Consider the following 144179-nt stretch of genomic DNA (forward strand, 5'->3'; position numbering starts at 1 on the left):
TTAATACCTCGATTTAACTCGTATTTACTATGCAGTCAGGCATTGCATTCCAGATCCTGACCATTCGCTGTGTAGAAAAGTTTTATCCCATGTCACTATTGCTACTTTTGCTCATTATCTTAAACTTGCGCTCTCTGGTCCCCCATCCTTACGCCAGTTTTTCCCTATCTATTCTGTCCAGACCCTAATGATTTTGAATACCTCTATCAAATCCCATCTCAACCTTCTGTTCTCCAAGGAAAACAGCCTCAACTTCCGCAGTCTGAATTTACATATGTTTCTCTATATTTATTTCATTATTAGTGTTTAATAATGTTAGTGTTTACTGTCCCTGGGCTGATTTCTCTTCCATGAAAGCCTGTATTTGCCGCCTTCAGTTAGAAGTCGCTTTCCTTGAAGGGGCTTACTTCACCGAGCTAAAAACAGAGATTGGTGCAAGTTACATTGATTTAGAAGCTCTGAAAGATTGAAAATTACTGCTCGGTTAAATTTTAATCAGTAACAGAGGTGGAAGATTTAATATCCACAACCCCAAGATTCAGTGTCTGCCATCGACAGATCATAAAAAGACAACACTCTTGACCCACAGGTACTCAGGACATGGTTGGCAGGAGGGGTTTAATCAGCACTAATAAAAAAGTGTTTACAGTCCCTATACTCAGTGCCAGAACAAGTCATTATACATTCATGGTGCCGTCCTGTTGTTTTCCTGTCAGTAAGTAGTTCATTTTGGGTCCTGATGGTGTAGTTCAATAGGAAGCAGAGCAATGTCAAAGCATTCCATGTTGTGCGTTTATTACCTAACAGGTTCAACCAACAGCATAAAAAAAATCCCCCTCGCCATCAATTACGTTCATAAGCACAGAGTCAGATCCATGGAGCTGAGAGATCAGTCAGCTCACGTAATGATATAAAATTAGAACCAGCTTGTACCACTCTAGTTAGTGACCCAAACTCAGAACAATTCTACACTGACAGATACCCCCAGTAATACATGGGCACGAGGGTCAGGCGTTCCACTCCGGTTCGTGACCCACACTCAGTACAATTCTATTGTGCCAGATACTCCCAGAGAAACTTCCTTCTAAGAATTGCCAGCGCTGGTGTTTGACTCAGCTGTCAACAATATTCTACTAAAAGGAATAACATGATAATACAACGAGCATGAGAGTTACAAACAGGTTGATTTTTAGTTGAGGTAATGTTACAATCGATTGTGTGTATAGGGGTGAGCACTAGGTCATCATGTAACGTAATCAGAGACCAACTCTCACACAGCTTTATACCAATGGTCACAGTCACTTACCAGGAACACCAATGACAGCAAGAATCGTGTAGTATATTTTCCTGATATTGTAAAAAGTGTCCATACTTTTCTACGTGAAGCTTTGTGCCTTCGTGCTGCAGTCAGTCTCTCTGAATTAAACTCTGAAGCAATGCATTCGCAAATTTTTAATTTATGCCCTGTGTTGTTTTCTCCATGGGGACATTGGGGTTACAACATCGCTCAACTTATTTCCTTCAAAATTAACAAGCAAACCATTTACAGCAGCCAAATTAATTCCCTGTTGTAATGGAATATATTAAATTGGAAAGTCCTAAAGACTGAACAATTTTGATCATATTAAGTAACTAATGAAAATTGGAAGCTGTATTTTCCCTGCAATGGTCTTGATAATTCAAGGACCATCTCTAGATCTCATACTGTTTTGGCGATGCACTTCGTTCCCCTGTGTTCATTCAGTCAATTAATTTCAAACTTGCAGTGCCCACTCAGGCCTCCTAAATTACACTGTGGGATGTGGGTCCCCTCTTTAACTTTGGCCATTCATTCAAATAATTCAATTGGGGAATTTGTGTCAATGGATCCTCAAACTAATACAGCCTTTCAGACTAATACAGATCTTCAATCCAATACAGCCCCTCAAACTGATACACTCTCTGGGATGCATTAAGGGGCCTTCAGACTTCACTGAGAGATTCTTAGCACACCCATGCTAACCCACGCGTCTCTTTTTCATCCGCCAGGAGGCGTACATCAGGAGCATGGAGACTGGTATTATAGCTGTTTGCCTCATGGCTTACAGAGAGTGAAGACGAAAGAGAAGAGAGTGACACAGGCACCTGGCTGGGCAGAGGGAAGAGCAGCACCATTTCAAAAAAGGGGCAACTGGGGCTCTTGCACACACCACTGAAGAGCCACGACGAGCCATCGCTGGTCTGGGTCTGGCTAGATCCAGGGTTTATAGACGGTGCTTATCATCCCTGCAGATAACCAAGAACCCGTGTCGCCGAAGACTGTGCGTGTCAGGGAACTGGTTGTTCACATCTGCCACCTGCTGCAGGGTTTTTCACCAAGCAGATATGGTGGGCATCAACTATCAGTGGCTGTGAAAATGACCACGACACACAGATTTAATGCCTTTGGCTCCTTTCAGGGCTCCACTGGTGACCTCTGTGCGATATCACAACCTCCTCACTGAAATGCATCCATGAGGTCACGGATTCCATCTTCGACAAGCCACACAACTTCGTGCTTTTTGCCCAGGATCTGGAAAGCCAGGAAGCAAGACTAATGGGATTTGCCCAGATCTCAGGTTTCCCACAGGTGCAGGGTGCCATCAATTGCACTCGCGTGCTGCTCCGGTCTCTGTGGCAACAAGCGGTCGACTACATCACCTGCAAGGGCTTCAACTCGCTGAATGTTCAGCTGGTGTGTATCCTGTACATGTGGCGCACTAGTGAAGTATCACAGGGATCATAGGGGCATCCTCAACGATTTACAATCTATATCAAGGACTTGGGTGAAGGGACCGAATGTATGTCAGCCAAATTTGCTGAGGATGCAAAGATAGGTGGGGAAGTAAGTTGTCAAGAGAACATGAAGAATCTACAGAGGGATTTAGGATTAAGTGAGTGGGGGAAAAAACAGGCAAATGGGACATAATGTGGGATATAATCTGGGAAAATGTGAAAGTGTCCACTTTGGCATGAAGAATAGAAAAGCAGCATTTTATTTGAATGGAGAGAGACTGCAGAAAGCTACAGAGTGTAGGGATCTGGGTGTCCTGGCACATGAATCTCAAAACTGTGGCTTTCAGGTGCAGTCAGTGATCAGGAAGATAAATAGAATTTTGGAGTTTATTGCAACAGGAATCGAGTATCAAGGTATGGAAGTGTTGCTGCAGCTGTTCATGGCCTTGGTTAGACCACATCTGGACTACTGTGTCAAATGTTGTTCTCCTTACCTAACAAAGGATATAATTGCTTTGGAAGCAGTTTAGAGAAGGTCGACTCGACTAACCTCTGGGATGGAGGGGTTATCTTCTGTAAAGGTTGAGCAGGTTGGGCCTATACCCATTGGTGTTTACAAGATTAAGAGGTGATCGAATTGAAACATATAAAATCCTGAGGGGCTTAACAGAGTGGATGCTGAGAGGATGTTTCCCCTTAAGGGGAAAGTCCAGAGCTATTTTACACAGTTTAAAATGCAGGGTTCTCCCATTTAAGCCTATGATAAGGAGTTTCTTTTTCTCTCGTAGGGCCATTAGTCTCTGAAATTCTCTTCCCCGGAGAGTTGTGGAGACTGGGTCATTGAATATGGCTGAGTTAGATAGACTTTTTGATCAAGAAGGGAGTCAAAGGTTATGGGGTGTAGATAAGTGGAGTTGAGGCTACAATCAGATCAGCCATGATATAATCAAGTAGCAGCACAGGCTCAAGGGGCCTAATGGCCAATTCTTGCTCCTAATTTATGTATTCTTTTTGTTCGATCATTAAGTCATTGGCAAATTCGGCCACAGTACAGTCGATCCTTTTATCCAAGTTGTTAATATCGATGATAAATAATTGAGGCCCCAGCACTATCCCTGTGATATTCCGTTCATTACAGTTTTTCAACCTCACATTGACCCACTGATGCAAACTCTCTATTTCCTGTTAGTTAGCCAATCCTCTGTCCATGCTAATATGAGCTCTTACCTTTTAAGTGGCACCTCATCGAATGCCTTTTGGAGATGCAAATATACTACACCTACTATGTTCCCTTGATCCACCCTGCTTGTTACATCCGCAAAGAACTCTAATAAATATCTCAAACACAATCTCCCTTTCAATGAACTCTAATAAATTTGTCAAATATAATCTCCCTTTCACAAAGCCATGTTGACCTGCCTGATTGTTTGATGATTTTCCAAATACTCTACTATCTCCTTAATAATGAAGTCTAGCATTTTCCTAACGATAGTTCAGGCTAACCGGCCTCTACTCGCCTGCTTTCTCTCTCCGTCCTTTCCTGAATTGGGGGATTACATTTGCGATATTCCATTCTGCTGAAACGTTTTCTGGAACCTTAGGGATTTCAGGTTATAATCAATGCTTCCATGCTGTCTGCAACCAGTTCTTTTTAGCCGCTGGGATGTAGGCCATCAGGTCCAGGGGACTTGTCAGCCTTAGTTTTTCAAGAATTTTATTCTTCAGTGATCATGTTTACTTTAATTTCCTCCACCCCCACTTGAACCGTTTTACTACTATTCTTGGGAAGACAGTAGTGTCTTCAACTATTAACACAGATTTTGTAAAAAAATTGTTCAAAATATCTCCCATTTCCTTGTTTCCAATTATTGATTCCTAGAATCATCCTCTAAGGGATCAACACTCACCTCAGCGATTCTTTTCCTTGTTATCTACTTGTAGAAACTCTTACTGTCTGTTTCCATATTTCTTGCTGGTTTATTCTCATATTCTAATTTATCCCTTTTTTTTTATTCTTTCCTGGTAAGTGGGCATCGTTGGCAAGACCAGCATTTGTTGTCCGGCCTTAGTTGCTGTTGAGAAGGTGGTGGTGAGCTGCCTTCCTGAGCCGCTGCAGTCCATCTGATGATCTGCTGACTTGTAAAGTTTTCCCAACAATCTGGCCTACCGTTAATCTTCGCAGCACAGCACACCTTTTCCTTCAATTTAATACATTCCCCAACTTGCTTACTTAGCCACGCGTGGTGCATCCTTCTCGCAAGGAGTATATCTTCGTTGAGAATTATCTGCTCAAGTGAACTGTCACTTTTTCTCTACCGTCTTACCTTATAGCCTGTTATCCCAACCCACTTCAGTCAATTTTGTCTTCATACGCTTGTCAATTGGGTGGTCCCAATTTGGGGATAAACTCAGTTTTGGGGGTGAGGGTGGTGGTGGTGAGGTTGCCAATTTGTGGAGAGGTGTCAGTCTGTGTTTGAGGGATTATTTTGGTGTGTGAGGGGTCAGTTGTGCAGCTGAACAGTTAATTTGGCGTGGGAGGTCAGTTTGCGTAAGGGGTCAGTCGGGGTGAGCGGTCAGTTGAGAGGATGATGGGTGGTTTGGAGGAGGCAATATTTTGTGGAGTTTTCCTTTCCTGGTCTTTGGGGGGTGAAGGGTTAATTTGAGGTACGTTGTACATTTTTGGGAGCTGAGGTATCAGTGAGGTTGATGGTGAGGAATCAGTTTAAGGGGTGAGGTCATTTTAGGTGGGGTGGTCAGCACAGTGTTTAAGGGATCAGTTTTGGTGTTGAGTGGTCAGTTTCGGGACAGAAGGGTCAGTTTAGGTGTTGCGGGCTCAGTTTAGGGGGGTGAAGGGTCAGTTTAGGTGTTGAGGGGTCAGTTTGGGGAGTGAAGGGTCAATATTGATCCAGCTGCCTACTTGTCCCAGCCCGGAAGTGACCTCTCAGCCCCCTACCTCCTCCTCCTCCTATCCGGAGGTCAGGTCTCCCAAAGTGCAGCGCGGCCCGGTCCGTCTATCGATTGAGCCTTTTCTCCATCGCACTGCACTGTGGGAAAGAGGGGCAGCCATCAGCCCCTCTGATTGGAGAGGAATTTATTGTAATTCTTTCCCAGATGGACACCACTGAGTTCTGGATAATGCAAAGTTTCAAAGATAATTACAATCTGCATTTAAATCGCACTTTTAAGAGAGCAAAACAACCCAAGCCATTTAAAGGATTGAAAATCACACAAATGTGACAATCTTGACATTGCGTTAGCACGTTCGCCATCTGTAACTTGTGCGGGGATCACCAGAAACAGTCAGAGACACAGTGTTCTGTTTAACCGGAATCAGCGCGGTTAGACGGAATGGGTTCAACAGGAATCGCCAAACGGGCGGACTGGGATTCGGTTGAACCGCGATCACCAGGAACAGGCGTCAAACAGGGACTGGAATAAACCTCTGATCCAAACGATGGCACCTCTGACAATTTGTCCGCCCTCTGTGTGACATTGTACGGTTCACCTGGAGTGTTTTATAATTTCTGAAGTGTATTCTCTAATTAAACAGTAAATCTCTATTCTGGAATAGATCTCCCTTCAACTGTCACTAAAAGATCCACAGGAGCAGATTCTGGAGTTAGAATGAACCAATCTAAATTATTACAAGTGAGGAGAGATGGATGAATATTTCACTGCACCACATCCGACAGAACACACCCAGTTTTCTTCCACCTCTAACCAGTTATTTTAATCCGTTTTCATTCTCTGACACACGCGTGAATCAGAGGATGGGATTCCAGCTGCAATGATCTTCTGTCAGAAAGAATTTGTACTGACAGCACTGAACAGTGCAAGTCTTACACCTCACTCCAATTGGCAGTGTGCCAGCAACTCATTCATCCTTACTGCAGCTGAAATGAAACTCGGGGAGCAGTATTAAACAATGGGAATTGGAAACAGGAGCTGCGAGCAAGGCATCTTCTGATCAGATCCTCCCCATACTCAGGGGTTTCCCAGAAAGTTGAGAAAGTAGCAGCAGCCGCCTCGCACGCCTTGTGGGAGGGGCCCTAAGCTGCATGGGGCACAACCTCAGCAGCCAGAATGAGGAAGGAGAAGGAGCAGAAAATACCCTAGTACATGTGGCACACATACTCTGGTACACGTACCATGGTACACATGCCCTGTTGCATGTGGCACTTGTAACCTGATACATGTGGCACACACAAACCATGGTACACATAGAACCATAGAACCATGGAAAAGTTACAGCACAGGAGGCCATTCGGCCTATCTTGTTAGGGATGAGGAACTATCTTCTTATCATGGTGAATTGGAGAAGTTAGGACTGTTTTCCTTAGAGAAAAGAAGGTTGAGAGGATATTTGATAGAGGTATTCAAATCATGAGGGGTTTGGACAGAGTAGATAGGGAGAAGCTGTTCCCGCTCATGAAAGGATCGAAAGGGAGAGGACACACATTTAAAGTGAGAGAAAGTACTGGAAAACTCAGCAGGTCTGGCAGCGTCCATGGAGAAAGAGAAACAGAGTTTCGTTTAAAGCCCAATCTGACTCTTCTTCTAGTTCTGGTCTCCTAGGCCCAAGAGTCCAGAGCGATCCCACTTCTACATGGAAATCCTGGAAATGTCCCACACATCCACATCTACCATGGGTGATCAAGTCGGATTCGCTGCTCAGTTAGGTGGAGGTGGACAGGTCCCAATCCTTGAGATTTTCTTGTTCATTCCCAAGGTGGACACCCAGTTGACATTGATCAGAGATGATTATATGGAGGAGACCCTAACCCGTTCCATCGAACCATAGAACCATAGAAAAGTTACAGCACAGAAGGAGGTCATTCAGCCCATTTTGGCCATGCCAGCCCAAGGACACCCAGGTGCCCTTTCTAATCCCACCTTCCTGCACCCGGCCCATAGCCCTGCAGCTTACAGCACTTAAGGTGCAGTTTCAGGTACTTTTTAAAAGAGTTCAGTGTTTCTGCCTCTACCACCAACTTGGGCAGCGAATTCCAGACACCCACTGCCCTCTGCATAAAAATGTTCTTCCTCATGTCCCCCCTACACCTTCTGCCACTTATCTTGAATCTATTTCCCCTGGTTCTACAATTCTCCACCAAGGGAAACAAATTTATCATGTCCACTCTATCTATTCCCCTCATAATTTTGTACTCCTCAATCAAGTCACCTTTCAACCTTCTTTGTTCTAAGGAAAATAACCCCAACCTATCCAATCTCTCCGCGTAGCTACACTTTTCTAACCCTGGCAACATTCTTGTAAACCTCCTCTGCACTCTCTCCAGAGCTATTACGTCCTTCCTGTAATGTGGTGACCAGAACTGCACACAATACTCCAGTTGTGGCCTCACCAGTGTTTTATACAATTCAAACATTATATCCTTACTTTTATATTCTATACCTCTGCCAATGAAGGAGAGCATTCCATATGCCTTATTTACAACCTTGTCTACTTGAACTGCTGCCTTCAGGGACCTGTGTACTTGTACGCCAAGATCTCTCACTTCACCTACCCCTCTTAGTATATTCCCATTTATTTTGTAATTCCTGTAACTGTTTGACCTCCCTAAATGTATGACCTCACACCTCTCTATGTTCAAATGCATCTGCCACTTTACCGCCCACTCCACCAACCCATCAATATCGTTTTGGAGATTATGGCTATCCTCTACACTATCCACTACTCGGCCAATCTTTGTGTCATCTGCAAATTTCCCAATCGTGCCCCCCACATTCACATCCAAATCGTTAATGTATAACACAAACAGCAAGGGTCCCAACACCGAGCCCTGTGGAACAACACTTGAGACAACTTTCCATTCGCAAGGGCATCCATCGACTATTACCCTTTATTTCCTGTTACAAAGCCGACCTTTTTCCCAGTTTTCCACATTACCCTGTATCCCATGTGCTTTTACTTTCCTGACCAATCTGCTATATGGGACCTTGTCAAGTGCCTTGCTAAAATCCATGTACACAACACCCACTGCACTACGTTCATCAAGCCTTCTGGTCACTTCCTCAAAGAATTCAATCAAATTTGTGAGGCAAGACCTTCCTTTAACAAAGTTGTGAAGCAAGACCTTCCATTTCAGTTAAACCCAAGTAGAGTCAAACTGAGCCTGGAGTGGGAGCAGGGTTGATTTTTGAGAAGGTCCAGCCTAAATGGGTGGGGAATTTTACAATGAGCACTACAAATAGACATCAGAATAAGGCATGGCCAAGATGGTAAGGTTGAATATCTCAGTGACCTCAGCGTCCAATCTCCAGCCACAGACTATAGGCAGTCTATAGCCTGTGAGGCCCTGCAGTCTGACCAACATGTTCCGGTGCTTCAAATAGTTATCCAACCGTCCCTTAAAAGATGCAATGAGCTTTGTTTCAACTATACCCTGTAATAAATCATTTAGAATGATTGGTGGAGACCATCAATTGACAAAAAAAAATAAAATTTGGAGAGCTGGCACTGAGAAATGGATGGGACACACAGGGATGGTGTAAAGAGAATTTCAGGTGTCCTTCTCTCTCCTTTGTGATAACTTACTGGCAGTGATTGTTTTTTTCTGGTTAGGATTGTTCTCTCTTGTTTTAGATCTACTTGCCTCCGTCCTTTCATTTATCATGACAAGTCTGTGGTTAGATTGATTTTTTAAAAAGAAACAATTCGCTTCACTTATCTTGGCACCAACTGTGTCTAATTTCTTCTTCTGCCACAGGTACAAAGTAAATACTCGATTGCAACAAGTACATCAACAGGTAAGTTATAGCTTCTCGCATATAGTACAACCAGATAAGCTATAAAAGCTGAATACCTATTCTGGCTGCAAAGGTGCTTGACATGTTTCATTTCTTGGAATGTTACTGTTGTCTGCTTACTATTAAAGATTCCACCGCTTCTGGAGTTGGATAACTGACAACTTCTTCGAAGCAGTTTGCAGTTCCTGTTTCTGTAGCCATTGGTTCTAACCACCCATGTGAAGAATTTCTTCAGCTCCCCACCTTTCATTCCTTCAGTCTGAGCTCTCAGACCTAGTGGATAATTTGAGAAACGGATTGATCATTCACTCCCTCTCAGTATTTGCCCTTTTTTAATCATTCATTCTATCCTAACCCACAACTACACACAACAGAAATCAGTGCTCTAAATTGGAAGGTTCGCAGCCATATGTATAAACAAACCTTTTTCAAGCAGCAACCTTCTGGGTGTCAGCTAGGATGTAATATTTCTGTTGTCCCCGCTGTAAGGAACACATCTTTTTATTTCTGTCGGACTGTTGTGAAGAACATGACTTTTTGTTTTCTGCTGGAGTGTGGATTAAGACCGCAATGCCTGCAGTTTGAAAGACAAGTCTACTGGAACAGGGTGAGAGATATATACAATGTTGCAGTCCTGGAACAGAATGTGCCATGAAAGGCAGGATGGTGCCAGAAAGGAGTCCTGGGCCAAGGGAGTTGGCTGACAACAGCATTTTAATTGGCTCCTGACCAGGTGACCAGGGTTTGTGTGGTAGCAGTGCAGCAAAAAGCTCCTGACCTGCAAAGAGAAAACATCTAAAATCTATTTTCCTCATGTCTCTATAATCTGCTTTCTTTTTGAGGAAACCCCTGCATAAAGGAAAAGGGGAAAACCACTGTCAGAGACATTGAAAAGCAAGTTCTAACTAATGAACTAAAGACTGAAAGTGATGGAAGACACCTCGTGTCACCAACAAGAACTGAAAGGAATTTGGAAGACCTCGGTCAAAATCAACCCATCGAATCCTGTACTCCAGATTGGTGCTGTTTTATCCCACCCTTAAAGTCCATGTTTTGTGTGTGTGTGTGTGTGTGCGTGTGCGTGCATGTATAGGGATTTAAGAAGAGGGTAGAGTTTAAGTTATAGCGTTAGAAGTTAGTAGTTCATATTTCTTTCTTTTGCCACTGGTTAAAGACAATTTGTTCAATAACAGTTATTTACTTATTAAGTTTACAAACCTGGTGCTCTTATTCTGTTAACCTAAATTAAACAATTAGGTAGAATTGGAGCAATCTGGTGGTTTAGTCAAACTTTTCAAATTTGTTGTGGCTCAGGGAACAGTGGGGCTTGATATTACAGAGCTCTATCCCCAGTGAGGCATGACACCGCTCCCTTCACAAAGCAAATCTACTGAGACCTTCTGCCCATCCGTATTCACCCCTAAAGTGTTCAGCCAGGGAGTAAGAATCAGGTCAGCTTGATTTCCTTCACTGAAACTGATTGTTCAGCCTCCAGCCTCAAACTGACTCAGTTTACAAACCTATTGTGATGCCTGATCTGTGACTTACAGAGTAGGGGTGGGGGGAGGGGGTGGGGGGGTGGGGTTTGGAGGAGTGTGCGGGGGGGGATGCGGGGGTATGTGGCGGGAGGGGGGTGGTGGGGGGGGTGGGGGGGCGGAGTCTTCCTCTGTGATGTCACGGTTTGACTCATCCAGGTAAAGGGCCTCACCTTGATGAAAGTATTGGACAAACACCATTGGGCTTTTTATAGGTCACAATGATGGAATGAGTTAAGATGTAAAAACTGGTTCCAATGTGGTTACCATTCAGAGAACAGCCCGAGCACAATGGGTAGTTATGGGAATGTTTGCCTTTCCCCTTCCTTTGAGGAAGGATGATCCCGATATTCCGATGTGTTTCTTGGTTTGGGGCACTGTAAAGCTAGTGCTCCAGATCATCGATGGTGCCGGATGCCATTGATCAGGACCCACTGGTGCTGGACCCACTGGTGCTGGGTCAGTATCAATGATGCAGGGGCAGGGGAGGGTTGTAGTAATTATAGTTTTGATAAAGGTAGGACTGTACGAATAATTCTATGTTGTAAGATCATATGATCTTTGTAAACCAATCAGTTTGCAGCTTGGGGAACCTTTGGGAGGGAGTTTTTCTTTAGTTATAGAGCTTGTTGCACGCATGTAACTGCTGCTGCTGTCTTGTAAATAAAGTGCAATGTTTCCACTAAGAAAAATTGCCTGGAAATTCAACTCCATAACAAGGGTCTTGCATGGAGCTGAATCCATTTCTTACTGTGCTATAAATGCTGCTTGGGTAAATACCTCATTGGGTTTTGAAGTGGAGCAAATAAAGACTGGTGACTACTGCCCACCTCCAGACTGACCCCAGCAACACCACGTGATGTCTACAAATGATGTTAAGTAGTTTCAGACATTTAGACAACATGGAGAGTGCACCAAATTCAAGGACAGGTAGCAAGCAGCCAGTTGGTGAGGGACAACAGGCAAGTCCATCAAGTGGGGCTGTGTAGCCATCGAGGGCCAAACTAACTCGGAGCGACAATATTGAAGATATACTACAACAGCAATTTCAGCCAATCAAGCCAACAATTCATCAGTTTTACCGAGTCTGTTATACTGATTATATTGCTTGTTATGAAGTTCACAAATAAAGGTAACCATGTTTGAGAAGGGGTGGTGATGGTGTAGTGGTACTATCACTAGATTAGTAATCCAGCAGCCCAGGCTAATGCACTGGGGGCACAGGTTCAAATCTCACCATAACAGCTTGTAAAACTTAAATTCAATGAATAAAATCTGGAATTTAAAAAAAAACAGTAGTCTCAGTAATGGTGCCCATGATAACTACCATTGATTGTTGTTAAAAACCCATCTGGTTCAGAAATGCCCTTAGGGAAGAAAATCTGCTGTCCTTACCTGGTCTGGCCTACATGTGACTCCTAACCCACAGCAATGTCATTGACTCTTAACTACTCTCCAAAATGGCCAAGCAAGCCACTCATTTCAAGGGAAGTTAGGGGTGGGCAACAAATGTTGGCCTTGCAATTGATGCCCACATCCCATGGAAAGAATAAAGAAAAAAACTTTCAAATGGCCTTTGGAACAGAGCTTGTGTTCCACTTGGTTTAGGGGAAATGCAGAGCAGAGTGATCCAGATCATTGATGGTCCTGCATACCATAGTTGAGATCCACTGATGTTGGCTTTGTGTCAGAGGCAGAGTTGACAACCAGTGTTGTCAGTGGCCTTAAGTGAAGTTGAATCAGATTCTTGCTGGGTTATGTATGTTGTCGGCAGCTGGGAATTTTCAACATGTCCTTGCAAAAAGAAAGGAATGGGGCACGAGCCAGTTCCCTTCAGCTCGGTTCTGTCCAGGCATTTTGCCAAACAATGTCGTAGGAGATGTACCAATGATGTTAAGTAGCTGAGTGTGGATATAAGGCAAGGCATGAGCACCAAATTCACAGACTGGCAGCTAGGTAGTCAGCCAGAGACTCCAAGGAGGGAGCTGGTTAACCATCAGCATTTCTTTTTTTTATTCATTCATGGGATGTGGGCATCGCTGGCTAGGTCAGCATTTATTGCCCAACCCTAATTGCCCTTGTTCAGAGGGTCTGGAGTCATATGTAGGCCAGACCAGGTAAGGACAGCAGATTTCCTTCCCTGAAGGACATTAGTGAACCAGATGTGTCTTTACAACAATCGACAATGGTTTCATGATCATCATTAGACTTTGAATTCAAGATTTTTATTGAATTCAAATTCCACCATCTGCTGTGGTGGGATTGGAACCAGAGTCCCCAGGGCATTACCCTGGGTCTCTGGACAATACCACTATGCCATCGCCTCCCCAAAGTTAGGCTTCAGACACCCGACTACCTCAGATCAATGACATCGAAGATTTACTCATGATTACTGTGCAGCAGGATTACTGAGTCTGTTGTGTTCTTCACAAATGACACCACAAGATGACAAGAAGGCAATGAGACAAATCTTGAAACGTCTGCAGTAGGTGCTCAGGCAGAAGTCCTGAGATTCTTCTTCATTGCCTTGCAGGTTCAGACTGCTGCCATCATTTCTGCAGACCTTAGTCGAAAGGGACATGTGGGATCCCGTGGCAGTTCCGCAGCCTGTGATCCAGCAGATCACTCGGAACTGTGAGGTGCTGCTGCCTCTTTATTATTCATCCAGGGAATGTGGGCGTCGCTGGCTAGTCCAGCATTTGTTGCCCATCCCTAATTGCCCCTGAGAAAGTGGTGGTGAGCCGCCTTCTTGAGCCGCTGCAGTCCATGTGGTGTTGGTACACCCACAACACTGTTAGGGAGGGAGTTCCAGGGCTTTGACCCAGCGACAGTCCCTCATGCGGACTGGCAGCCGCACTGTCAAGCACCGACCTGCAGCTACGATGGCAGCAGTCAGAGGCTGCAGGGCACCAAGCTGGACTTGCAGGTCAACAAGCAGAGGTCACATGATCTCAGACCAAGCTTTCATTGCGTCATTCAGGCGTTTGCTGGCTCCTGCCTGTGCTGTAACAGCAGCTATGACATTGCCCACCGGATGCTGCATCACGGCAGGGTTCAGAAGTGCTCTCATGAAGTTGCCCACCCTGTCCACACTGGAGAGGATTGGCTTCAAGCTCAGTGCAATACCTTGTGCCAAGTTGGAGCCAGACTCCTCCACAGTGATGAAGGCCTTTGTTGGCAGGTCTGCCGATGCTGCTGCAAGCATCTCATGCGCAAACGCCCATCCGCCTTTCTCTGCACCATCGGGCTCCTCCGCAGCAGGACTCCTCTGCAGCCTCACCCTCCGAAGAGCTGGCACACATGCAATCCTTTCCCTCTGCCTGGCTGCAGCTCACTCACGGCGGTGGGATGAGGTTGAAGCGGGGATTCAAGAGGATGCGCAAGACAGGAACGCACCGCCGTCCTGAATTTTCTCAGTGACCCCAGTTGCAACCCTCCCCCCTCGGTACCTGCCGCGCCAACATTTCACAGCACCCTCTCCTCCAAAAGGCTCAGGAGATACAGCTGTGCCTGCACCCGTCAGTGGGTCTCTGTTGCGCCTTCCTGACATGCGCCATGTTGTCCTGCAAAACGGCACTGATGGATGGGCAATAAATCCTGGCCGAGCCAGCGACGCCCACATTCCTGAAAGAATAAATAATAGCAAAAGTCACTGCGGCCTTTGCAATTTGTTTAAGGCATGTGCCCGCCATAGCTGAATAGCCAAAAGTGTGTGAAAGCTGCGAGAAGTGGGTGTGCGTCTGTAAGCAGTGGAAAGGGTAAAAAAATTGGAGCAAATGAGTGTTGGGCATCAGTCCTGATAGGTAGAGTTTCCTCTTGGGTGAATAATGGGTTGCAGAGCATTGAGTAGCAAGTGAGGTTGATGGTGCAGTGGATAGGCGATGCATTAACTGACCTTGACCAACTGGGAATTGGGGGAGGGCGCAGGTGGATTTCAGGGAGGGCTGGTGTTTCAAAATATTTGTCGAAATAAGCTTTAAAAGATGCAACATTTTTCACAGTCAAACGTTCTCTACAGTGAAACTTTTCAAAATATCGGATGGAAGAGTAGTTATTGACTGTAAGTTAAAATAATATATGAAAGGACATAGAGCTGGCACTGAGAAATGAGTGGGACACAGGGGGGATGCTATGGGTGTAATTTCAGTTGCACGGATCCCTCCTTTATGGTATATCTACTGGCATTGATTTGTTTTTGTGCGTTTTTTGGTCTCTCTTGCATCAGATCCACTTGCCTCTGTTGTTTCATTTCTCACAAAGAGCCTGTGGTGAGTTTGTTAAAAACCCATTTCCTCTCGCTCATCCTGAGACCAGCTGTTTTCCTGTGGCAGAAGAAGACATGAGACACAGGAAATACTTGATTTCACCAAGAACAACAGGTATTATACATCTTCTCTCATGTAGTAAAACCATTTAACCTATAAAAACTGAATATAGATTTGGCTCACTTTTTTATTTGGAACGTCACTGGTGTTAGTTTAGTATTATAGGCAGAAGACTACATCGCTTCTGGAGTTGGGCTTCTTTGAACCATTTTGCAGTTTCTGTCTCAAAAGCCACTAGTTCTAACCACCCGTCTGAATAATTTCTTCAACTCCCCACCCTTCATTCTTCCAGTCTGAATTCTGAGCTCTCAGAACTGCTGGATAATTTCAGAAGCTGATTATTCACTTGGTCATTCTCTCCCTCTCAACTCCTCCTCTTATTTAGTCATTCATTCTATCCCAGGACTACACTCAATAAATCACTGCTCCCAATAGGAAGGTTCTCATCAACATGTTGTAATAAACCTTTTATAGCAGTGTTCTGCTATTGGCACTGTGGTAATTGTGGTTTTACGTAATGTGTAAGAAGGATGTTATAAAGGAGGATCTCACGATATTGTGTAGCCAATAGAAGAGCAGTGCAGGCTACCTCTGTAGTCAGGAGCCTGTAGTTAGTAGTCAGTAGTATGGAGGTAGAGTTTGAAGTGAAAGCACACAGGAGTTACTGCTGAGTACCTTTGTAAATAAACATAGTTTCCACTTAAGAAGTGTCTGCTGATCAACTTTATCTATAGTACCAACTTGGCCACCTCTCACAACAAGCATGTGACTAGGATCCACAAGATCCAACAAACATATTCTGCTTTCTTACCTTTATGCCACTATCAGCACCTTCTTTAGCCCTTACCACTGCCATTAACACTCGCTTTGCCTTGTGTCCATGACATCTTTATCAATCTTTCCTTAGCCCCCACCTATCGCTGGCTACCTTACCAGCTCCAACTGTTCCACCTCCCCTTAAACAGCATAAATTTCATCACATTTCTACTTCTCTTTAGCTCTGAAGAAGGGTCATACGAACTCAGAACGTTAACCCTGTTTCTCTCTCCAAAGATGCTGTCAGACCTGTTGAGTTTTTCCATCATTTTCTGTTTTTATTTCTTTTACAGCAGCAACCTCCTGAGTGTCAGCTGGCCAGCAGTATTTCCATTGTTCACGCTGCCTTCGAAAAGCAAAGCTGTTCAGACCTGCTGCACATTCGTATTCACTCCTAAAATGATCAGCCAGAGAGTAAGAGTCAGGTCAGCTCGATTTCCGTCACCGAAACTGGTTGTGCAGCACACTCTCATAATAAGAACATAAGAAATAAGACCAGGAGTAGGCCATTCGGCCCCTCAAACCTGCCCCGCCATTCAGTAAGATCATGGCTGATCTAATTGAACCCTCTAAGTCCAGTATCATTCTGGCAAACCTAGGGTGCAGTCCATCTGGGACTAATCTATCTTTCCTGGGCTTTTGTGCCTAGAATTTAATGTAATACTCTAGATGTGATCTGACAGAGAATTGTACGCTGTCGAATAATTTTCATCCATTTGTCTTCCAGCCCCTTAGAGATGAAGAATTAGGTTTTTTTAATACGTTTTTGGATCATGTCCACCAGTTCCGAGTTTTCCATCATTTAGAAAATATCCCAATCTGGCATTCTCAGATAAAAAGAAACATGGCTTTGTCCTTCATCGAATTGAACTCCATTCGCAGTTTTTCCCACTCAATCTATCAATTGTAACTTCCCGCTTCCACCTACTCTAGTTACTGTGCCACCTATCTTAGTTCTTTCAGCAAACTTGGATATACATCTCCCTATTCCTTTATCGCAGTCATCGAAATACATACTGAAAAGCTGAGACCCCCGGTACTGATTTTTGAGAGCACCAATTGTCACATTTTGCCAATCAGAGAAAATCCTCTTGATGCCCCAACACCCTATCTCCTATCTCCCAACCAATCACCAAACCATGTCTCAGGGTTATTTCCAATTCTATGTACTCGCATTTTTGTTATAATCTACTTTTAAGAATATTATAAAATGCCTTCTGGTTGTCCAAATTGACAGCATCTACAGCCACTCTGTCTCCATCATATTAGTGACCTCTTCAATGTATTTTACTAGACTATTCAGACGTGATGTATTTTGCCTGCATATGAGCAATGTTGTGCAAGAACTACCAACGATTAAATCTTGTATACATTCTTAGAACAGGGAGTGAGAATGAAACTCAAGGACTGACAACAGTTGATCAGTGAGAGGCAGCCTTGAGTAACCTGAAATTGTGATTCAGTAACCAGGCTCCACTCCCCAGACTACCTATGAACACTTCAATAGACCTTCTAGTAATGGCATTAAGTTGAACTATTCCAGCTGTGCGTCAGTATTACTGGGTCTGTTATACTGTTCATATTTCGCGTTATGTCTTTCATAAATAATAACACAAGTTATGTAGTTATCTACATTGAGCCAAGCCTTTCATTATCATCAATCTGTCTAACCTGCTGCTTTTCAGTGTTGGTGTTTATTTCCGAGAGTAGACTTGTTCTATCCGATTACATTCACTCCTACACAAGTCGGCCTGTAAGATAGTACAGCTCCTTTACCTTCGCTTGATCTGTTTGTGCAGCCTCCTGCTTCAAATTTACCCAGTTTACAAACCTACTTTGATGTCTAACCTCACTTTGAAGCACAAGATGAGGTCGAGTCTTACGCTGTGACCCACCTGTGGAGCACAAAGCATTACGGAGCTGTTTGATATGAACTTCGAAAAAATAAACCATTGCATTGCCTTGAGTGTTCCCGGTGAGTTAAAACTAGCATCAAGACTGTTTGTGTCGAAATATTTTAGTCACCGGTGAATCTATCCTGGGCGCTGTTCCATCTCTTTGTTAAACTGTCTTGCCTTACTTTCCCTCTCAGTAATTCTGCCAATGTGTGATTGTTTCCCTTTTCACAAACAATTGGGATCTGATATCCCTGGGCAGCTGCTCCCCACACTTCTCAGTGACAATCTGAGGGTCTTGGAGTGGGACGGTGAGGAGTGGGCGCATATTAGCTCAGACTCAGAGCTTCCACACCTGCGGTTTTCAGACACAGGCTCATTCGCATTGTGGCAAACGCCAGTTACTGAGCAGAGGCAGTAAGGTCCATGCTGCAATTGGAATGGCTTGGCACACAAACACTGATGATACGGAGCAGCTTTTGATCTCACACTTCGAGTGCAGGGCCTGCCAAGTGACAGCAGCCAATTTTCATATTTCAAACATTCTTTTTGCTGTTTCTGCCTGTATCCACCTCAGGAGCAGATCTGCTTCCTTGTCAGCTGTTGAGGGAATTTTCACATCCAATCGTAACCGTGGTAGACAATTAAACGACTAATGGGAGGAGGAGGAGGAGGCTCCACAAAACATCCCGATCCTCAATTATGGGGGAGCCCAGCACATCAGTGCAGAAGTCAAGGCTGAAGCATTTGCTCCCATCTTCAGCCAGAAGTGCCCAGTAGATGATCCATCTCAGCCTCCTCCGGAGGTCCCCAGCATCACAGATGCCAGTCTTCAGCCAATTCGACTAACTCCACGTGATATCAAAAAAAACAGCTGAAGGCACTGGATACTGCAAAGGCTGTGGGCCCTGACAACATCCCGGCTGTGGTATTGAAGACTTGTGCTTCAGAGCTAACCACACCCCTAGCCAAGCAGCACAGCTAAAACACTGGCATCAAACAGACAATGTGGAAAATTGTTCAGCTATGTCCTGTCCAGAAAAAAGCAGGAAAAATCCAATCCGGCCAATTACCGCCCCATCAATCTAACCTCGATCATCAGTAAAGTGATGGAAGGTGACATTGACAGTGCTATCAAACGTCACTTAAACAGGAATAAACTGCTCACTGATGCTGAGTTTGGGATCCACAGGGCCACTCAGCTCTAGATCTCATTTCAACCTTGTTCTAAATATGGACATGTAGTTATTATGGTTTTGTTTAGTGTGCAATGTATCTTTAAGAATAATACCTGTTCGGAAGATCACATGGCCTGTATTAACCAATAGGAGAGTAGCTCGGGCTATCTCAGCAGTCAGTGTAGAGATGGAGTTAGAAAGCATGAGTGTAGTGACTGCTGAGTATATTGTAAATAAACATAAAGTTTCCACCCAAGAAGCATCTGCAGATCAACTCTATCATTAATAGCACAACTTGGCCACCCTACAACAGGACAAAAGAGTTGAATTCAGGGGGTGAGGTGAGAGTGACTGCCCTTGACATCAAGGCCACGTTTTATTAAGTGTGGCATCAAGGAGCCCAAGGAAATTGAAGTCAGTGGGAATTAGGGGGAAAGATTTCCACTGTTTGGAGTAACAGCACAAAGAAAGATGGTTATGATTGTTAGAGGTCAATCATATCAGCCCCGGTTTATCACTGCAGGAGTTCCTCAGGGTAGTGTCCTAGGCCCAACCATCTTCAGCTGCTTCATCAATGACCTAGCCTCCACCTCAGAAAGGAGGGATGTTCACTGATGATTCCAGAGTGCTCAGCACCATTCCTGACTTCTCAGATGCTGAAGCAGTGCCTGGCCACAGGCAGGAAGATTTGAGCAATATTCACGCTTGGCTGATAAGTGACAAGTAACATTTGTACCACACCAGTGTCAATCAATCACCATCCCCAACCAGGCAAGATCTAACCAATCCCCCTTGATATCCAATGGGATTACCACCACTGAATCACCACTTTAAATAACCAGGGGGTTGCTATTGACCAGAAATTTCACTTATAAATCCTGCAACTACAAAAACAAGCCAGAGGCTGGGAATTCCACAGCAAGTAACTCACCTCTTTATCCCCAAGACCTGTGCATCAGCTACAAGGTAGAATTCAGGAGTGTGATGAAATGCTCCCCACTAGCCTGGGAGAGTGAAGCTCCAACAAAATACAAGAAGCCCAACACCATCCAGGACAAAGCAACCCACTGGATGGGCATCAAATCCAGAACTTTAAACATTCACTCCCCGCACCACCAGTGCACTGTGGCAGCAGTGGGTACAAGGTGCACAATGCACTTCAGGAATTTCCGAGTCTCCTTTGACAACACATTCCAAGACCGTGATGTATACCGCTTAGAAGGATAAGGTTAGCAGATGAATGGGAACACCACCACCTACATGTTCCCCTCCAAGCCACACAACTTTCTGACTTCAAATTGCATCACTGTTCCTTCACTGTCACTGGGTAGAAGCCTGGAACTCCCTCGCTAGCAGCGGTGTGAGTGTACCTACACCAAGTCCAGGAGTTTCAGGATGGCGGGGCTTCCCATCCCACCATCCGAAGAGTCAGCAGGGGACGCATCCTCCCCAAGCCCCGCAGCCATTTCACACTTGAATGAGCGACAATTGGCTGCAGGCGGGATTTCCGCCCCTCACTCGGCAGGAAGCCCCCACCTTAGAGAGACACTGCAGTGGACAGAAGAGGAGCTTCCTGGAGATGACAGAGCCTAAGTCCCCGGACTGGATGGAAAGGTTAGTTTTCGGGACCTCAGGGGGTGGGAAGGGCAGGGAAGGCCTTAGGTGGGGGGGGGGGTGGAAATTGGGTGATTGGGGTGTCAGGGGAGGAGGTCAGCATATCTTAAGTGGGGAGGGCCGCCTGAAGTTAGAAGGGGGCTTGTGATGGGCTTTCTGTCCGAGGCCTCACCCACCCCAGCGTAAAATTGCTGGGAGGTTGGGGCAGGCGGGAACCTGGCGGGAAGCCCAATCCTTCTACTTTACGCTCTACCCGCCTAAAAGTCCGTCAGCAGGAGAGTGTGAAATTCAAGCCCAAATGGGCTGCAGTGGTTGAATTTAAACATCATGTTCTCAAGGGCAATTAGGGACAGACAAAAATGCTGGCCTTAAGCGCAATGCCAAAATCCCATGAACAAATTAAAAAGAATAATTTAGTTTGATGCCCTGTATGAGTGTGATGTGTCATATTAGTTTGAGGATCCAAATTCTCAACTTGACTTATGTAACTGAACTTTTAAAGAGGGCAGCCACATCCCACAGCCCTGAGAGGGCAGTTCACATTTGGAATGTAATTACTGAATGGACACAGCAGAGCGAAGTGATCACTGAAACAGTGTGAGATCTAGAGATGTACCTGATGGTGTTTGAATGATCAACACCATTGCTGGGAGAATACAGCTTCCAATTTTCATTGGTTAATTAATGTGATCAAAATTGTTCAGTCTTTAGGGTTTTCCAATTCAATCTCAGCTCTAAATATATTCCATCACAACAGGGAGTTAACTCGGCTGTCGCAATCTGTTTGTTCATTTCTTTTCAACAATGTTAATCAATGTTGTAACCTCACTGTCCCTGTGGAGATCCCACACGGTATAAATTGAAGGCTTTGACAATGCATCACATCAGAGTTCAATCCACAGAGACTGCCTGCAGTACGAAGGGACTAGTCACTTCACACAGGAAAGTATGGAATCATTTCACAGTATCAGCAAAATTTACTACACAATTCTTGCTATCATTGGTGTTCCTGGTAAGTGACTATGACCATTGAAGTTGTGTAAAGCTGTGTGAGAGTTGGTCTCTGGTTTTACTCTGTGAGTGATTATGTTACATGCTGATCTACTGGTGGTCAACATTATATACTCCATCAATGATATCATTACTTTAATGGAAAATAAACCTGGTTGAGACCCACAGGGGTTGCTGATCGTCCAAGTGATTGTCTTTAATGGAATATTGTGTACGGCTGAATCAGAGATCAGTGAAGGCAACTCTCAGAGGTGAGGGATTAACTGGGAGCAGAATTGTACTGAGTGTAGGTCGCTAACTGGAGTGAAACAAGCTTGTTCTGTTTTGAAATTGCTGACTCCATTCCATGAAGCTGCCCCCATTTTACACATGTAATCAGTAGCAGAGTTTGAAAAAGTGATGAAATGAAAAATATTGATTTTCTTTTTAAAGCTATTCTTCCATTGGATGTGGGCATCACTGGCAGGGCAGCATTTGCTGCTCCTAACTGCCCTTGAACTGAGTGGCTTGCCCCACCACTTCAGAGGGCATTTAAGAGTCAACCACACTGCTGTGTGTAGGCCAGACTGGGATGGCAGGTTTTCTTCCTTAAAGGGCATTAGTGAATCAGTTGGGTTTTTTATGACAATTGATGATAGTTTTATGGTCACAATTACTGATGGTGGCTTTACATGTCAGATTTTATCAACTGAATTCAAATTCCATCAACCCATGACCCCAGAGCATTAGTGTGAGCCTCTTGATTACCAGTCCGGTGGATTATCACTACTCCACCGTCTTCCCCTATATTACATAGGGTATATTACACAGAAACTTGGAATTCAGCCAAACCAGTCCAAGGCAGTGTTAATGCTCCACTGGAAACTCCTCCCATCCCTCCTCATCTAAATGCTCCATTGTAACCTTCCCCCTCATATTCTTGTCCAGCTTCCCCTTTAAGTGCAAGTATACTGCTTACTTCAACCAGCCCCTGTGGTAACGAGTTCCACATTCTCACCACTCTTTGTCTAAAGAAGTTTCATCTGAATTCCCTGTTGGATTTCTTTCTCTACCTGAGATTGAAAACCTCCAGTTATGCTCTTCCCCACCACAGAAAGCATTCCACCTGCTCCCACGCTGTCTAAACCATTCAAACCATTTTAAAGACCTCTATCAGGCCACTCCTCGGTATATTTTTTCAAGAGAAAAGAGATCCACCCTTTCCTGATATTTCTGGTATTGCATCCCTGGTATTATTCTTATAACTCTTCTCTGCAACCCCTTCATTGCCTCCGTATCATTTTTTATAACATGGTGACCGGACTTAGCCTCAGGGAGGTGAGTGCGTTCTTTCGTGTGCATGCGCGAAAGAGCGCACTCTCGATTTTAGGGAATCCCCCCCACCCTGACCGCACAGGGAGCGTGTAGCGCTTCTGTGCAGACATCACGCTGGGCGGGCCTTAATTGGCCTGCCCACGTAAAATGGCGGCGCGGCCCGTGCGCGATTGGGTCAGCTCCGCCTGCCCGACAAACGGAAAATTCAATCTATGTGTTTGGGGTGCTAATTTAATTAAACTAGAGAAGATTAGGCTACAAAGTTTAAATTATCAAAGAAGTGAGGTTTAAAATAGACATTTGAAGTGGAGATGAATAAAGCTAGGGTGAGGTCAGCAGATACAGCGTGAATGAAATTTGAGTTTTTAGATAAGTGGGAAGGGTGTTTGATTTTCAAAGAGAGATGGAAGATTTTTACAGCTGGTGAGATAAATAAGGCGGGTTTATTACATTGATTTTTCCCAAAAGTGCTGGCCATAATGATAACGTGAAAGATTTTTATATTCTGGGAAAAGTTACTTCTAAAGGCAAGTTGAAACAATGGGATTTACAAATCAAGGACAGAATTTTATGCTGATCGGGCGGATGCGCGCCTGACCCAATCGGATGTGAATCGCGCGATATTTTGGCCGGTAGGTGCACGCAAAAGTTAGACACGCGCCCACTGACAATTAAGAGGGCAACTAAACCCATTAATGGAGCAATTGACTCCAATTTTTTGTGGTCCGTCCAACCTTACGGTTGGCAGACGGGTGATTTGGCTAGGTGGTCTTTGCATTTTTCATGAAACCTCATCCAAGGGCGGGATGAGGTTTCCATTGTTAAATAAAATTAAAATTAAAATCTATGGACAGCATTTTTATCATCTATATGTTTAGGTGCCTGATTGTGATGTTTGGACATTTTTTACCTGATTTTCAAAACTTCATTTCATGGTTCTTGGGTCTGCAGCTCCCTGGGGCAGCTCTCTGCCTTCAGGGAGCTTTCTCTCAGTGTTCGTCCACGCCCACATAAACATCATCACCCACCCTCCTCCTGCCCCCACCCTGGCAGCGCTGATCATTTCATCGTGCGTTTCACACTGGCTGGCCGCTAATTGGCCAGCCAGCATGAAATCGTGGTTGGGGGCCAACTGCGATCGGCAGTCCGTTTCCAAGTGGCTCCTGGGCCCGCCGATCACGCCCGCCCGCCAAGCTGAAACTTCAGGCCCAAAAGGGGATTAGATATATCGAAAGAAGTGTAGAAGGCTGTGTGAGGTGTGATTGTGTAAAGGTGACTGTGTGAAACAGACTTGGGGGGGGTGGGGTGGTGGGGGGGAAGTCTCTAGCCACCCTGCAGAAGTTTGCTGCTCCAGTAACCCAGTAACCAAAGTCATGTTAAAAGCCTTAGGAAGTTTATTGTCCAGTCGGTGCTTGTGGTAAACTTGCTGGATGACTTTATAGATTTGGAACCTACTTGGACTGTTGGCCTTAAAGGGGGCATATAGTTGGGAGTTTTGTTCTGTAGAAATTTTGGGAACTGTTATAGCTGTGTAACTGTAATCGTGTGTGTGTGTGTGTGTGTGTGTGTGAAGTTTTTTCTTCTTTTGTTAATGGATGCTTTAATTTAATTTTTAAAATCTCTAAAGGTGGTAGTGGACTCATTACTTCTGACTTCAGTGCACTAGTCTTCTCGTAATAAATTTAAAAATTGCAGAATCGTTGTGATAGCGTTTCCAAGTTTCCCTTGTGGATTCGGTCAGCTTGGCAAATGCCACTGCCAGCTCATAACAATACCTTATTAAATATGTGTCACACCTTGCCTCAATTTATTTATTTTTTAAACTTCATACAATTCTCCTGGACAAGGCGTTTTATCCTCTTTGAGTTCGTTTAGTTTAGTCAATACATCCCTTTTTTAAAAGTTTCAATGCACTTATTGCTCATCTCATCATTCAACGTTTTTTATTTCTTTAGTAAATACCAAAGCCAGACAGACAGTTATTGAATATTTCTGCCATCTCTGACATTGCCTGTCTATCCACTAATGGTCCTTTTCCCATCACTGCTTTTTTATTGATGTGCATGTAAAATATTTCATTATTTTGTTTTCTGTTCCTTGATAATTTACTTTTCTAGTTTCCCTTTGCCCTGCTAATTGATTTTGATGTCTCTGAAATCTTTTTGTATTCTCTGACATCAGGTACTCCCCTGATGTGTATGCACTTAATGTTTGTATCTTTCCTAACCCTCAGTGGTTCCTTTATGTCCCCAGGGGTCTGACCCCAGAATGTCTGAGTACCCCCCCACCCCACAACACACGCATACAGAAGCACATACACAGAAACACATACACAGATCACCACAGGGTCTGACACATACACACACACACACAGCCTTATTGTTGATTAAAGGGGGAAATTCCAGCCAACCAGAGTTAAACCTACAATGCAGGTTAAGTCAGAGATGTTCAGCCTCAATAAAATATTTTCCAACCTGCCTCCTGGGAATGGCTGTTTATACGTCCCCTGCCTCGACTCCGCTGGACCAAGAAGTGGGCGGCTGAGTCTGATTTGAGATTTTTAAAAATGTTATCCTCTGACCCACCCCCACATGCTCGCTTTTGGTGCTAAAATTCTGCTCTTACTGCTTGGATCCAGAGACAGAGAATGTGTGATCAGTAATTTCCAGTCTCTTTTCCCTTCTCTCTCTTACAGTTAATTTAGTGGGGATTGCGATCCTGTCCTGGGGAAAGTGTGGCCTCTCCACTTGCACCACCCGCTACCTGGTGGCCATGGCAACGGTGGACCTACTGGTCATTATCACTACAGTCTTACTGCAGAAGATCAATTCTTATTATTTCCCAGGATCATTCCTGGAAATCACCCCTGTTTGTAGTGTTATATTTGCCATGTGTTATTCAGCCACAGACTGTTCTGTCTGGTTTACTGTTGCCTTCTCCTTTGATCGATTTGTAGCCATTTGTTGCCAGAAACTGAAAATAAAATATTGCACCGAGAGAACTGTGACTATGGTCTTAGCAACAATGGGCATTCTGCTCTGTTTAAAAAACACCTCCTGGTACTTTACAATTGAAGCTGGAGAGATAATTAACAATGTTCCCATGTTCTGTAATTTAAAGCCAAGCTATTATACTGATCCTGTATGGGTGGGATTTGACTGGTTTGACAAGGTTTTAACTCCATTGCTCCCATACGTTTTAATTCTCTTGCTCAACGCTCTGACAGTCAGATACATTTTAGTGACCAGTCGAGTGCGTAAGGGACTGAGGGGTCAGAGCAAGGGAGAGAATCGCAGTGACCCAGAGATGGAGAGCAGAAGGAAGTCTGTGATTTTACTCTTCACCATATCCGGCAGCTTCATACTCCTGTGGCTTTTATACGTTTTAGAATTCTTTCATTATTTCATTACAGGAATTAGTCCACAATATTACAATGAATCTTTATGTATCTTTGCACAAGTTGCAGTCATGTTGCTGAGTTTAAATTGCTGTACAAACACATTTATTTATGGGGTGACTCAGTCCAAGTTTAGGGAGCAGTTCAAGAGCGCAGTGAAATATCCGGTTACATCAATCATTCAATTCGTGAATAAATGAAACAGAGAGCGGCCCAGAGGCAAGTCCCTGTGTTTTCAGTCCATTAATATAATATTTATAGCCAGACTTCCATGTACTGAGTGATACCAGCAATCACTGGTGGTTTGAAAATATTTCAAGCAGTAGGGTTGTCGGGGGATTGGAGGGGAGGCATTTGGTGAGGGGGGCAGGAGCTCCCTGGCAGGATAGGAAAGAAAAGAGCAGCCAAAGTCTCTCCTCCACCTCCATGGGTTTAATCTACATTATCTCACATCTGCTCGCAAAGGGGACAAAAAAAAAACTTGACCTTACAAAAGTGAAAATGCTGTAGATGCTGGAACTCTTTGCTTTTGTGAAATGATGATACTTTTGGGGGGCTTTGTATTGCATCTGTCTCACAGATCTTACCCCTGGCTTGTTGCTATCGTCTCTCACTCTCTCTCTCTCTCTCTCTCTTTTTCTCTCTCTCGCTCTCACTCTCCCCTACCCCTATTTGAGGAGGGGTGAGGGAGTCGGTGGTGGTGGGGGCAGGGAGAGCTTAGATTTGCTTGTGGACAAGCGCTGACAACAGGCTCATGCAAAGTGATGGGAGCCAGGTTAAAGGAGCAGTGCCTCAGTCAGCACAGGAGCTGGTAGCCCCGGCACCCCAGCTTGGCCGCTGCTGGATGGAGGGGGCTCATTCCCCTCCTGGACCCCATGGTAGCTGGTGACTGTGATCGGACCAGTGCTATCACTTCGGGTTTGTGGCTCTCTCACCTTCAAATCTGCCATCATCACCGTTCCTCTCATAACCCAGCCATTAACCCCTTGGTCCTTGGAAACTACTGCCCCATTTCGAGCCTCCCTTTTCTCTGCAAAGTCCTTGAGCACGTTGTCAGCTGCCAAATGCATTCCCGCCTTTCCCGGAACTCCACATTTGAATCCCTCCAGTCACATTTCCTTCCACAGAAAACATAGAAAATAAAGTAGGTCATTCGGCCCTTCAAGCCTGCTCCACCATTCAATGTGATCATCGCTGATCCTCTACCTCAACACCGTATCCCATTCTCTCCTGGTACCCCTTGATGCCTTTAGAGTCCAGAAATCTATCTATTTCCTTCTTAAATATATTCAGTGACTTGGCCTCCACAGCCTTCTGTGATAGAGAATTCCATAGGTTCAGCACCCTCTGAGTGAAGAAGTTTCTCCTCATCTCAGCCCTAAATGGCCTACCCCGTATCCTGGGACTGTGACCCCTTGTTGTGACCCCCAGCAGAGGGAATATCATCCCTGTATCCAGTCTGACAATCCCTGTCAGAATTTAATATGTTTCAATGACATCTCCTCTCATTATTCTAAACTCCAGTGAATACAGGCCTAGTCGGCACAATCTCTCCTCAGACGACAACCCTGCCATCCCAGCAATCAGTCTGGTGAACCTTCACTGTATTCCCTCTATGGCAAGTGTATCCTTTCTTAGGTAAGGAGATCAAAACTGCACAGAGTACTCCAGGTGTGGTGTCACCAACACCCTGTACAGCTGCAGTAAGACATCCTTGCTCCTTTACTCAAGTCTTCTCGCAATGAAGGCCAACATACCATTTGCCTTTTTAACTGCTTGCTGCATCTGCATACTTGCTTTCAGCGATTGGTATACAAGGACATCCAGGTCCCTTTGTACATCAACATTTCCCAATCTGTCTGTTATGACGCGGCAGATGATGTGTGCCAGGCAGACCAAATTCATGAAGGAAACTTGGTCGCGCTATCACAACAGTTCTGCAATTTGTGTTTATTATGAGATGTGTGCACTGAATTCGGAAGTAATAAGTCCACCAAGACCTTTAGAGATTTTAAAAATTAAATTAAAATATTTATTTACAAAATAAAAAAGCTTTCAAGCACATACATTGGTCTACAATTACTACTACAATAATACCTAAAATTCCTAATTAACCTGACTCCCAGTTACACTCCCTTTAAGGCAACGGTCTAAAACTAGATTTTAGACTTTATACAGATCCAGCAAGTTAACACAATGCCATGGACAGAATTCCAAATGGCTTTTCTCCAGCTTCAGTTTTGGTAGACAGCAGGCTTATGCACAAATGCTAGAGGCTTCCTTAAGGCTTTACACACACTCCTGATAGATCTTACGCTTGTCTGGATGAGTGCAGCTCCCACAGCACTCAAGAAGCTTGACCCCATCCAGGACAAAAGCAGCCCACTTGATTGGAACCACATCCACAAACATTCACTCCCTCCACCACCGACACACAGTAGCAGCAGTGTGTACCATCCACAAGATGCGCTGCAGAAATTCACCAAGGCTCCTTCGACAGCACCTTCTAAACCCAAGACCACTATCATCTAGAAGGACAAGGACAGCAGATAGATGGGAACACCACCACCTGGAAGTTCCCCTTCAAGTAACTCAGCACCCTGACTTGGAAACATATTGCTGTTCCTTCACTGTCGCTGGGTCAAGATCCTGGAATTCCCTTCCTACTAGCACTGTGGTGTACCTACACCACATGGACTGTAGCTGTTCAAGAAGGCAGCTCACCACCACCTTCTCAAGGACAACTAGGGATGGGAAATAAATGCTGGCCCAGTCAGCAAAGCCCACATCCCATGAATATATATATATTTTAAATCGCCTTCTCCTGACACATAACATTTCATTCTTCTTTATATATGTTTCTCTCTTTTTAATATGTAAATTCTATTGTTCCATGCGTCTTTAAACTGTATCTGCCTCACAATATAAAAACTTTTGTGTTGTCACTATGTATTGTCAATAACATTTGGGAAAAATAAACACATTACTTAGCCTTGCTTATCTGGCTAGTTGTAAACAGACTAAAATCCATTTGAAATGCAAACATCCCTTCATTTATCTAAAAATGCAAATTCCCTTCACACCTTACATGCTAAGCCAGCATCCATGTTTACTCATTAGTATGTCAAGCACCTAGCTTCTTTTGATGATTTAAACTTGCAGTATACTTGACTCCAAATGTAATTAAATCAAACACAGACAAACCGAACTATACTTACCACCATAAATCTATTTCATAATAAGCCAGAAAAGTATTATGAAAATTATTATACTTTCATGACACTATCATCATTTAAATAATACTCTGCCATTCTGTCTTTCCTACCAAAGCAGACAACTTCACACCCATGTTATACTGTATCTGCCATGTATTTTCCCACTTACTCAACCTGCCTAAATTGCCTTGAGGCCTCTTAACACTTTCCTCATCGCTCATATTCACCAAGTTTCATGTCGTCAGCAAACTTGGAAATGTTACATTTGGTTCCCTCATCAAAATCATTGATATATATTGTGAATAGCTGGGGCCCAAGCATTGATCCCTGTGGTACCCCACTAGTCACCACCTACCACTTCGAAAAAGACACATCTATTCCTACTCTCTGTTTCCTGTTTGCTAACCAATTCACAATCCATGCCAATATATTACCCCAATCCCATGTGCTTTAATTTTACACACTAACCTCTTATCTGGGACTTTATCAAAAGCTTTCTGAAAATCCAAATACACCACATCCACTGGTTCTCCCTTATCTATTCCGCTAGTTATGTCCTCAAAAAACTCCAGTAGGTTTGTCAAACATGATTTCCCTTTCATAAATCCATGATGACTTTGTCTAATCCCGTTGATATTTTCTAAGTGTCCTCTTATCAGATCCTTTCTAATAGACTCTAGCATTTTCCCTACTACTGACGTTAGGCTAACCAGTCGGTAATTCACTGTTTTCTGCTTCCCTCCTTTTTTAAATACAGGGGTTACATTTGCCACCCTTCAATCTGCCAGGACTGTTCCAGAATCTACAGAATTTTGGAAGATGACAACCAACGCATCCACTATTTCCATGGCCACCGCCTTTACTACCCTCGGATGTAAATGATCAGGGCCTAGGGATTTATCAGCTTTCAGTCCCATTAATTTCTTCAGCACTATTGTTTTGGTAATGCTAATTTGTTTCAATTCCTCCTTCTCACTAGATCCTTGGTTCTCTAGCATTTCTGGGAAGTCATTTGTGTCTTCCTCCATGAAGACAGAACTAAAGTAGTTGTTTAAAAGCAAAATACTGTGGATGCTGGAAATCTGAAATAAAAACAAAAATAGCTGGAAAAACTCAGCAGGTCTGACAGCATCTGCGGAGAGGAAGACAGAGTTAATGTTTCGAGTCCGTATGACTCTTCATCAGAAATTTTTAATTCTTTTTAACATTTATGTCTTTTTAACATTTTTACACATTTGTTTTGTACTATGGCCCTATTTGCTGCTAGCCCTTGTATCCTCTGTCTTCCACTTCGGTTTTCTACTTTTCTGTCTTTCACTTCTATCATTATTTCCCCCTCTTGCATCTTCCCACATAGGTTTCCATGCACCTGCCACTGTAGTTTAAACCCTTCCTCACAGTATTAGCGAATACCCCTGTGAGGATATTGGTCCCAGTCCTGCTGGGTGCAATCCGCATCTTCCCCAGAATCGGCCCCAATGCCTCAGGAATCTAAATCCTTCCCTCCTACACCATCTCTCCAGCCACGCATTCATCTGGTCTATTCTCCTATCATGATCTCGCTAGCATGTGGCATTGGGAGTAATCCTGAGATTACTACCTTTGAGGTCCTGCTTTTTAATTTATTTCCTAGCTCCCTATATTCTGCCTTCAGGATCTCATCCCTTTTTTTCCCTCTGTCATTGGTACTGATATGGACCACAACCTCTGGCTGTTCACCTTCCCCCTTTAGAACGTCCTGCAGCTGCTCAGTGACATCCTTGACCCTGGCACCAGGGAGTTAACATATTATCCTGGTGTCACTTCTGTGGCTGCAGAAAGGTCTATCTGTTCCCCTTATAATAAAATCCCCTATCACTATTGCTTTCCCACTCTTCACCCCTGCTCATCCTCTGTGCAGCTGAGCCATGCTTGGTGCCACAGATTTGTCTCTTACTGCATTCCCGTGAGAAACCATCTCCCCCAGCAGTATCCAAAATGGAAAATCTGTTGGAGAGGGAGATGGGCCCAGGGGATCTCAGCCCTAAATGGCCTGCCCCTTATTCTGAGACTGTGTCCCCTGGCTCTAGAACCCCCACAGCCAGGGGAAACATTCTTCCTTAGGTCAGGAGACCAAAACTGTACTCCAGGTGTGATCTCACCTAGGCTCTACACAATTGCAGCAAAGCTGCAGTTGCTAACTGCAAGCCAATTGCCAACATACCATTTGCCTTCCTATTTGTTTGCTGCACCTGCCTGCTAGCATTCAGTGACTCGTGAACAAAGGCACACAGATCCCATTGGACACCAGCACTTCCCAACCTCTCATCATTTAAGAAATACTCCGCATTTCTGTTTTTCCTACCAAAGTGGATAACTTCACATTTTTTCCATATGAAATTCCATCTGCCATGTCCTTGCCTACTCACTTAGCCTTTCTAAATCTCCATGAAGCCTCGTTCCATCCTCCTCCCAACTCAAATTCACACCTCGTTATTTTGTCACTCGCAAAATTGGAAACATTAAATTTGGTCCCCACATTCGAACCATTGATATAGATTGTGAATAGCTGGGGTCCTGCCCTGAGCCTTGTAGTACTCCACTGCCAACCCGAAAATGACCCGTTCTTTCCTACTCACTGGGCCAGAGCCTCTAAGGGGGACAAAGCGGCATAGTGGCTACATCACTAGGCTAGTAATCCAGGAGCCTAGGTTAATGTTCTGGGGCCAAGGATTCAAATCCCACCATGGCAGCTGGTGGAATTTGAATTCAATAAATGAATCTTGAATTGAAAGCTAGTCTCAGTAATGGTGACCATGGAACTGCTGGTGCTTGTTCTGAAAACTCAGTCTAGTGACATTAGGGAAAGAAATCAGCCGTCCTTAGCTGGCCTGGTCTACATGTGTCTCTAGACCCACGGCAATGTGGTTTACTCTTAACTGCCCTCTGAAATGGCCTTGCAAACCACTCAGTTCAAGGGCAATTGGGAAGGGCAATAACTATTGGCCTTGCCAGTGATGCCCACATCCCATGAAAGAATTAAAAATTAAGTCAATGCTGGGATTGCTGCTCTGCTCCTTTTCACTTACCCAGGTCTGGGGCTGCACATTCCTTAAATGCTCTTCCAACCTGGGCTTAGTGAGAAACGTGCAGCGTACCTGGTTGCTGAGGCCCTCTAGAGCAGGGCTGCAAGGTCAGGGAAAGTGAACCTATACCCCCTTTGTACAGCACTAGCTGCCATAAAGGTTTAAAGATTCCAGCCACATTGAGAAGTGAGGGAGAAGGTAAATATGTAAGGTAAGTGGGTGAGGGGTAAGGGTGGGTGTGGGGGGATAGTCGGGGTGTGAGATTCGGGTAGTTGGGGGTGTAGCCGCAGGATTGGGAGAATAGTCCAAGGGGGTGAGAGGGCAGTTGGGCGTTCGGGAGGGTAAGTCAGGGGGTCAGGAGGGTAGTCAGGTGGTTGGGGGGGGGCTAAGTCACGGTTGTGGGGGTGGTAGGATGGTAGTCAGGGGGGGATAGTCAGAGAGTGGGGGGCGGTTGGGGAGTCTCGGGTTGGACAGGTAGTCAGGGGGACATTGTGGGGTGTAGTCAGGGGATGTGGGGGGGTAGTCAGGAGGATTGGGGGTTAGTTGGGGGGTTGCAGGGTGGGGGAGTAGTTGGGAAGAAGTGCATGTAGTCCGGGGTGGAGGGTTAGTCACGGGTGTAGTCAGTGGGGGAGTAGAGGATTAATCGCGATTGTAGCGGGGTAGTTGGTGGTGTAGTTGAGAGAGTAGGGGGTTAGTGAGGAATGGGGGTTAATCGGGGTTGTAGCAGGGTAGTCGGGGTGGCCAGTGGGGCATTGGAGGAGGAGGAGGAGGGGGTTGTCAGTATCCTAGTTATCCAAGAGTTAGAAGTGGTTTTTCCTGCTAAGAGAGGCGGGACCATCCACAGTCTCCGATTTGAATCAGATGGTTCCCAGTGTAGGGTAATTGCCCATTGGAAGTTTAAACTTCCCAGGAAATTCTGGTACAGTTCTTGCACGGGGACTCCGAGGGGTGGAGGGCCCCCCCAGCCCATCTCCTGGGTCTCTTTTTTTCTGACCATTAACTAATTCTCAATCTGCGCAGTATATGCACTAACCTCCCGTGCGGAACTTTATCGAAAGCCTTCTGAAAATCCAAATGTAGCACATCCACTTGCTCCCATCATGATCCAAAATCACCAACAAAAGTCAAAGCAGATGATGGTCCAGTCGGGTTAGGAGGATTGCTGGTGCAAAAGTGTGCTGAAAGCCCCCGAATGATTGCCCCTGCCAGCGGATCTCCAACAGATGTGGCGGGGGGATATTCTCAGGCAGAGAAAGAGGCCCGAGGAATGGTGTGGGCATGTGGAAGGGTTCCAAGTGCACTTGGTTTGGCATTGAGGTTGAACTAGTGAAGGATCACAAGCCATTAGGGATCATTTATTCTCCCAGATGTAAACCACGTGCAGACTGGAAAGATGGGTGTTGAGGCTCCAGCAGCACAAGTACAAGGTGGCTCACATCGCTGGAAAGATAAACATCACTGACACGCTATCATGACTACGAAGGGAGGATCAAACACACAGACCCACACTGGAGAAGGAAGCCGAAATGGTGCGTGCGGTTTGTGGCAGTTCACGCTACACCAAAAGCAATGACAACCAGAGAGATTGAAAGAAATTCAGACAAAGATCCAGAATTGGGTAGCATCAGACAGGGAATCCAAGCTGGAAACTGGGACAGTTGCCCATTCAAGACACTCAACGTGGTGACCTGAGTTCCGGAGACAGCAGGCGGACCACAACACGAGATGCGACTGCCAAAAGAGAGGTGAAGATTTTGTGTGGGTTAGCAACAGAACATGAAATTGGAAAGAGTGAAAGTACGTTGGAACATGACGCACCGACCTTACCTGGCATTCATGATTGACGAAGCTGATTTACTCAGTGAGTTATTAAAATAATGATTTGTCAAGATTGTTTGCAAAATTTGTTCCAGTATGTTTATTAAGGGATGGAGTCTAAGCCACATACACCAAGCAGAAAGTGATGAAGGAAAGCTTGACTGCATGTAAATGCCATACCTAAATTTGGAATGCTGTAAATGTTAGTGTTGGATTTAAGAGCTTACATCACTGTTTCAAAAGTTGTCAATAGGATAATGACACAAGTTCGGATGAAGAAGAGAAAAGAAAAGCAAAAGATGCCATCCTTCCAATTTGGTAGAGGAGGGATGTCATGATGATAGCTGATTGCATGCACACTGGAATATTGGATATTATATGGGACTTGGATAAGATACTATAAGGTACACTTGATACCATGTATGGAGTTACCTGACCCAGGGTTGGGTGGTCAGATAGCACATGTTTGGGATTTAGCCAACATGGCAGATTAGCACATCCTTTAGATAATATCACCACCGTCAACACCCCTTTGTCCTTTTGTCTATTATATCTTTGGCAGTCTCTTCTTGGCCTCCACCTATCACTGGCTCCCTATCGAGCTCTTCCTGTCCCACCCAACACCGCACCCCCCCAACAGCTTATATTTCACCTCATTTCTATATATCTTAGTTCTGATGAAGGGTCATATGGACTCGAAACGTTAACTGTATCCCTCTCCTCAGATGCTGTCAGACCTGCTAAGTTTTTCCAGGTATTTTTGTTTATGTGGCAGATTAATTGATAGCACGTCTTCGGTTAAATCTGTGAGCTGCAGTGTTGTTCTTTCAGCGTGAGAGGTGACAGCTAGACCTGCTCTCTCTCTCTCTCCTCCTCGTGCTGTTCTTTAAAGTGTTGCTGGGCCCACTCAGGGATATTTTTTGGATTTGCTGACAATGAGTGGAAAACAAGGTAAGGCGGGGTGGGTAGAGAAAGTGAAGAGAGGAGACACTGATGATGTTGTCCAAAAAGGTGAAGTGCTGATGGAGATTTCTGATGTGGTTCATGTAAAGAGGGAGAAGCTGCAAACCCAGACATTTGAGATCTGTTGAACAAATTGTCAGGACATCAGGATGTTTCATGAAAATGAGGGACAAAGCCGGGACACCTGGTCTAGATGAGGCTGGTTTTGGATGATGAGGCTGAAGTTTGACCACAAAAGAGTGGGCAGGCTGGTTAACTGATAAAACTGAAAAGAGTTTAAACAGAAGGGGCGGAGTCGCCTATCTGGGGGTCCGGTTACTCCATCTCCCAGAGTTCAGTGCGACCCAAGCTGTCCATCAATGGGGCCTTTTCCCCACCACTCTGCATTGTGGGAAGGCAGGGCCGCCATCACCGCCTCCGATTGGAGGGGAATTTATTGCAATTCCTTCCCCGCTCAACACTGTCTCTCTGAACAACACGGAAAGGAGGATCCCATTTCAAAAGAACAAACAAAATAGGGGCAAGAGCAGGCCATTTTGCCAGTCCAGCCTGCTCCACCATTCAATCAGCTCACGGCTGAACTGATTGTGGCCTGAGCTCCAATTTCCTACATGCTCCCCCTCAACCCATGACGCCCTTGTCAATCAAAAACCTGTTTAACTCAGCCTTGAACATGTTGGAAGTACATAGCCTCCACTGCTCAACAGGGAAGAGAATTCCAAACGCTAACAACCCTGGAGAGACAAAATTCCTCTACATCTCTGCATTGAATGGGAGACCCCTTATTTTGAAACTGTGCCCCCTAGTTCTAGATTCCTGCCAGGAGGGGAAACATCCTTTCAGCATTTACCCCTCAGAATCTTATATTTTCAATAAGATCACCTCTCATTCTTCTGAACATCTGATGAGTACAGGCCTAACCTGCTCAACCTTTCCTTGTAAGACAAACCCCTCATCTCCAGAATTAGCCTGGTGACCCTTCTCCGAACTGTTTCCAAAGCAAATTTGTCCCTTCTTAAGTGAGGTGATCAAAACTGTTCTAGGTGAGGCAGTCCGAGTACGACTTAGCTAGAACCCAGAAGTGTGTTGCAGAATGGCTAAATGAACATTTGCTCCCTTGTAATCTGTGCCCTTGTGATCTGCTGCCATGTAATCTGTGACCTTGTGATCTGCTGCCTTGTAATCTGTGCCGTTGTGATCTGCTCCTTTGTAACCTGTGCCCTTGTGATCTGATCCCTTGTGATCTGTTACCTTGTGATCTGCTGCCTTGTAATCTGTGCCCTAGTGATCTGCTCCCTTGTAATCTGTGCCCTTGTGATCTGCTGCTTTGTAATCTGTGACCTTGTGATCTGCTCCCTTGTAATCTGTGCCCTTGTGATCTGCTGCTTTGTAATCTGTTACCTTGTGATCTGCTGCCATGTAATCTGTGCCCTTGTGAACTCCCCGTCCTTATTCCAAGAACAAAGAATTTTCTACACACCAGTTTCTCTTTTGAACCTTGTGGAGAGTGTTTGCTTTTTTTCCCCTTCTTTTCCACATTCTGCATTGCACTGGGATGACAAAAATTCGGAGTTTAGGACTTCCTAAAAGTTAAGTGTGCGCAGGAGCCAGGAAGGGTGGGGCAAAACCTATGGGCATGTCCTCCACAATCAGGACAGATGATATGAAAAAAGGAAGTTCCTGCCTTTCGAGATTTTTCACAGACACATTGTACCAACGCACCCCGAGGATGAGGTTGACATTCTGCTCCATTTGTTCCATCAAAGTTTTGGAGCTGAGGCTTCATCCAATCGCTGGCTGGCTCAGGAGCAGAACTCCAAGTCTGAGCACGGTGCGGCCAATAGGAATGGGATCAGGTCCCTGTGAATCAAATGAATAGCAGCAGATCCCAGAAGAATCAGAAGAATGGGATCCCAGATCCCAGTGAATAAAATATGTTATGATCCTAGGCCAGATCCCAAATTTTTTGGCATGATCTGGTTAGGGGCCAGTAATCTTTTTGCCTAAACAGGGCAAAGTTTGAGATCCTGGGTACTTGCTAAGAGAATAAAGTCACAAGATTCCACGGTGGAAGAACAAACAAAATAAACTTTACAATAGACAGAAAAGTAAAACAATTTACAATATCTCTCTTATACTCTAAAATTAAGAAGTAGCATGAGGTGAAACAAGAGGCAAACCATGGTCGGACACACCACACTGCACAATAAATGGCAGATGCGGCCTAGGCAGATCCCATCGTTTCCTTAGTAACCCACTCAGATGTCAGTGTTCACAGAATTTCACAATCCCGTTAAAACTCTGTCTCCCTCACATGGGATTTCCAGGCCTCTCCTTCGAAGGCCGAGCGCCCTCGAGTTCCCTCCAAAAGTCACACTGACTCGGACTGCCTCAATGACTGCTCAGCTCCCAGGGTTTCAATCTCACCCCCTGAAACTATGTTCCCCTGGATTCCTGAGTCAGCACTCCAGCACCAATTCACAGGCACAACTTCTGCTCTTCAGCTGTGCCGAGCAGAATGCCACTGTTTTCAAAGGGCTACCTTTGCCCCCAACCACCCGCAGCACCTTTATTACCCGCGGTTGCTTTCTTTGCTTCCCTCCCCAGTGGGTTCCTTCGCCAGTGTTTCCTTCTGGCAGTCTCCTCCCGGTGCTCTCCACCTCCGGGTAGCTCCGTCCCCAGGACCCATACTCTCTCCCTCTGTGAGGCCTCTCCCTGTCCCCTCTCCCTAGGTTCCCTCTCACTGAGGTCACTTTACCTAATTGGGACCTTTCCCTGTCTCCTCTCCCTGGGGTCGGACTCCCTGGGTTTCCTTTACCTAACTGGGACCCTTCCCCATCCCCTCTCCCTGGGTTCCCTCTCCCTGGGTTCCCTTTACCTAACCGGGACCTCTCCTTATCTCCTCTCCCTGTCCCCTCTCCCTGGGTTCCCTTTACCTATCTGAAACCTCTTCCTGTTCCGTCGACCCTGCCCCCTGTTCCGGGAGGTAATGGCACCCAACTCCTGGGTCCCATGATCGGATTTCCATGCCGCGTTTTCCCCACACAGGCGAACTTGTCCTGGACCCGAAGATCTCACAGCCATGAACTGCGCGAGAGCAGCCCCGCTCCCGACCCGCGGATGTGCTGAAATTCCCGGTGCGCTGGGACTTGCAGTTCCCGGTTTCAGCTGGGAAATGAGAAAACTTCCTGTTTCTTGACAAATGGTTTGGATCATCTCCCAGGTTAGTCATCGGGAGTGGGATCAGATCCCAGTGAATCAGAGGAATGCGATGGGATCCCAGTGAATAGAAGCATGTTACATGTGGCACTTTTGCTAAGTAGATTTGGGACAGATTTGGTTCAAGCTGCAATGCCATAGAAGTAGGAACACAGGTCAATCTATCGACAGGTTATGCATCATTACTGAAGTTTCAGGAAGAGCCTGTTGGCACTGAGCTGGACAGGAGGTTGCTGGAGGGCAGACTCCGAGGCCCTGCGTTCAGATAGAGACTGCAGAATCGGAGATATAAAGGAATTCTTTTGTAACCCATGGCTTATTGGGGACAGACTGGTATCCTGGGATAGTTCTGATTATCGAAGAGGATCAGGGCAGGGGCTTCCGATTTTATGATCTCCAGAAATTGGTCTGGGAATTTTTAGTAAGTTCTTCTGGCTCTCTCAGGAGATCCCTTACTTTTGGCTGGGGTGAGGGATGTTTGAGTTGACCAGGTTGGATGGACCCCAGGGGGTCTTTTCCTGGCCATTATTGATTTCTTTGCTCGTGTGGGCATCCTTTGCAAGGCCAACATTTTTATTGCCCACCCCTAAACGTCCTCAAGAAGGTGGTGGTGGGCAGCCTTCTTGAGCCGCTGCAGTCCATGTGGTGTGAAGGAACGACGATATATTTCCAAGTCAGGATGGTGTGTAGCTGGGAGGAATATTTGCTGGTCCGGCTCTTCCCATGCGTCTGCTGCCCTTGTCCTTCTGGGTGCTAGAGCTCGTGGGTTTAGAAGGTGCTGCCTAAGGAGCCTCAGTGAGTTGCTGCAGTGAATCCTGCAGGTGGTACACACTGCTGCCACTGTGTGTCGGTGGTGGAGGGAGTGCATGTTTAAGGTGTGGATGGGGTGTTGATCAAGCCAGCTGTGTTGTCACAGAATCATAGAGATTTACAGCATGGAATGAGGCTATTCGGCTCATAGCGTCAGTGCTGCCCAAACAGAAGTATACACCCTAACCCTACTTTCCAGCTCATAGTCCATATCCTTGTAGGCTATGGCACTTCGAGTGCATATCCAAGTACTGTTTTAAATGTGAAGAGGGTTTCCGCCTCTACCACCCTTTCTGGCAGTGGGTTCCAGATCCCCACCACTCCCTGAGTGAAAATATTTCCCCTCAGACCTTCTCTAAACATCCTACCTTTTAGCCTACAATCTATGCCCCCTGCTATGAGCCTTCAAGCAAGGGGAATGAGGTTTCCCTATCCACTCCCTGCAGACCCTTCGTAATTTTGTACACTTCAGTTATGTCTCACCTCAGTCTGCTGTGTTCCAAAAGAAAACAACACTAGCCTATTCAATCTTTCCCAATAACTAAAATTCCCCATGAATCTCTTCTCCACCCTGGCTAGGTCGAGCAATCACATCCTTCCCCCTCCTCAGTGGGCAGAAGTGCACACAGTACTCCTGTAGCTGTGGTCTGACTAGTGTTTTACACAGTTGCAGCATAACTTTCCAATTCTTATATTCTGTGCCTCAGCTAACAAAGGCAAATATCCCGTTTGCATCCTTGACCACCTAAGCCACCTGTCCAGCCACCTTCAGGGATCCAAGGTGCCTATGTTCCTCCACGCCTCTCAGTATCCTACAATTTATTGCCTTTTCAGCTTTCCCGAAATGCATTACCTCACAGTTTTCCACTTGAATTCTGGACTGAATTCCGCTTGCCAATGTTCCACCCACCTGACCAGTCCATTGATATCCTCCTGCAGCCTTAAGCTCCCTTTTTCTCTGTCAACCATGCAGCCAATTTTTAAATCATCTTCACCTTTCTTGATCGTACCCCTCACACTCCAGTTCAAATCATTGGTATATGATTGAAGCAGTCCGTGCCCATATGATTGAAGCAGTCCGTGCCCTTATGCAGAAAGACCTGGAAAACATTCAGGCTTGGGCTGACAAATGGCAAGTAACATTGGCGCCACATAAGTGCCAGGCAATGCCCATGTCCAGCAAGAGAAAATCTAACCACCTCCCCTTGACATTCAATGGCATTACCATTGCTGAATCCCCACTATCAACATGTTTAGGGTTACCATTGACCAGAAACTGAACTGGACTAGCCACATAAATACTTTGGCTACAAGAGTAGGTCAGAAGCTGGGAATTCTATGGAGACTAACTCACCTCCTGACTCCCCAAGGCTTGTCCACCATCTACAAGCCATAAGTCAGGAGTGTAATGGAATACTCTTCACTTCCCTGGATGAGTGCAGCTCCAACAACACTCAAGAACCTCAACACCATCCAGGGCAAAGCAGCCCACTTGATCAGAACCCCATCCACCACCCTCAACATCCACTCCTTCCACCACCGACTCACAGTAACAGCAGTGTATCTACATGGTGCACTGCAGCAGCTCACCAAGTCTCTTTCAATAACACCTTCCAAACCCACGACCTCTACCATCTAGAAGGACTAGAACAGCAGATAGATAGGAACACCACCACCTGGAAGTTTCCCTCCAAGTCACTCACCATCTGGACTTGGAAATATATCTGTTGCTGGGTCAAAATCCTGGAACTTTTGGCTTATAGCCACAATCACTAATTTTTCTTAATTTTAATTTTGCTTCACTTTTGAGTTTTTAAGTCAACCTGCAATGAATCTTACTTTGTAGGCGTTAATTTAAACCTAGCTGTGATTGTGCTTTGATTAATTAATAATAATCAGTAGTGATGTGCTTTCGCAAGACTTTGTTTTCCATATTGGCCATCCATAGCTGTTGCTTGGTCTAGATCTCTGTTTTCCTGCTCGACTAGTAAAAGTTTTTTTTTTATTGATGAGAAGTCATATCTTATTGCACCCTATGACCCTTGAACTACAGGCCAAGATAATGGGTCATCAGGAGATGAATTTTGATTGATGGACTGCAACCAAATTGATGGCAGATAGGAAGACACCATCAAAAGATGCATAAACAACTTGGGTTGTGAAGTCTGAAAAGCCTTGCAGTGCCTGTGAGGAGAATTGATAATGATTCATGTTCTTCCAGAGTCACTGTTTTGACAAAGTTCGAACTAAGCCTCGAAAGGCTGTAATAGAGCCAGAAATTTGGCTTAAGGAGACACTGCTTCTAGGATTCGGTGCTGCAGCCGGAATGGAACAGTCAACCACTGAAGGCTAAGGGATATCGGAGAGACTGGCTGAAGAATCCACCCCCGTATATAATGTCACTCAGAAACTTGGAAATGTATATACCAAAGGGAATCTTTACCAGTTCAGCATCCTGTCGTGGGACAGATGAAGTTGGGGTCATTCATTTTGGGGAGCTAAAGCACCTTTCAATAAAATTATCTTTCTTTCTTTTTACTTCCTTTTTTATATTATGAATTAATTGTCATATTATTATTATCATAGTTATCATTATTCGGTTTTCAATAAAATTGTTGACTTAGCACATAACTTGGCATTGTCACTCATTGCTGTTACATCCAGAGTACTGCTCCAAACGTAAGTGAGACTCCACAGGGACTCTCACGCCCTGACAGAATACCCTCCCTAACGGCACTGGGGGTGTACCTACACCACATGGACTATAGTGATTCAAGAAGGCAGCTCACCACCACCTTCTCAAGGGCAATTAGGGATGGGCAGCAAGTGCTGGCCTAGTCAGTGATGCCCAAGTACTGTGAAAGAGTAAAAATAATGTACCACCAAAAGGAAAGGACATAGTTTTGAGCACTGCGGAGCTCCACTGGAAACAGACTTGTAGTCACAAAAACACCCAACGACAATCATATTCTGCTTCCTGCCTCTCCGACTTGCCACTTTGCCAGTGATTCCGTGAGCTTTTACTTTTGTAACCACTCTGTCATGTGGGGCCTTCACAAAGCCTTGCTAAACTCCAAACTGACCAGATCAAAAGCACTATCCTCATCAAACCTCCTTTTTACCTCAGTTGTACAGCAATTGATGACTTCCAGTACGCTTACACCACACTTGTTGCCAGAGAGAATTGGAAGATGATGGTCAGAGCCTCCGCTAGTTCCACTCTTGCTTCCCCTGAGAGTTGGGAATACATTTCATCCAGGCCTGGGGATTAATACACTTTCAAAAACGTTAAACATTTTAATGCTTTTTCTCTCGCTATGTTAATTTAATATTTCATACGTCTCCTCCCTGATTGCAAAGTCTGTACTTCTCTCCTGTGAAAACAGAGTCAAAAGCCAGGCCTTTTAGGTTGGCGGGGGGTGGGGTGGGGGCGCAATTGGAAGGCCTAGGAGTGGCCGGGGAACGGACCGCTGCCCCTGATTGGTCCCCGACAGCGATTTCACGCTGGCTACCCAATTAACTTGCAGCCAGCGTGAAGCATGCGCTGAAATGCTCAGCGCTGCCAGGGCGGGGGAGGGAGGAGGGCGGGCGCTGACATAAGCGAGGGCACGGGCGAGCGCAGGAATGAAAGCTCCCTGAAGGCAGAGAGCTGCCTCAGGGAGATGGAGACTTTAAAACCAATCAATACAGCGTTTAAAATCTGGGGAAAATGTCCACACACCACAATCCATCTCCTGAACATGTACATGGTGAAAATTCTGTCCATACATTTTTACTTTTTTAATTTGAATACAGGAGCCTCATCCCGCCCTTGGATGAGGTTTCATCAAAAATGCAAAGTCCGCCTGGCAGATTCACACGTCTGCCAACTGTAAGGTTAGACGGACCACGAAAAATCAGGGACAATTGGAACTTTAACAACTTTCATTGTCTTCTTAGTTGTCGGCACTCGCACGAGCCAGTGACCGAATTATCACGTGAACACGGGCTGATGTCAAGATGCTCGCACCATATCATCTCGCGCGATTTCACGCCCTACAAGGTCGGTCGGGCAGGTGTCCGCACACTGATCTAAAAATTCCACCCAATGTATTCTTTAAAACCCATACCAAACTCCTCCATCTCCACAAACAGGTTGCAGTTATAAATCCCTGAGAGACCCTACTTGTTGGTAGTTATCCTCTTGCACTTTATGCTTTCTTAAACAAAAATATTTGGGTTTTCCTTGATTTTACTTGCTAGTTTCTCAATTCATGTCCTCTCTTTGTTTTCCTAACTTCCTTTATAAAACACACCTACATTTCTATGCTCCTCTAGGCAGTGCAGTTTTAATATTGAGGTCACCAACATTAGATCGAGGTGAGGGGGAATTTCTTCTCTCAGAGGGTTGTTAGTCTTTGGATTTTTCATTCTCCTAGGAGCAGTGGAGGCTGGCTCACTGTGTCTCTTGAAAGAAGAACTGAACAAAGGTTTTTGATCTTCAATGAGTCGAGAATTATGGCAGGAAAGTGCGGTTATCGGCAATGATTTTATTGAATGGTGGAGCAGTGTCAAAGGGCTGAATGGCCTGTTCCTACCCCTATTTCTCACAATTGTGTGATCCTATGATCTCTGTTTTTTTCCACGGTATTGGGGCCCTCAGTATCTGTCACAATTTCCTTGTTTATTCACTCCCTTCAGCCCCTTGACATTCAGGGGGCTTTTACCCCCAAGGATAAACCTGCCCTGTACCCTCACGATCTCTTCCCATAATGCCTCCCACTTATCCGGCACTGAATCACCTTCAAGTGGCTGTTTCCAATCGACTTTAGCTAAATCATATCTCAGCTTAGTCAGATTACCTTTCCCTCTACTGAAAATTCCTATTCCTGGCCTGCCTTTGTCCTTTTCTATAACTACGACAAATCTAACTATGAACTGTGATCCCTTCCACTAAAGTGCTCCCTAACTTTAACCCTTCCACCTGCCCAGTTTAAGGTAGTAAAACTAAGTCCAGAACAGCACCCATCTCTTGCTGAGTACTGGCTAAAAATTGATCTCCTCAATGCATTTTAATAATTCTATCTGTTCTGTGAAGTTCAGGCAGGCCAGAATTTTCACGCTGGCGTGTGGGGCTGGGGCCCGCTCGTCGATGTTTAAAATGATGCGTGGTGACATCTGGCATGCGTCCCAATGTCACCGCGCATCATTCAGACCTTTCGTTGGGTGGGTGCACGCCGGAGGCGGCTGCGCACCCACCGAACTGTCAAAGGCCTGCTAAGGCCATTAAAAAACCAATTAAAGTAATTAACAACGTTACCCGTCCAACTTTATGGTTGGCGGGCAGGCGAAGAGCCCAAGTGACCTTTGCGTTTTTCAGGAAACCTCATCCACGGGTGAGGTGAGGTTTCCTGATGGTTTTATGAAACGAATAAATACTTTTTCCACAATTAATAAACATGTGCCAGCCCATGTGACACTGTCACATGAAAGGACATGTGTAAACAATTTTTATCTTTCTTTATTTAAATATATCAATATGAACTTGATCTCCCTGAGGCAGCTCCGTGCCTCAGGGAGATTTCTGCGCTCTTTCACACGCATGCGCAAAAGAGCGCAGGCACCGACTCTCCCTCCTCCCCCCACCCCGCCCACACAGGTAGCGCTCAGCGCAACCGGGTATGCGTCAGGCTGGGTGGGCCTTAATTGGCCCACCCACATAAAATGTTGGGTCTGCACCTGCTCCCAACCGGCCCACTGTCCCTATTCCACTTAACATTCGGGACACTGAAACCACCACGATTAGTTGTTTTTGCACTTCTTACAGATTTGTCTGCACATTGTCTCTGAGATTCCGAGGTACACTCCTAGTAGTGTGATTTCCCCTTTTATGTTCTTCAGTTCTAACCACTTGGCCTCGTTTGATGATCCTTCTAGCATGTCATCTCTCCTCGCAGCTATAATTCCTTCTGTAATCACCATGGCAACGCTCACCTACCTTTTAAAGCCCTAACTCAGCTGAAAACCCTGGGACCAGGAATGTTGAGCTGCCATTTCTTTTTTCTATTCATTTATGGGATGTGGGCTTCGCTGGCTGGGCCACTATTTATTGCCCATCCCTAATTGCCCTTGAGAAGGTGCTGGTGAGCTGCCTTCTTGAACCGCTGCAGTCCACAGGGCTGTTAGGGAGGAAGTTCCAGGATTTTGACCCAGCAACAGTGAAGGAACGGTGATATATTTCCAAGTCAGGATGGTGAGTGACTTGGAGGGGAACTTCCAGGTGGTGGTGTTCCCATCTATCTGCTGCCCTTGTCCATCTAGATGGAAGTGGTTTTTGAAGGTACTGTCTAAGAAGCCTTGGTGAAGTGCATCTTGTAGATGGTACATACTGCTGCTACTGTGCGTCGGTGGTGGAGGGAGTGAATGTTTGTGGATGTGGTGCCAATCAAGCGGGCTGCTTTGTCCTGGATGGTGTCAAGCTTATTGAATGTTGTGCGAGCTGCACTCATCCAGGCAAGTGGGGAGTATTCCATCGCACTCCTGACTTGTGCCTTGTAGATGGTGGACAGGCTTTGGGGAGTCAGGACATGAGTCACCCATCGCACGATTCCTAGCCTCTGACCTGCTCTTACAGCCGCAGTATTTATATGGCTAGTCCAGTTCAGTTTCTAATTAATGGTAACCCCCAGGATGTTGATAATAGAGACTTTACTAACAGTAATGCCATTGAACATCAAGGGGAAATGTTTGGATTCTCTCTTGTTGGCGTTGCTCATTGCCTGACACTTGTGAGGTGGGAATGTTACTTGCTGCTTGTCAGCCCAAGCCTAGATATTGCCCAGGACTTTCTGCTTTTGGACACGGACTGCTTCAGTATCTGAGGAGTCACGGATGGTGCTGAACATTGTGCAATCATCAGCAAACATCCCTACTTCTGACCTTATGACGGACAGAAGGTCATTGATGAAGCAGCTGAAGATCATTGGGCCGTGGACACTACCCTGAGGAACTCCTGCAGCGATGTCCTGGAGCTGAGATGACTGACCTCCAACAACCACAACCATTTTCCTTTGTGCTAGGTATGACTGCAACCAGCAGGGAGTTTTCCCCTGATTCCTACTGACTCCAATTTTGCTAGGGCTCCTTGATGACACACTCTATAAAATGTGGCCTTGATGTCAAGGGCAGTTACTCTCACCTCACTTCGGGAGTTCAGCTCTTTTGTCCATGTTTAAATCAAGGCTGTAATGAGGCCAGGAGCTGAGTGGCCCTGGCAGAACCCAAACTGAGCATCAGTGAGCAGGTTATTGCTAAGCAGGTGCCGCTTGACAGCACTGTTGATGACCCCTTCCATTACTTTACCAATGATCGAGAGTAAACTGATGGGGCAGTAATTGGCTGGATTGGATTTATTCTGCCCTTCTTTTAGTGACTGCATTAGTTTGAGGGGTGGTATCAGTTTGAGGTGCTGAAAAAGATGGGGGTGTCATATTAGTCAGAGGGTTCGCTGAATTATCGCTTTTAGTGAAATGTAGCGTACAGCTAAATCAGACATCAGAACAGTGACCTCCCAGAGTGAAGCTATTGCTTGAATTGTCTGTCATTGTAGAAGGGCTGTATTAGTTTGAGGACACATATCACCCACTGAACAACCACAGTTGAAGAGGACAGCCATATCCCAGAGCGGAGTAGAGCAGCCCTGAGAGGGCAGTTCAAATTTGTAATGTAATTACTGAATGGACACAGCAGAGTGAAGTGATCACTGAAACAATGTGAGATCTAGAGTTGGACCTGATGGTGTTTGAATGATCAACACCATTGCTGGGAGAATACAGCTTCCAATTTTCATTGGTTAATTAATGTGATCAAAATTGTTCAGTCTTTAGGGTTTTCCAATTCAATCTCAGCTCTAAATATATTCCATCACAACAGGGAGTTAACTCGGCTGTCGCAATCTGTTTGCTCATCCTTTCTTGGTTCATGATGGTACAACCTCAAAATCCCCATTGAGATCCCACAGGGTATAAATAAAATACTCGGTGAATGTATCGCCTTAGAGTTTAATTCAGAGATTGCCTGCAGCACAACGGGACAAATCCCTTCCCAAAGGAAAGTATGGAAACATTTCACAGTATCAGGAAAATATACTACACGATTCTTGCTATCATTGGTGTCCCTGGTAAGTCACTGTGACCATTGAAGTTGTGTCAATCTGTGCAGGAGCTGGTCCCTGGTTTTAAGCTGTGACTAATAACGCCACATGCTGATCTAATGGTCACTGATATACAGACACTCAATGTGTGGTACCATTTTGTAAATCAAATATTCTGAATAACATCTCAACGTTTAATCCACTACTTAAACAGAGAATAAACCTATTTGTAACTTAAAGCTCTCTGAATTATCAAGTTGCTTCCTTAACTGTACAGCTGAAACAGACAGGTAGGGAACTCTCAGATGAAAGATTAAATTGTGCATATTTTTTTATATACGTTAACTGACCTTGGGCGTTGCTGGTTATGCCAGCATTTCTTGCCCATCCCTACCTGCCCTTGAGAAGGTGGTGGTGAGCTGCCTTCTTGAACCGCTGCAGTCCATGTAGTGTAGGTACACCCACAGTGCATTAGAGAGGGAGTTCCAGGATTTTGACCCAGCGACAAGGAAGGAAGAGCAATATAGTTCCAAGTCCGTGTGGTGAGTGGTTTGGAGGGGATCTTCCAGGCGGTGGTGTTCCCATGAGTCTGCTGCCCTTGTCCTTCTAGATGGTAATGGTCTCGGGTTTGCAAGGTGCTGTTGAAGGAGCCTCGGTGAATTCCTGCAGCGAATGCCCTCGGCATTCTCCATTCAATGTAAAAGAGTTATATTCCTGGAAATCCGTTTTTCTAACATGGAGAACATAAATGTACAAATTGCAGCAATCGTTCCACATATATTTAGTATAACGTTTCTGATTTTCAATTTTTTTTCCTTTAGAAATGAACCTCAGTTCTTTGTTATGACCCTGTTAAACTATGATGTGGCTTTAAATGATTTATAAATCTGTACATCTGGAACCTATTGCATGTTTCAGTACTTTTCCCAATTATCTCCTGATTTCAATTTTCTTAAGTTGTTGGATGAATTTATTCAAGTGCTATTTGACAGTTTAGTTCTGCTCCTCACGGATTACTCTCTCTCTCTCTCTCTTTCTCTCTCTTTCATGCTTTTTCAGCCTCGGGTTCCTCACCCAGTGCCTCAGACTCCTCCAACTGTCCCACAACACATGTGGGTTTCTTCTTTCTGAGGTCAGGGCTACACACTAGACGCCCATTCATATTCCCGAACATGGCAATCCTCAACTCTGGATCCAAAACCATTTGAATTCAAACCATGAAACAGGTGAAATCTGTCTCAGCCGGCCTCCTTAAACTATTGTAGCAGCTTGGCTGCTCACCCCTGTCCTGCCTCTGTTGAACCCAAAAAGTGGTTTTGGGGTGGGGATGTGAATTTAAAATTTTTATCCTGTGATCCCACACTCCAACTTATCAGAAACAGTAAACGTTTGGTCAGAAATTTCCAGTCTCTTTTTCATTTTCTCTCTTACAGTTAATTTAGTGGCGATTGTGATACTGTCACGGGGAAAGTGCGGCCTCTCCGACTGCACCACCTGTTACCTGGTGGCCATGGCAACGGCGGATCTCATGGTCATTATCTCTGGGGTCGTGATGTGGCGGATCAATTCTTATTATTTCCCTGGAACTTTCCTGGACATCACCCCTGTGTGCAGTGTTATCATTGTCCTGTTTTATGCAGCAACAGAATGTTCTGTCTGGTTCACCGTCACTTTCTCCTTTGATCGCTTTGTGGCCATTAGTTGTCAGAAGCTGAAAACAAAATATTGCACCAAGAAAACTGCAGCTGTGGTTCTGTCAACAAATTTCATTCTGATCTGTTAAAGGACATTCCATTCTACTGTACATTTAAACCTGCAAAGGTAATCAATAACGTCCCCTGGTTCTGTAATGAAATTGCAAGTTATTTTACTGATCCTGCATGGGTGGGATTTGACTGGTTTGATAAGGTTTTAACCCCACTGCTCCCATATGCTTTAATTCTGTTGTTCAACGCTCTGACAGTCAGATACATTTTAGTGACCAGTCGAGTCTGTAAGGGACTGAGGGGTCAGAGCAAGGGAGAGAATCGCAGTGACCCAGAGATGGAGAGCAGAAGGAAGTCTGTGATTTTACTCTTCACCATATCCGGCAGCTTCATACTCCTGTGGCTTTTATATGTTATAGACTTCTTATATTACATCATTACAGGAATTAAACCCGAATATTATAGTGATGCTTCTTATATAGTAGCCCAAGTTGCACTTATGTTGCTGAGTTTAAATTGCTGTACAAATGCATTTATTTATGGGGTGACTCAGTCCAAGTTCAGGGAGCAGGTCAAGAGCGCAGTTATATATCCGGTTACATCAATTATTCAATTAATTAATAAACAAAACAACTGAGAGCAACCCAGAGGCGGGGAGGACTATTCGGCCAGAGGAAGTTAAAGACATAGGGAGGGCTGTCGGGCTGGAGGGAGTTACAGACATAGGGAGCTGTTTATGGGTTGCTTATGGTGAGGGAGGTTACAGAGACAGAGAGGCTTGTAGGGGCTGGAAGAGGTTAGAGAGATAGGGAGGAGCACAGGTATTGGAGGATGTGACAGAGATAGGGAGGGGTATGTGCTGCAGAGGTTACTGAGATAGGGAGAATTATAGGTGCTGGAGGAACTTACAGAAATAGGAAGAGGTGTACGGTTTGGAGGAGGTTACAGAGATAACTTTTGTAAGGTGCAGAGATGCAGGGACAGGTGTCACCCAATTCTAAAGTTTAAGCCAAGCAAGATTAACTGTACTATACAAAGTCAGGAAATTAAATATCTGTCTTATATGCTAACATTCAGAACTAGAATAAGGTAATTATGAATTCACTGGCAAACTTAAGTCGAACACACCACTTTGCACAATAAATGACAGATTCGGCCAAGTAGATCCCACAGATTTATTAATAACCCATGCAGATGTGAGTGACCACTATGGGTCACAAAATCTCATTAAAACTCTGTCTCCCTCACAAGCAATTTCAATGCTTCATTTTCAAGCCTCTGAATGCCCTGCAAGGCCATTCAGGCTCGGACTGCTTAAACGGCTGCTCACCTCCAGATGGTTCAATCTCTTCTCCTGAGACTGCATTCCCTGGGATTAAAAAAAAACAGCACATATCGAACTTTTTCACTGACCACTAGATTCACTAAGCTGGCACTGCCCCGGGTTTCTCCGAACTCCAGTCCCCTGGCTATATTGAGTTTTAAGTGCCTCCCAGAGCTTCTTTGGAGCCCCAACCATCTCCAGCAAGGAACCAGCAAACTTCCATGAACATCTCAGCTCCCCAGGACCTCTCTTCAGTCCTAACTGCCTAGAGCCGGTTCAGGGATCATATGTCTTTTCTGCAAGCTGCAAACTATATGAGGTCCAAACTTAAACCATTCAACCTCCCCCAGAAAGCACATAGATAAATTGAAACCAGAGAGCATTCTTAAGCTCCATCCATCCCCATGAAGTGGTAACTTTCCAGGGTTCACTAAATGCTTTCAAAATAATTTAGCTCTAAATGTAAACACAAAACATCTCTTTGGACTGTGTTTTGTTGCAAGCAGTGTAGACATCAGGTCTCCAGTTCTCCAGCTAAGTAAGACCATCAGCTGTTTTATGACTCCTCTTTTCTCTGACTCTGTTAAATAAACATGGGTAAGCTTCTGAACTGCCTTTTCCTTTTAGGTATGCTGGTAATCTCTACAGCCCTGCATTTTAGTTACATTTCCTTCACAAAAACAACCTTCGCTGAACTGAACGTTACCACTAAAATATTAACATGAACCATGAACTAGATATTGGCAACAAACTGAACCAAAAAAAATCAACTTCCTTACCCCCCTCGCCCATTCCGCTCTCCCCATTGCTACAATTCCCCCTCCCCCTTTCCCCAACACCACAGCCCTCTCTCTTTCTCTATCTCTCTGGGGAAAGCCCACCCCATACTTCTTGCCTCACCTTCTACATTGATCCCATTGGCGGAGGGGGCCACATGTACACAGCAAGCCCTTATTAACCTGGGGTGATGGGCTGGGCAGAGCTGTGTTCCGTAATGGTGATTCCCCTCCATGGTCGGATAGAGCAGGGTGGCCATTTCTCTCAGTGGAAACAACCAATGCAATCCAATAGACAGCTGTCCAAACATTTCTTCTATCTGTATTTAAAAGCTCTGCAATAAATGTTAGAGCCTGTTTACCTTCTCAAAACTCAAAATGTTGAAAAGCAATTGAAAGTCTGATTTTTAATTCTTGCAATTGTTACTTACCACAAACACAAAACAGTAATTAAAATTCTTTAAAAGCTGAGAAAGACTTTTTGAAAAATCTTAAGAACAGATAGCAGAGTAACACTGCAAGCATGTTGTCCTGAAGAGGAGTTTCCTGAGCTGGTTACTCCAGGAGGGGATGTGGCCTCACTGCTCCATCTCCCCGTCGCTCCTCCACATGGATCCCTGTGTCGATTCCTCACTCCTCGATCCAGGACAGGGAGTCACGGCTGCAAGATCTCAAAAGCGTAAGCTGTCCTTTTCATCTTGGTCAGCGGCGACCGGAAGATCCAAACCATGGCTTTATTTCTGGAGATTTCTTACTTTTCTTCATTTTTAAAGGCAGAGAGCGGGGGTCCAAAGGATATTGATCCATGGAAGCCTGCACAACTGAGTGGGATCCTGAAAATCAGTCCCAGAAGGAAGAGCAGTTGCTTCAAGGCAGGAGGCCCAATACCACCTGTCAAGGGGCAATTATGGGTGGGCAATTAACCTGGCCCTTTCCATGAATCAGATAAAAACAAGCCGGAATAAATGTTGGGAAAAGGTGAAAAATATTTATCCAGTGTCTTTCACAAATGCCGGTGAGTTGGGGATTATCCTGCAGTGTCCCTGAGTGGGAACGTGTGGTTTGTGAATGAGTTACTGTGCAGTGTCGATCTCTACATTCCTCCATATCTGTGTAAATGCTGCCCAGCCCCTACACCCTTCCCTATCTCTCGAACCTTGTCCATCCCTATCTCCATAATCGATTCCAGCCACTACATTACTTCTTATCTCTTTATTCATATCCGGCCCAGACACCTCTCCCTATCTCTGTATCCCCCTTTGAGCCTCTACAATCCCCCCTATCTTTGTAACATCCTACAGATGCCACACCACACTCTATCTCTGTAAGCACTTTCAGTCCTACACCCCTCCCTATCTCTGTACCCTTATTAGCACCTAAAATCCTCCCTATCTCTGTAATATCCTACAGCCCCTACATCATTCTCTATCTCTGAAAGTTTTATCGGACCAACAACCTTCCCTATCTTTGTAACCCCCTCCATACGAATATACATATGAATATTCGAATTTGGGGCAAGAGTCGGCCATTTGGTTACTCGCGCCCGCTCTGCTGTTTGATAAGGTCATGGCTGATCTGATTAAGGCCTCAACTCCACTTTCCTGTCTACCCCTGGTACTCTTGACTCCCTTGCCAATCAAGAATCAATCTAACTCAGCCTTAAAAATATGCACTGACCCTCCCTCTACTGTTCTCTGAGGAAGGGAATTCCACAGACCCACACGCCTCGGAGATAAAATATTCTCCTCAACTCTGTCTTAAATGGGAGACACCTTGTTTTTAAACAATGTCCTTTAGTTGTATCCTCTCCTATAAGGGGGAACATCCTCTCAGCATCCACATGTCATGTCCCCGCTGGATCTTATATGTTTCATTAAGATCATCTCTCATATTTATACAGTCCAATTATACAGGCCCAACTTGCCCAACTGTTGTTCATAAATTGACCCTTTTGTCCCTAGCCAAGCGAGTGAACCTGCTCTGAACTGTTTCTAATGTAACTTGATTCCGTCTTAGGTAAGGAGACCAAAACTGTACAGATTACACCAGATGTGGTCTCATCAATGCCCTGTACTACATTAGCAAAACATTCTCACTTTTATATTCCATTTCCCTTGCAATAAACAACACCAACTATTTGCCTCCTTAATCACTTGCTGTATCTGCATTCTAACTTATTGTGACTCGTGTACCAGGACACCCAGATCCCACTGTGTAGCAGAGCTCTGCAGTCTCCCTCCATTTAAATAATATAATATCTTGCTTTTTTATCCTTCTCACCAGAGTGGACAATTTTACATTTTCCGACATTATACTCCATCTAACATGTATTTGCCTGCTCACATAACCTATCCACAGCCTTTGAGGACTCTTTATGTCCTCTTCACAACTCACTTTCCTAACTACCTTTGCGCCATCAGCAAATTTCACAACCATACATTTGGTTCCTGCAGCAAAGTCATTGAAATAGATTGTAAACAGTTGAGAGCCCAGCACTGATCCCTTTGGCACTCCACCAGTAACATCCTGAAAATGACCCATTTATCCCTACTCTCTGCTTCCAATTAGATAACCAATGCTCTATCCATGATAACATGTTATCCCCTGGACCATTTGTTCTTATTTAGTGTAGCAACCTTTGATGTGGCTCCTTATCAAATGACTTTTGGTAGCCCAAATGCAGCACATCTACCTGTTTCCCTTTATCTTGCTTGTTATTTCCTCAAAGAGCACCAATAAGTTAGTCAATCACAATTTCCCCTCAGAAAACCATATAGACTCTACCTAAGCAGCCTGTTATAAATCCCTTAATAATGGATTATATCATTCTCCCTGTGACAGATGTGAAGCTAACTGGCCTGTAGATTCCTTCTTGCTGTCTCCCTCCTTCCCTCAGTAGAGGAGTTACAATCGCTATCTTCCAATCTGATGGGACCTTTCCAGAGTCTTGGGAATTTTGCAAAATTACAACTAATGCATTCACTATCTCAGCAGTTATTTCCTCTAAAATTCGAAGGATGAAGTCCATCAGGTATTGGAAACTTTTCAGCTTTATTTCTAATAATTTTCTCCGCACTCTTTCCCTGGTGATTTTAATTGTTTGAACTTCCTCCTTCCCTTTCACCTCTTGATTTACAAGAATATCCAGGCAGTTAATTGCATCCTCTACAGTGAAGCCTAACTGAAAATATTTGTTCGATGCTTCTGTCATATCCTTATTCCCATCATCAATTCCCCAGACACACTCTCGAGAGGAACATCGCTCACTTCAGTTTCTCCTTTCCATAAAAATACTTGTAGAAAATCTTACCATCTATTTGTATATTTCTGGCTAGCTTTCTCTCATATCTAATTTCCCTGTCCTGAGTATTTATTGAGCCATTTCTTGCTGCCCAATCTCCTGACCTACCAAAAATCTTTGCAGAATTCTAGCTTTTGTCCTTCAATTTGATATTATGGCTGGAGTTTTCCGATCCTGCTGGCATCGGGCGTCATGGTGGGCGTGAGTGGGAAATTTGGCGAAGAGGCCAAAAGTTGGCTTCAGGCCGTCGTGAAACACGTCTGCAAGCATTGGCTATGCTCAGCACAGGTGGGCTACGTTTCCACCATCGGACATTGGGAGCTTCATTGTAATACATCTGCACAACTTGTCGGAATCATCCCCCCAGGTCAAATTTACTGCCCATGTTGCCGGGAACACACGCTGGTGCAGAACCCCTCTTGATAGGCGAGACATGTTGACATCAGGACTTACCATCAGGGCCTTGCGCACATAGCGGGCATCCGAGGAGCAGAAGATACTGGAGCCCAACGGGACCCTGCAGGAACGTCCTCTACATGCTGGGTGGAATCACATGGACAGGACTCTGCTGGGAAGCAGCTCATGGAAGGTGGAAGGTCACCTTTGAGTGTCTGCTTCGAGACATCAGTGTCTTGGCCGTGGTCTGCTACAGATGATCATCGAGGGGATGGAGAGGAAGGTCCAGCTGTGAATGGGGGAGGAAGGTGCATTGTGGGGGTGGGGAGAGTGTCGGAGAGGAAGGTCTAGGTTTCGCTGTGAGAGGAAAGAGTGTAGGTTGGGGGTGAAGCTGGGACAGGGAAAAGGAGGTGTTGGGGGATTGAGATTGCGGGGGAAGGAGCATAGTGGAGGAGGGGTTAACAGGGAGAATACAGGAGCTCCGGAGGTAGGTGTAAGGGGAGGAGTACTGAGGGGGGGGAAGGGGTCCAGGGAGAGGAAGGAGTCCAGGTGGAGGAAGGAATCTGAAGAGGGGAAGGATTCAGGGGTTGGGAGAGGAAGGAATCTGGAGGGGGGGAAGAATTCTGAGCTCGGGGGGAAAGGAGCCCAGCGTGAGGAAGGAGTCCGAAAGGGGGAAGGAGTCCACGGGGAGGAAGGAGCTCAGGAGGAGGAAGAAGTCCAGGGGGGGAAGAGATAATAGTGGAGGAAGAAGCAAGGGTGGAGGAAGGAGTCCGTCAGGGGGAAGAGTTCCAAGCAGGGTAGGAGTTCTGAGCAGGGGAAGGAGTAAGGACAGAGGTGGGACCCATGTACAGATGAACGGGCAAGGAAGGGATCTGAGGGGTTGATGACTGCCTCCTGGGGAGCGAAATGAGGGTGGGTGTGGTAGGAGGGAATGGTGAGAATGTGAGACGGCAGAGTGAGCCGGTAGGGTGAGGGTACAATGGTATGGGTAGTAGGCACAGCAAGGGTGGTTGGTGGGAACTCGCAGGCACACATGGTTCCCTGGGGATGGGAAGGAGGAGGTTGGGGAGGTTAATCTGGATGGGATGAGATTTTCAGGAAGATAGGGAATGTGCACATTCACCTGGACATCCCCGAAAGAAAACGGTTGTGGCTGGTAGGTAACAATGGAGAGGTGGAAGGTGATGCTGGGGGTCGACACTGATGGGGTAAAGAACATGGGGGACTAGGGGAGGGGAAAGGATGGGGTAGTTAAAGAAGAATGTTAAATGCACCTTGCTTCTAAATCCGAAAGTGAAAGGAGACTCGTGGTGGGAGGGAATAAGTGCTGCATGGGAGTGTGATCAGTGGGTGGGTGGAGATGCAGGTCAGCTCAGATGGACAACTGAAAGAACTCTAGCAGACAGCATTGAAAATGATCAGAACATTGAGATGAGTGTGATATGGGAAGGGTCCGTGTGCGTGAGATAAAGCTTGCACGGGGCTCTGAAAGGCACGGCCCCACACACACACATCTCCCTCCAGAGTCATTCATGGTCTGGCTGCGTACAGCTGAACTGGCAGTGGCGGGTCAGGGGGGTGGATGCAGGGGAACACTCGTGAAGCATATAAATGAAGCTGAAGGACATTACACATTTTTCAGTGAATATATTTTGTCAGGAAGATATAATAATTTCCATAATGTTATTGGAACTTATTGTAAAGTAGAGTAATAGTGGAGTCTGTGACTATGGGTCTGTGTTTGTGAGAGTTTATTGAACAAAAGGCAGGTGCTCTGAATGTTTTGATGTATCAGAAGATAAGCTAGGTTTGAAATGTTAAGGAGGTTATCATGAGGAACTTCAATGTACATCACCAAGAGTGACTCGGTAGCAGCTACTACTGACCTAGCTGTTCGAGCCCTGAAGGACATAGCTGCTAGACTGGGTATGTGGCAGGTGGTGAGGGAACCAACAAGAGGGAAAAACATACTTGATCTCATCCTCTCCAACCTGCCTGCCACAGATCCACTCTCCATGACAGTATTGGTGGGGGTGACCACCGTACTGTCCATGAGGAGATGAAGTCTTGTCTTCACATTGAATTTAACCTCCATCGTGTTGTGTGGTACTACCATGGTGCTAAATGGGATAGATTTCAAACAGATGGAGCAACTCAAGTCTTGGCATCCATGAGGCTCTGTGGGCCATCAGCAGCAGCAGAATTGCAATCAACCACAACCTGTAAGCTCATGGCCTGGTGTATCCCCCACTCTACCATTACCACCAAGCCAGGGGATCAATGCTGGTTCAATGAAGAGTGCAGGAGGGCATGCCAGGAGCAGTACCAGGCATACCTAAAAATGAAGTGTCAACCTGGTGAAGCTACAGGACTACTTGCATGCCAAACAGCATGAGCAGTAAGTGATAGACAGAGCTCAGCGATCCCACAACCAATGGGTCAGGTCTAAGCTCTGCAGTTCTACCACATCCAGTCGTGAATGGTGGTGGGCAATTAAAGAACTCACTGGAGGAGGAGGTTCCACAAATATCTCCATCCTCAATGATGGGGGAGCCCAGCAGATCAGTGCAAAAGATAAGGCTGGAACATTTGTAACAACCTCCAGTCAGAAATGCCGATTGGATGATCCATCTGAGCCTCCTACGGAGGACCCCAGCATCACAGAAGCAAACCTTCAGCCAATTCGATTCAGTCCATATGATATTAAGAAACAGCTCAAGGCACTGGCCACTGAAAAGGCGATGGGCCCTGACAATATTCCGGCAATAGCTAAGCTGTTCCAGTACAGCTACAACACTGGCGTTTACCCGGCTATTTGGAAAATTGCACAGGTATGTCCTGTATACAAAAAACCAGGACCAATCCAACCCGACCAACTATTGCCCCATCTACTCTCGGACATCAGTAAAATGACGGAAGGGGTCATCAACAGTGCTATCAAGCGGCACTTGCTTAGCAATAACCTGCTCACTGATGCTCAGTTTGCGTTCTGCCAGGGCCACTCAGCTCCTGACTTCATTAGAGCCTTGGTTTAAACATGGACAAAAGAGCTGAACTCCAAAGGTGAGGTGGGAGTGACTGCCCTTGACATCAAAGCCGTATTTGACCGAGTGTGGCATCAAGGAGCCCTAGCAAAACTGGAGTCATTGGGAATCAGGGGGAAAATTCTCTGCTGTTGGAGTCATATCTAGCACAAAGGAAGATCATTGTGGCTGTTGGAGGTCAGTCATCTCAGCTCTAGGATATCATTGCAGTAGTTCTTCAGGGTAGTGTCCTGGGTCTAACTATCTTCAGCTGCTTCATCAATGAACTTCCTTCCATCACATGGTCAGAAGTGGGGATGTTCGCTGATGATTGCACAATATTCAGCACCATTCGTGACTCCTCAGGTGCTGAAGTAGTCCATGTCCAAACTCAGCAAGACCTAGACAATAGCCAGCCTGGGCTGACAAGTGGCAAGTGACTTTCGCGCCACACAATTGTCCAGCAATGACCATTTCCAACAACAGAGAAACTAATCATCGCCCCTTGATGTTCAACGGCATTACTATCACTGAATCACCTACTATCAACATCCTGTGGGTTACCATTGACCAAAATCTGAACTGGACTAGCTATTTAAATACTGTGGCTACAAGACCTGGTCAGAGGCTAGGAATCCTCCAGTGAGTAACTCACCTCCTACTACCCAAAACCTATCCACAATCTACAAAGCACAAGTCAGGAGTGTGATGGAATACTCCACACTTGCCTGGATGAGTGCAGCTCCCACAACACTCCAAAAGCTTGACACCATCCAGGACAATGCAGCCCACTTGATTGGCACCACATCCACAAACATTCACTCCTTCCACCACCGACACACAGTGGCAGCAGTGTATACCGTCTACAAGATGTACTGCAGGAATTCACCAAGTTTCTTTAGACTGCAACTTCCAAGTGCACGACCACCACAATCTAGAAGGACAAGGGGAGCAGATGCATGGGAACACCACCACCTGGAAGTTCCCCTCTAAGCCACTCACCATCCAGACTTGGAAATATATCGTCGTTCCTTCACTGTTGCTGTGCCAAAATCCTGGAACTCCCTCCCTAATAGCACTGTGGGTGTACCTACACCACATGGACTGCAGCGGCTCAGGATGGCGGCTCATCACCTCCATCTCAAGGGCAATTAGGGATGGGCAATAAATTCTGGCCTAGCCAGCAAAGCACACATCCCTTGAAATAATTTTAACAAATACCTTCTCCAGTTTTTACAATCCTCCTTACCTTGGTAACATCCTACAGCCCCTGTGCCAATCCCTAACTCTGTTAGCATTTTTAATTCTACACCCCTCCCTATCTCAGTAACCGTCTTCAGCCCTACCACCTTCCTCACCTCTGAACCCACTTTACACTAACATTAATACTTTTACATGAATTAGGATCAGGAGTATGCTATTTGGCCACTCGATCCTGTTTCACCATTTGATAAGTTCAAACCCGGTCTTATTGTGGCTTCAACGCTACTTTCCTGTCTACCCCCTATACCTTTGGCTCCTTTGTCAATCAATGATCTACCTAACTCAGCATTAAATATATTCAATGACCCTGCCTCCAGTCTCTCTCAGAGGGTCACGGGTCTGTGGAATTCTTTGCCCACAGAGAATGTAGACCATATGTCCAAATGAGAGGTGGGTCATACTAAACAGCACGTCTCTTCGGCTGTTCACAACAGGCAAAGTACTGACCGTACCCAACTAGCCTGTGATTGTAAAACTCAAAACATCATGTTCAACATTAGATGTGATCCTGCGATTGGACATATCTTGCTAAACAACCTGATTGTCCTAAGGGTTACATTGAAAACCAATTTAAGATTGTCAGTTAGGCTCGCAGTGTATCTCACTTCTGTGTGCTAGAAGCCACGTATATTCACACACAGAGCTCTGCCCTTTGCATACAGAAGGAGCATGCCCATGCATTACACCTTTTCCAACTAAACAAAAGCTGAAGAGTCAGCCATTCCCTGGTTCATTCCTCACAGCAATGCCTTGGCCAATCAGAGTCAATCGGCATAATTTGAATTTGAAACAAAAGCTTGGCAGTGAACAGTGAATAATTTTCTGCTGCATTCTACATGGCAACACCTCTACCAATCAGAGTCCACTTGCCAACAAAGCAGCACTGTCTCCTCATGTAGTATAAATTGTTTCTTTTACTGTTGGTCTTTATGCTGAATATTGTGCAATCATCAGCGAACATTCCCACTTCTGACCTTATGATGGAACGAAGATCATTAATGAAGCAACTGAAGATAGTTGGGCCAAGGACACTACCCCGAGGAACTCCTGAAGTGATGTCCTGGAGCTAGATAACTGACTTCCAGCAACCACAACCAGCTTCCTTTGTGCTGGGTATGACTCCAGCAGAGAGTTTTCCCCCTGATTCCCACTGACTCCAGCTTTGCTAGGGCTCCTTGATGCCACACTCGGTTAAATGCAGCCCCGATGTCAATGGCAGTGAGTCTCAGCTCACCTTTGGATTTCAGCTCTTTGTCCATGTTAAAATCAAGGCTGTAATGAGGTCAGGAGGTGAGTGGTCCTGGTGGAACCCAAACTGGGCGTCAGTGAGCTGGTTATTGCTAAGCAAGTGACACTTGATAGCACTGTTGATGACCCCTTCCATTATTTTACCAATGATCGAGAGTCGACTGATGGGGCGGTAATTGGCTGGATTGGATTTGTCCTGTCCTTCTTTTAGTTACTGTATCAGTTTGAGGTGCTGAAAAACATGGGGGTGTCGTATTAGTCAGAGGGCTCAATGAATTATTGTTCTTAGTGAAATATAGCGTAGAGCTAAATCAGGCAACAGAACAGTGACCTCCCAGAGTGAATGTAATGCTTGAATTACCTGTCATTGTAGAGGGGCTGTATTAGTTTGAGGACACACATCACAGTGGCAGCGGAGATAGTGAATGCTTTGGCTATAAAATTCCAAAATTCCTTGGATTCTGGAAAGGCTACAGTGGATTGGAAAAATGCTAATATAACGCCCTTATTCAAAAAGTGCGGGGTGGGGGGGAGCAGAAAGTAGGAAACTATAGACCAGTTAGTTTAATGTCTGTCTTTGGGAAATTGTTGGAATCCATTATTGAGGAAGTAGTAATGGGGCATTTGGAAAGTCAAAATGCAATCCATCAGAGTCAGCATGGTTTTATGAAGAGTAAATTGTGTTTGACTAATTTGCTAGATTTCTTTGAAGATGTGACAAGCAAAGTGGATAATGGGGATCCTGTAGGTGTAGTATATCTGGACTTCCAGAAGGCCTTTGATAAGGTGCCGCTCAAAAGATTAATACACAAGATAAGATCACACGGAGTTAGGGGTAATATATTAGCTTGGATAGAGGATTGGCTAACCAACAGAAAGCAGAGAGTCAGGATAAATGTGTCTTTTTCTGGATGGCAAGCTGTAACTAGTGGGGTGCCACAGGGCTCGGTCCTTGGGCCCCAAATATTTACAATCTATATTAATGACTTGGATTCAGGGATAGAAGATACTATAGCTAAATTTGCAAATGATGCCAAAATAGGTGGGAAAGTAAGTTGCAATGAAGAAATAAGAAATTTACAAATGGATATGGGCAAGTTAGGTGAATGGGACAAAATTTGGCAGATGGAATTTAACGTGGGTAAGTGTGAGGTTATCCATTTTGGTCGGAAGAATAAAAAGGCGTGATATTTAATTAAATTGAGAGAAACTTCAGAATGATTTAGTGCAGAGGGATCTGGGTGTCCTCGTGCATGAATCGCTGAAAGCTAGTATGGTGGTACAGCAGGTAATAAGCGAGGCAAATGGAATTTTGGCATTTATTGCTAAAGGAATAGAGTATAAAAATAGGGAAGTGTTGTTGCAATTGCACAAGGCATTGGTGAGACCACACCTGGAGTACTGTGCACAGTAATGGGATGAAATGTTATGGGGAGAGGGCAGGAAATTGGAGGTGAGGCCTAAATGAGATCAGCAATGTTCGTAACGAATGGCGGTGTAGACTCGAGGGGTAAATTGCCTACTCCTGCTTCTAGTTCTTAAGACCTTATGTCCTTATCACCCAATGAACGACCACAGTTGAAGAGGACAGCCATATCCCAGAGTGCAGTACAGCAGCCCTGAGAGGGCAGTTCAAATTTGTAATGTAATTACTGAATGGGCACAGCAAAGTAAAGTGATCACTGAAACAATGTGAGTTCTAGAGATGGACCTGATGGTGTTTGAATGATCAACACCATTGCTGGGAGAATACAGCTTCCAATTTTCATTGGTTAATTAATGTGATCAAAATTGTTCAGTCTTTAGGGTTTTCCAATTCAATCTCAGCTCTAAATATATTCCATCACAACAGGGAGTTAACTCGGCTGTCGTAATCTGTTTGCTCAGCCTTTCTTGGTGCATGATGGTACAACCTCAATATCCCCATTGAGACCCCACAGGGTATAAATTAAAGACTCTGTGAATGTATCACCTCAGAGTTTAATTCAGAGATTGCCTGCAGCACAACGGGACAAATCGCTTCCCAAAGGAAAGTATGGAAACCTTTCACAGCATCAGGAAAATATACTACACGATTCTTGCTATCATTGGTGTCCCTGGTAAGTTACTGTGACCATTGAAGTTGTGTCAATCTGTGCAGGAGCTGGTCCCTGGTTTTAAGCTGTGACTAATAACGCCACATGCTGATCTAATGGTCACTGATTTCCAGACACTCAGTGTGTCTATTTTGTAAATAGGTTCCATTTTGTAAATCAAGTGTTCTAAATAACGTCTCAACTTTTAATCCATTTCTTAAACAGACAGTAAACCTATTTGTAATGTGCAGCTTTCTGAATTATCAAGTTGCTTCCTTAACTGTAGAGCTGAATCAGACAGGCAGGGAATTTTCAAAGGGAAGATTCTACTGGGTGTATTTTTTTATATATGTTCACAGAATGTGGGAGTCGGTGGCTGGGCCAGCATTTATTGCCCATCCCTAAATAACCTTTAGAAGGTGGTGGTGAGCTGCCATCTTGAACCGCTGCAGCCTATGTAGTGTAGCCACACTCACAGTGCATTAGAGAGGGAGTACCAGGATTTTGATCCAGCAACAAGGAAGGAAGAGCGATATAGTTCCAAGTGAGGATGATGAGTGTCTTGGAGGGGAACTTCCAGGCTGTGGTGATCCCATGTGTCTGCTGCCCTTTTTCTTCAAGATGGTAGTGGTTGTGTGTTTGGAAGATGCTGTCGAAGGAGCCTTGGTGAGTTGCTGCAGTGAATCTTTTAGATGGTACACACTGCTGCCACTGTGTTTTGGTGGGAAAGTGAATGTTAAGGTGGTGGATGGGCTGTCAATCAAGCGGACTGTTTTATCCTGGATGGTGTTGAGCTTCTTGAGTCTTGTTGGAGCTGCACTCATCTCGACATGTAGAGGTTATTCGGGTAGTCAGGAGGTCAGTTACACACCACACAATTCCCAGCCTATGGCCACAGTATTTATATGGCTAGTCCTCTTCAGTTTCTGGTCAATGGTAACCCCCAGGATTTTGATAGTGGGGGTTTCACTGATGGTAATGTCATTGAATGTCAAATTGAGATGGTTGGATTGTCTCTTGTTGGAGATTGCTTTTGCCTGGGACTTGTATGGCATGAATGTTAGATGCTACTTGTTAGCCAAAGCCATGATATTTTCCAGATCTTGCTGCAGATGGACAAGGATTGCTTCAATATCTGAGAAGTCGGTAATGGTGTTGGAGATTGGCAATCAACAGCAAACATCCCCACTTCTGACCTTCTGATGGAGGGAAGGTCATTGATGAAGCAGCTGAAGATGGTTGGGCCTAAGGCACTACTTTGAGGAACTCCTGCAGTGATGACCTGGGGCTGAGGTGAATGACCTCTGTGCTCGGAATGAGTCCAACCAGTGGAGAGTTTTCCGCCGATTCCCATTGACTCCAGTTTTGTTCGGGCTCCTTGCTGCCATAATCGGCCAATTACTGCTTTGATGTCAAGGGCGGTCACTCTCACCATAGAACCATAGAAATGTTACGGCGCAGAAAGACGCCATTCAGCCCATCATGTCTGCGCTGACAACAAAAAGATTTTTAAAAAAGCAAGCCACTCATTTTAAATACCACTTTCCAGCAACTGGTCCATAGCCTTGCAGGTTACTGCACTTCAGGTACAGATCCAGGTACATTTTAAATGAGTTGAATGTTTCAGCCTCAACCAGCAACTTAGGCAGTGAATTCCAGATGCCCACCACCCTCTGGGTGAAAAAGGGTTTCCTAGTGTCACCTCTAATTCTCCTACCAATCACCTTAAATCTATGCCCCCTGGTAATTGACCCCTCAGGTTGGGGAAACAGGTCTTTCCTGTCTACAGTCTCTCAGCTCCTCATAAGTTTGTACACCTCAATTAGGTCACCCCTCAGCTTCTTCCGTTCTGAGGAAAACAACCCTAGCCTATCCAATCTCTCCTCATAGCTGCAATTTTCAAGCCCTGGCAACATTCTTGTAAATCTCCCCTACACTCTCCACAGAAAGTATGTCATTCCTGTAATGTGGTGAACAGAACTATACACATAATTCCAGCTATGACCTAACCAACATTTTGTATAGTTCCATCACTACATCCTTGATTTTGTACCCAATACTTAGCCCAATAAAGGAGAGCATTCCATCTACTTTCTTTACCATCTTATCCACCTATCCTGCCAACTTCAGGGATCCATGGGCATGCACTCCAAGGTCTCTCACTTCCTCAGTCCTTCTCAAAATCCTGCCATTCATTGGGTATTCCCTTGCTTTGTTTGCCGTCCCCAAATGCATTACTTCACACAAGAGCAGACATCGATGACGAGGTTCAACACCGCCTTCAGTGTGTCAGCGCAGCCTTTGGCCACCTGAGGAAGAGCGTGTTTGAAAACCAGCACTTCAAACCCGGTCCCAAGCTCATGACCTACAGAGTAGTAGTGATACCCACCCTCCTAAATGTAGCCAATTTTTGTGTCATCTACAAATTTCCAAATCATGCCTCCCACATTTAAGTTTAACTCATTAATACATACAACAAAATGCCCCAACATTGAGCCCTGTGGACCGCCACTGGCAACTGCTTTCCACTCACAAAAACATCCATCGACCATTAACCATTGTTTCCTGGCACTGAGCCAATTTTGGATCCCACTCGCCACCTTCCCCTGAATCCCATGGGATCTCACTTTTCTGATCAGTCTGCATATTGTCAAATGCCTCACAAAAATCCGTGTACACAACATCCACTGTCCTACCCTCATCAATGTTCTATGATACTTCCTCAAACAATTCTATTAAGTTAGTAAGACACAATCTTCCCCTGACAAAACCATGCTGACTGCCCCTGACCAACCCATGCCTCTCTAAGTTACAGTTTATCCAGTCTCTCAGAATTGATTCCAATAATTTGCCCACCACTGAAGCCCGACTGACCAGTCAATAATTTCCTGGACTATCCCTCGGACGCTTTTTAAATAATGGTACAATGTTTGCAGACCTCCAATCCTCTGGTACCTCACCTGTATCTAGTGAGGATTGGAAAATGATGCTCAGAGCATCTGTTGTTTCCTCCTTGGCTTCCTTCAATGGCCTGGGATACAATCCATTGGTCTGGTTATTTATCCACATTCAAGAACTCCAGTTCCACCAGTACTTCCCCTCTCACTATGCTTACTGTATCTAATATTTCACACTCCCCCTCTTTAACTAAAATGTCTGCATCAACCCTATCCTTAGTGAAGATGGCGTACTCACTGAGAACCCTGACCACATCTTCAGAATCAAAGCACAAGTTACCATGTACATCTTTGATAGGCCCCAACCTTTCCTTAGTTATCTTCTTGCTCTTAATGTACTGGTAAAACATCTTTGGGTTTTCTTTGATTTTACCTGCCCATATCTTTTCGTATCTTTTCTTTGCTTTCCTAATTTCCTTTTTTTACTTCACCCCCGTACTTACTATGCTCCTCTAGGCTTTCTACAGTAATAAACTTTCTAAGCTTTTTTGTGAATTTCTTCCTACAGTGTTAAGCTTCTTGTGACTCAGCCCCTGCTTTCAGCTCACCTCTGGAGTTCAGCTCTTTTGTCCATGTTTGGATCAAGGCTGCAATGAGGTCAGGAGCTGAGTGGCCCTGGTGGAACCCAAACTGAGCATCAGTGAGCAGGCTTTGCTGAGTAAGTGCTGCATCATAGCACTGTAAATGCCACCTTCCATCACGTTACTGATAATCGAGAGTAGACTGATGGGACGATAATTGGCAGGTTGGGTTTGTCCTGCTGTTTGTGGACAGGACATACTTGGGCAATTCTCCACATTGTCGGGTTGATGCCAGTGTTGTAGCTATATTGGAACAGCTTGGATGAAGCTAGTTCAGGAGCACAAGTCTCCAGTACTATTGCCTGAATATTGTCAGGGCCCATAGCCTTTGTAATATCCATTGCCTTCAGCTGTTTCTTGATATCAGGGGAATTAATTGGATTGGCTGAAGACGAGCATCTGTGATGCTGGGGACCTGGACTAGGTTGGGATGGATTGTCCACTCAACACTTCTGGCTGAATATTCTTGAAATTCTTCATCCTTATTTTTTGCATCAATGTGCTGGGCTGCCCCATCATTGAGGATGGGAATATTTGCACAGCTTCCTCCCATTAGTTGTTTAATTGTCCACCACTATTCATGATTAGATGTGGCAGAACTGCAGTGCTTAGATCTGAAAAGTTGGTTGTGGAATTGCTTAGCTCTGTCTATCATATGCTGCTTTTGCTGTTTGGCACACAAGTAGTCATGTGTTGTAGCTTCAACAAGTTGACACCTCATTTTCAGTTATGCCTAGTGATGCTCCTGGCATGCCCTACTGCACTCTTCATTGAACCAGGTTTGATACCTGGCTTGCTGGTAAAAGTAGTGCATGGGATCTGTCGGGCCATGGGATTATAGGCGTGGTTGAATACAGTCCTGCTACTTCAGGTGAGCAAGCGCACCACATGGATGCTCGGTTTTGAGTTGCTATCTCTCACTGTAAAATTGCATTGAGTGTGGGTCACTAACCAGAGGGAACGCCAGACACCAGTGACCCTGTGCTTTGGGAGGATTGACCACTGTAGAATTGTACTGAGTGTGGGTCACTAACGGGAGTGGAACAAACTGGTTCTACTGTAACTATCCCTGACCTTGCCTTTTTGCTCCATCTGACCCTCCCGCTTGGCTCAACAACATAAATCCCATCACATTTCTGCCTCTTTTCTGTTCCAAAGAAGAGTCATATTGGACTCGAAATATTAACTCTATTTCTCTCTCTCCACAGATGCTGCCAGACCTGCTGAGCTTTTTCAGCACTTAGTGTTTTTATTTCAGATTTCCAGCATCTGCAGTATTTTGCTTTTATTATTGCCGAACAAAGCAGTTTTATTTAAAAATCGTTGTTTCAGGTGACTGATGTCTGCATTCCCTGAAGGTGTCTCCATCCTTTATGAATCTAATAGGCGGACAAGTGGAATACTTTTGCTGTTGGTTGATGTTTGAGAATTACCGTATAAAGTGAAATATATTGATATTGCTCCATTTGCACTTGCACTGCAACTATCGAAAAAGAAGATAACTATTTACTGACAGATAAACAGCAGGATAGCACTGTTAATGTATTCAAATCCTCTTGATAATGTCTTACTCTTACTTTGAGTATAGTTGCTGTAAACATTTTACTGCTAATTATCCCTTCCCTCAACATTATCCTAAGAATTTGTGGGTCATGAGTGTTGTCTTTTTATGATCTCTCTATTGTGGGGACTGAATATTGTTGGTATTGAATTGCCTACTTTTGTAGCTGATTAATATTTGACAGGCCAGTAATTATGTATGATTCAGAGTCTTCACAAATGTAACCTACACCGATCTCTGCTCTTAGCTCAATAAGGCTGTGTCCCTTCAAGGAAAAACACATATAACTGAAAACATACTTGCCTGTTTTCATAAAACAGAGATCAGTCTGACCACAGTAAATACTAACATTATTAAATTGTCCATAATGAAATAAATAGTCACTGCTACAATAAATAAACCGCTCCAATAACTGCAATGTTAAAAAAATTATTAATTAGTTACTAATTAATATTCAAGATACATAGGACGACATTGAATTTACAGTACTGCAACAGTCTATTTGGTGTGTGTCAGTATTTAAGCTCCAATGAGCTCCTCCCATCCCTCTTTTTATAACCTGGTCACCATAAACTTCTTCTGTTTTCTACCTCATGCCCTTACCCAGTTTCCCCTTAAACAAATCTGTGCTGATCAGCTTAACTGCCCGAAGTTGCACCAAGCTCCTCATTCCAACCATTCCCTGATTAAAGACTTTTCTCCATGCATGACTTCTTGGATTTATTAATGATGATCTCACATTGATCATTTCTAATTTAGATCCAAAGGTCACTAGACTTGCACCATGAAACAGGTGAAGTCAGTCTCAGCCGGCCTCCTTAAACTATTGTAGCAGCTTGGCTGCTTACCACTGTCCTGTCTTTGTTGAACCCAAAAAGTGGTTTTGGGTTGGTGATGTGATTTTGAAATTTTTATCCTGTAACCCCATTTCAACCTATCACAAACGGGAAATGTTTGATCAGAAATTTCCAGTCTCTTTTCCATTTTCTCTCTTACAGTTAATTTAGTGGCGATTGTGATACTGTCACGGGGAAAGTGCGGCCTCTCTGACTGCACCACCTGTTACCTGGTGGCCATGGCAACGGCGGATCTCATGGTCATTATCTCTGGGGTCATGCTGTGGCGGATCAGTTCTTATTATTTCCCTGGAACTTTCCTGGACATCACCCCTGTGTGCAGTGTTATCATTGTCCTGTTTTATGCAGCAACAGAGTGTTCTGTCTGGTTCACCGTCACTTTCTCCTTTGATCGATTTGTGTCCATTTGTTGTCAGAAGCTGAAAACAAAATATTGCACCAAGAAAACTGCAGCTGTGGTTCTGTCAACAAACTGCATTCTGATCTGTTTAAAGGACATTCCATTCTACTTTACATTTGAACCTGCAAAGGTAATCAATAATGTTCCCTTGTTCTGTAATGAAATTGCAAGCTATTATACTGACCCTGCATGGGTGGGATTTGACTGGTTTGATAAGGTTTTAACCCCATTGCTCCCATATGCTTTAATTCTGTTGCTCAACGCTCTGACAGTCAGATATATTTTAGTGACCAGCCGAGTCCGTAAGGGACTGAGGGGTCAGAGCAAGGGAGAGAATCGCAGTGACCCAGAGATGGAGAGCAGAAGGAAGTCTGTGATTTTACTCTTCACCATATCCGGCAGCTTCATACTCCTGTGGCTTTTATATGTTATAGACTTCATCTTTTACAACATAATAGGAATTAACCCCGAGTATTACAATGATGCTTTTTATATATTTGCTGAAGTTGCACTTATGTCACTGAGTTTAAATTGCTGTACAAATGCATTTATTTATGGGGTGACTCAGTCCAAGTTCAGGGAGCAGTTCAAGAGCGCAGTTATATATCCAGCCACATCATTTATTCAATGAATGAATAAAAACAAATGAGAACAGCCCAGAGGCTGGGAGGACTGTTGGGCTGGAGGAGGTTACAGACATAGGAAGCTGTGTCGGGGGTGGAGGAGGTTACAGACATAGGGAGTGGTGTGGGTGCTGGAGGAGGTTAGAGAGATAGGATGGAATGCAGGTACTGGAAGATGTGACAGAGATAGGGAGGGGTATATGTGCTCTGGAAGGTTACGGAGATTGAGAGGAGTATAGGTGCTAGAGGAGGTTATATAGATAGGGAGGGGTATAGGTAATGGAGGTGGTTACAGAAATAGGGAGGGGTGTACAGGTAGGAGGAGGTGATAGAGATATAGAGGAACATAGTGCTTGTCAGAGATGATAGTGATAGAGAGGGGTATAGGACTTAGAGGAGGGGATAGAAATATACAAGAGTTTCAGAGCTGGAGGATGTGACAGAGATAGGGAGGGCTATAGATGTTGGAGGATGTGATTGTGAAAGGGAGGGGTGTAGGAGTTGGTGAAGGTGTTAGAGATAGGGAGGAGTATAGGGGCTGGAGGGGTTTACAGAATGAGGGAGGGATGCAGGGACAGGAGGCACATGATTTAACAGTTTCAACCGAGCAAGATTAACTGTACTGCACGAAGTCAGGAAAGTAAATATCTCTCTAACATTCTGAACAAGAATAAGGTAGTTATGAATTCAACCTGAGGTCAAACACACCACATTGCGCAATAAATAGCAGATTCGGCCAAGAAGATCCCACAGATTTCTCAACAACCCACCCAGACATCAGTGACCACTATGAGCTACAAAATATTATTAAACCTCTGTCTCCCTCACGAGTGATTTCAATGCTTCACTTTCAAGCCTCTGAATGCCCTGAGAACATCCTGATGGTTCAATCGCTTCTCCTGAGACTGCATTCCCTGGGCTTCAAAAAGCTGCACTCCAGCCTCTAATTACCGGCAAATATCCAGCTTTTGCACAGACCACTAACTTCACTAACCTGGCACTGCCCCTGGGTTTCTCCAAACTCTAGTCCCCTGGCTACACTGAACTATAAATGCCTCGCAGAGCTTCTTAGGAGCCCTAACCCTCTCCAGCATGGAACCAGCCACCTTCCACAACCTCCTCAATTCCTCAGGATATCTCTTCAGCCTTAACTGCCTGGAGCATGTTCGCGGCTCCCAAAACTTTTCTGCAAGCTGCAAACTATATGAAGTGCAAACTGAAACCACTCACCCTCTCCCAGAAAGCACATAGATAAATTGAAACCAGAGAACATTCTTAAGCTTCATCCATCCCCATGAAGAGGTAACCTTCCAGGGTTCACTAAATGCTTTCAACATAATTTAACCCTAATTCTAAAAACAAAACATCTATCTGGATTGTACTTTGTTGCAATCTCTACAGCCCAGCATTTTAGTTACATTTCCTTTTCAAAACAAACCTTCACTGAACTAAACAATACCACTAAATTATTAACATGAACCATGAAGGAGATATTGACAACAAACTGAACAAGAAACAAAATCGACAAACCCTTAACCACATCTCCCATTCCTCTCTCTTCATTCCCATACATTCCCCCTCCCCCTTCCGCCAACACCACCACCACCCCCCCCACCCCCAACTTCTTTTTCTCTATCTCTCTGGGAACGTCCTGCCCCCTATCTTGTGCCTCACCTTCTATGCTGATCCCATGGGGGGACGGGACCACATGTCCACAGCAGGCCCTTATTATCCTGGGGGTGATGGGCATGGTCAAGCCGGGCTCTGTCACAGTGATTCCCCCCATGGCCAAATAGAGCAGGGTGGTCATAAAAACATTACACTATTTCTCTCAGTGTAAACAAGCAATGCAATCCAATAGACAGCTACCCAAATATGTTTTCCTCTGTATTTGAAAGATCGGCAATAAATGTTAGAATTTACGTACCCCTGTCAAAACTCAAAATATCAAAAAACAATTGAAAGTCTTTTTTTAATTCTTGCAATTGTTACTTACCACAAACACAAAACAGCAATTAAAAGCCTTTAAAAGCTGAGAAATACCTGTTGAAAAATCTTTAAAATATATAGCAGAGTAACACTGCAAGCATGTTGTCCTGAAGAGGAGTTTCCTGAGCTGGATACTCCAGGAGGGGATGTGGCCTCACTGCTCCATCTCCCCGTCGCTCCTCCACATGGATCCCTGTGTTGATTCCTCACTCCTCGATCCAGGACAGGGAGTCACGGCTGCAAGATCTCAAAAGCGTAAGCTGTCCTTTTCATTTTGGTCAGTAGCGACCGGAAGATCCGAATCATGACTTTATTTCTGGAGATTTCTTACTTTTCTTCATTTGTAAAGGCAGAGAGCGGGGGTCCAAAGGATATTGATCCATGGAAGCCTGCACAACTGAGTGGGATCCTGAAAATCAGTCCCAGAAGGAAGAGCAGTTGCTTCAAGGCAGGAGGCCCAATACCACCTGTCAAGGGGCAATTAAGGGTGAACAATTAACTCGGCCCTTTCCATGAATCAGATAAAAACAAGCCGGAATAAATGTTGGGAAAAGGTGAAAAATATTTATTCAGTGTCTTTCACAAATGCCGGTGAGTGAGGGATTATTCTGCAGTGTCCCTGAGTGGGAACGTGTGGTTTGTGAATGAGTTACTGTGCAGTGTCGATCTCTACAGTCCTCCATATCTGTGTAAATGCTGCCCAGCCCCTACACCCCTCCCTATCTCTCGAACCTTGTCCATCCCTATCTCCATAACCGATTCCAGCCAGCACACTACTTATCTCTTTATTCATATCTGGCCCATACACCTCTCCCGATCTCTATATCCCCCTTTGAGCCTCTGGAATCATCCCTATCTCTGTAACATCCTACAGACCCTACACCCCTCTCTATCTCTGTAAGCACTTTGAGTCGTACACCACTGACTAATTCCATAAGCAGTTTCACCCCTCTCTATCTCTGTAAACTCTTTCAATCCTTCACCCCTATCTACCTCTGTAAGCACTTTAAGTCCTACACCCCTCCCTATCTCTGTACCCTCCTTCGGCACCTAAAATCCTCCCTATCTCTGTAATATCTACAGCCCCTACACCACTCCCTATCTCTGTAAGTTTCTCCAGACCAAAACCCTTCCCTATCTTTGTAACCCCCTCTATACGAACATACATATGAACATTCGAATTTGGGTCAGGAGTTGGCCATTTGCCTCCTCGTGCCTGCTCTGCCTTTTGATAAGATCATGGCTAATCTGATTATGGCCTCAATTCCACTATCCTGTCTACCCCTGACACGCTTGATACCCTTGCCAATAAAGAATCTATCTAACTCAACCTTAAAAATATGCAATGACCCTCCCTCTACTGTTCTCTGAGGAAGGGAATTCCACAGACCCACACCCCTCGGAGATAAAATATTCTCCTCAACTCTGTCTTAAATGGGAGACACCTTGTTTTTAAACAATGTCCTTCAGTTGTATCCACTCCCATAAGAGGGAACATCCTCTCAGCATCCACCATGTCATGTCCCTGCAGCATCTTATACGTTTCATTAAGATCACCTCTCATATTTTTACAGTCTAATGATACAGGCCCAAATCGCACAGCCGTTGTTCATAAATTTACACCTTTGTCCCTAGCCAAGCGAGCGAAACTGCTCTGAATTGTTTCTAATACAACTTGATTCCGTCATAAGTAAGGAGACCAAAACTGTACAGAGTACACCAGATGTGGTCTCATCAATGCCCTGTGCTACATTAGCAAAACAGGGTGGGGAGAGTGTCGGAGAGGAAGGTCTAGGTTTCGCTGTGAGAGGAAGGAGTGTAGGTTGGTGGTGAAGCTGGGACAGGGGAAAGGAGGCGTTGGGGGTTTGAGATTGCAGGGGAAGGAGTATAGTAGAGGAGGGGTTAACAGGGAGAATACGGCAGCTCAGGAGGTAGGTGTAAGGGGAGGAATTCTGAGGGGGGGAAGGAGTCCAGGTAGAGGAAGAAGTCCGGGTGGAGGACGGAACCTGAAGAGGGGAAAGATTCATGGGCTGGGAGAGGAAGGAATCTGGAGGGGGGAAGAATTCTGACGTTGGGGGGAAAAGAGCCCAGTGTGAGGAAGGAGACCGAAGGGGGGAAGGAGTCCATGGGGAGGAAGGAGCCCAGGAGGAGGAAGAAGTCCAGGGGGGGAAGAGATAAGAGTGGAGGAAGAAGCAAGGATGGAGAAAGGAGTCTGTCAGGGGGAAGAGTTCCGAGCAGGGTAGGAGTTCTGAGCGGGGAAAGGAGTAAGGACAGAGGTGGGGGGCATGTCCAGATGAACGGGCAAGGAAGGGATCTGAGGGGTTGATGACTGCCTCCTGGGGAGCGAAATGAGGGTGGGTGTGGTAGGAGGGAATGGTGAGAATGTGAGACGGCAGAGTGAGCCGGTAGGGTGAGGGTACAATGGTATGGGTAGTAGGCACAGTAAGGGTGGTTGGTGGGAACTCGCAGGCACACATGGGCCCTGGGGATGGGAAGGAGGAGGTTGGGGAGGTTAATCTGGATGGGATGCGATTTTCAGGAAGATAGGGAATGTGCACATTCACCTGGACATCCCCGAAAGAAAACGGTTGTGGCTGGTAGGTAACAATGGGGAGGTGGAAGGTGATGTTGGGGGTCGACACTGATGGGGAAAAGAACATGGGGGACTAGGGGAGGGGAAAGGATGGGGTAGTTAAAGAAGAATGTTAAATGCACCTTGTTTCTAAATCCGAAAGTGAAAGGAGACTCGTGGTGGGAGGGAATAAGTGCTGCATGGGAGTGTGATCAGTGGGTGGGTGGAGTTGCAGGTCAGCTCAGATGGACAACTGAAAGAGAACCCCAGCAGACAGCATTGAAAATGATCAGAACATTGAGATGAGTGTGATATGGGAAGGGTCCGTGTGCGTGAGATAAAGCTTCAATGTACATCACCAAGAGTGGCTCGGTAGCAGCTACTACTGACCTAGCTGTTCGAGTCCTGAAGGACATAGCTGCTAGATTGGGTATGTGGCAGGTGGTTAGGGAACCAACAAGAGGGAAAAACATACTTGATCTCATCCTCACCAACCTGCCTGCCACAGATCCATCTGTCCATGACAGTATTGGTGGGGGTGACCACCGTACTGTCCGTGAGGAGATCAAGTCTTGTCTTCACATTGAGGATAACCTCCATCGTGTTGTGTGGCCCTACCATGGTGCTAAATGGGATAGATTTCAAACAGATGGAGCAACTCAAGATTTGGCATGCATGAGGCTCTGTGGGCCATCAGCAGCAGCAGAATTGAAATAACCACAACCTGTAAGCTCATGGCCTGGTGTATCCCCCACTCTACCATTACCACCAAGCCAGGGGATCAATGCTGGTTCAATGAAGAGTGCAGGAGGGCATGCCAGGAGCAGTACCAGGCATACCTAAAAATGAAGTGTCAACCTGGTGAAGCTACAGGACTACTTGCATGCCAAACAGCATGAGCAGTAAGTGATAGACAGAGCTCAGCGATCCCACAGCCAATGGATTAGGTCTAAGCTCTGCAGTTCTACCACATCCAGTCGTGAATGGTGGTGGGCAATTAAAGAACTCACTGGAGGAGGAGATTCCACAAATATCTCCATCCTCAATGATGGGAGAGCCCAGCAGATCAGTGCAAAAGATAAGGCTGAAACATTTGCAACAACCTTCAGTCAGAAATGCCGATTGGATGATCCATCTGAGCCTCCTACGGAAGACCCCAGCATCACAGATGCAAATCTTCAGCCAATTCGATTCAGTCCATATGATATTAAGAAACAGCTCAAGGCACTGACCACTGAAAAGGCAATGGGCCCTGACAATATTCCGGCAATAGCTAAGCTGTTCCAGTACAGCTACAACACTGGCGTCTACCCGGCTATTTGGAAAATTGCACAGGTATGTCCTGTACACAAAAAACCAGGACCAATCCAACCCGACCAACTATTGCCCCATCTACTCTCGGACATCAGTAAAATGACGGAAGGGGTCATCAACAATGCTATCAAGCGGCACTTGCTTAGCAATAACCTGCTCACTGATGCTCAGTTTGCGTTCTGCCAGGGCCACTCAGCTCCTGACTTCATTAGAGCCTTGGTTTAAACATGGACAAAAGAGCTGAACTCCAAAGGTGAGGTGAGAATGACTGCCCTTGACATCAACGCCGTATTTGACCGAGTGTGGCATCAAGGAGCCCTAGCAAAACTGGAGTCATTGGGAATCAGGGGGAAAATTCTCTGCTGTTGGAGTCATATCTAGCACAAAGGAATATCATTGTGGCTGTTGGAGGTCAGTCATCTCAGCTCCAGGATATCATTGCAGTAGTTCTTCAGGGTAGTGTCCTGGGCCTAACTATCTTCAGCTGCTTCATCAATGAACTTCCTTCCATCACATGGTCAGAAGTGGGGATGTTCGCTGACGATTGCACAATATTCAGCACCATTCGTGACTCCTCAGGTGCTGAAGCAGTCCATGTCCAAACTCAGCAAGACCTAGACAATAGCCAGCCTGGGCTGACAAGCGGCAAGTAACTTTCGCGCCACACAATTGTCCAGCAATGACCATTTCCAACAACAGAGAAACTAATCATCGCCCCCTGATGTTCAACGGCATTACCATCGCTCAATCACCTACTATCAACATCCTGTGGGTTACCATTGACCAAAATCTGAACTGGACTAGCTATTTAAATACTGTGGCTACAAGGCCTGGTCAGAGGCTAGGAATCCTCCGGTGAGTAACTCACCTCCTACTACCCAAAACCTGTCCACAATCTACAAGGCACAAGCCAGGAATGTGATGGAATACTTCCCACTTGCCTGGATGACTGCAGCTCCAACAACACTCCAAAACTTGACACCATCCAGGACAAAGCAGCCTGCTTGATTGGAACCCCATCCACAAACATTCACTCCCTCCACCACCGACACACAGTGGCAGCAGTGTGCACCGTCTACAAGATGTACTGCAGGAATTCACCAAGTTTGTTTAGACTGCACCTTCCAAATGCACAACCACTGCAACTTAGAAGGACAAGGGCAACAAGGGCAACAGATACTTGGAAACACCACCACCTGGAAGCTCCCCTTCAAGCCACTCACCATCCTGACTTGGAAATATATCGCCATTCCTTCACTGTCGCTGTGCCAAAATCCTGGAACTCCCTCCCTAACCTACACCACATAGACTGCAGCGGTTCAGGAAGGCGGCTCACCACCTCCATCTCAAGGGCAATTAGGGATGGGCAATAAATTCTGGCCTAGCCAGTAAAGCTCACATCCCTTGAAATAATTTTAACAAATACCTTCTCCAGTCTTTACAATCCTCCCTACCTTGGTAACATCCTACAGCCCCTGTGCCAATCCCTAACTCTGTTAGCATTTTTAATTCTACACCCCTCCCAATCTCAGTAACCTTCTTCAGCCCTACCACCTTCCTCACCTCTGATCCCCCTTCACACTAACATTAATACTTTTACATGAATTAGGATCAGGAGTAGGCCATTTGGCCACTCGATCCTGTTTCACCATTTGATTAGTTCAAACCAGGTCTTATTGTGGCTTCAATGCTACTTTCCTGTCTACCCCCTATACCTTTGGCTCCTTTGTTAATCAATGATCTACCTAACTCAGCATTAAATATATTCAATGACCCTGCCTCCAGTCTCTCTCAGAGGGTCACGGGTCTGTGGAATTCTTTGCCCGCAGAGAATGTAGATCATACATCCAAATGAGAGGTGGGTCATACTAAACAGCACGTCTCTTCGGCTGTTCACAACAGGCAAATTACTGACTGTACCGAACTAGCCTGTGCTTGCAAAACTCAAAACATAGTGTTCAACATTAGATGTGATTCTGCGAATGGACAAAAGTTACTAAACAACCCTGATTGTCCTGTTAAGGGGGGTGGAACAGGTGAAGCTGGATAGAAGGCCAGAGATAGATGGGGGCAAAGGAGAGATTGCCACAGATGTCATGAATAAAAGTACAAAGTGCTGTTAATGGCAGTGGTGCTGGCTAAAGGAGGTGCTGATGTTGACATTAAAGTCAGAAAACATAGCAGGACAAGGGGAAGCACTCTAGAAAGAACAACATGGACAACTGACAGATGGCCCTTGTGGTGGTTGGGTGGGGAGAGAGGTCGGTGGTGGGAACAAAGATTGAAAAATGGGATAAAAGGTCGGGATAAAACAATGACCACCTCCATAGATGCTGTTAGATCTGCTGAGTTTTTCCAGCATTTTCTGCTTTTGTTTCAGATTTCCAGCATCCACAGTATTTTGCTTTTATATTACAATGTGTGTACATGTTCTTTCTGTCTGCAATGAACAGGGCCCTTAGTATTAAGATATTAGATTCCAGTACACGTGAATGCACCACACTGTGCACCTGACTGACAATCTTAAATTGGTTGTCAGCGTAATTCTTAGCACATGAAACATTGTGCTTTGAGTTTTGCGAGCACGGGCTGGTTGGGTACGGTCTGTACCTTGCCCATTGCAAACAGCAGCTGGGTCATGCTGTTTGATATGATCCACACAGTCTTTGTGTCGTACGGGCTACATACCTAGCATCACATTGACACTGAAATTCATATATTACATGACTAATTTTTGTGATCGGCAAAATCTCTTTTTGGCTTAACGGCAGCATCCTGTTAGTGGAGAATACCACTCGTGTTGCTGCTGCATAGTAGCAGCGTGAAACAGCTAGCTTCACCTGTTGCTCAAATTTTTGGGATACCTTGCCTTCCAGTGTAATTTGAGTTGGACTGGGCACTTTTCAGGGCCAAAAGTGATGCCCTTAGGCCCTTTCATGAGTTTGCGTGACATACAGTGTGATATGAACTGATCAGGGAGCCATTATCCTGTAGGGATAAATATTAGATTCATGAACTGGAATCACTGAAACACACCTCTGGGCTGCTCTCAGGTGTTTTATTTATTAATTAATCGAATTATTGAAGGGACCGGATATTTCACCGTGCTCTTGACCTACTCCCTGAACTTGGTCTGAGTCACCCCATAAATAAAGGCGTTTATATAACAAATTAAATCTACGAGGACAAATCTAACTTCTCAAAAGCTATATATATAGGATCATTGTAATCTTTGGGATTAATTCCTGTAATGCGAAAACAAAAGAAATCTAAAACATATAAAAGCCACAGGAATATGAAGCTGCCGGATTTGGTGAAGAGTAAAATCATAGACTTCCTTCTGCTCTCCATCTCTGGGTCACTGTGATTCTCTCCCGTGGTCTGACCCCTCAGTTCTTTACGGGGGTGACTGGTCACTAAAATGTATCTGACTGTCAGAGCATTGAGCAACAGGATTAAAACATATGGGAGCAATGGGGATAAAACCTTATCAAACCAGTCAAATCCCACCCATCCGGGATCAGTATAATAGCTTGGTTTGAAATTTCAGAACCAGGGAACATTGTCGATTATCTCTCCAGGTTCAGATGTGAAGTAAAAGGGAATGTCTTTCAAACAGAGCAGAATGCAGGTTTTTGATGGAAGCTATGGCTGTGGTTCTTCGGTGCAATATTTTGTTTTCAGCTTCTGGAAACAAATGGCCATAAATCGATCAAAGGAGAAAGTGACTGTGAACCAGACAGAACATTCTCCAGCTGCATAAAGCAGGACAAAGGTAATACGGCAAACACGGGTGATGTCTAGGAAAAATACTGGGAAATAATGAAAACCGATCTGTCACAGTATGACTCCAGTGATCATGATCAGTAGATCTGCCGTTGCCATGGCCACCAGGTAGCAAGCGGTGCAGGTTTGAGGCCACACTCACCCCGGGACAGGATCACAATTGCCAGTAAATTAACTTTATATATGTGAGAGAGAGAGAGAGAGAGAGAGAAAGGAAAAGTGACTGGAACTTATTGATCAAACATTCTCCTCTTCTAAAAGTTGAGAGCATGTCAGAGGTTAAAATTTTAAAAAGCACATTAACCCAAACCCAACCCAACCCTGCCCACTTCTGGGTTTAACAGAGTCGGGAAGATGGCGAGCATCCAATCCACTTCAATATTTTCATGAGGCTGAAAGTTTAGGATTTCTGCCATCTGACAGGCGTAACTGGCTGTTGATTCATGTACTTCCAGAGTCACTGTTTTTGACAAAGTTCGAACTCAGTCTTGAAAGGCTGGAATGGAACCAGAAAATTGGCTTTAGGAGACACTTCCAGGATTTGGTGCTGCAGCCAGAGTGGAATAGTGAACCACTGAAGACTATGGGGGAAGGGATATCGGAGTGACTGGTGACGAATCCACGCCCCCGTATGAAATGTTACTCAGAATCTTGGAAATGTATGTATCAAGGGGAATCTTTACCAATTCAGCATCCTGTTGGGGAACAGGTGAAATTGGGGTCATCCATTTTGGGGAGCTGCTGTGGAACAAACCAATTTGAGGCCATTGTTTATGCTTTTCAAAAAATTTGTCTTTCTTCTTTTCTTCTGATATATATAAAGTGCTTTCTCCTTTCAATAAAGTTTTCTTTCTTTTTACTTCCTTCTTTTTATATTATCAATTAATTGTCATATTATCATCGTTATAGTTATCATTATTCGGTTTTCAATAAAACTGTTGACTTGACACATAACTTGGCATTTTCACTCATTCCTGTTACATCCAGAGTACTGCTCCAAACGTAAGTGAGACTTCACAGGGACTCTCACGCCCTGACAGAACACCCTCCCTAACAGCACTGGGGTTGTACCTACATCACATGGACTACAGCCATTCAAGAAGGCGGCTCACCACCACCTTCTCAAGGGCAATTAGGGATGGGCAGCAAGTGCTGGCCTAGTCAGGGATGACTAGATACTGTGAAGGAGTCAAAATAATGTACCACCAAAAGTAAAGGATATAGTTTTGAGCACTGCGGAGCTCCACTGGAAACAGCCTTGTAGTCACAAAAACACCCAACGACAATCATATTCTGCTTCCTGCCTTGTTGAATTCCTGAAGTGTATCTTGTCGATGGTACACACAGCTACTAATGTGTGTTGGTGGTGGAGGGAGTGAATGTTTGAGGATGTGGTGCCAATCAAGTGGGATGCTCTGTCCTGGATGGCGTCAAGCCTCCTGAGTGTTGTGGGAGCTGCACTCATCCAGACAAGTGGGGAGCATTCCATCACACTCCTGACTTGTGCCTTGTAGATGGTGGACAGGCTTTGGGGAGTCAGGAGGTGAGTTACTCGTCACACGGTTCCTAGCCTCTGACCTGCTCTTGTAGCCACAGTGTTTATATGGCTAGTCCACTTCAGTTTCTGTTCAATGTTAATGCCATTGAACATCAAGGAGCAATGGTTGGATTCTCTCTTGTTGCAGATGGTCATTACCTGACACTTGTGTGGTGGGATTGTTACTTGTCACTTGTCAGCCCAAGCCTGGATATTGCCCAGGTCTTGCTGCATTGGGACATGGACTGCTTCAGTATCTGAGGAGTCGCAAATGATGCTGAACATTGTGCAATCATCAGCGAACATCCTCACTTCTGACCTTATGATGGAAGGAAGGTTATTGATGAAGCAGCTGAAGATAGTTGGGCCAAGGACACTACCCTGAGGAACTCCTGAAGTGATGTCCTGGAGCTGAGATGACTGACTTCCAGCAACTACAACCAACTTCCTTTGTGCTAGATATGACTCCAGCAGAGCATTTTACCTCTGATTCCTATTGACTTCAGTTTTGCTGGGGCTCCTTGATGACACACACGGTTAAATGCAGCCCCGATGTCAATGGCAGTGACTCTCAGCTCACCTTTGGATTTCAGCTCTTTGTCCATGTTTAAATCAAGGCTTTAAAGAGGTCAGGAGGTGAGTGGTCCTGGTGGAACCCAAACTGGGCGTCAGTGAGCTGGTTATTGCTAAGCAAGTGACACTTGATAGCACTGTTGATGACCCCTTCCATTATTTTACTAATGATCGAGAGTAGACTGATGGGGCGGTAATTGGATGGGTTGGATTTGTCCTGTCCTTCTTTTAGTTACTGTATCAGTTTGAGGTGCTGAAAAACATGGGGGTGTCGTATTAGTCAGAGGGCTCAATGAATTATTGCTCTTAGTGAAATACAGCGTAGAGCTAAATCAGGCAACAGAACAGTGACCTCCCAGAGTGAATGTAATGCTTGAATTATCTGTCATTGTAGAGGGGCTGTATTAGTTTGAGGACACACATCACAGTGGCAGCGGAGATAGTGAATGCTTTGGCTATAATATTCCAAAATTCCTTGGATTCTGGAAAGGCTACAGTGGATTGGAAAAATGCTAATATAACGCCCTTATTCAAAAAGTGCGGGGTTGGGGGGAGCAGAAAGTAGGAAACTATAGACCAGTTAGTTTAATGTCTGTCTTTGGGAAATTGTTGGAATCCATTATTGAGGAAGTAGTAATGGGGCATTTGGAAAGTCAAAATGCAATCCATCAGAGTCAGCATGGTTTTATGAAGAGTAAATCATGTTTGACTAATTTGCTAGAGTTCTTTGAAGATGTGACAAGCAAAGTGGATAATGGTGATCCTGTGGATGTAGTATATCTGGATTTCCAGAAGGCCTTTGATAAGGTGCCGCACAAAAGATTAATACACAAGATAAGATCACACGGAGTTAGGGGTAATATATTAGCTTGGATAGAGGATTGACTAACCAACAGAAAGCAGAGAGTCAGGATAAATGGGTCTTTTTCTGGATGGCAAGCTGTAGCTAGTGGGGTGCCACAGGGTTCAGTCCTTGGGCCCCAAATATTTACAATCTATATTAATGAACTGGATTCAGGGATAGTAGGTACTATAGCTAAATTTGGAGATGACGCCAAAATAGGTGGAAAAGTAAGTTGCAATGAAGAAATAAGAAATTTACAAATGGATATGGGAAAGTTAGGTGAATGGGACAAAATTTGGCAGATGGAGTTTAAAGTTGACAAGTGTGAGATTATCCACTTTGGTCAGAAGAATAATGAGGTGACATTTAATTAAATTGAGAGAAACTTCAGAATGCTTCAGTGCAGAGGGATCTGGGTGTCCTCGTGCATGAATCGCTGAAAGCTAATATGCAGGTACAGCTGGTAATAAGGAAGGGAAAAGAAATTTTGGCATTTATTGCTAAAGGAATAGAGTATAAAAATAGGGAAGTGTTGTTGCAATTGCACAAGGCATTGGTGAGACCGCACCTGGAGTACTGTGCACAGTTTTGGTCCCCTTACTTGAAGAAGGATGTAGTTGCATTGGTGGCGGTTCAGAGCAGGTTTACTAGATTGATTCCAGAGATGTGGGGCTTGTCTTATGAGGAGTGATTGAGCAGATTAGGTCTATACTCGCGAGAGTTCAGAAGGATGAGAGAGAATCTTATTTAGGTATATAAGATGCTAAAGGGGATAGACAAAGTAGACGTGGAGCGGATGTTTCCCCTTCTGGGGCATTCTAGAATGAGAGGCCATAGTTTTAGGCTAAGGGATGGTAGATTTAAATCAGAGATGAGGAGGAATTACTTTTCTCAAAGGGTCGTGAATCTGTGGAATTCACTACCTCAGAGTGCAGTGGATGCCGGGACGCTGAATAAATTTAAGGAGAAAGACAGATTTTTAATTAGTAACGGGTTGAAAGGTTATGGGGAGAGGGCAGGAAATTGGAGGTGAGGCCGAAATGAGATCAGCCATGATTGTAATGAATGGTGGTGCAGACTCGAGGGTTAAATTGCCTACTCCTGCTTCTAGTTCTTATGTTCTTATGTTCTTATCACCCACTGAACGACCACAGTTGAAGAGGACAGCCACATCCCAGAGTGCAGTACAGCAGCCCTGAGAGGGCAGTTCAAATTTGTAATATAATTGTTGAATGGACACAGCAGAGTGAAGTGATCACTTTAACAATATGAGTTCTAGACATGGACCTGATGGTGTTTGAATGATCAACACCATTGCTGGGAGAATACAGCTTCCAATTTTCATTGGTTAATTAATGTGATCAAAATTGTTCTCTTTAGGGTTTTCCAATTCAATCTCAGCTCTAAGTATATTCCATCACAACAGGGAGTTAACTCGGCTGTCGTAATCTGTTTGCTCAGCCTTTCTTGGTGCATGATGGTACAACCTCAAAATCCCCATTGAGAACCCACAGGGTATAAATTAAAGACTCTGTGAATGTATCACCTCAGAGTTTAACTCACAGAGATTACCTGCAGCACGACAGGACAAATCGCTTCCCAAAGAAAAGTATGGAAACCTTTCACAGTATCAGGAAAATATACTACACGATTCTTGCTGTCATTGGTGTCCCTGGTGAGTCACTGTGACCATTGACGTTGTGTCAATCTGTGCAGGAGCTGGTCCCTGGTTTTAAGCTGTGACTAATAACGCCACATGCTGATCTAATAGTCACTGATTTCCAGACACTCAGTGTGTCTATTTTGTAAATAGGTTCCATTTTGTAAATCAAGTGTTCTAAGTAACGTCTCAACTTTTAATCCATTTCTTAAACAGACAGTAAACCTATTTGTAATGTGCAGCTTTCTGAATTTCAAGTTGCTTCCTTAACTGTAGAGCTGAATCAGACAGGCAGGGAATTTTCAAAGGGAAGATTCTACTTGGTGTATTTTTTTATATACGTTCACAGAATGTGGGAGTTGGTGGCTGGACAAGCATTTATTGCCCATCCCTAAATGCCCTTGAGAAGGTCGTGGTGAGCTGCCTTCTTGAACCGCTGCAGCCTATGTAGTGTAGCTACACTCACAGTGCATTAGAGAGGGAGTTCCAGGATTTTGATCCAGCGACAAGGAAGGAAGAGCAATATAGTTCCAAATGAGGATGGTGAGTGTCTTGGAGGGGAAATTCCAGGCTGTGGTGTTCCCATGTGTCTGCTGCCCTTTTCTCCAAGATGGTAGTGGTTGTGTGTTTGGAAGATGCTGTTGAAGGAGCTTTGGTGAGTTGCTGCAGTGAATCTTTTAGATGGTACACACTGCTGCCACTGTGTTTTGGTGGGAGAGTGAATGTTATGGTGGTGGATGGGGTGTCAATCAAGCCGGCTGTTTTATCCTGGATGGTGTCGAGCTTCTTGAGTCTTGTCGAAGCTGCACTCATCTCGACATGTAGAGGGTATTCGGGTAGTCAGGAGGTCAGTTACACACCACACAATTCCCAGCCTATGGCCACAGTATTTATATGGCTAGTCCTCTTCAGTTTCTGGTCAATGGTAACCCCCAGGATTTTGATAGTGGGGGTTTCACTGATGGTAATGTCATTGAATGTCAAATTGAGATGGTTGGATTCTCTCTTGTTGGAGATGGTTTTTGCCTGGGACTTGTATGGCATGAATGTTAGATGCTACTTGTTAGCCAAAGCCATGATATTTTCCAGATCTTGCTGCAGATAGACAAGGATTGCCTCAATATCTGAGGAGTCAGTAATGGTGTTGGAGATTGGCAATCAACAGCAAACATCCCCACTTCTGACCTTATGATGGAGGGAAGGTCATTGATGAAGCAGCTGAAAATGGTTGGGCCTAGGGCACTACCTTGAGGAACTCCTGTAGTGATGTCCTGGGGCTGAGGTGAATGACCTCTAAACATCTTCCTTTGTGCTCGGTATGAATCCAACCAGTGGAGAGTTTTCCCCCGATTCCCATTGACTCCAGTTTTGCTCGGGCTCCTTGCTGCCATAATCGGCCAATTACTGCTTTGATGTTAAGGGCGGTCACTCTCACCATAGAACCATAGAGATGTTACGGCACAGAAAGATGCCATTCTGCCCATCATATCTGCGCTGACCACAAAAAGATTTTCAAAAAAAGAAAGCCACTCATTTTAATCCCACTTTCCAGCACCTGGTCCATAGCCTTGCAGGTTACTGCACTTCAGGTGCAGATCCAGGTACATTTTAAATGAGTTGAGTGTTTCAGCCTCAACCAGCAACTTAGGCCATGAATTCCAGATGCCCACCACCCTCTGGGTGAAAAAGGGTTTCCTCATGTCTCCCCTAATCCTTCTACCAATCACTTTAAATCTATGTTCCTGGTAATTGACCCCTCAGGTTGGGGAAACAGGTCTTTTCTGTCTAAACTCTCTCGGCTCTTCATATGTTTGTACACCTCAATTAGGTCAGCTCACCCCTCAGCTTTTTCTGTCCTATGGAAAACATCCCTAGCCTATCCAAACTTTCTTCATAGCTGCACATTTCAAGCCCTGGCAACATTCTTGTAAATCTCCCCTACACTCTCCACAGGAATTATGTCCTTCCTGTAATGTGGTGAACAGAACTATACACATAATTCCAGCTATGACCTAACCAATATTTTATACAGTTCCATCACTTGCTTTTGTATTCAATACTTCGCCCAATAAAGGAGAGCATTCCATCTGCTTTCTTTACCACCTTATCCACCTATCCTGCCAACTTCAGGGATCCATGGGCATGCACTCCAAGTTCTCTCACTTCCTCAGTTCTTCTCAATATCCTGCCATTTATTGGGTATTGCCTTGCTTTGTTTGCCATCCCCAAATGCATTACTTCACGCCAGAGCAGACATCGATGACAAGGTTCAACACCGCCTTCAGTTAGCATAGCCTTTGGCCACCTGAGGAAGAGTGTGTTTGAAGACCAGCACTTCAAACCCGGTACCAAGCTCATGGTCTACAGAGTAGTAGTGATACCCGCCCTCCTAAATGGCTCAGAGACATGGGCTACATACAGCAGGCACCTCAGAACTCTGGAGAAGCATCACCAGTGCTGCCTCAGCAAGATCCTGCAAATCCATTGACAGGATAGACGCACCAACTTCACCAACTGTTCTCGCTCAGGCCAACATCCCCGTCTTTGAAGTGTTGAACGCGCTCGATCAGCTTCGCTAGGTGGGCCGCATCGTCCACATGCCTGGCGCGGACTCCTGAAACAAATGCTCCACTCGGAGCTTCAACATGGCAGGTGAGCCCCAGAAGAGCAGAGGTAATCCTTCAATGACACCCTAAAAGCCTCCTTGAATAATTGCGACATCCCCACCGACATCTGGGCCCAAGACTGCCCGAAGTGGAGGGAAAGCATCCAGGGAGGAGCTTAACTCCTCGAGCCACATCGCCAAGGGCTAGTTGAAGTGAAAGGAGTGTGTGGAAACCCGGGCACCCCACCCATCTACCATCGTCTGCCCCACGTGGGCTCTTCAGTCACCTGAGATCTCATTTTTTAGTGTGGAAGCAAGTCATCCTCAACCCCGAGGGACTGCCAAAGGAGAAGAACCTCACACTTCTCCGAATTCAATTCCATTTGCCACTTTTCCACCAACTCAACCAAACCATTGATATCATTCAGCTACCCTCTTCAATATCAACCATGTAGCCAATTTTTGTGTCATCTACAAATTTCCAAATCATGCCTTCCACATTTAAGTTTAGCTCATTAATACATACAACAAAGTGCAAGAGCTCCAACATTGAGCCCTGTGGACCGCCACTGGCAACTGCTTTCCACTCACAAAAACATCTATCGACCATTAACCATTGTTTCCTGGCACTGAGCCAATATTGGATCCCACTCGCCACCTTCCCCTGAATCCCATGGGATCTCACTTTTCTGATCAGTCTGCCAATTGTCAAATGCCTCACAAAAATCCATGTACACAACATCCACTGTCCTACCCTCACCAATGTTCTATGATACTTCCTCAAACAATTCTATTAAGTTAGTAAGACACAATCTTCCCCTTACAAAACCATGCTGACTGCCCCTGAACAACCCATGCCTCTCTAAGTTACAGTTTATCCAGTCTCTCAGAATTGATTCTAATAATTTGCCCACCACTGATATAAATTCCTGGCCTATCCCTCGCACTCTTTTTAAATATTGGTACAATATTCGCAGACTTCCAATCCTCTGGTACCTCACCTGTATCTAGTGAGGATTGGAAAATGATGCTCAGAGCATCTGTTATTTCCTCCCTGGCTTCCTTCAACAGCCTGGGATACAATCCATTGGTCTGGTTATTTATCCACATTCAAGAGCTCCAGTTTCACCAGTAATTCCCCTCTCACTATGCTTACTGTATCTAATATTTCACACTCCTGCTCTTTAACTAAAATGTCTGCATCAGCCCGTCTCTTAGTGAAGATGGAGATAAAGTACTCACTGAGAACCCTGACCAATATCTTCAGCATCAATGCATAAGTTACCATGTACATCTCTGATTGGCCCTAATCTTTCCTTAGTTATCTTCTTGCTCTTAAGGTACTGGTAAATCATCTTTGGGTTTTCTTTGATTTTACCTGTACATATTTTATCATATCTTTGCTTTCCTAATTTCCTTTTTTTACTCCACCCCTGTACTTTCTATGCTCCTCTAGGATTTCCACAGTATTAAACTTTCTAATCTTTTTTGTGACTGTCTTTCTACAGTACTAAGCTTCTTGTGACTCAGCCCCTGCTTGTCCATATTTGGATCAAGGCTGTAATGAGGCCAGGAGCTGAGTGGCCCTGGTGGAACCCAAACTGAGCATCAGTGAGCAGCTTGAAAGCATTGTCAATGGCACATTCCATCACTTTACTGATGACCGAGAGTAGACTGATGGGGCGCCAATTGGCAGGTTTGGATTTGACCTGTTGTTTGTGGACAGGACACACTTGGGCAATTCTCCACATTGTCGGGTTGATGCCAGTGTTGTAGCTGTACTGGAACAGCTTGGATGAAGCTAGTTCAGGAGCACAAGTCTCCAGTACTATTGCCTGAATATTGTCAGGGCCCATAACCTTTGTAATATCCATTGTCTTCAGCTGTTTCTTGATATCAGGGGAATTAATTGGATTGGCTGAAGACAAGCATTTGTGATGCTGGGGACCTGGACTAGGTTGGGATGGATTGTCCACTCGACACTTCTGGCTGAAGATTGTTGCAAATTCTTCATCCTTATCTTTTGCATCAATGTGCTGGGCTGCCCCATCGTTGAGGATGGAAATATTTGCACAGCTTCCTCCCGTTAGTTGTTTAATTGTCCACCACTATTTATGATTAGATGTGGCAGAACCTCAGTGCTTAGATCTGAAAAGTTGGTTCTGGGTTTGCTTAGCTCTGTCTATCATATGCTGCTTTTGCTGTTTGGCACGCAAGTAGTCTTGTGTTGTAGCTTCAACAAGTTGACACCTCATTTTCAGTTATGCCTGGTGCTCCTCCTGCCATGCCCTACTGCACTCTTCATTGCACCAGGTTTGATACCTGGCTTGTTGGTAAAAGTAGTGCATGGGATCTGTCAGGCCATGGGATTACTGAGTGTGATTGAACACAATCCTGCTACTTCAGGTGACCCAGAGCGCCACATGGATGCTCGGTTTTGAGTTGCTATCTCTCACTGTAAAATTGCATTGAGTGTGGGTCACTAACCAGAGGGAACACCAGACACCAGTCACCCTGTGCTATTGGGTAGAATTGTACTGAGTGTGGGTCAATAACTGGAGTGGAACAAACTGGTTCTACTGTAACTATCCCTGACCTTGCCTTTTTGCTCCATCTGACCCTCCCGCTTGGCTCAACAACATAAATCCCATCACATTTCTGCCTCTTTTCTGTTCCAAAGAAGAATCATATTGGACTCGAAACATTAACTCTGTTTCTCTCTCTCCACAGATGCTGCCAGACCTGCTGAGCTTTTTCAGCACTTAGTGTTTTTATTTCAGATTTCCAGCATCTGCAGTATTTTGCTTTTATTATTGCGGAACAAAGCGGTTCTATTTAAAAATCGTTGTTTCAGGTGACTGATGTCTGCATTCCCTGAAGGTGTCTCCATCCTTTATGAATCTAATAGATGGACTTTTGCTGTTGGTTGATGTTTGAGAATTACCGTATAAAGTGAAATATATTGATATTGCTCCATTTGCACTTGCACTGCAACTATCGAAAAAGAAGATAACTATTTACTGACAGATAAACAGCAGGATAGCACTGTTAATGTATTCAAATCCTCCTGATAATGTCTTACTCTTACTTTGAGTATAGTTGCTGTAAACATTTTACTGCTAATTATTCCTTCCCTCAACATCATCCTAAGAATTTATGGGTCATGAGTGTTGTCTTTTTTATGATCTCTCTATTATGGGGACTGAATATTGTCGGTATTGAATTGCCTACTTTTGTAGCTGATTAATATTTGACAGGCCAGTAATTATGTATGATTCAGAGTCTTCACAAATGTAACCTACACCGATCTCTGCTCTTAGCTCAATAAGGCTGTGTCCCTTCAAGGAAAAACACATATAACTGAAAACATACTTGCCTGTTTTCATAAAACAGAGATCAGTCTGACCACAGTAAATACTAACATTATTAAATTGTCCATAATGAAATAAATAGTCACTGTTTCAATAAATAAACCGCTCCAATAACTGCAATGTTAAAAAAAATTATTAATTAGTTACTAATTAATATTCAAGATACATAGGACGAAATTGAATTTACAGCACTGTAACAGTCTATTTGGTGTGTGTCAGTATTTAAGCTCCAATGAGCTCCTCCCATCCCTCTTTTTATAACCTGGTCACCATAAACTTCTTCTGTTTTCTACCTCATGCCCTTAACCAGTTTCCCCTTAAACAAATCTGTGCTGATCAGCTTAACTGCCCGAAGTTGTACCAAGCTCCTCATTCCAACCATTCCCTGATTAAAGACTTTTCTCCATGCATGACTTCTTGGATTTATAAATGATGATCTCACATTGATCATTTCTAATTTAGATCCAAAGGTCACTAGACTTGAACCATGAAACAGGTGAAGTCAGTCTCAGCCAGCTTCCTTAAACTATTGTAGCAGCTTGGCTGCTCACCCCTGTCCTGTCTTTGTTGAACCCAAAAAGTGGTTTTGGGTTGGTGATGTGATTTTGAAATTTTTATCCTGTAACCCCATTTCAACCTATCACAAACGGGAAATGTTTGATCAGAAATTTCCAGTCTCTTTTCCATTTTCTCTCTTACAGTTAATTTAGTGGCGATTGTGATACTGTCACGGGGAAAGTGCGGCCTCTCTGACTGCACCACCTGTTACCTGGTGGCCATGGCAACGGCGGATCTCATGGTCATTATCTCTGGGGTCATGCTGTGGCGGATCAATTCTTATTATTTCCCTGGAACTTTCCTGGACATCACCCCTGTGTGCAGCGTTATCATTGTCCTGTTTTATGCAGCAACAGAATGTTCTGTCTGGTTCACCGTCACTTTCTCCTTTGATCGCTTTGTGTCCATTTGTTGTCAGAAGCTGAAAACAAAATATTGCACCAAGAAAACTGCAGCTGTGGTTCTGTCAACAAACTGCATTCTGATCTGTTTAAAGGACATTCCATTCTACTTTACATTTGAACCTTCAAAGGTAATCAATAATGTTCCCTTGTTCTGTAATGAAATTGTAAGCTATTATACTGACCCTGCATGGGTGGGATTTGACTGGTTTGATAAGGTTTTAACCCCATTGCTCCCATATGCTTTAATTCTGTTGCTCAACGCTCAGACAGTCAGGTACATTTTAGTGACCAGTCGAGTCCGTAAGGGACTGAGGGGTCAGAGCAAGGGAGAGAATCGCAGTGACCCAGAGATGGAGAGCAGAAGGAAGTCTGTGATTTTACTCTTCACCATATCCGGCAGCTTCATACTCCTGTGGCTTTTATATGTTATAGAGTTCATCTTCTACAACATAATAGGAATTAACCCCAAGTATTACAATGATGCTTTTTATATATTTGCTGAAGCTGCACTTATGTCACTGAGTTTAAATTGCTGTACAAATGCATTTATTTATGGGGTGACTCAGTCCAAGTTCAGAGAGCAGTTTAAGAGCGCAGTTATATATCCAGCCACATCATTTATTCAATTAATGAATAAAAACAAATGAGAACAGCCCAGAGGCTGGGAGGACTGTTGGACTGTTGGGCTGGAGGAGGTTACAGAAATAGGAAGCTGTGTCGGCATTAGCAGAGGTTACAGAGATAGGGAGTGGTGTGGGTGCTGGAGGAGGTTGGAGAGATAGGAAGGAGTGCAGGTACTGGAGGATGCGACAGAGGTAGGGAGGGATATATGTGCTGGAGAAGGTTATGGGGATAGGGAGGAGTATGGGTGCTAGAGGAGGTTATGTAGATAGGGAGGGATATAGGTAATGGAGGTGGTTACAGAAATAGGGAGGGGTGAAAGGGTTGGAGGAGGTGATAGAGATATAGAGGAACATAGTGCTTGTCAGAGATGATAGTGATAGAGAGGGGTATAGGGCTTGGAGGAGGGGATAGAGACTGGCAAGAGTTTCGGAGCTGGAGGATGTGACAGAGATAGGGAGGGGTATAGATGATGCAGGATGTGATTGCGAAAAGGAGGGGTGTAGGAGTTGGTGAAGGTGTTAGAGATATGGAGGAGTATAGGGGCTGGAGGGGTTTACAGAATTAGGAAGGGAAGTAGGGACAGAAGCCACATGATTTCACAGTTTCAAGCAACCAAGATTAACTGCACTACATGAAGTCAGGAAAGTAAATATCTGTCTTATACTCTAAAATTCTGAACAAGAATAAGGTAATTATGAATTAACTGGCAAACTGAAATTGAGCACACCATATTGCGCAATAAATGGCAGATTCAGCCAAGAAGATCCTGCAGATTTCTCAACAACCCACCCAGGCTTTGGTGACCATTATAAGTTGCAAAATATTATTAAAGCTCTGTCTCCCTCATGAGTGATTTCAATGCTTCACTTTCAAGCCTCTGAATGCCATGTGAGGACATTCAGACTCAGACTGCCTGCATGACTGCTCACCTCCCAGTGGCTCAATCTCTTCTCCTGAGACTGCATTCTCTTGGATTCAAAAAGCTTCACTCTAGCCTCTAATTACCAGCATATATCCAGCTTTTTCACAGACCACTCCCTTCACTAACCTGGCACTGCCCCTGGGTTTCTCCGAACTCTAGTCCCCTGGCTACACTGAGCTATAAATGCCTCGCAGAGCTTCTTAGGAGCCCTAACCCTCTCCAGCATGGAACCAGCTACCTTCCACAAACTTCTGAGCTACTCAGGACCTCTCTTCAGCCCTAACTGCCTGGAGCCTGTTCTAGGTTCCAAGGACTTTTCTGCAATTACCAAACGATTTGAGGTCCAAACTGAAACCACTCACCCTCTCCCAGAAAGCACATAGATGAATTGAAACCAGAGAACATTCTTAAGCTCCATCCATCCCCATGAAGAGGTAACCTTCCAGGGTTCACAAAATGCTTTCAAAATAATTTAGCTCTAACTCTAAAAACAAAACATCTATCTGGACTGGATTTTGTTGCAATCTCCACAGCCCAACATTTTAGTTACATTTCCTTCACAAGAACAACCTTCACTGAACTGAAAATTACCACTAAAATATTAACATGAACCATGAACCAGATAATGACAACAAACTGAACAAGAAGCATAATCGATAAACCCTGAACCACATCTCCAATTCCGCTCTCTTCATTCCCATACATTCCCTCTCCCCCTTCCCCCAACATCACCCCCCTCCCTCTCTCTTTCTCTATCTCTCTGGGAAAGTCCTGCCCCCTATCTTGTGCCTCACCTTCTATGCTGATTCCATGACGGGAGAGGGCCACAATTCCACAGCAGGCCCTTATTATCCTGGGGGTGATGGGCATGGCGGAGCCGGGCTCTGTCACAGTGATTCCCCCCATGGATGAATAGAATCCTCTCAGTGTAAACAACCAATGCAATCCAATAGACAGCTGCCCAAACATGTTTTTCTCTGTATTTGAAAGCTCTGCAATAAATGTTAGAGCCTATTTACCTCTGTCAAAACTCAATATATTGAAAAACAATTGAAAGTCTTTTTTTTAATTCTTGCAATTGTTACCACAAACGCAAAACAGCAATTAAAAGTCTTTGAAAGCTGAGAAATACTTGTTGAAAAATCTTAAGGATCTTAAAAATATATAGCAGAGTAACACTGCAAGCATGTTGTCCTGAAGAGGAGTTTCCTGAGCTGGTTACTCCAGGAGGGGATGTGGCCTCACTGCTCCATCTCCCCGTCGCTCCTCCACATGGATCCCTGTGTCGATTCCTCACTCCTCGATCCAGGACAGGGAGTCACGGCTGCAAGATCTCAAAAGCGTAAGCTGTCCTTTTCACCTTGGTCAGCAGCGACCGGAAGATCCGAACCATGGCCTTATTTCTGGAGATTTCTTACTTTTCTTCATTTGTAAAGGCAGAGAGCGGGGGTCCAAAGGATATTGATCCATGGAAGCCTGCACAACCGTGTGGGATCCTGAAAATCAGTCCCAGAAGGAAGTGCAGTTGCTTCAAAGCAGGAGGCCCAATACCACCTGTCAAGGGGCAATTAAAGGTGGGCAATTAACCTGGCCCTTTCCATGAATCAGATAAACAGAAATGGGGACAAATGTTGGGAAAAGGTGAAAGATATTTATTCCTGGTCTTTCACAAATGCCAGTGAGTTGGGGATTATTCTGCAGTGTCCCTGAGTGGGAACGTGTGGTTTGTGAATGAGTTACTGTGCAGTGTCGATCTCTACATTCCTCCATATCTGTGTAAATGCTGCCCAGCCCCTACACCCCTCCCTATCTCTCGAACCTTGTCCATCCCTATCTCCATAACCGATTCCAGTCACTATACTAATCTTTTTAATCTTCTCTGGCCCCGACACCACTGTCTATCTCTGTATGCCCCTTGAGCCCATACAATCCTCCCTATCTCTGTAACATCCTACAGCCCCTACACCCCTCCCTATCTCTGTAAGCACTTTCAGTCCTATACCCCTCTCTATCACTGTATGCACTTTCAGTCCTACACCCCTCTCTATCACTGTATGCACTTTCAGTCCTACACCCCTCTCTATCACTGTATGCACTTTCAATTCTACACCCCTCTCTATCACTGTATGCACTTTCAATTCTACACCCCTCTCTATCACTGTATGCACTTTCAATTCTACACCCCTCTCTATCACTGTACGCACTTTCAATTCTACACCCCTCTCTATCACTGTACGCATTTTCAGTCCTCCATCCCTCTCTATCTCTAAGTTTTTCCAGACCTACAACCTTCCCTATCTTTGTAATACCCTCTATACGAACATACATATGAACATTCAAATTTGGGGCAGGAGTCGGCCATTTGCCTCCTCGTGCCTGCTCTGCCTTTTGATAAGATCATGGCTGATCGGATTAAGGCCTCCACTCCACTTTCCTGTCTACCCCTGACACCCTTGACTCCTTTGCCAATCAAGAATCTATCTAACTCAGCCTTAAAAATATGCACTGACCCTCCCTCTACTGTTCTCCGAGGAAGGGAATTCCACAGACCCACACCCCTCGGAGATAAAATATTCTCCTCAACTCTGTCTTAAATGGGAGATGCCTTGTTTTTAAACAATATCCTTTAGTTGCATCCTCTCCCATAAGAGGGAACATCCTCTCAGCATCCACCATGTCATGTCCCCGCAGGATCTTACACGTTTCATAAAGATCACCCCTCATATTTATACAGTCCAATGATACAGACCCAACATGTCCAACCGTTCTTCATATATTAACCCTTTTGTCCCAAGGCAGGTGCGTGAACCTGGTCTGAACTGTTTCTAATACAACTTGATGCTGTTTTAAGTAACGAGACCAAAGCTGATGTGGTCTCATCAATACTCTGTACAACAGTAGCAAAATATCTCTACTTTTATGTTCCATTCCCCGGCAATAAATACCAACATTCCATTTGCCGGAATTTTCCGTTCCTGCTGGCATCGGGCGTCATGGCGGATGTGAGGTGGAAATTTGGCGAAGAGGCCAAAAATCGGTTTTGCGCTGTCGCGAAATATGTCTTGTCAACATCCGCCATGCTCATCACTGGCGGGCCGCGTTTCCCATCATCGGATGTCAGGAACTTCATTGTAATACATCTGCACAGCTTGTCGGAATCATCTCCCCACATCAAATTTACTGCCCATGTTGGCGGGAACACACGCCGGTGCAGAAAGCCTCTTGATAAGCGAGGCCTGTTGAAGTTGGGACATACTGTCAGGGCCTTGCTCACGTAGCGGGCATTCGAGGAGCAGAAGATGCTGGAACCCAACGGGACCCTGGAGGAACGTCCAGCGCATGATTTGTGGATTCTCATGGACATGGCTCTGCTGTGAAGCAGCTGGACGCAGGAACATCACCTTTCAGTGTCTGCTTCGGGACTTCAGTGTCTTGGCCATGGTCTGCTACAGATGATCGCTGAGGGGATGGAGAGGAAGGTCCAGCTGTGAATGGGGGAGGAAGGTGCATCAGGGGTTGGTGGGGGGGAGAGTGTGCGAGAGGAAGGTCTATGTTTCGCTGGGGGACGAAGGTGTTTTGGCGGCGGGGGGGGGGTGAATTTGGCAGTGGGAAATGAAGGTATCAGGGCGAATGAGGTTGGGAGGGAGAATGAAGGTGTTGGGGAGGTTGAGGTTGCAGGGGGAGGGAATATGGCAGAGGAGGGGTTAATGTGGAGAATATGGCAGCTAGAGAGGTAGGTGTAAAGAGGGGAGGAAGATATAAAGGGAGGAGTTCTGAGTGGGGAAGGAGTCCAGGGAGAGGAAGGAGTCTGGGGGGAGAAAGATTCTGGTGTCAGGAAGGAGATTGGAGGGGAGAAGGTGTCCAAGGGTAGGAAGGAGTCCAGGAGGAGGAAGAAGTCCAGAGGAGGGAAGTGATAAAGGTGGAGGGAGAAGTAAGGGTGGAGGAAGGAGTCAGGAAGGGAAAAGGAGGAAGCTGTGGGAAGGAATCCGTGGGGGAAGGAGTTCTGAGCCGGAAAGGAGTTTTGAGGGGGCAGAGGAGGGGATGTCCAGATGAACGGGCAAGGAACAGGTCTGTGGAGTCGATGGCTGCCTCCTGGGGAGTGAAATGAGGATGGGTGTGGTCGGAGGGAATGATGAGAATGAGGGAGGGCAGAGTGAGCCGATAGAGTGAGGATGCAATGGTATTGGTAGAAGGGGTAGCAAGGGTGGTTGGTGTGGAGTCAGGGGCAGACATGGGCCCTGGGGATGGAAAGGAGGAGGTCGGGGAGGTGAATGTGGATGGGGTGAGATTTTCAGGAAGGTAGGGAATGTGCATGTTCTCCTGGACATTCCCCGAAAGAAAATGGTTGTGGCTGGTAGGTGACGATGGGGAGGTGGAAGGTGATGCTGGGGGCGTCGACAGTGATGGGGGAAAGAATGTGGATGACTTGGGGAGGGGGACGGATGGGGAAGCTAAAGAAGAATGTTAAATGCGCCTTGTTTCTAAATCCGAAAGTGAAAGGAGACTCATGGTGGGAGGGAATAAGTGCTGCATGGGAGTGTGATCAGTGGGTGGGTGGAGATGCAGCTCAGCTCAGATGGACAACTGAAAGAGAACCCCAGCAGACAGCATTGAAAATGATCCGGACATTGAGATGAGTGTGATGGAGGAAGGATCCATGTGTGTGTGGGAGAGTGCTTGCACGAGACTCCGAAAGACACTGCCCCACACACACTTCTCCCTCCAGAATCACTCGTGGTCCAGCTGCGTGCACACTTGTCTGGTTTAATGTTCCCTTTACACCTCACATTCTAAAATTTCACCCCTGCAGGCAGCTGAACTGCTAGTGGCGTTTGGATTGGGGGGGCGGGGGGTGGGGGTGGGGTGTGCGGTGTGGATGCAAGGGGGGCACTTGCAAAGCATATAAACGAAGCTGAAAGACATTGCACATTATTCAGTGAAAGTGAATATATTTTGTCAGGAAGATATAATAATATTCACAATGTTATTGGAATTTATTGTAAAGTAGAGCAATAGTTGGGTCTGTGTCTATGGGTCTGTGTGTTTGGGACTTAATTGGATTAAAGGCAGCTGGTCTGAAGGCTTTGATGTATCAGAAGATAAGCTGGGTTTGAAATGTTAGGTAAGTAAACATGGGGGAATTTTAGAATGTGAGGTGTAAAGGGAACATTTGCATTTTTTAAATAAACCAGACTGCTTTGAATTCAAAAGAGGGGGTGAAATGTTTTGCCTAACTGGGAGAGGTTAAGAAACAGTGCGTTTATTTTTCCCGATGATTACTGGTAAAATTGGTACAATGATAGGTTTTCGTCTTTGGAGAGGTAAAGTCTTAAAGACACAGTGAAACAATGGGAATTTACATTCAAAGGGGAAAATATGTATAAAGGAGAGAAGGCTGTGTGCAAGGGAAGACATTCTAAGATCTAACAAGTGTGAAGAGCTCCAGCCTCTGTGCCCAAACTGCTGTCTGCAAGAACTGAAGTTAAAAAAACTCACTTTGAATTCGACTTTTCAGGGTATCATGTTACTTTGCCTGTCTCTTTTAAAATATGTGTGTTTTTACTGTTGCCTTAACATAGGTGTAACTAGGAGTTAGATTAATCAGGGGAGCTAGTAGTAATTTGTAAACCTATGTATGTGCTTAAAATCATTTTTTATTTAATGAAAGTTTAATTTACTTTTTTAAGAAACCTAGAAGACTTGGCGTCCTTTTTACTGAATTCAAAGCCCGCATCTTGAAATAAGTGCAAATTGCAAATAGTCGCGGCAGCTCCTTCAAGTTTCCCCCTGTGGTTTGGGCAGCTTGGCATTTACCATCCGCCTGCCACAACAATTTTCAGACGATACAGTGACACAATGTGTTCACCCATGCAGAATTTCTAAACTTTTCTACGCCTGCCACTTCTTCTAGGTGCTGCCCTGATATCCACAGCAGGGATGGAGGCAGCCCATGCAATGGTTGGCCCTGTTGCCTCTGATGACTCCGGCATGGGTCTTCAGGGGGGGCCGAGGTCTTGGAGGACCCAGCTTGCTTTGGCTGTCCTCCTGTGGGCCACCTGCTCCCTCTGCGGTGACGGAGGATGAGGTTGAAGTGGGTCACAGGCAAACGGGATTCAGGGGGAGAGGGCAGCTCTGAGATCCCTGAGTGGATGACCCAGGGATGTTCAGCTGCCTCTTCCCTTTGGGTGCCTGAGGGCCCCAGCCTGACTCCTTGAGGGGAAGGAGCACCTGGAGGGATGCTGAGGTGCCCAGTTTCCCTTTCGCGCTGCCACTGCAGGAGCTTGCCCATGGATCCTGCAATAGAGCGCAGGTCTGCGGGCACCTCCGCATTCTGCTGGACCAGGGTCTCCATGGCTTCCACCATCCTTCCCATGGAGACCTTCATACATGCACATGTGGGCACCACTTCATCAGACAGCAGGCAGATGCACTCCTTCAACTCATGTGCCACTCTGTTGAGGGCTTCTAACAGCTCTGCATGATATTCCCCTGCCTTCTGCTGACTCTCCATGGTGACTCCAAAGGCCGAATCCAAAGGCTCATTATCTGACTCAGTCCTCACAGATGCCTCTTCCCCAACAGCCCTCCGAGTGCCGGGGAGCTTGGCTGAACCTGCCTCCTCCTGCTGTAGACACATGTCCATGTGGTGACCATCAGGTTGTGAACCCAAGCTTGCTCTAGATCTAGGCCCCACCAAGATGTGTGTCTCTGCGCTGTGGTGGATGTGGGTAAGCACTGTGATGGGTTTTCCGGGCTGCTTATCTCCACCTTTTCAATGGAGGATGTGTCCTTTTGCTTGGAGGTGAAGGCCTGGATGGTGAGGACCTGGATGGAGCTGAGGTACTGTCAGCTGAGGGCAGTGGTCACTTGGCAGAGTTCTCTGTGAACCAAAGTAGAGATAATTAGAGCAAGGCAGCAGATTCAAAAGCAGGACAGAGAGCACTTACAGTTGCATTGAGAAAGGGATAATGAGGTGCAGGATCTTCACACGGGTGTTCGCCACCAACCTTCCCATCGTCGCAGGTACGGTCCATGCCCTCACCAGTCAGCAGGATGACACACTCCTCAACATGGTTAAGGGGCCTCATGTGGCCTCCCTGGGACTGGGACCTCTCCCTGCTGCCATGAGCCAGCTTCCCCTGCATGAAAACAGATGGTGAGAGTGTGAGCAGGACGCATGGCACTGCGTGGAATGTTTGTGTGGTGAGTGGAGCCATGGATGGGATGAGGATGCGAGCTCCAGAGGATATGATGGAGATGTGAGAGTGTGTGGGAGAGTACTAAAAGAACCCATTTATGCCTACTCTCTGCTTCCTGTAAGCCAACCAATTGTATATCCATGCTAATATGTTACCCAGTACACCATGAACACGTATTTGGTGTAATAACCTTTGATGTGGCACCATGTGAAATGCCCTTTGTAAATCCAAATACACTACGATTCTACAAGGTCCCACTTTATCTACCTTGCTTGATACTTCCTCAAAGAAATCTATCAAATAAGTCAAACACAATTTCCCTTTCACAAAACCATATTCATTCTGCCTGATTGCATTAAGATTTTCTAAGTGCCCTGCTATAAACCGCTGAATAATAGATTTAAGCATTTTCCCTGCAATACATATGGCCTGTGGTTTCCTGCTTTTTGCACATCACCCACAGCCCCCCACCCCCTCGCCCTTCCGCCCCCACCCCCACCCTTTCTGAATAGAGAAGTTACATTCACTGCTTTCCAATTTGATGGGAGCTTTCCTGAAGCAATGGAATTTTGGAAAATGACTCCAATGCATTCACTATCTGAGCAGCCACTTCTATAAGATCAAAGGATGAAGTCCATCAGGTCCTGGGGACTTGTCAGCTTTTAGTTCTAATAATTTTCACAGTGCTCTTTCCCTGGTGAATTTAATTATTTTAAGTTCCTCCCTCCCTTTCGCCTCTTGTTTTACAAATATTCCTGGGATGTTATTTGTATCGTCTACAGTGAAGGCAGGCTGAAAATATCTGTCCAGTGCCTCCACCATTCCTTTAACTCCCATTCCTCATTTCCCAGACTCATTCTTCAGAGGATCAGCATTCACTTTATTTTCTCTTTTCCTTTTTAAACACTTGCAAAAACTCTTGCCATCTGTTTCTCAGGAACATTGAAAATAGGAGGAGTAGGCCATTCGGCCCTTCAAACCTGCTCCGACATTCAATATGATCATGGCTGATCCTCTATCTGAACACCATACTCTCTCAAAGTCCCCGTGCACCGTGATGCCTTTAAAGTCCAGAAATTTATCTATTTCCTTCTTAAATATATTCAGTGATCCGGCCTCCACAGCCTTCTGTGATAGAGAATTCCACAGGTTCACCACCCTCTGAGTGAAGAAGTTCCTCCTCATCTCAGTCCTAAATGGTCTACCCCATATCCTGAGACTGTGACCCCCTTGTCCCAGAACACCCCCAACTAGAGGAAATATCATCCCTGCATCTAGACTGTCCGTCCCTGTCAGAATTTTATACGTTTCAATGAGATACCCTCTCATTCTTCTAAACTCCAGTGAATACAGGCCTAGTCAACCCAATCTCTCCTCTTATGACAATCCTGCCATCCCAGGAATCCGTTTAGTGAGACTTCACTATACTCCCTCTATGGCGATTATATCCTTTCTTCGGTATGGAGACTAAAACTGCACATTATACTACAAGTGTGGTCTCGCCAACCCACTGTACAGCTGTAGGAAGACATCCTTGCTCCTGTACTCAAGTCCTCTCACAATGAAGGCCAACATACCATTTGCCTTCTTAACTGCTTGCTGCACCGCATGCTTGCTTTCAGTGATTCGTGTACAAGGACACCCAGGTCATTCTGTACATCAACATTTCCCAATCTATCAATTTGCCATCATGTTTTTCCTACTGAAGCGGATAACGTTACACCCATCTGTGTTATACTGCATCTGCCATGTATTTATCCTCTCACTCAACTTGTCTAAATCACCTTGAAGCCTCTTAACATCCTCCTCACTGCTTGCATTCCCACCACGTTTCATGTCACAGGAAACTTTGAAATTTCACATTTGGTTCCCTCATCCAAATCATTGATATATATTGTGAATAGCTGGGGCCCAAGCACTGATCCCCGTGGTACCCCACTAGTCACCATCTGCTGCTTCGAAAAAGACCCATTTATTCTTATTCTCTGCTTCCTGTCAGCTAACCAATTCTAACCTGTGACAATAGATGACCCCGAATCCCATGTGCTTTAATTTTGCACACTAGCCTCTTATGTATGATGTTATCAAAAGCTTTCTGAAAATCCAAAAACACCACATTCACTGGTTCTCCCTTATCTATTCTGCTAGTCACACACTCAAAAAAACTGCAGGAGATTTGTCAAACATGATTCCCCTGCCATAAATCCATGTTGACTTTGTATAATCCCGATGATATTTTCTAAGTGTCCTGCTATCACATCCTTCATAATGGACTCTCGCATGATCCCTACTACTGATGTAAGGCTAACTGACCTGTAATTCCCTGTTTTTATACTTCTAGCTATCTGTTATCTACCTGTATGTCTTATTTCGCTTGCCACACTTTGCAAGCCTGTGCATTATGGGATCACAGAATCCATTTTGTTTTGTTAGTGCAGTTGCTGAAGTAAAATAAATGAAAGCACAATCTTCAACCACCTCTGCGGGTATTGATTAATCTTTAAAAAGTTGTCAGCAGTACCAGTATTAAAATGTAACAAATTGGCAATAAGGACGATGGACATTTGCGGTAATGTCACTGGAAAAGCGAAACTAAAGTGAAAGAGCGAGTAAGAGGAAATAACTAGTTAAAAAAAAGCCGTTCTTATCTTGTAGAGTAGGTGGCAGGCCCAAGGATCAGTCGATTAGAGTAGTTAGAAGACAGCTGCAAGTTGGAATTGGCTTTAAATGAAGAAACCTGCAGAGCATAGTTAAAAATAAACCAAAGCCTGCAGAATTTAGAAGGGAAAACAGAGAATTGCTGCTGCTCTGAAGATTTATTTAAAAAACATCAATCAGCACAGAAAGCAGTGCTTCAGCTTTAAATTAAAATAAATAATGGCCCCGGTCAGACCACGAGGCTGCTGGTTCTCCCAAAGTGCAGGACGTCTAACATCAAAAGGACCTGCAGAGTTAGCAAAGAGAAAATGCTGCGGAATCACCCAGGAAAAAGAGAGGGAATTGCTGATGTGCTTTTCAAACAGGAATGAAGTTTTACAAAGTTTTTTTTAAAAAAATCACGTTTACTGGTGAGCATTCAAAACCAGGAAAGTGAAGGAAACTCAAAAACAGCACAGAAAGACAACAGCTGCAGAGGCAACCTGAGTTTTTAAAAAACGGTTACTTCAATTACAGCTCTTAAAGCAGCAACACATTTATGCGGAAAATGACTACACTTACTGGACCTATGAGCCATTTCTTGCTGGTTTTAAAATTTTGACTAATCATTTAACCAATCAGTAGCCTTTGCAGGATTGTACATTTTTTCTTTCAATTTCATACCACCTTTAACTTCTGTAGTTAGCTATAGATGTTGTATCCTTCTCATAGAGTCTTTCTTTCTCACTGGGATGGATCTTTACTGAGTATAATGATATCTCTCCTTAAATGTCTGACACTGCATTTCTACTAACCTACTCCTTAAGCTAATTTCCAAGTTCACTTTAGCCAGCTCCATTCTCATTCCCTTATAATGGGCTTTATATAAGTTTAAATCACTAATCTTGGACCGACGCTTATCTCCCTCAAACTTCCTCGATGTTCCTTTACTATGAGGTCATTTAAAAATCTTGTCTCATTGCATAGTACCGAGCCTAGAACAGCCTGCTCTCTAGTTAGCTCTAGAAAGTACTTTTCGAATAAATTATCCTGAAAAGCTCCATTAGCTAATCATTCAGGCTACTTTTTTCCAATCTCATTTGTCAAAGCTACATGCAAACTAAAATCACCCATGATTATCAACACACCTTCCTCACAAGTCCCCTTTATTTATTTCTTTCTTAACACCCCATCCTACAGTTTGGTTACTGTTAGGAGACCTCTAAACTACTTCCACAAACAAGTGACTTCTTACCTTTCCTATTTCTTATCTCTACCCAAACTGATTCTACATCTTGATCTTTAAGACTGAAGTTGTCTCTCCCAATTATACTAATGTCATCCCTGATTAACAGAGCTACCCCTACACATTTTCCTGGCTTCATATCCTTCCCACATGTCAAATGCCTCTAAATAGTCAAGCCTCACTTTGCATCTGCATCTCTGTACTGGCTAACAGGTCAGGCATATTTTATTTCTATTTGAGCTGACAATTCATCCTTTTTGTTATGAATGCTTTGTGCATTCAGATATAGAGGCTTTGCGTTTTTGTCTTTCTTTATTATTTTCAAATGGTGAGACCATGTGTCCCATCTGCCTTCTCATGTGGATATAAATGATCCCATGGTGACTACTGAAAGAGGAGGAGATGGGAGTTATCCCCAGTGGCCTGGCCAATATTCATCCCCCAACCAACATCAGTGGGAAAAAAAATCTCAGTTTATCTGGTTGCTATCTCATCGCTGTTTGTGGTAAATTGCTGGGAACATATTGGTTGCCAGGTTTCCTTCTGCAATTACATATCAAAAATTATTCAATTGGCTGTGAAGCTTAATGTCATTGGACAGTTCTGGTCCCCATATTAGGAAAAAGATATCAAGGCACAGGGATGGCATGAGAGATTCACAATTGTAATAAGAGAAGTAGGAATTTAGGAAAATCTGAACAGCCTGGAGCTCTTTACCCCAGAGAACTAGAGGGTTACAAACATGAGATAGTCACTAATAATTCCAATAGAGAATTCAGGAGGAACTTCTTTATCCAGAGAGTGGTGAGAATGTGGAACCCGCGGCAACAAGGAGTGGTTGAGTGGAATATTGTGAATCCATTCAAGGGGAAGCTGGATAAACAGATGGTGGAGAAAAGAGCGGAAGGATATCTTGATGGTGCGAGATAAAGTAGGATGAGAGAAGACTTGTGCGGAACATAAAACTCTGCCAGGGACCCACTGGACCAACTGGCCTATTTCTGTAAATTCTCCGTGAAATGCCTAGGGACATCCTGATGTGGTAAAATGTGCTGTGCTTGGAAAAGCAAGATCTTTCAGGCGCCTCCAAAAAGGAGTAAGATAGCGGGGTGTCCTCAGCTGGCTGGGCCCGAAGCTCTGGACTTCCCTTTGAAGCGCAGCAGAGAACAGTTAACTGCCAAGCTTTCCTTCCAAATTCAAACCAGGCAGGCCAACTCTGACTGGTCATGGCATTGCCATGGGGAATAAACAGGAAATGCCTGATCCCCCAAACTTTTGTTAGGTTGGAAAAGGCGTGATGCGCGGACATGCTCCTTTTGTCCACAAGGGACAGGGCCCTGTATGTGAATATATATGGCTTCTAGTACGCGTACGTGAGCCATGTTGCTAGCCTGACTGTTAATGTTAAATTGGTTTTCAGTGTAATTCTTAGCACAATCAGGATTGTTCAGCAAGTGTTGTCCAATCACAGCATCACATCTAATGTTGAACACTATGTTTTGAGTTTTGAAAGCACGGTGTGGTTGGGTACAGTCAGAACTTTGCTTGTTACAAACAGCCGAACGGACATGCTGTTAAATACGATCCGCCAGTCATTGGGATGTACGGCCTATATACCTAGCATCACACCGGCACTGAATTGCATATGCCACGTTACTCATTTGTGTGATCGGCAGAATGTTTTTTTGACTTAAAGGCAGCATCCTGTTAGTGGAGAATACTACTCGTGTCGCTGCTGCATCATTGCAGTAAAAAACAGCTAGCTTCATCTGCTGCTCAGATTTTTGAGATGCCTTATCCTTCTGGTGTAATCTGAGGTAGACGTCACACTTTTCACAGCCGAAAGCTTACCGTGCAAGCTTGATGCTGGAATAGGGAGCATAGAAGCCACCCTGCAAGATGATGGCTACCTGATCAGATCATTGCTCGTTGTATTTCATGCAAACTCATGAATTGGCCTATGGCCGCCATCTTCAACCCTGAAAGGTGCAAAGCAGCAGGCGAACCTAGCCTTACACTCTGTTGCTATGCTGCAGAAACATGAGTGGTATTCTCCACTAACAGGGTGCTGCCATTAAGCAAAAATAAAACTGTTCAACCGATCACGCAAATGAATAATTTGACATATATGTTTCAGTGCTGGTGTGATGCCAAGAACGTAGGCCATATGTCCAAATGACAGGTGGAACATACTAACCAGCACGTCTCTTCAGCTGCTCACAACAGGCAAAGTGCTGACTGTACACAACCAGACTGTGCCTGCAAAACTCAAAACATAGCGTTCAACATTCTATGATTGGACAAAAATTACTAAACAATCCTCATCCTAAGGATTACACTGATAACCAACTTAAGGTAATCAGTTGGGCTCACAGTTTATCTCACTTATGCACGCTAGAAGCCACATATATTCACGCACCGAACTCTGTCCTTTGCAAACAGAAGGAGCATGTCCATGCATTATGCCTTTTCCAACTAAACAAAAGCTGAAGGGTCAGCCATTCCCTGGTTCATTCCTCATGGCAATGTCTTGACCAATCAGAGTCAATTGGCATAGAACATAGAAAATAGGAGCAGGGGTACGCCATTCGGCCCTTTGAACCTGCTCTGCCATTCATTATGATCGTGGCTGATCATCCAACTCAATAGCCTGCTCCCGCTTTCTCCCCATGCCCTTTGATCCCTTTCGCCTCAAGAGCTATATCTAACTCCTTCTTGAAAACATACAATGTTTTGGCCTCAACTACTTTCTATGGTAGCGAATTCCACAGGCTCACCACTCTCTGGGTGAAGAAATTTCTCCTCATCTCAGTCCTAAATGGTCTACCCCATATCCTCAGACTGTGACCCCAGGTTCTGGACTCCCCCAGTATAGGGAAGATGCTTCCTGCATCTACCCTGTTAGAATTTTATAGGTTTCTATGAGATCCTCCTTCATTCTTCTGAACTCCAGCGAATATAATCCTAATCGACTCAATCTCTCCTCATATGTCAGACCAGTCATCCCAGGAATCAGTCTGGTAAATCTACGCTGCACTACACAACATCCTCACTCAGATAAGGAGACCAAAACTGCACACAATATTCCAGGTCTGGTCTAACCAAGGCCCTTAATAATTGCAGCAAGACATCTCTGCTCCTGTATTCCAATTCTCTCACTATGAAGGTCAACGTACCATTTGCCTTCTTTACCGCCTGCTGCACCTGCATGCTTACCTTCAGCGACTGGTGTACGAGGACACCCAGGTGTCGGTGCACATTCCTCTTTCTCAATTTAAAGCCATTCAGATAATAATCTGCCTTCCTGTTTTTGCTACCAAAGTGGATAACCTCACATTTATCCACAGTATACCGCATCTGCCATACATTTGCCCACTCACTCAGCTTGTCCAAATCACACTGAAGCATCCTCCTCATGGCTCACCATCCCACCCAGCTTTGTGTCATCTGCAAATTTGGAGATATTACATTTAGTTCCCTCATCTAAATCATTAATATATATTGTGAACAGCTGGGGTCCCAGCACTGATCCCTGTGGTACCCTACTAGTTACTGCCTGCCATTCGGAAAATACCCATTTATTCCTACGCTTTGTTTCCTGTCTGCCAACCAGTTTTCTATGCATCTCAATACACTACACCCAGTCCCTCGCGCTTTAATTTTACACGCCAATCTCTTATGTGGGACTTTGTCGAAAGCCTTCTGAAAGTCCAAATAAGCCACATCCATTGGCTTTCCCTCATCAACTCTATGAGTTACATTCTCGAAAAGTTCCAGTAGATTTGTAAAGCATGATTTCCCTTCGTAAATTCATGCTGACTCTGTCCGATTATGCCACTGTTTTCCAAATGCTCAGATATTAAATCTTTTATAATGGACTCTAGAATGTCCCCACTACCGACGTCAGGCTGACTGGTCTATAATTCCCTGTTTTCTCTCTACCTCCCTTTTTAAATAGTGGGGTTACATTAGCTATTGTCTAATTAGTAGGAACTGCTCCAGAGTCTGTACAATCTCGGAAGATGACCACCAATACATCCACTATTTCTAGGGCCGCTTCCTTAAGTACTCTGGGAAGTAGATTATCAGGCCCTGGGGATTTATCGGCCTTCAATCCCATCAATTTCCCCAACACCATTTCCCTACTAATACTGATTTCTTTCAGTTCCTCCCTCTCACTAAACCCTGTGTTCCCCAACATTTCTGGTATGTTATTTGTGTCCTCCTTTGTGAAGACAGAACGAAAGTATGTATTTAGTTGATCAGCCATTTCTTTGTTCCCCAATATAAATTCCCCTGTTTCTGACTGTAAGGGGCCTACATTTTTCTTCACCGATCTTTTTCTCTTCACATACCTATAGAAACTTTTACAGTCAGTTTTTATGTTCCCCGCAAGCTTTCTCTCATACTCTATTTTCCCCGTCTTAATCAATCCCTTGGTCCTCCTTTGCTGAATTCTAAACTGCTCCCAATCCTCAGGTCTGTTGTCTTTTCAAGCCAATTTGTATCCTTGGATCTAATACTATCACTAATTTCCCTTGCAAGCTATGGTTTGGCCACCCTTCCTGTTTTAATTTTGTGCCAGACAGGAATAAACAATTGTTGCAGTTCACCCATGCGCTCTTTGAAAGTTTGCCATTGCCTATCCACCGTCATCCCCTTAAGGAACATCTCCCAATCCATCATAGCCAACTCGTGCCTCATACCACCATAGTTTCTTTTATTAAGATTCAGGACCCTAGTCTCAGAATCAATTATGTTGATTTGGCATGATTTGGCATGACATGGCATGATTTGAATTTGAAACAAAAGCTTGGCAGTTAACAGTTAACAACTTTCTGCGGCATTCTCCATGGCAACACCTCTACCAATCAGAGTCCACTTGCCAACCAAACACCACTGCCTTCTCATGCAGTATAAATTGTTGTTCCCTTTACTGTTGGTTTATCTAGCATGACTGTCCTGATGAGTATAAGACAAAAAGCTTTGCTAGTATGTCTTTTTTTCAGCAATACTATTAAAAATTATAGATTAGTTATAATCGGGGAACATTAATTATCTGAATATAGACTGAGGTAGTGATAGTATAAAGTGCAGGGAGGGACGAGAGTTCTTAGAGTGTGCTCAAGATAATTTTTGGCAGCAGTGTATTTCCAGCCCAATGAGAAAGGAGGCATTGCAGGACTTAGTTCTTGGAAATGAGATGGGCCAAGTAGATTAAGTATCACTAGGAGAATATTCAGGTGTCATTGTATCATAAGGTTTCAGTTGGCTATTGGAAAGAACATGGAGTGATCTGCACTGACAATAATGAAGTGGGGGAAAACCAACTTCAATCATGTATGAATGGTTCTGGCCCGGATAAATTGGAATCAAACCTGTGACTCAACAATGGGCTGCCTTTAAGGAAAAATATTTCAAGTGCGCCAAGGTATATTCCAACAAATTGGAAAGGTAGGGCAAACAAATCCAGAACTGCCTGGATGACAAAAGACATTGAGATTAAGATGAAAAAGATGGAATGTGCTTATGACGGATAATGCAATTGAGAACCATGCCAAATATAGAAGGTTCACAAGGGAATAAATAAAAAAACAAGGAGCAAAGAGAGTATGGGAACACAATCCAAAATGTCTTCTATCGGCATATAAATAATTAAAGGGTGGAAAAGGGAGGATTGGAGCTGATTAGGGACCAAAGAGGGGATTTTTTTTCACGGAATCGTGGCTAAGCTACTAAATGAATACTTTGCATCTGTCTTTGGCAATGAAGAAGATCCGTCCAGGTCATGGTGAATGAGGAGGTAGTTCAGACACTTGAAGGATTTAAAATAGATCAGGAGGAGAAATTGGAAAGGATGTTCGTACTTAAAGATGGTAGGCACTAGGACTGGATGGAATGCATCCAAGGGTACTGATGGAAGTGAGAGTGGGAATTGCAGAGGGACTGAACGTAATTTCCCAATTTCCTTAGACACAGGAGTGGTGCCAGAGAACCTGAAAATTGTGAATTTTACACCCTTGTTCAAAAAAGAGTGTAAAGATAAGACCAGCAACTAAATGCCAGTCAGTTTAACCTCAATGGTGGGGATGCTTTTAGAAACAATAATTCAGGACAAAATTAATAGTCTCTTGGGAAAATGTGTGTTCATTAATGAGAGCCAATATGCAATTGTTAAGGGGAAATAATGTTTAAATAAGTTGCTTAAGTGTTTTTATGAGATAACAAAGAGGGTTGATGAGGGTAATGCTGTCAACGTGGTGTACATGGACTTTCAAAAGGCACTTGATAAAGTGACTAGGAACAGACTTGCAAACAAAGATAGAACTCATGAAGAAAAGGGACAGTAATAACAAGGATATGGGATTGGTTGAGTGACAAGAAGCAAAGTGCAATGGTGAACAGTTTTCTTTTCAGACTGGAGGAAGGTTTGTAGTGGATATTCCCGGAGATTGGTATTAGGACGCTTGGTCTTTCAGATATATCTTAATTACCTGGACATTGTCCAGGGCACAATTCCAAAATTTTCAGATGAAACAAAACTTGGAGGTATTGTGAACCATGAGGAGGGTATTGTAGAACTTCAAACTGATATAGACAGGATGGTTAAAACTACAGGCAAATAACATACTGTTTGATATGACCTGCCATTCTTTGGGACATACGGCCTACATACCTAGAATTACAGTGGCACTGAAATTCATATCTCACATTACTCATTTGTGCGATAGGCAAAACTTCTTTTTGGCTTGTCGGCAGCATCCTGTTAGTGGACAATAACACTCATGTTGCTGCTGCATGGTAGCAGCGTGAAGCAGCTAGCTTCACCTGTTGCTCAAATGTTTGAGATACCTCGCCCTTCCAGGGTAACCTGAGGTAGACTGGGCACTTTCCAGGGAGAAAAGTGACAGCCTTAGGCCCATTCGTGAGTTTGCATGACATACAGTGCAATATATCTGATCAGGAAACTGTTATCCTGTTGGAATAAATATTAGATTCATGAACTGGAATCACTGGGACCTGCTTCTGGGCTGCTCTCAGTTGTTTTGTTTATTAATTAATCGAATAATTGATGTAACCGGATATTTCACCGCTCTCTTGATCTGCTCCCTGAACTTGGATTGAGTCACCCCGTAAATAAATGTGTTCGTGCAACAATTTAAATCTACAAGCATAAACCTAACTTCTCGAAAGCTAAATATAGGATCATTGTAATCTTTGGGATTAATTCCTGTAATGTGAAAATATAAGAAATCTAAAACATATAAAAACCACAAAAGTATGAAGCTGACGGATATGGTGAAGAGTAAAATCATAGACTTCCTTCTGCTCTCCATCTCTGGGTCACTGTGATTCTCTCCCGTGCTCTGACCCCTCAGTTCTTTACGGACGCGACTGGTCACTAAAATGTATCTGACTGTCAGAGCGTTGAGCAACAGAATTAAAGCATACGGGAGCAATGGGGTTAAAACCTTATCAAACCAGTCAAATCCCACCCATCCGGGATCAGTATAGTAGCTTGGCTTGAAATTACAGAACCAGGGAACATTGTCAATTATCTCTTCAGGTTCAAATGTAAAGTAGAAAGGAATGTTTTTTAAACAGAGCAGAATGCAGGTTGTTGATAGAACCACAGTCGCAGTTTTCTCGGTGCAATATTTTGTTCTCAGCTTCTGGCAACAAATGGCCACAAAACGATCAAAGGAGAAAGTGACAGTGAACCAGACAGAACATTCTGAGGTTGCATAAAGCAGGTAAATTGTAATACGACACACATGGGTGATGTCCAGGAAAGATACTGGGAAATAATGAAAACCGATCTGCCACAGTATGACTCCAGTGATCGTGACCAGTAGGTCTGCCGTTGCCATGGCCACCAGGTAGCGAGTGGTGCAGGTGGAGAGGCCGCACTTTCCCCGGGACAGGATCACAATCGCCACTAAATTAACTGCATGTGAGAGAGAGGGAGAGAGAAAAGATAAGAGACTGGAACTTACTGATCAAACATTCTCCTCTTCAGAAAGTTGAGGTCATGTCAGGGTTAAAATGTCAAAAAACACATTATCCCGAACCCAACCTAACCTTGCCCACTTCTGGGTTTAACAGAGCCGGGACAGGTGGTGAGCACTCAATCCACTTCAATATTTTCATGAGGCCGAAAGCTTACAATTTCAGATTTCTTGCAGGTTTAACTGATTGTGGCCTCCAGGCCTTGGGCAATGCCACAGTTGAAATACAGATGAGGACACCTTCAAGAAGGTAAGTGCCTTCACAGCAATGCTGGTGGATCAGGACGTTTAAGGCTCCATGGGCCCCAACCCCACCCTCTCTCGCAGAAAGAGTCCTGTGGTCAGGGCTCAAACCCTGAAGAATCAGACAGCCCCGACCCCTACCCATGTGGGGTTTGCGCTGAGCTGCTCTTGCAGACTGCTCCAGGTCAAACCTGCCAATCAGGCTGATTTGTGGACTGGGAGCCTGTCAAGGATTAAAGCAGCACACTGCAGACAGATTAATGATAATCCCTGGACTGGCATCTCTAAGGAAGTGTATTTTCTTTGCATAATTTTGCAGGGAATTTCACTCGGGTGTCAACTTGTTTTTGGAATTTCTACTAGTATCACATAATTGTGTGTAAGGCTGTTCCTAACAAACTAAATTTCACTGCTCTGAATTCTGTCCTTTCACTGAGTAAAGGATCTGTTCCTTCCCTTGTAATCAAATTAGAATGGTTATTTATTTTTCAAAAACACCATAGCACATGGGGAAATCTGGCTTTTCAGCTTTCCCATGATAATTGCCCCCTCCCTATCTACCATGGTGGGATTTGAACCCATGGCCCCTAGAGCAACACCCTGGGTCTGTGGGTAACCAGTCCAGTGACAATTTTATTTTCTTGAAGCTTTTTGTCTTGCCCTCATCAGGGCACTTTGCAAGAAAATAACCAATGTCATCGGAGTCCTGTAGTGGGATTTCAACCTGTGTCCACAGAGCCTGGGCCTACTCGATTGCCAGTCCAGGGACATTACCACTGCACCACCATCTCACACCATTAAACATACACAGAACTTTGGTTAAAATATAATTGACGCACTGTGTACAGTTTTGGTCTCCATATTACAGAAAGAGTTCCGAGGCACCAAAGAAATGTGCAAAAATATTTTTACAAAGCTGATATGGGAACTGAGAGATTATAACTGTCCAGTCAGAAGGAACAGGTCTGCGCTCTTTTCTTTAGGAAGGAGAAGGCTCAGGGCAGACCTAACAGAAGCTGCTGAAATTATAAATGGTTTTGATGCGGTCGACATAAAGTGGTCCCAGTCGGTGGGGGCTCTGTAATTAAAGATCACCAACATAAGGTCATCACTCATAAATGCAAGGAGACATTCAGGAGAAACGTCTTTAATCAGAGAATGGTTAGAATGTGGGAATTCACTGCATCTTGGAGCAGTTAAGGGGGACGGCACAGATTTGTTTAAAGCGAAACGAGTTAAGGACATGAGGTAGAAAACAGTAGGTGGTCATGCTGGTCGAGTGAGATGAACAGGGATGGGAGAAGGGTCATGTGGAGCACAAATGCTGACAGAAACTATTGGGACCAAATGGTCTGTTTCTGTGCTGTAAACTCAATGTGCTTCTATGTAACTTGGGTATTAATCGCAGGCATCAGTGTTAAATTTTTTATAGTCAGTGGGTGAAGGGGGAGATGGGAAGTCAATCGTCGCTCAGTTTTCAGATATGTTCACATGGTGAGACATGACAAATGTATAGCTGCTCAAACCATAAGCTGCTCAAGTGTCAGGAAGTTTATCTTTATATTCTTTTAGACAAATAAACCAGCTGACTAAACCTCTTAAAGGGGCACTGCAACAAGAAAACACAAGTTTTAACGGAAACTTAACAAATTAAATTCAAATGTTACTTCCAGAGCTGATAATGCACTCCAGCCCCTGCAGCACCCAGCGTCACGAGTGTCGCTTTATAACCTTTTAAGCAAAACAAAAATCAACAAATTAAACTAAAAATCAATAAATCAGAGTGGCTGACAGCTCGGAGGGGGTGAAGCTTGGAGGGGGCGACAGCCCTGGTGGGGCACTGTAAATAAAGCGACAAATGTGAAAGGAAGCTTACAATATTAAATCATTTCCTAGGGTAATGATGCCGCCCCCCCGCCATGGTGCCCACCAATCGCAGATGGCTTCTCGTGTACCGGTGGACACCGTGTGCTCTCTCTCCAGGGCCACCTGGTCGTGAACATAGCCATGGTAGAGGTGCAGACAGTCAGGCTGGACCCCCTCGACCGCCCGCAAGTGTCTCTTTATAGGTGCACAAGAAATTATACAATGAGAGCCCAACCCGCACCCCTCCTACCCCGACAAAATGTCCACTTTTAACTCTAACTTATCAGTTACCATCAGTTCTTTCAAAGCACTACAGACACTGAAATGGTTTACTTATTGAAGCAGTGCATTATTTACGTCATTATCAACAGTTTAATAATGTTAATATTTATTGCCCCAGGATTGATTTCTGTTTCATGAAAATCCATATCTCTGTTCTTCAGTTTTTTCTCATGGGATGTGGGCGTTGCTGGCTGGGCCAGCATTTATTGCCCATCCCTAATTGCCCTTGAGAAGGTGCTGGTAAGCCACCCCTTGAACTGCAGCAGTCCATGTGATGTAGGTACACCCACAGTGCTATTAGGAAGAGAGTTCCAGGATTTTGACCCAGTGACAGTGAAGGAACAGCGATATATTTCCAAGTCAGGATGGTGAGTGACTTGGAGGGGAACTTCCAGGTGGTGGTATTCCCATGTGTCTGCTGCCCTTTTCAGTCTAGGTGGTAGAGGTTGTGGGTTTGGAAGATGCTGTCTAAGGAGGCTTGGTGAATTCTTGCAGTGCATCTTGTAAATGGTATACACTGCTGCTACTGTGCGTCGGTGGTGGAGGGAGTGAATGTTTATGGATGTGGTGCCAATCAAGTGGCGGCTTTGTCCTGGATAGTGTCCAACTTCTCGAGTGCTGTTGGAACTGAATTGATCCAGGCAAGCGGAGAGTATTCCATCACACTCCTGGCTTGTGCCTTGTAGATGGTGGACAGGTGTTGGGGAGTCAGGAGGTGACTTACTTGCCGCAGGATTTCTAGCCTCTTAGCTGCTCTTGGCGCCACTGTGCTATACTAGCCCAGTTCAGTTTCTGGTCAATGGTAACCCCCGGGGTGTTGATAGTGGGGGATTCAACAATGCTCATGCCATTGAATGTAAAGGGGCAATGTTCAGATTCTTTCTCCTTCGAGATGGTCATTGCCTGGCACTTGTGTGGCGCGAATGTTACTTGCCACTTGTCAGCCCAAGCCTGGATATTGTCCAGGTTTTGCTGTATGTGGACATGGACTGCTTCAGTAACTGAGGAGTTGCGAATGCTGCTGAGTATTGTACAATCATCAGCGAACATCCCCACTTCTGTCCTTATGATGGAAGGAAGGTCATTGATGAAGCAGCTGAGATGATTGACCTCCAACAACCATACCACCTTCCTTTGTGCTCGGTATGACTCCAAACAGCAGAGTTTTCTCCGGATTCCCATTGACTCCAGTTTTGCTAGGGCTCCTTGATGCTACACTTGGTCAAACGCTGCCTTGACATGAAGGGCAGCCACTCTCACCTCCAGGGGATACACCTCACTGAGCTAAGACCAGAGGTCAGTGTAGGTTACTTGTGTTGAGACTCTGACTCATAGATCATTACTCGTCTGTCAAACATTAATCATTCACACAAGTGGACAATTCAATAATCCCAATCCAATATTCAGACCCTGTAATAGACAGACCATAAAAAGACAACACTCATGACCCACAGATTCTTTGGACCGTTTTGGAGTAATGTGATTAATCAGCCACAAAACAACTCCTTTTTTTAAAAAATAAAAGCAAAAAACTGTGGATGCTGGAAATCCAAAACAAAAATAAAAATACCTGGAAAAACTCAGCAGGTCTGTGCAGAGAGGAGCACAGTTAACGTTTCGAGTCCGTATGACTCTTCAACAGAACTAAGGAAAAATAGAAAAGAGTTGAAATATAAGCTGGTTTAAGGGGGTGGGTGGGACAGGTAGAGCTGGATAGAGGGCCAGTGATGGGTGGAGATAGCCAAAAGGTGTCATAGACAAAAGGACAAAGAGGTGTTGAAGGTGGTGATATTATCTAAGGAATGTGCTAATAGGTGACATTAAGGGTAGAAAACAGGACGAGCAAGGTACAGATAGCCCTAGTGGGGGTGGGGTGGGGGGAAGGGATCAAAATAGGCTAAAAGGTAGAGATAAAACATTGGATGGAAATACATTTAAAAATAATGGAAATAGGTGGGAAAAGAAAAATCTATGTAAAAAAGGGGATCAGAAAGGGGCTGGGGATGGAGGAGAGAGTTCATGATCTAAAATTGTTGAACTCAATATTCAGTCCGGAAGGCTGTAAAGTGCCTAGTTGGAAGATGCGGTGCTGTTCCTCCAGTTTGCATTGAGCTTCCCTGGAACAATGCAGCAGGCCAAGGATGGACATGTGGGCATGAGAGCAGGGTGGAGTGTTGAAATGGCAAGCGACAGGGAGGTCTGGGTCATGCTTGCAGACAGACCAAAGGGTTTTTGTTTACATTAATTATACACAGAGCAAGAGTCGGCTTATTCAAAGTATTTGAATACAACAATATTGTTGTCCTGTTGTTTACTTGTCAGTGAATAGTTAGCATCTGTTTCTGTTGAGGCAGTTCAGTAGGAGTCAGAACACTATCAATACATTTCACTTTCTACACTCACTCACATCCATCACCAATTACGTCATTAAATGCCAAGAAAGCTCCAAGGAGTGAAGAGATCTGTCACTTCAAAAAGTAATTTAAAAAACAGAACTAATTTGTTCCACTCCGGTTAGTGACCCATACTCAGTACAATTCTACAGTGACAGATACTACCATTAATACATGGTCACCGAGGTCAGGAGTTCCACTCCAGTTAGTGACCCACACGCAATACAATTCTACAGTGACAGATACTCCCATTAATACATGGTCAGCGAGACTCTGTTATCATAGATCATTACTTGTCTGTCAAACATTAATCATTTACACAAGTGGACGATTCAATAATCATATCCCCACCACTTGTTTGCCTATAAATTCCTGCAAGATGCAAATATTTCCCTTACACCCCTGGCTCCCTTGTGATATTCGAATAAATTCTCAACTTATCAAAAAATGCAAATGTTCGATCTAGCCTATTTACTTACACCTCAACTTAACACCTCTATCCTTTTCATGTTTCCAAAGCCCTAGACAATCTAACTCCTATCAAACTCTTGCCCCCACACTCAGTACAATTCTACAGTGACAGATACTTCCATTAATATATGGTCACTGTAGTCAGGAGCTCCACTCCGGTTAGTGACCCACACTCAGTACAATTCTACAGTGACAGACACTTCCATTAATATATGGTCACTGTAGTCAGGAGCTCCACTCCGGTTAGTGACCCACACTCAGTACAATTCTACAGTGACAGACACTTCCATTAATATATGGTCACTGTAGTCAGGAGCTCCACTCCGGTTAGTGACCCACACTCAGTACAATTCTACAGTGACAGACACTCCCATTAATATATGGTCACTGTAGTCAGGAGCTCCACTCCGGTTAGTGACCCACACTCAGTACAATTCTACAGTGACAGACACTCCCATTAATATATGGTCACTGTAGTCAGGAGCTCCACTCCGGTTAGTGACCCACACTCAGTACAATTCTACAGTGACAGACACTCCCATTAATATATGGTCACTGTAGTCAGGAGCTCCACTCCGGTTAGTGACCCACACTCAGTACAATTCTACAGTGACAGACACTCCCATTAATATATGGTCACTGTAGTCAGGAGCTCCACTCCGGTTAGTGACCCACACTCAGTACAATTCTACAGTGACAGGCACTCCCATTAATATATGGTCACTGTAGTCAGGAGCTCCACTCCGGTTAGTGACCCACACTCAGTGCAATACTACAGTGACAAATACTCCCAGTAATAGCTTCTCCTTGAGAGTTGACTGTACTGAGGTCGGATTCAGCTGTACACAACAACACTCACTGATGTCAGGAGTTCCACTCCAGTTAGTGACTCACACTCAATACAATTCTACAGTGACAGATACTCCTATTAATACATGGTCAGCAAGGTCAGAAGTTCCACTCCGGTTAGTGGCCCTGTTATGGCCACAGCCGGTGTTAATTGCTGTGCAAACCAATCCCAGACGGAAATTGCTAAAGGAAAATACTTGATAATTCAGCAACTCTGAGAGTTACAAACATCTTTATTTTTAGTTGAGGTAATAGAATAAAAACACACAAGGTGATTCAGGGCATTTGACATAATAAAATGTTATCACAGGTCGGTTGTCTGTTTCACAGTGACCACTAAATCAACATGTAACATTATCAGTCACAGAGTAAAGCCAGAGACCAGCTATCGCACAGATTTATTGAACTTCAATGATCATAGTCACTTACCAGGGACACCAATGGCTGCAAGGATCACATAGTATATTTTTGTGATACTGTGAACTGTTGCCATACTTTCCTATGTGAGACAATCTCTCTGAATTAAACTCTGAGGTGATACATTGTCAGAGCCTTTAGTTTATATTCTGTGGGATCTCCATGAGGACCTCATGCATGCAACATCATTCAACTTTGTTTCTCTACTTCAAAAAAAACAAGCAAACAGATTGCGACAGTCGAGTTAACTCCCTGATGTAATAGGATATATTTAGAACTGAGATTGAATTGCAAAACCCTAGAGACTGAACAATTTTGACCACATTAATTAACTATTGAAAATTGGAAGCTGTATTCTCCCAGCAATGGTGTTGATCATTCAAACACCATCGGGCCCATCTCTAGATCTCACACAGTTTCAGTGATCACTTCACTCTGCTGTGTCCATTCAGTAATTACATTACAAATTTGATCTGCCTTCGCAGGGCTGCTCTACTGCACTCTGGGGTATGGCTGCCCTCTTTAACTGTGACCATCCTGTTCAATAATTAAGTGGGCCTTTCTGACTTAGGATCCTCAAAATAAGGACTCTCAAACGAATATAGAGACTGAAACTCATTTGTTTTTCTTTCATTCTTTCATGGGAAGTGTGAGTCATTGGCTAAGCCAGCATTTATTGCCCATGCCTAATTGCCCTTGAGAAGGTGGTGGTGAGCTGCCTTCTTGAACCACTGCAGTCCATGTGGTGTAGGTACACCCACAGTGCTGTTAGGAAGGGAGTTCCAGGGTTTTGACCCAGCGACAGTCAAGAAATGGCGATATAGTTTCAAATCTGTGTGGCTTGGAGGGAAACTTGCAGGTGGTGGATTTCCCATGCGCCTGCTACCCTTGTCCTAGATGACCGAGGTGGTGGGTTTGGAAGGTTCTGTCGAAAGAACATTGGTGAGCTCCTGCAGTTCATCTTGTATATGGGTACACACTGTTGCCACTGTGTGTCGGTGGTGGAGGGCTTGAATGTTTAAGGCGGTGGATGGGATCCAGGCCAAGCAGGCTGCTTTGTCCTGGATGGTTTCAAGCTTCTTGAGTGTTGTTGGAGTTTCATTCATCCAGGCAAGTGGAGAGTATTCCATCACACTCCTGACTTGAACCTTGTAGAGGGTGGACAGGCTTTTGGGGAGTCAGGTGGTGAGCTACTCAATACGGTCACTTAAGGGGGAGGCATGGTCCGTGGGGGGACTTAATGAGGCAGGGTCCGAAATTTTGATTTCTCGTGGGTGGGTTGAGATGCTGAGATTAAATCAGTGGCGTGTTTGTGGCTTGTCGAGCCTCACACCAGCCTGTGACGGGCTCAAGCTTGTTATACATTTGCATGCCATGAATACTCATTAGCGTATTTAATTAAGTCCTACATAGAGTCATAGAGGTCTACAGCACAGAAAAAGGCCCTTCGACCCATCAAGTCTGTGCCAGTCAAACAAATACCCAACTATTCTAATCTCATTTTCCAGCACTAGGCCCATAGCCTTGTATGCCATGGCATCGCAAGTGCACATCCAAATACTTCTTAAATGTTATGAGAGTTTCTGCCTCTACCTTCCTTTTAGGTAGTGAGTTCCAGATTCCCACCACCCTCTGGGTGAAAAAATTCTTCCTCACATCCCCTCTAAACCTTCTGCCCCTTACCTTAAATCTATGCCCCCTGGTTATTGATCCCTCCACCAAGGGGAAAAGTTCCTTCCTGTCTACCCTATCTATGCCCCTCATAATTTTATACACCTCAATCATGTCCCCCCTCAATCTCCTCTGCTCCAGGGAAAATAACCCCTGTCTATCCAATCTCTCCTCATAACCAAAACTCTCTAGCCCAGGCAACATCCTCGTAAATCTCCTCTGCACCCTCTCTAGTGCAATCACATCCTTTCTATAATGCAGATTCCAGAACTGTACGCAGTACTCTAGCTGTGGCCTACAGTTCCAGCATAACCTCCCTGCTCTTATATTCTATGCCTCGGTTAATAAAGGCAAGTATCCCATATGCCTTCTTAACCACCTTATCTACCTGTCCCGCTACTTTAAGGGACTGGTGGACATGCACACCAAGGTCCCTCTGTTCCTCGGTACTTTCCAGGGTCCTACAGTTCATCGTTTATTCCCATGCCTTGTTTGTCCTGCCCAAGTGCATCACCTCACACTTATCAGAATTAAATTCCATTTGCCCCTGATCAGCCCATCTGACCAGCCCATCTATATCCTCCTGTAATCTAAGGCTATCCTCTTCACTATTTACCACCCCACTTATTTTCATGTCATCCGCGAACTTACTAATCAACCTTCCTACATTCAAGTCTAAATTGTTTATATATACCTCAACAGCGAGGGACCTAACACCGATCCCTGTGGAACCCCACTGGACACAGGCATCCAGTCACAAAAACACTTTTCGACCATCACCCTCTGTTTCCTGCCACTCAGCCAATTCTGGATCCAATTTGCCAAATTGCCTTGGGTACCATGGGCTCTTACCTTCGTTATCAGTTTCCCATGTGGGACCTTATCAAAAGCCTTCCTGAAGCCCAGGTAGACTACGTCAAATGCATTGCCCTCATCTACACACCTGGTCACCTCTTCAAAAAATTCAATCAAATTGGTTAGACATGACCTCCCCTTAACAAAACCATGCTGACTGTCCTTGATTAATCCCTGCCTCTTCAAGTGTAGATTAATTCTGTCCCTCAGAATTGCTTCCAATAATTTCCCACCACTGAGGTTAGATTGATTGGCCTGTAGTTCCCTGATTTATCCCTTCCTCCCCTCTTGGATAACGGTACCACGTTGGCTGTCCTCTAGTCCTCTGGCACCTCTCCTGTGGCCAGAGAGGTATTGAAAATTATTACCACTGCCCCTGCTATCTCCTCCCTGGCCTCACTCAACAGCCTGGGATACATTTCATCCGGGCCTGGAGATTTATCTACTTTTAAGCCTGCCAGACCACTTAGAACCTCTTCCCTTTCTATGCTAATTTAATTATTTCACAGTCCTTCTGCCTGATTTCCATACCCACGTCATCCCTCTCACTTGTGAACACCGACACAAAGTATTCATTTAGAACCCTACCTATGTCTTCCGGCTCCACACACAAATTACCGCTATGGCCCTTAATGGGTCCTACTCTTTCCCTAGTTACCCTCTTACTCTTAATGTACTTGTAAAATTACTTTGGATTTTCCTTTATTTTACCTGCCAATGTTTTTTCATGCCCCCTTTTTGCTCTCCTAATTTCCTTTTTAAGTTCCCTCCTACACATTCTACACTCCTCTAGGGCTTCCGCTGTTTTGAGCCCTCTGTATCTGCCATAAGCCTCCCCTTTTCTCTTTATCCAATCCTGTATATCCCTCGACATCCAGGGTTCCCTGGATTTGTTGGTCCCACCCTTTGTCTTTACTGGAATATGTTGGCCCTGTACTCTCCCTATTTCCTTCTTGAATGAGTCCCACTGCTCTGACGCAGATTTACCTAAAAGTAGCTGCTCCCGGTCTACTCAGGCCAAACCATATCTGATCTTATTAAAATCGGCCTTCCCCCAATTTAGAACTCTGATTTCTGGCCCATCCTTGTCCTACATTCAAGATAAAGTCCGTGGCACGCAAGAATCTCATGGCACCGGGTTCACGTTTGTTTGAAGGTGGCGTGCACCAGTCAGCTTTGTGCACTTGTGTGTGTGTAAGGGCAGCGGCTTTCCTTGCTTAAACCTACGGCACAACAGAAGGGAGCAGGAGAATGGCAGCTGGCATGGAGGCTTGGGACCGGCAAGGGTGGGTCGGCGGTAAGGGAGTACGGAGTTGTGTCAGGGGCATGGAGGAGTGGAAGAGGGATCCAGGGGAAGACAAAAGGCGGTGGAAGCAGAGTCTTTGAATATTTTTAAGGCGGGGTAGATAGATTCTTGATTAACAAGGGGGTGAAAGGTTATCGGGGGTAGGCAGGGATGTGGGGTTGCGGTTACGTTTAGATCAGCCACGATCTTATTGAATGGGGGAGCAGGCGCGAGGGGCCGAGTGGCCTACTCCTGCTCCTAATTTGTATGTTCGCATGGTCTTATGTTTGTAAGCATTTACAAAAAACAATTGGTCTTTCGATCAACCCTGTTGAATTCTAAAGTCCATGTACATATTTGATTCTCTTTACTGAAGGAAACAGGCTGTTATCTGATCTGGCATGTTGCACAACAGTTTACAGACCTGAACCAGCTCCTCATGGAGCGAGAGTAATGGTTGTTGGAAAAGCCGGAATCTCAGATAGTAGGCAACTTGGCTGGAATGGAAAGAAAACAGACAAAGATGCGCGCAACGCTCTTCTCCACTGAGCTGCACATCACTAACGTGGATGCCGAATTGGATCGAGGTGACTTGACCTCTCTCAAGGGACACACTCTGCCCTTCTCCTCTTCCTCCTGTTCCTCCCCTTGATTCTGGCTGAAAGAATCTGTCCATTCCCAGTGACTCTTTCCAGTGGGCACCTCTAACTTGGCCACCAAGTTGCTGAGTGACAAAGGGAAACCTTAGCCAGGGGTTCTGGTGCTGATGTCCACAGGTTTCACTCGGTTTTTATTGCCTCATCTCATTCTTCCTATAAAACTGCATCACTCTCAATTGGTGTTAAATATCATCAGCCAGGTGTCTGCCTGTTTTACCTCTGTTTGTCCTGTTATGGCAGCTCTCGCTATTAACTACATTTGATTTTTTTCTGTGTCATCTATAAACTTCAAATGATGCTTTACAGGCCCAAGTCTAAGTCATTAATATATCAAAAAGAAAAAGATTTCCTACCACAAACTCCTGGGAAAAAAAAACACTGTACAACCCCCCTCCAGACTGAAAAAAACCAACCGGTCACCTCTACTCTCTGCTTTCTCAAACAGCTGTATATTCAATGTTATGTCCCTGTTAATCCTATGGGCTTTTATTCTGCTAGCCAATCTATCATGTGGTAATTTATCAAAGTATTCGAAATGTATACCTTTTATTTTATTTAAAGGAAAACGTTATTACAGCAATAAATCCATCTTAACACTGAGAGCTGATGGATGGGCAGGGGAGGAAATTGGGGAGAATACACTGTACCAATTGGGTTTCACCTCGCCCAGGTTAATTCACTTAAGTGTCCTTTTGTAATTCACGTTGATGCAAATGCAAACTACCATTTTTATGTTTTCTCTATAATGTTAAATGGGTTTAAAAAGCGGAATGTGAATAGTGAACAGGGCTACCCGCCCAACTTGGATCCTCCTGCTGCTCCTCCTTCCCTCCCCAGTGGTCTGGTAACTCGATCTGCCCAAGTGCAGCAGCTGCCGACTGTCCCTCAACTCCCTCTCTCACTCACTCGGTTCCTGGAGGTCCCTGATCAGCTGGGCACTGCCATTTTTACGCAGACGGGCCAATTAAGGCCCACCAAGCGTGACGGGGAACCAGAAGCGCTGAGCACACCCAGTGCGCGGGGGTGGGTGGGGGGTTGCCTGAGTCGGGGAGTGCACTCTTTTGCGCATGCACGTGCCTCAGGGAGATTAGTTTCATGTATAAAACATTGAATAAAGGGAGAGAAAAAATGTAACGACTTGTCCCCTCATGTGAAACTGTCACATGAGCTGGGACATGTCCATTAATGTTAATAAAAATTTTTCCAACACTTTAAAAACGTTTATGAAACCTCATCCCACCCGTGGATGAGGTTCCGTGAAAAATGCAAAGGCCGCCTGGGCTCTTCGCCTGCCCGCTAACTTTGAGATTGGAGAGGCAGCTCAGGTCAATGATTTAAATGATTGATAATTGGCCTTAATAGGCCTTTGACAGTTAGGCGGGTGCGCGGCCGAGTCGGCTGCACCCCCTCTGAACTGAAAACCTGAATGACACTCGGTGACATTGGGACGCACGCCCGATGTCACCCCCGAGTCATTTTCCACCTCGGCGAGTGGGCCCCATCCCTGCTCGCCAAGCAGAAGATTCTACCCTGTGTCTTTTTTGAATTCAACAAAAGCATGGGGGAAATTGCTTCCCTGGGGCATTTGTCATGGCGATGCCTCAACTAATCAGAGTGGACTTGCCAACCATTCAGCACCTTTTCTCATGCAGTATCAGTTGTTCCCTTTGAAATTTGGTATTCTTGTGACTGTCCTGATGAGTGCAAGATGAAAAGCTTCGACCGTATGTCTCATTTTTTTCAGAAATTCGCAAAATTTCTACGACCAATCAACTCATACTTTATTCTCTAAAACAAAAAAAAAGTTTGGGTTACATGTAGCTGAACTGATTAATTGGGGTGATGTCGTGCAATTTACTTAGGCACTCACTCAAACCAGGTGGCAGCCTAATCGCTAAACATCCCAAAATAGCTGGTGTGTCATGCATGTTAAGCTTTGTAATTGACAATGAAAGCAAAGGAAATTTATTGAGCACTGTTTGCCCAATTGAAATGGTGCAGACTGTTTGTCTTTTACCAAGGCCAGTGGGGCTGCTGTTCTTCACCCTGGGCCAGTTTGTTGGTGTTGGGGACCGGCAGGGGGAGGGAGGGGGAGTGGGGTGGGGGGGGGGGGGTGCATTGGGGGTACTGGGTCATAACATTGAGTGGAAATGTTTGGAGATTTCAAGCCCACCCCTCAACACCCAATGCTCGGATTTCTCAGCAACCCTTTTTATTGACCTGAAATGAAATATGTTTTACAATGCCAAGTGGTCTTTTAAAAACGTCCTCTTAACATATCTCCCAAAAATTGGCTGGTGTTGTCTCACTGAAGGGAAGAAAATGGGGTACTTTCCTTGCCCCTTCAGGTAATTCTAACTTCAGTTTATCCACCAATTCCATTAGCTTATTCTTAGTTAACTTCTGTAAACCAGGCAGGGTTAATTTTTCCATCTGTTAAAAAAGTCTTAGCAACCTCCAAAGCCATTTCAAATTCCTACCCGTACAATTCCTCACCGCAACTCCAATTCCTATGTCCAGTACCTCTTTACCTCCACGTACTCCTTTTGTAAGTATTTACAGATCCCACCAATGTTCAAGGATTTCCAATCCCACTTTATAATGATGATCTCGAACCAACAATTATTCCGCAATCAATCATCCACCATCCGCATTTCAAATCCCGCAGGAGCCCCCACTTTGTTATGATCCCAGCTGAGGTTACCCCTGGACAAACCTGATCCCATGGTGGAATCCAGTTTGATAGATCCTAACTTTTAATTTGTTTGTTTCGATACATGCAGAGGGGCTACTGAACAGAGTCACCAGAGTCAGCTAAGGAACTTTTAACATAAGCATAAAACATTTATTAAACAAGAAAAGATGAACTACATTACCATACTCCTTCACCCACAACTATACCTTTACAGATATATACAGATTTGTGAGAATAACACAAGTTACAAAAACTATCTTATACTCTAATGTTCACAGTAAGTACACTGTAAGGAAGGCGACCTGTGGTCAGCAGACACACCACACTCTGAAACCAAGTGACAGATGCCTCCCCACACAGATGCTATGGATCTCTCAACTCCTCCCAGCTACTTGTCAAACCGTGAGCCAACCGGTCTCAATGAACTCCATCTTTCACGTGAGAGTTTCCAGTCTCCACTCACCAAGGACTTGCTTTGGAATCTTCTCCCAAAATGACGCTCTCTCTCAGATACCTTCCGCAAGGGTTTCGAACTCTCCTTCCAATGTTCCTCTCCCCGGGGTCACCACATGCATTCAAGCTGTCTTCCACGCACTCTCTATCACTGACTTAGCTGTCAGCAGTACACCACTGCTTTACATGCCCATAGCAAAGAGTTACAGACCTTCAGTTATCTCTTCAGAGCTGCTGGCTTCTTGCAAGCTGTTCTTGCTTTAAATCTGTTTTCTGCAGCTTTTGTCTCTTTAAATCTGACACTTGGAGCCTTTCTCTCTGCTCCTTAATCTTAACTTCATTAACAGGACTTTCTCCTGGTTCCTGTCCTTCCTTTGACTAGAAGGTCTGCTTGGGAATTTCCCCTGCTTCTTTCTCACGCCTTTGGCCCTGAGATCTTTTGGTTCTTTTGGGAAATCTGCTCTCACTCTGCAGTTCACTCTCCCAATGCCCAATCTCTCTGGAGTCCTGGCTTCAAACTGAACTCAAAGCTGCCATTTCTTTAGTTTTTCTGTGTGTCTGTGAGAGGGGCCTGCCTCTCTAGACCCCTGTTGCTAGACAACAGTCCAGTTTCTCTACTCTTGTTTGTTTAAATTAGCTGCAACAGTCATAAACCTCTTCTTAGAAATGCAGGCACCTTTTAAAGTGAAACTAAAACTCAATTTGACCTTTTCTTAACACAAATACAGAAATAAAAAAAATCAAACCTAAACTTTACAGCAAAACTCATTCTTAACACCTACAAATATAACTTACTTAAACTATCTCTATTTCCCAACACCAGGTGTGGAACCTGACATCGGTGAGTGACTGTATTATTCAGTCCAAAATATTTGTTTATTTTTCTCTGCCACTTCCTTATTCCCCGTTATAAATTCTCTTGAATCTGCTTCTAATGGACCCACATTTGTTTTTGCGAATCTCTTCCTTTTTAGATACCTATAGAAGCTTTTACAGTCCGATTTTATGTGTCTCACTTTCATATTCTATATTCCCTTTCTTGATTTATTCCTTGGTCCTCTTTTGCAGAATTCTAAAATGTTCCCAATTCTCTGGCTTGCCTTTTTTTGGCAACTTTATACACCTCTTCCTTTGATCTAATGCAATCCTTGATTTATTTCATTAGCCACAGTTGGAACACTTCCCTTGCTGGGTTTTTGTGCATTAAAGGAATGCACCCTTGTTGTAAACTATGTATTAGTTCTTCAAATATTAGCCATTGCCTGTCTACCATCATATGTTTTAAAATAGTTTCCCAATCTCCCATACCAATGCCAATTTGCCCCTCAAAGCTTCCTTTGTTTAGATTTAAGACCCTAGCTTCTGTTTGAGCGACATCATTTTCAAACTTAATGTAAAATTCTATCATATTTTGGTTACTCTTTCCTAATGGCTCCTTTTCAACAAGATTATTAATTAGTCCTTTTTCACTGCACAATGCTAGATCTAAAACAGCGCATTGCCTAGTTGGCTCCTCAACATACTGCTCTGGAAAACCATCTTGCATACATTCCAAGAATTCGTCCTCCCAAACATTGCTATTGATTAGGTTTGCCCAGTCTAAATATAGATCAAAATCCCCGATTACTGTATTACTCCTGTTACACACACCTCTACTTTCATTATTTATACTGTGATTTACATTATCACTGCTGTTTGGTGGTCTATAAACAACTCCCACCAATGTTTTCTGCCCCTTACTGTTTCAGTTTCACCTAAACCAATTCTACATCTTGACCTGTAGAACTAAGGTCATCTCTCACTATAGTACTAAAGGCCTCTTTAATTAACAGAGCTACCCCATCACTTTATCCCAGCTTCCTGTCCTTTCTGAATGTCACATACCTTCGGATATTTAGGTTCCAGCTTTGGTTTCTTGGTAGACACATCTCTATAATAGCCATCAGGTCATACATATGAACTTCTATGTCAGCTGTTTTATTGCGAATGCTGCGGGCGTTTTTTAAAATTATTTTTGTAAACCTGGGCCCCATCTGCTGGCACGCTGTTGAGTTTTCAATCTCTGTCCCTCCATGCCATACTCTGATTATCATTACCTTCAGTGCTACATTGATCTATTACCTTCTCATTTCCTTTTAATTTACTCAATCTTCCCTTCCATGATCACTTCCCCATCTAGTTAGTTTAAAGCCCTCGCTACTTCCCTAGTTATACAGCTCACGAGAACACTGACCCCAGCAGAGTTCAAGTATAGACCATCTCAACGTCACCTCCCACTTTCCCAGTGTGGGTGCCATTGCCCCCTGGAGCGAAACCCATTTCTCCCACCTTTGAGATGCAAACCTAAAGGCTCAAACATAAAGATTCAGCTGTTCGATGGGGTCCCCCAGTGCACTCCATCAGCACGACCAGCGCATTCAATCGAGGAGAGCAGAATGCAAGGGTAAAATATTCAACATTAAATATGGTGTGAACACCATTCATAGTTGATTCCAGCCTGTTGTGTCACTATTTTCTTTTCTGTTTCTCATAGTTAACTTGATGGTGATTGTGAGCCTGTTTCTCAGGGAAAGTGTGGTCTCTCCATCACTCATTACCTGGTGGCCACGCCAACGGCAGTGGCCATGGCGAGTCTCATGGTGATTGTTTGTGATGTGATATTACAGCAGGGTTGCTGTCATTTATTGATGAGACTCTTTCCTGCTGCACACTCCTGTGCGCAGATTCATTCCATTCCCTGTCCAACTGTGTAGACATTTCTGTCTGGTTCACAGTCGCCTTGACCTTTGATCGTTTTGTAGCCATTGCCATCAGAAGCTGAAATCAAAATATTGCACCCAGAAGACTGCTGCTGTGGTAATCATCACATTGAGCTTGTTGCTCTGTTTAAGGAACATTGCCTGGCCCTTCTTGTATATCCCTAATGTTATGGTGAACAATGCAATCTATAGCCAGTTTGCTTTGTGCTGCCAAGTGACTTATTCACAGGGATAGCATTTTCTTGGGGAAGAATTTAGCCCTTGTCGGGCGGGAAGCCGACCACCGCCGGCGATGGACGCCGGATGACGATTTCATGCTGGCGGGCCAATTGAGGCCCGCTCAGCATGAAATGCAAGTGGCAGCGCTCAGCCAGCGCTGCCTGTGCGGGGAGGGAAGAGGGCAAGCATGTGAGTGTGCGCTTGAGAATCTCCCTGAGGCACAGAGCTGTCTCAAGGAGATGAAGAGTTTTCAAAAAAAAATAAAGAATCGAAAAATGTTAAATGCTGCCAACTCCGGCGCACGCCCGCCGACCAAACTATCTCACGACTGAGCGTTGACGTCGGGACACTCACCCGCCCGCTGAGGTAAAAATTTTGCCCTTTCATTGAACAGCTGTTGACCCCCTTTCTTCCGCTTTTTGATTTTATTCTTTAACATTCTCGCTGTCAGACACATTTTAGTAGCCAGTTGGGCCTGAAAGACCCTCCAGGTCCACAGAAATGGTGAAAAAGGCATAGGGCGGAATTTTCCATGCCCTTTGGCGTCAGGTGTCATGGCGGGCATGAGCGGACAATATGGCGGGAAGGCCAAAAATCAGCTTCACGCCACTGTGAAACCAGTTTGCAATCGTCCGCTCCGCCCGTCGATGGCAGGCCGCGTTTCTCACTGCCGGGTGTCGGGAACTTCATTTTCATACATCTGCATATCATTATAAGCCCTGCTTGCCGGAATCATCCACTCAAGCTGAAACATCTGGGCACATCTGGAGAACAGCTAATGTGGTTCCGCTATTTAAGAAGGGTTGTAAAGATAAGCCGGGGAACTACAGGCCAGTGAGTCTCACGTCAGTGGTAGGGAAACTATTGGAGAAAATTCTGAAGGAGCGAATCTATCTCCAGTTGGAGAGACAAGGTTTGATCAGGGATAGTCAGCATAGCTTTGTCAGAGGGAGGTCATGCCTAACAAATTTGATTGCATTTTTTGAGGTGACCAGGTGTGTAGATGAGGGTAGTGCAGTTGATGTAGTTTATATGGATTTCAGCAAAGCCTTTGGCAAGGTCCCACATGGGAGACTTATAAAGAAGGCAAATGCACATGGGATACAGGGTAATTTGATAAGGTGGATTCAAAATTGGCTTAGTTGTAGGAGACTGAGGGTGATGACAGAAGGCTGCTTCAGTGACTGGAAGCCAGTGTCCAGTGGCGTACCATAGGGATCTGTGCTGGGTCCCCTATTATTCGTCATTTATATAAACGACATAGATGACTATGTGGGGGGTAGGATTAGTAAGTTTGCGGATGACACAAAGATTGGCCAGGTGGTTAACAGTGAGGTTGAGTGTCTTGGGCTACAGGAAGATATAGACGAGATAGTCAAATGGGCAGATAAGTGGCAGATGGAATTTAACCCTGAAAAGTGTGAGGTGATGCAGTTTGGAAGGAGTAATTTGACAAGGACACTTGCCTTTATCAATCGAGGCATAGATTACAAAAGTAGGGAGGTCATGTTGTTGTTGTATAGAACCTTGTTGAGGCCACAGCTGGAGTACTGTGTGCAGTTCTGGTCACCACATTATAGAAGGGTGCGGTTGCACTAGAGTGGGTGCAGAGGAGATTCACCAGGATGTTGCCTGGGATGAAACATTTAAGTTATGGAGAGAGGTTGGATAGACTTGTTTTCATTGGAGCAGAGAAGGCTGAGTGGCGACCTGATTGAGGTGTACAAGATTATGAGGGGCATGGACAGGGTGGATAGGGAGCAGCTGTTCCCCTTAGTTGAAGGGTCAGTGACGAGGGGACACAAGTTCAAGGTGAGGGGCAGGAGGTTTAGGGGGGATGTAAGGAAAAATTTTTTTACCCAGACGGTGGTGACGGTCTGGAATATGCTGCCTGAGAGGGCGGAGGAGGCGGGTTGCCTCACATCCTTTAAAAAGTACCTGGATGAGCACTTGGCATGTCATAACATTCAAGGCTATGGGCCAAGTGCTGATAAATGGGGTTAGGTAGGTAGGTCAGGTGTTTCTCACGTGTTGGTGCAGACTTGATGGGCCGAAGGGCCTCTTCTGCACTGTGTGATTCCGTGATCACACCGATGTAGTTCACAAATGTACATTAGCACCATGCACCTGGCAGGCTGCACTTCACTCAGGATTTCGAGGTTTCTTTGCCTACCTTGCTTCGGGCAGCACTCGCAGTCATCAGCGCCAGGCTTCACAGGCAGCACCACATCAATTTTAGGGGGGGTCATGGGCAGGTCTCTACCTACCAGACCAACCATATGTGGGTGGCTTTTCAACAGCTGCAGGGCCAGGGCTCACTTGGTGAATGGGGAGAAGTGGCCTCAGGCAAGGGAAGAGGCTGCAGGGTGAGGGCTGTACTGGGGAAGGAGTGTGTCCCAGAGTGTGCATGGGGGCACATGTTGATCTGTGCAAGTGGCCTCAAGATGGTGAGGGCTGAGGAGGCAGTCTCCAGAGGAGATGAGGCCAGATGGAGATGTGAGGGTGTGTGTGAGAGAGAGTGAGTGGTGATGTGAGTGAGGGTGAGGTGCCAGTGAATGTGTGATGGGCTTGTGAGTGTGTGAGTTTAGAGTGATGAGATGGTTGCCTTACCCAGGCGGCACAGATGAGATCATTCATCCTCTTTCTGCACTGGATGGCCGACCTCTTCTGTGCAGCGTTGGCACTGACCACCACCTCCCAAGCCAGGGTGGTGAGATTGCTGGATCTCCTGCGGCCAGAGCTGGGGTGGAGGACATCACGGTGGGGCCTCCGAATGACATTCCAGTGATGGGTGACTGAAATCTTCTTGGCTTTCAGGGCCATGTCTTCACTGGAGCAGTCCTGGGCTGCAAACATTGAGACACGGCACCCGCAATGAAAAACCAGCGTGGTAACAGAGGCTGCCCGCCAGTGAGATGGCATGTTTACTGTGCCTGCATAATTAATGAGGTGGGAAGCGGACAACACAGCGTGAAAAGCCACAGGTAAAACGTCCTTTCTTCCACTTGCTACCATACTCAGTGCGAATTTGGGTCAATTCAGCCCATAGACCCCGGAATGAAAAATTGCAGAAAGTCCATCATCTTACTTCATGCAATATCCAGCAGTTTTATCCTGCTCGGATAAGAATGGTCTCATATTTCTTGCATCATCATATTACAAGCTCCTTAGATCTCTAGTTGATGATTAGCCCTTGGGGAAATGTTGAAAAGGTGGGGGCTATGCTTCAGCTCCTGAGCTCCTGCACAGACACTGTGACCCAGAGTAAGGTCAGAGAGGAGCTGCCCAATGCCCTCAAATATCCCTCTACTTTCATTGGTAAACGAGCAATGAACCACAAAGGACAGATGGTTTCAATGGCAGGATTTCAAAGGAAGTAGCTGAGGGTGTTGCAGGTGATAGGGGGAGGTGATGGCATAGTGGTATTGTCACTGGACTAGTAACCCAGAGACACAGGGGAATGCTCCAGGGATCTGGGTTCAAATCTTGGCACAGCAGGTGGTGGAATTTGAATCCAATAAATATCTGGAATTAAAAGTCTAATGCTGACCATGAAACCATTGTCGATTGATGTAAAAACCCATCTGGTTCACTAATGCCCTTTAGGGAAGGAAATCTGCTGACCTTACCTGGTCTGGCCTGCATTTGACTCCAGACCCACAGCAACTCTTGGGTTGACTCTTAGCTGCCCTCTGAAATGGCCTGGCAAGCCACTTATTCATATCAAACGGCCACAAAGGTCTCAAAAAGGGAATGAAACCGGAGAGACCACCCAGCATCGATCTAGGCACCGGAAACGGCAATGGCAAACTCAGCCCTGTCGACCCTGCAAAGTCCTCCTTACGAACATCTGGGGGCTAGTGCCAAAATTGGGAGAGCTGTCTCACAGACTAGTCATGCAATAGCCTGACATAGTCATCCTCACGGAATCATACCTTACAGATAAATGCCCCAGACACCACCATCACCATTCCTGGGTATGACCTGTCTCAATGGCAGGACAGACCCAGCAGAGGTGGTGGCACAGTGGTATACAGTTGCCCTGCAATGCCTCAACATTGTCTCCAGACCCCATGAAGTCTTGTGGCATCAGGTCAAACATGGGCAAGGAAACCTCCTGCTGATTACCACATACCGCCCTCCCTCAGTTGATGAATCAGTGCTCCTCCATGTTGAACACCACTTGGAGGAAACACTGAGGGTGCCAAGGGCGCAGAATGTTCTCTGGGTGGGGGACTTCAACGTCCATCACCAAGAGTGGCTCGGCAGCACCACTACTGACCAAGCTGGCTGAGTGCTAAAGGACATAGCTGCTGGACTGGTTCATTGCAGGTGGTGAGGGAACCAACAAGAGGGAAAAACACACTTGACCTCATCCTCGCCAATCTGCCTGCCGCAGATGCATCTGTGCACGACGGTATCGGTAGGAGTGGCCACCGCACAGTCCTTGTGGAGACGAAGTCCCAGCTTTACATTGAGGATACCCTCCATCGCGTTGTGTGGCGCTACCACCGTGCTAAATAGGATAGATTTCAAACAGATCTAGCAACTCAAGACTGGGCAAACATGAGGTGCTGTGGGCCATCAGCAGCAGCAGAATTGTACTCGAACACAATCTGTAACCTCATGGCCCGGCATATCCCCCACTCTACCATTACCATCAAGCCACGGGATCAACCCTGGTTCAATGAAGAGTGCAGCAGGGCATGCCAGGAGCAGCACCAGGCATACCTAAAAATGAGGTATCAACCTGATGAAGCTATAAAACAGGACTACTTGCGTACCAAACAGCATAAGCAGCAAGTGATAGAGCCGAGCGAGCCCATAACCAACAGATCAGAGCTAAGTTCTGCAGTCTTGCCACATCCATTCGTGAATGGTGGTAGACAGTTAAACAACTCACTGTAGGAGGAGGCTCCACAAATATCCCCACCCTCAATGGAGCCCAGCCCAGCAGTGCAAAAGATAAGGCTGAAGCATCTACAACAATCTTCAGCCAGAAGTGCCGAGTGGATGATCCATCTCGGCCTCCTCCGTTGGTCCCCAGCATCACAGATGCCAGTCTTCAGCCAATTCAATTCACTCCACATGATATCAAGAAACGGCTGAAGGCACTGGATACTGCAAAGGCTATGGGCTCTGACAATGTTCCTGCAAAGGTACTGAAGACTTGTGCTCCAGAACTTGACGCACCCAATCCAAGCTGTTCCAGTACAGCTACAACACTGGCATCTACCCGGCTATGTGGAAAATTACCCAGGTATGTCCTGTGCACAAAAAGCAGGACAAATGCAACCCGGCCAATTACCGCCCCATCAGTCTACTCTCCGTCATCAGTAAAGTAATGGAAGGGGGCATCAACAGTGCTATCAAGTGGCACTTGTTTAGCAATAACCTGCTCACTGATGCCCAGTTTGTGTTCCACCAGGGCCACTCAGCTCCTGGCCTCATTACAGCCTTGGTTCAAACATGGACAAAAGAGCTGAACTCCCGGGGTGAGGTGAGAGTGACTGAGACTGCCCTTGACATCAAGGCTGCATTTGACTGAGTGTGGCATCAAGGAGCCCTAGCAAAACTGGAGTCAATGAGAATCAGGGGAAAATTCTCCAATGGTTGGAGTCATACCTAGCACAAAGGAAGATTGTTGTGGTTATTGGAGGTCAGTCATCTCAGCTCCAGGACATCACTGCAGGAGTTCCTCAGGGTAGTGTCCTCGACCCAACCACCTTCAGCTGCTTTCTCAATGACCTTCCTTCCATCATAAGGTCAGAAGTGAGGATGTTCGCTGATGATTGCACAACGTTCAGCACCACTCGCGACTCCTCAGATACTGAAGCAGTCCATGTCCAAATGCAGCAAGACCTGGACAATATCCAGGCTTGGGCTGACAAGTGGCAAGTAACATTCGTGCCACACAAGTGTCAGGCAATGATCATCTCCAACAAGAGAGAATCCAACCATCGCCCTTTGATGTTCAATGGCATTACCATCACTGAATCCCCCACTATCAACATCCTGGGAGTTATCATTGACCATAAAATGAACTGGACTAGCCATATAAATACTGTGGCTACAAGGGCAGGTCAGAGGATAGGAATCCTGTGATGAGTAACTCACCTCCTGACTCCCCAAAGCCTGTCCACCATCTACAAGGCACAAGTCAGGAGCATGATGGAATCTCCCCACTTGCCTGGATGAGTACAGCTCCCACAATACTCAAGAAGCTTGACACCGTCCAGGACAAAGTAGCCTGCTTGATTGGCACCACATTCACAAACATTCACTCCCTCCACCCCCGACGCACAGTAGCAGCAGTGTGTACCATCTACAAGATGCACTGCAGGAATTCACCAAGGCTCCTTCGACAGCACCTTCCAAACCCACAACCACTACCATCTAGAAGGACAAGGGCAGCAAATAGATGGGAACACCAGCACCTGGAAGTTCCCCTCCAAGTCATTCATCATCCTGACTTGGAAATATATTGCTATTCCTTCACTGTCGCTGGGTCAAATTCCTGGAACTCTTTTCCTAACAGCACTGTGGGTGTACTTGCACCACATGGACTGCAGCAGTTCAAGAAGGCAGCTCACCACCACCTTCTCAAGGGCCAGCAATGGGAATAAATGCTGACTCAGTCAGGGAAGCCAATATCCCGTGAATGAATTTTAAAAACCCTTCCTGTCTCTGTAACCTCCTCCAGCCCTTACACCCTTCCCTATCTCTGTAACCTCCACCAACCCCTACACCCTTCATTATCTCTGTAGCTGCCTCCAATGCCTACACCCCTCCCTATTTCTATAACCTCCTCCAGCCCCTACACCCCTTCCTATCTCCGTAAACACCTCCAACCCCTACACTCCTCCATATATCCATGACCTCTTCCAGCCCCTACCCCTTCCCTAACCCTAGAACCTCCTCCAGCCCCTACGCCCCTCCCTTTTTTATAAACTCCACCAGCCTCTACACCCCTCGCTATCTCTGTAAACTCAAGTGCTACAGTCCTCCCTATCTCTGTAATCTCGTCCAGCCCCTAAACCCCTCCTTATTTCTGTAACCTCCTCCAGTCCTACACCCCTCCCTATCTTAATAACCTCCTCCAACCCCTACACACCTCCCTATCTCTGTAACGTCCTCCAGCCCTTACACCCCTATCTCTATTACCCTCTTTCAATCCCTACAACCCTCCCTACCCCTGTAACCCTCTTTCACCCCCTATAACCACCCCTATCTCTGTGACCTCTTAAAAACCTTCGAGATCTCCATGCTTCTTGAATCTCGGTCTCTTGCCCGATTCTAATTGGCAGCCATACCTTCAGTCCTAAGCTCTGGATTTCCTTTTTTAAACCTCTCCATCTCTCTCTTTTTTCTTCGTAAAGACCCAGCTTAAAACCCCAACTCCTTGACCAAGCCCATTACCCATCCTCATTGTACCTACACCGCAGAGACTGGGGTGGTTCATGAAGGCAGCACACAACCACCATCACTGCCTCCTCAAGGGAAAACAGGGATGGGCAATTAATGCTGGCCATACCAGTGACACCCACATCCCATGAACAAACAGGAAAAAAATTACCACACCTATTGTCCCTCCATTATCCCTCCTCATTACCTCTCTTCAACATTGTCCCCAAAATCTCTGCCATTACCCTTGCATCAGCACCCCTCCCCATTATCCTGCCCCTTTACCCCTCCCCATTGCTGCCCTATTGACCCTCCCCTCACAGAATAAGGGAAGCACAGAGAGAGGGGAGGCATGAGTGTGATAATGAATGAGTGCTCGGTCAGGAATCTGGTATGGGTGGGAATTCAGTTCAGAAGGGGGGTAAGAAGTGCTCCTCCTCCATACCCTTTTCAGCCTCCAGTGTCTGGAGTGTGCTCTTCTGTCTCCAGGCCAGGATACTTGTGATTCCTTTAGAGGTGGAAATTAGTAACTAATTCGAGAAGCTGGGGGCTGTTCTTCTGAGAACAGAAAAGGTTAAGGGGGAGAATTTAATTGAGGTCTTCAAAATCATCAATGGTTTTGATCAATAAGGAGAAATCGTTTCCATTAGCAGGAGGGTCAGTGGCCAGAGGGCACAGGTTGAAGGTGATTGGGACAAGCCCCTGGACAGGACGTGGGGAAACATCTTTTACAGGGCAAGTTGTTGTGATCTGGAATGCGCTGCCCAAAAAGGATGGGTGGAAACAGGGTCAATAGGAACATTCAAAAGAGAATTGGATAAATACATGCAGGGAAGAAATTACAGAGTTACGGGGAAAGAGCAGGAAACAAGAATTAATTGGATTGCTCGCCAAAGGGCTGATAGAGGTACGATGGGCTCAATGGCCACCTTCTGTGCTGTGTCATATTACGAGTGTATCTCCACTCTGGTTTCTCTTTGTCAATTGTCTTAAATCGATATCCTCTGGATATCAGAATTTTGCAATTGGGAGCTGTTATATGTGCCTGAGAGAACAACTTGGTTAAAAAAAAAGCATCTGTAAATAAGCAACTCTTTGGCAGTGCAGCATTCCCTCAGTACTGCTCTTCTGATAATGCAGCGCTCCCTCAGTACTGTCCCCCGACAGTGCAGCACCCCCTCAGTACTGACACTCTGACAGTGCAGCGCGCCCTCAGTGTAGACTCTCTGACAGTGCAGCATTCCCTCAGTACTGTCCCTCTGACAGTGCAACACTCCCTCAGTGTAGACTCTCTGACAGTGCAGCACTCCCTCACTACTGTCCCTCTGACAGTGCAGCACTCCCTCACTACTGACCCTCTGACAGTGCAGCACTCCCTCACTACTGACTCTCTGGCAGTACAGTACTCCTTCGGTACTGACCCTCTGACAGTGCAGCACTCCCTCACTACTGACCCTCTGACAGTGCAGCACTCCCTCACTACTGACCCTCTGACAGTGCAGCACTCCCTCACTACTGACCCTCTGACAGTGCAGCACTCCCTCACTACTGACCCTCTGACAGTGCAGCACTCCCTCACTACTGACCCTCTGACAGTGCAGCACTCCCTCACTACTGACCCTCTGACAGTGCAGCACTCCCTCAGTATTGACCCTCTGACAGTGCAGCCCTCCCTCAGTATTGACCCTCTGACCATGCAGCACTCCCTCACTACTGACTCTCTGGCAGTACAGCACTCCTTCGGTACTGACCCTCTGACAGTGCAGCAGTCCCTCACTACTGACCCTCTGACAGTGCAGCACTCCCTCAGTACTGACCCTCTGACAGTGCAGCACTCCCTCACTACTGACCCTCTGACAGCGCAGCACTCCCTCAGTACTGACCCTCTGACAGTGCAGCACTCCCTCACTACTGACCCTCTGACAGTGCAGCACTCCCTCAGTACTGACCCTCTGACAGTGCAGCACTCCCTCAGTACTGACCCTCGGACAGTGCAGCACTCCCTCAGTACTGACCCTCTGACAGTGCAGCACTCCCTCAGTACTGACCCTCTGACAGTGCAGTACTCCCTCAGTGCTGACCCTCTGACAGTGCAGCACTCCCTCACTACTGACCCTCTGACAGTGCAGCACTCCCTCAGTACTGACCCTCTGACAGTGCAGCACTCTGTCAGTACTGACCCTCTGACAGTGCAGCACTCTGTCAGTACTGACCCTCTGACAGTGCAGCACTCTGTCAGTACTGACCCTCTGACAGTGCAGCACTCCCTCAGCACTGACCCTCTGACAGTGCAGCACTCCCTCAGTGGAGGAGACTGTGTCTGCTCCTCCCCCCCTCCCTCTGCTGTTCTGTGGAGACCGCTCTGAGGTCCCCCTCCTGCCCCATGGACAGCCGCTCCTCCGCAGATCATCTGTTGACTCTCGCTCTCAGCTCTTTGGCTCCTCCTGGCGGGTCCTCCGGATGTCGCCTCTTGTTTCTTTCCCCGCTGATCCTTGGCATGTCCGCCCGGCTCGGTCCTCCGACGGTCTCCTCTTGGTCTCCACCGCGCCGCTCTTTGTCGAGTTCCGGCCCCGCCCCCTCCCCTGGATTGAGGGGACGCCTCACTTCCGGGTTTGAGGCCAAACCAGAAAGTGGAGCTGCGGCGGCCGGAGCTAAATCGTCTCGGGGAGGTGGGGGACTGGAGCCTGGAGCGGAGAAATCGGTCCACCTGTCCGTGAATAATGGGGGGGGGGAAAATTACAGGGTCATGGGCGAGGGGGGAAATTAATGCGATTGAACCTTTCAAATAGCCGGCACAGGCTGGATGGGCCGAATGGACGCCCCCTGTGTCTCTGCCATTTACTTACAGTCAGGGTCAGACTGAGGAAGATCAGAACCCGGTTGGGCCCGAATGGCCTGTTTCTGTGGCTGTTGATTCTGTGTGATGCCCGCTATAGCTGAATATCTCAATGGGGGTGGGGGGATTGGTCCGGGGGTGGTTTGGTCGGAGGGGGGGTCGGGGTGGTGGTGGGTCTCGGGGGGGGGTCAGTCGGCCGGGGGGGTGGGGTGTGGGTGGTTTCCTTGAATTTTAACCTGGAACGTTCTGCCTCGGGTGAGAGTCCATCCCCCGGAGCTGCAGTTGACCCTGATGGGGCCGACATAAGATGATGATGTTCGCCGGTCGGGATCAGAGCCCGGGGGTGTCGGCCATGTCAGATACTCAGTAATAACCCGAGCTGGGAATCCAGGAGAAAGCTCTCTTCACCCGGAGAGCGGTGACATCCCCTCGAGCCTGCTCCACATTCAATAAAACCACGGCTCGTCCGACAGCGGCCTCAACTCCAGTTCCCCGCCCCCTGCCCCCGCCCCCCCCTGCCCCGCCCCCCATCTCCCCCCGCCCCGCCCCCCCATCTCCCCCCGCCCCGCCCCCCCATCTCCCCCCGCCCCGCCCCCCCATCTCCCCCCGCCCCGCCCCCCCATCTCCCCCCGCCCCGCCCCCCCATCTCCCCCCGCCCCGCCCCCCCATCTCCCCCCGCCCCGCCCCCCCATCTCCCCCGCCCCGCCCCCCCATCTCCCCCCGCCCCGCCCCCCCATCTCCCCCCGCCCCGCCCCCCATCTCCCCCCCCCCGCCCGCCCCCATCTCCCCCCGCCCCGCCCCCCCATCTCCCCCCGCCCCGCCCCCCCATCTCCCCCCGCCCCGCCCCCACATCCCCCTTGACCCCGCCCCCACATCCCCCTTGCCCCTGCCCTGCCCCCGCCCCCTCCCTACCCCCTGCCCCCGCCCTACCCCCTGCCCCCGCCCCCTCCCTACCCCCTGCCCCCGCCCCCTCCCTACCCCCTGCCCCCGCCCCCTCCCTACCCCCTGCCCCCGCCCCCTCCGTACCCCCTGCCCCCGCCCCCTCCCTACCCCCTGCCCCCGCCCCCTCCCTACCCCCTGCCCCCCTCCCTACCCCCTGCCCCCGCCCCCCTCCACCACCCCCTACCCCGCCCCCCTCCACCACCCCCTGCCCCGCCCCCACATCCCCCTTGCCCCATCCCGCCCCACATCCCCCTCCCCTACCCACCCCTGCCCCTCCCCTACCCACCCCTGCCCCTCCCCTACCCACCCCCTGCCCTGCCCCACCCCCCCTCTGCCCCCCCTGCCCTGTCCCAGCCCGTCCCGCCCCCCCCCCCCGTCCTGCCACCGCCCCCCCCCCCCCCCCCCCCCGCTGTCCTGCCACTCCCCCCCGCCCCTGTCCTGCCACCCCCACAACCCTCAACTCCATTGTTGATTAAAAATCTAACTTAGCCTGGAATATACCCTCCACTGCTCACTGGGGAAGAGAATTCCAAACACGAACGACCTACTGAGAGAAAAGATTCCTCCCCATCTCCGCCTTAAGTGGGAGAAGCCTTATTTTTAAACCGCGCCCTTCGTTCTAGGTTGCCCCACGAGAGGAGGAGGCTCAAATGGAGCATAAACACCAACATGGAGCTGTTGGGCTGAATGGCCTGCTCCTGTGCTGCAGACTCTGAATCCTATGAAAACAAATGTAATGATTTGCTTTCTCCTCAGTCTTCCCCTGGACAGCCTCCTCACAAGCTCCATCATGAAGGAGAGAGAGATGCCGGGTGTTGGCAGTAAGCGTCCTGCAGCAGAGGCTCGATCCACGGGACCTCCCGAAAAGTCAGCCCACCTGGAGGAGACTGCCGGGAGTTCGGGTGCCAAGGTGGAGACCATCAAGCTGGGGAGTGACACCTCCACGGTAAGTGCTGTTCTGTGCATCGCAGAAACTCAACAGCGCAGGAGGAGGCCATTCAGCCCACCCTGCCTGTGCCAGCTCTTTGCAAGAGAATTGGTGCCCTGCACGGCATGGGATATGGTAGCGTAGTTGGTTGTGTTACTGGACGAGTAACCCAGAGGCTCGGACTAATGACCTGGAGACACGGGTTCGAATCCCACTGTGGGATGAAAAGCTTTGACAGCACATCGCTTTCGTTCAGCAATGCTCAATTTAAATTCAACTAATAAATCTGGAATGAGATGCTAGTCTCAGTGATGGTTGACCATGAAACTTGTCAGATGGTCATAAAAACCCATCCGGTTCACGAATGCCCTTTAGGGAAGGAAATCTGCCATTCTTACCTGGTCTGGCCTATGTGTGACTCCAGACCCACAGCAATGTGGTTGACTCTTAACTGCCGTCTGAAATGGCTTGAAAGGCACTCAGCAGATCGGGAAGGCGGCTCACCACCACCTTCTCATGGGCAATAAATACTGAACTTAATGGTGACTGCCACATGCCATGAATGAATTTTTAAAAAGTCAAACTTTCCAATTATTCCCACTCCCCCCTGCACTTTCCCCATAACCTGACGATTTTTCCCCCTTCAAGTATTTATCCAATTCCCCTTTTGAAAGCTATTATTCCCGCTGCTTCTTCTGCCCTTTCAGGCAGCACATTCCAGCGCACAGCAACTCACTGTACAAAAAAATATGTTTCCTCAGCTTTCCCTCTGGCTCTTTTGCCAATTATTTTCAATCTGTGTCCTCTGGTTACTGATGCTCCTGCCACTGGAACCAGATTCACCTTATTTACTCTATCGGAACACCATTAGTCTCCGAAAGACACAGAACTCAACCCTGAGCTCATTCCCACACCACATGTGAGATCAGGTGAACTCAACTCAGGCCACAGATGGAGCCATGTCTTTGCTGCTCTGTGTGTGTTTAGAGGAGAGCCTCAGAGTCTCTCCTGTAAGCCCCAGGACTGTGGTCACTGCTAACCTGGTGGGCCCAGCTGACTCATCTGTTGCCCCTTTAACTCTCTGGCAGGAGGAGCTTGACATCCGGACTCTCCAGACTAAAAACCGGAAGCTTGCCGAGGTGATCGATCAGCGACAGAGCATTGAGGACGAGCTGAGGGAGCAAATCGAGAAGCTGGTGAAACGGCAAGCGACAGACGATGCCAACCTCCTCATCCTGAACCGCTACTGGTGCCAGGTACAGTGGCACTGCCCCTCCTCCAGTGCCCCATCAAACATTCATGGGACAGGCTCAGACCAGGGTTAGAGATAGAGTAAAGGTTTCCCTACACTGTCCCCATCAAACACTCCCAGGACAGGGACAGCACAGGGTTAGATACAGAGTAAAGCTCCCTCTACACTGTCCCCATCAAACACTCCCAGGACAGGTACAGCACGGGGTTAGATACAGAGTAAAGCTCCCTCTACACTGTCCCCATCAAACACTCCCAGGACAGGTACAGCACAGGGTTAGACACAGAGTAAAGCTCCCTCTACACTGTCCCCATCAAACACTCCCAGGACAGGTACAGCACGGGTTAGATACAGAGTAAAGCTCCCTCTACACTGTCCCCATCAAATACTCCCAGGACAGGTACAGCACAGGTCAGATGCACAGTAAAGCTCCCTCTACACTGTCCCATCAAACACTCCCAGGACAGGTACAGCACAGGTCAGATGCACAGTAAAGCTCCCTCTACACTGTCCCCATCAAACACTCCCAAGGCAGGTACAGCATGGGGTTAGATACAGAGTAAAGCTCCCTCTACACTGTCCCCATCAAACACTCCCAGGACAGGTACAGCACGGGGTTAGATACAGAGTAAAGCTCCCTCTACACTGTCCCCATCAAACACTCCCCGGACAGGTACAGCACGGGTTAGATACAGAGTAAAGCTCCCTCTACACTGTCCCCATCAAACACTCCCAGGACAGGTACAGCACGGGTTTGATACAGAGTAAAGCTCCTCTACACTGTCCCATCAAACACTCCCAGGACAGGTACAGCACAGGTCAGATGCACAGTAAAGCTCCCTCTACACTGTCCCCATCGAACACTCCCAGGGCAGGTACAGCACGGGTTAGATACAGAGTAAAGCTCCCACTACTGCTCCCACTGTGTCCTAACTGGATTTGCCCTGGAGCGGTGAGAGGTCAGCCAGTGACTCCCAGCCTCGGTGCTAACCTGGAACTTGCTCCTACAGTTTGATGAGAACGTGCGGATTATCCTGCGGCGTTGGGATCTGGAGCAGGAGCAGGAGAGCCGGGATGTGCTGCCTGAGAAGAAGATGCTGGTCGTGTCTGATCCAGAGCCAGATTCTGACAGCAACCAAGAGCGGGAACGCCGGGAGGAGAGAGAGAAAGGTAATCCATGGAGAACTGTGGATCCCAAACTGTTATGTGAGGGAAGCGGGCAGAGGAGATCCGTGCCTTTAGCTGCCTGGGACTGAAGTTCTGGAAATCCCTCTCCATAGCTCTCTCTCACTCTCTGCCTGTCTCTGTCCGTCTCTCTGTCTGCCCATCCCCCTCCCCCTCCCCCTCCCCTCCCCCTCCCCTCCCCTCCCCCACCCCCTCCCCCTCCCCCCATTCCCCCTCCCCTCCCCCCATTCCCCCTCCCCCTCCCCCCATTCCCCCTCCCCCTCCCCCCATTCCCCCTCCCCCTCCCCCCATTCCCCCTCCCCCCATTCCCCATTCCCCTCCCCCCCATTCCCCCTCCCCCCATTCCCCCTCCCCCCCATTCCCCCTCCCCCCATTCCCCCTACCCCCCATTCCCCCTCCCCCCATTCCCCCTCCCCCCATTCCCCCTCCCCCCATTCCCGCTCACCCTCCCCCCCATTCCCGCTCACCCTCCCCCCATTCCCGCTCCCCCTCCCCCCATTCCCCTCCCCCCCATTCCCCCTCCCCCCATTCCCCCATCCCTCCCATTCCCCCATCCCTCCCATTCTCCCATCCCTCCCATTCCCCCATCCTCCCATTCCCCATCCCCCCCATTCCCCCTCCCCCCCATTCCCCCTCCCCCCATTCCCCCTCCCCCTCCCCCCATTCCCCCTCCCCCTCCCCCCATTCCCCCTCCCCCCATTCCCGCTCCCCCTCCCCCCATTCCCCCTCCCCCCCATTCCCCCCTC

General features: G+C 45.7%; 4 protein-coding genes and 1 pseudogene across 4 annotated transcripts; 4 read left to right on the forward strand and 1 right to left on the reverse strand.

The window, feature by feature from the left end:
- The first annotated feature begins 47791 nt into the window (after positions 1-47791).
- LOC144695143 (putative G-protein coupled receptor 139) lies at positions 47792-50171 on the forward strand (annotated as a pseudogene).
- A 12729-nt stretch (positions 50172-62900) lies between these two features.
- Positions 62901-69927, forward strand: LOC144695144 (putative G-protein coupled receptor 139). The gene is made up of 2 exons (XM_078566042.1): positions 62901-62964; positions 69038-69927. Exons 1-2 carry the CDS (start codon positions 62901-62903, stop codon positions 69925-69927), a joined length of 954 nt encoding a protein of 317 aa, XP_078422168.1.
- A 16912-nt stretch (positions 69928-86839) lies between these two features.
- LOC144695145 (putative G-protein coupled receptor 139) lies at positions 86840-91779 on the forward strand. Its single transcript, XM_078566043.1, has 2 exons — positions 86840-86867; positions 90872-91779. Exons 1-2 carry the CDS (start codon positions 86840-86842, stop codon positions 91777-91779), a joined length of 936 nt encoding a protein of 311 aa, XP_078422169.1.
- A 19018-nt stretch (positions 91780-110797) lies between these two features.
- LOC144695381 (putative G-protein coupled receptor 139) lies at positions 110798-118495 on the reverse strand. The gene is made up of 2 exons (XM_078566275.1): positions 118303-118495; positions 110798-111708 (listed from the first exon to the last, which is right to left on the reverse strand). Exons 1-2 carry the CDS (start codon positions 118364-118366, stop codon positions 110798-110800), a joined length of 975 nt encoding a protein of 324 aa, XP_078422401.1. The 5' UTR covers positions 118367-118495.
- A 20392-nt stretch (positions 118496-138887) lies between these two features.
- LOC144695146 (E3 ubiquitin-protein ligase BRE1A-like) lies at positions 138888-143504 on the forward strand. Its single transcript, XM_078566044.1, has 4 exons — positions 138888-138959; positions 140825-141014; positions 142085-142252; positions 143259-143504. The coding sequence occupies exons 2-4, from the start codon at positions 140859-140861 to the stop codon at positions 143502-143504; spliced, it is 570 nt and encodes a 189-aa protein (XP_078422170.1). The 5' UTR covers positions 138888-138959; positions 140825-140858.
- Positions 143505-144179: the final 675 nt, after the last annotated feature.

This window comes from Cetorhinus maximus, chromosome 21 (assembly GCF_964194155.1).
Source record: "Cetorhinus maximus chromosome 21, sCetMax3.hap1.1, whole genome shotgun sequence".
Classification (NCBI taxonomy): domain Eukaryota; kingdom Metazoa; phylum Chordata; class Chondrichthyes; order Lamniformes; family Cetorhinidae; genus Cetorhinus; species Cetorhinus maximus.

Coding starts and splice junctions, on each gene's coding strand:
- LOC144695146 (XM_078566044.1), top strand. CDS start 140,859: ATGAAGGAGAGAGAGATGCCGGGTGTTGGCAGTAAGCGTCCTGCAGCA. Junction 141,015..142,084: donor TGGGGAGTGACACCTCCACG/GTAAGTGCTGTT, acceptor ACTCTCTGGCAG/GAGGAGCTTGACATCCGGAC. Junction 142,253..143,258: donor TGAACCGCTACTGGTGCCAG/GTACAGTGGCAC, acceptor TTGCTCCTACAG/TTTGATGAGAACGTGCGGAT.
- LOC144695144 (XM_078566042.1), top strand. CDS start 62,901: ATGGAAACCTTTCACAGCATCAGGAAAATATACTACACGATTCTTGCT. Junction 62,965..69,037: donor TGCTATCATTGGTGTCCCTG/GTAAGTTACTGT, acceptor TCTCTCTTACAG/TTAATTTAGTGGCGATTGTG.
- LOC144695381 (XM_078566275.1), bottom strand. CDS start 118,366: ATGGCAACAGTTCACAGTATCACAAAAATATACTATGTGATCCTTGCA. Junction 111,709..118,302: donor TGCAGCCATTGGTGTCCCTG/GTAAGTGACTAT, acceptor TCTCACATGCAG/TTAATTTAGTGGCGATTGTG.
- LOC144695145 (XM_078566043.1), top strand. CDS start 86,840: ATGGCAGGTGAGCCCCAGAAGAGCAGAG. Junction 86,868..90,871: donor TGAGCCCCAGAAGAGCAGAG/GTAATCCTTCAA, acceptor TCTCTCTTACAG/TTAATTTAGTGGCGATTGTG.